The 122,346-nt window shown below is 49.4% G+C and overlaps 20 protein-coding genes across 20 annotated transcripts; 14 read left to right on the forward strand and 6 right to left on the reverse strand.

Annotated features, from left to right (window-relative positions):
• Positions 1–12,799: 12,799 nt before the first annotated feature.
• Positions 12,800–13,123, forward strand: LOC311202368 (uncharacterized protein; the record flags this gene model as incomplete). The annotated part of the gene is made up of 1 exon (XM_084276961.1): positions 12,800–13,123. One exon carries the CDS (start codon positions 12,800–12,802, stop codon positions 13,121–13,123), a length of 324 nt encoding a protein of 107 aa, XP_084133087.1.
• Positions 13,124–43,102: 29,979 nt separating this feature from the next.
• LOC311202354 (claw keratin-like) lies at positions 43,103–43,540 on the reverse strand (the record flags this gene model as incomplete). The annotated part of the gene is made up of 1 exon (XM_084276947.1): positions 43,103–43,540. The coding sequence occupies one exon, from the start codon at positions 43,538–43,540 to the stop codon at positions 43,103–43,105; it is 438 nt and encodes a 145-aa protein (XP_084133073.1).
• Positions 43,541–45,807: 2,267 nt separating this feature from the next.
• LOC311202358 (claw keratin-like) lies at positions 45,808–46,215 on the reverse strand (the record flags this gene model as incomplete). The annotated part of the gene is made up of 1 exon (XM_084276951.1): positions 45,808–46,215. The coding sequence occupies one exon, from the start codon at positions 46,213–46,215 to the stop codon at positions 45,808–45,810; it is 408 nt and encodes a 135-aa protein (XP_084133077.1).
• A 1,939-nt stretch (positions 46,216–48,154) lies between these two features.
• Positions 48,155–48,562, forward strand: LOC311202359 (claw keratin-like; the record flags this gene model as incomplete). The annotated part of the gene is made up of 1 exon (XM_084276952.1): positions 48,155–48,562. One exon carries the CDS (start codon positions 48,155–48,157, stop codon positions 48,560–48,562), a length of 408 nt encoding a protein of 135 aa, XP_084133078.1.
• Positions 48,563–50,829: 2,267 nt separating this feature from the next.
• Positions 50,830–51,321, reverse strand: LOC311202348 (claw keratin-like; the record flags this gene model as incomplete). The annotated part of the gene is made up of 1 exon (XM_084276941.1): positions 50,830–51,321. The coding sequence occupies one exon, from the start codon at positions 51,319–51,321 to the stop codon at positions 50,830–50,832; it is 492 nt and encodes a 163-aa protein (XP_084133067.1).
• Positions 51,322–52,997: 1,676 nt separating this feature from the next.
• LOC311202378 (claw keratin-like) lies at positions 52,998–53,511 on the forward strand (the record flags this gene model as incomplete). Its single annotated transcript, XM_084276973.1, has 1 exon — positions 52,998–53,511. Exon 1 carries the CDS (start codon positions 53,014–53,016, stop codon positions 53,509–53,511), a length of 498 nt encoding a protein of 165 aa, XP_084133099.1. The 5' UTR covers positions 52,998–53,013.
• Positions 53,512–55,745: 2,234 nt separating this feature from the next.
• Positions 55,746–56,153, reverse strand: LOC311202357 (claw keratin-like; the record flags this gene model as incomplete). The annotated part of the gene is made up of 1 exon (XM_084276950.1): positions 55,746–56,153. The coding sequence occupies one exon, from the start codon at positions 56,151–56,153 to the stop codon at positions 55,746–55,748; it is 408 nt and encodes a 135-aa protein (XP_084133076.1).
• Positions 56,154–57,785: 1,632 nt separating this feature from the next.
• Positions 57,786–58,193, forward strand: LOC311202356 (claw keratin-like; the record flags this gene model as incomplete). The annotated part of the gene is made up of 1 exon (XM_084276949.1): positions 57,786–58,193. The coding sequence occupies one exon, from the start codon at positions 57,786–57,788 to the stop codon at positions 58,191–58,193; it is 408 nt and encodes a 135-aa protein (XP_084133075.1).
• A 2,242-nt stretch (positions 58,194–60,435) lies between these two features.
• LOC311202352 (claw keratin-like) lies at positions 60,436–60,876 on the reverse strand (the record flags this gene model as incomplete). The annotated part of the gene is made up of 1 exon (XM_084276945.1): positions 60,436–60,876. One exon carries the CDS (start codon positions 60,874–60,876, stop codon positions 60,436–60,438), a length of 441 nt encoding a protein of 146 aa, XP_084133071.1.
• A 1,877-nt stretch (positions 60,877–62,753) lies between these two features.
• Positions 62,754–63,194, forward strand: LOC311202353 (claw keratin-like; the record flags this gene model as incomplete). The annotated part of the gene is made up of 1 exon (XM_084276946.1): positions 62,754–63,194. The coding sequence occupies one exon, from the start codon at positions 62,754–62,756 to the stop codon at positions 63,192–63,194; it is 441 nt and encodes a 146-aa protein (XP_084133072.1).
• A 2,160-nt stretch (positions 63,195–65,354) lies between these two features.
• LOC311202355 (uncharacterized protein) lies at positions 65,355–65,765 on the reverse strand (the record flags this gene model as incomplete). The annotated part of the gene is made up of 1 exon (XM_084276948.1): positions 65,355–65,765. The coding sequence occupies one exon, from the start codon at positions 65,763–65,765 to the stop codon at positions 65,355–65,357; it is 411 nt and encodes a 136-aa protein (XP_084133074.1).
• A 23,776-nt stretch (positions 65,766–89,541) lies between these two features.
• Positions 89,542–90,212, forward strand: LOC311202369 (feather beta keratin; the record flags this gene model as incomplete). Its single annotated transcript, XM_084276962.1, has 1 exon — positions 89,542–90,212. The coding sequence occupies one exon, from the start codon at positions 89,542–89,544 to the stop codon at positions 89,845–89,847; it is 306 nt and encodes a 101-aa protein (XP_084133088.1). The 3' UTR covers positions 89,848–90,212.
• Positions 90,213–92,467: 2,255 nt separating this feature from the next.
• LOC311202372 (feather beta keratin-like) lies at positions 92,468–92,773 on the forward strand (the record flags this gene model as incomplete). Its single annotated transcript, XM_084276967.1, has 1 exon — positions 92,468–92,773. One exon carries the CDS (start codon positions 92,468–92,470, stop codon positions 92,771–92,773), a length of 306 nt encoding a protein of 101 aa, XP_084133093.1.
• Positions 92,774–95,525: 2,752 nt separating this feature from the next.
• Positions 95,526–95,863, forward strand: LOC311202370 (feather beta keratin; the record flags this gene model as incomplete). The annotated part of the gene is made up of 1 exon (XM_084276963.1): positions 95,526–95,863. The coding sequence occupies exon 1, from the start codon at positions 95,558–95,560 to the stop codon at positions 95,861–95,863; it is 306 nt and encodes a 101-aa protein (XP_084133089.1). The 5' UTR covers positions 95,526–95,557.
• Positions 95,864–99,208: 3,345 nt separating this feature from the next.
• LOC311202373 (feather beta keratin-like) lies at positions 99,209–99,514 on the forward strand (the record flags this gene model as incomplete). The annotated part of the gene is made up of 1 exon (XM_084276968.1): positions 99,209–99,514. One exon carries the CDS (start codon positions 99,209–99,211, stop codon positions 99,512–99,514), a length of 306 nt encoding a protein of 101 aa, XP_084133094.1.
• Positions 99,515–102,201: 2,687 nt separating this feature from the next.
• On the forward strand, positions 102,202–102,507 carry LOC311202374 (feather beta keratin-like; the record flags this gene model as incomplete). The annotated part of the gene is made up of 1 exon (XM_084276969.1): positions 102,202–102,507. One exon carries the CDS (start codon positions 102,202–102,204, stop codon positions 102,505–102,507), a length of 306 nt encoding a protein of 101 aa, XP_084133095.1.
• Positions 102,508–105,306: 2,799 nt separating this feature from the next.
• On the forward strand, positions 105,307–105,612 carry LOC311202375 (feather beta keratin-like; the record flags this gene model as incomplete). The annotated part of the gene is made up of 1 exon (XM_084276970.1): positions 105,307–105,612. One exon carries the CDS (start codon positions 105,307–105,309, stop codon positions 105,610–105,612), a length of 306 nt encoding a protein of 101 aa, XP_084133096.1.
• A 3,730-nt stretch (positions 105,613–109,342) lies between these two features.
• Positions 109,343–109,648, forward strand: LOC311202376 (feather beta keratin-like; the record flags this gene model as incomplete). Its single annotated transcript, XM_084276971.1, has 1 exon — positions 109,343–109,648. One exon carries the CDS (start codon positions 109,343–109,345, stop codon positions 109,646–109,648), a length of 306 nt encoding a protein of 101 aa, XP_084133097.1.
• A 2,731-nt stretch (positions 109,649–112,379) lies between these two features.
• LOC311202377 (feather beta keratin-like) lies at positions 112,380–112,685 on the forward strand (the record flags this gene model as incomplete). Its single annotated transcript, XM_084276972.1, has 1 exon — positions 112,380–112,685. One exon carries the CDS (start codon positions 112,380–112,382, stop codon positions 112,683–112,685), a length of 306 nt encoding a protein of 101 aa, XP_084133098.1.
• A 6,215-nt stretch (positions 112,686–118,900) lies between these two features.
• On the forward strand, positions 118,901–119,248 carry LOC311202367 (feather keratin 4-like; the record flags this gene model as incomplete). The annotated part of the gene is made up of 1 exon (XM_084276960.1): positions 118,901–119,248. The coding sequence occupies one exon, from the start codon at positions 118,901–118,903 to the stop codon at positions 119,246–119,248; it is 348 nt and encodes a 115-aa protein (XP_084133086.1).
• Positions 119,249–122,346: the final 3,098 nt, after the last annotated feature.

The raw sequence follows: 122,346 nt of genomic DNA on the forward strand, positions 1-122,346 counted from the left end.
TAGAGCCGCCCACGGCTCGGCCCCTTGCCCTCCCTCAGGGGCCTGAGGGGGCCCCGAGCTGAGGAAGGGAGTGGAAGCGTCCTGGGGGTGCGACAGGGACTGAACCCACCTCGGTGTCCCCGTCCCCCCGTACCGGGCGCCTTCATGCTCTGGCAGTACTTGGAGACCAAGGTGGGTCCCTCCCCTCAGCACCTTTGCTGTTGTTTCCCAGCAAGCAGAAGGTTAAAAAGAATTTAAAAGAGATGTATTAAAAGACCGTTTTGATACTGTGCCTGATCAAGTGAGCTGGGCAATTCTTTCTCTCCAGTGTATGTAGCGATAGGACGAGGGGTGATGGTTTTAAACTGCAGAAGGGCAGGGTTAGATGAGGCCTTAGGAAGAAGTTCTGCCCTTTGAGGGTGGTGAGACTGGCACCCGTTGCCCAGAGATGTGGGGGAGGCCTCATCCCTGGAGATACTCAAGGTCAGGTTTGATGGGGCTCTGAGCAACCTGATCTAGTTCAAGGTGTCCCTGCTTGCTGCAGGGGGGTTGGACCAGATGGCCTTGGAAAGTCCCTTCCAACCCATCCTATGGTTGTATGATTCTATGATACAAACCCCCTTTAAGTGAGCTGGTGCCCAGTTCTGGGAAGCTCTGGGCTTGTGTGAGGTGAAACTGGAGATCGGTGCGGCTGTCCTATGGACAAACAGCTGCCTAATTCTGTGTCCATCCAGGATTTACCCATCCAGGATAAATACAGGAATTTCACCCTCAATTAATAAATCTTTCCAGTTTCTGCTGGCTAAAGTTCTCTGACAAATTGATGTCTTTATCAGCTTTGTGCTTGAGAATCATTCTGACAATGTGTTTTGCTTTGTTTTTGAAGTGAGAGCAAGAGGCTTCCTGGTGAGGTACCTGACAACTTCCAACGACACCGACTTCTGGGTAAGTCAGTATTTAAAAAACAATTCTGAGAGCCTTTAAAGGGATTAAATGTCTGTAAAAACACAAGAGTTTTGCTGTGTGCTGCTATGCCATGAAAAATAGCTGGAGGAAGGGAAGGAAACCCTGGAGACATTAATCATACACGTGGCTGGAGTTGGTGCCATTTGTTTGTAGGGCTTAGATGGTTAAAGAATACCCTGCATCCCAAAATGCAGTGAAGAAAACCAGGTGTAGATTGGTGCCATATCTTGTCCCTCTGCTTTAGAGAAACACTTGGTAGGAATGTGTGTGAGGAGTGCGAGTCTTCTGTGTAGAATCCAAAGGTGACTACTGAAGCCTTGTAAAAAATCATCTTGCTTTTTACTACTGCTTGTCAAATAGAAGTGTAGCTCTTCTTTAGTACTAACAGTTGAAGCACCTCAGTGGCCAGGGTATGTTGGAAAAAGAGCTGAAAATAGTGGTCATAAGTATTTTGCCTTCTGAGTTACAACTGAGATGTGAAGCACGTGGTCTCCAGGTTAAAGGTTAAAATGATTCTGCTTCTGTTTTTAAATGAGCAGATGAGAGAACACCAAGGAAACAGGCCAAACATAGGAGGTGAGCAATGGGAGGTGTTTGCTTTGCTGGTGCCTCTCAGAATAGCAGCAGGAGATAACGTATTGCATCATTAATATGATGAACATGAGCTAGCAGCGTGCCCAGGTGGCCAGGAAGGCCAACAGCATCCTGGCTTTGCTTAAGAACAGTGTGGTGAGGGCTGGGGAAGGAATTGTCCCCCTTACTCAGTGCTGGTGAGGCCCCACCTTGAGTGCTGCGTTCAGATTTGGGCCCCTCACTACAGAAAAGACCTTGAGGTGCTGGAGTGTGTGTGTCACAGCCCCAAGCTGGGCTGAGGTCAAGAAGTGTCTGGTTGATGTGCTCTGTCTTGGCTGGGCCTGTGTGGAGCTGGGACTTGGACTCGATGGTCCCATCCAGCTCAGGAGATTCGATGGTTTTATGCTCGGTGCTGATCTGTGTCCTCAGTTTGGCCCCTGTGGGGAGGGAAGGAGCTGCTGTATGGTTTTTTTCCAGAACAAAGCACAGCTTGGCCAGCTGCAGGAGAGCAGCTGGTGGGGTGTCTTCACTGCTGCTGGAAGTCCTGTTAAAACCAGGAATTGTTTAAGCTGTTTCTGTCCAGGGGAGGGCACAGCTCAGCTGCCTCACCCAGGCTGTGACTGCAGAAGCGTTGGGATGGATGCTCTCTGGGCTGCTGGAAATCCTGAGCTTTATTTCTAGTGCAAAATAAGATACACATCCACGAGGTGACAGCTGTGAGTGTGTCAGGACGATGCTCCAGTGGAAATTGCCAGCTGCAGGAAGCCAGGCTTTTAAAATAACACACAGCCTGGTGATGTCCTGAAACCAGCACTGCTGCCCGGCTTTGTAGGGTTAGCTGACACAAAGTTGACTGCAAGTAGAACTTAAAAACCCTTTGTAAAGTAGTATTAAGCTCTGAATATCACAGGTGCAACAGTAGCAAATGAAAGGCTTTGAGGAGAGGGTGCTGCCTGGTTTTGTTTGGGTGCTGGCAAGGGTGAGAGCAGCTGGGCTGCAGAGCTGGCATCCTCTGAGGAGCCCTGGAGTTGTCAGGTGGCTGTCTCCTCCCATGGGACAGCAGCTGGGGACAAGGTCACCGAGTAAGATTCATATCTGGGGTGGGGCCACGATTTTAAATGTGTTCCTGAGATCTCCCAACTGAAAAGATCTTGGTCTTAATTACTGTTCCAATGGAGCTGTCATTTGAAGTGTTCTTTGTGCTGCTGCTGGGTAAAACCAACCGGTTACCAGGTGAAGGCACTCTGGGTTTGACATGTTTCAATGCAAATAGCCTTAGAGAGGATCTAATGGATCAAATTATGCATTAGGTGACTTGACCTGCTGATTGCTTTCAGCATTCGAGGGCAGGAGTGGGTGGGGGGTGCAGAGCAGGCTGAGCTCCTTGGGGCAGGCTGGCCTGGCTGGAGTGGAGAGCTCTGACCTGCTGTTCCCTGTCTCCTTAGGCTGTGCTAACTTGCCTCTGTGACATTTGGAGTTTAACCACATTGCTCCATCTGTCTCCCTCTGTTGAGTTGGAGGTTTAGGAATGGCAGAGACACTTTAAATACCTTCTTAATTTCTTGTGCCTCTTGTTTTTAATTAGGAATAATAAAAATGTGGCAGTTGCTGCCCAGCTTGTTGAGAGACCAGGAGGCTGCATTGCACAGACGTGTTTAAACACAGATCACACATGTTTCCATTGCAGTACTGTTGTCCAGAAGTGGTGGAGCTCAGCAGAGTTGGGCAAATGGGATGTGCTTGCAGGCAAGGGATGTAGAGGTGATGGATTGAAGCCATGAGCTCTTTACCAGGGAAGCTCCCCAGGTGAATACACAGGAGGGATGTTTCTCGCAGCCTAGGACTTCTTGAAGCCTGGGCATAGTGCAGAGGTCTGGGTGAAGAACCATGCAGGAGCTTGCAGAAAGGCTCCTTTGTCCACGTTGCTGCTGTAACCTCGGTGTGCTGATGTTTGCGTGGCAGCCAGGAGAGGGAACAGGAGAGCATTCCCCTTGCCTGGTATCACCAAACAGCGTCACCCTCCTTTGAATGCAGCCACATTAGAGGCGTGCCCTTCGGCTGCTTGGTGGAGAGAGCAACTTTATTACTTCGCTCCTAGTAGGCAGATCCAGAGCAGGCATAAGTCATCCTCCCTTCTGCTGACTCCAGGGGAGTTGTGCCACGTCAGAGCTGCTGTCTCTGAATGTCATTTATTTATTTCTTTAGTCTCCAGGGAAGTCTGCTTGCTTTATTTCTGGCTTCCAACCTTTTGTTCTTTCAAGGGATGCTTCCTTGCTGTGCTGAATCTGGAGTCCTGTCTCCTGCCTAACCCTGTCACAAGTGATGTATTTGGGAGTATCAGTTTCAATGTGTGTCATAGCTGATGGAAATCAAACCAAAACCACCACAATTGTAATGATTTCTGCTGTGCCCTGTTCTGGTGCTGATGTTTTACTCTCTTTGTGGGTCTTGGGGGTTTTGTGCTGAGCCCTGGGCTGTGGTGCTGTGAAGGAGTGTGTGGCTGCCCGGGGCTTGCCTTGCTCTGACTCCCTCCTGCTCCCCAAATCCATTGCCACGTGATGGAGCACAAGGGAGCACTGGGCTACAGCTTATAAATGCACGAGGAATGATTTAGAGATAAATTTAATGCAGATTTATTGGTGGATGGGGTCATAACACCTCAATTTGGGAACAGCATAATGTCCTACCACATGCAGGGTTGTGGTCTTGGGGTTAGAGCGCTGCCCTGATTCCTGTGGTTGCTGGTAGCATGTTGATTCACCACCTTAGTCACCTCCTGGCTGTCTCAGCTTTTCTCCAAGTTGTTTTGGGATCCACTGTGAGGAGCAGAGATGTTTATTACCAGCACAGGGGGAAAAATTGCTGGTCTTTCCATGGCTACTGCACAACTGGGGACTGTCAGCTCCAAATCAGGTGTGAAAAGGGGTGGAGGATGAAAAAACAAACCAGCAAGCAGGTAGTTGGATGCCGTAGAGGTTTTATTATGTGAGGTGTTGGTTATATACCATAGAGAATACAGCAGTGCAGACCACAGAGCAGGTACTCTGTGGTTTCCAGGGGGGATATTTTAGCAGTAGGTGCTTCCAGAGGAACTCCTTGGTATAGTAGATCCCCTGACTTGAAAGCCAAATCCCCTTTTCTACTATTTTACATTTACTTGTGGGTTGCCTACAGAGTCAAGCACGGAGTTAAAGCACAGTTTCTTTACAAAGCTTTACCTGGGGAGGGAGGACCTGGTTTTCTGTGGGCTCTGGGCAGGTTGGGGTCACTTTGATGCAATGTCATCCATGTGAGTGGTTATGGTAAAGCTCACATATCCTTTACACTGGCAGTCATGGAAGAGCTGTCTTCATGCAGTCGAGATCTGAGCCTGCTGTAGATGACAGGAGACTGTAGGTATGAAGCTAGGAGACCTCTAAATCTAACACAGAATACAACATGGAGAGGATTAAGTAAGGGCTGGCTTGGAAAGGCGTGAAGTTGTCCACAAGCCCTGGTGACTGCAGCTGAAGAGCTTCTGAAAGCTGTGCCTGTGAGCTCAGCTATGGCTGTGCATCTTCATCGCCTGGCTGTGGTGTGGGCGCCTCCGTGGAGCTTACTGCTGCCCACAGTTGTAGTGGTAGCTGTTGGACCACTGGTATGAGTAAGGACACGAGGAGTGTTGGTACACGTGAGCCGGGGCGCAGATCTGAGGGCATCCCGTCAGGCCCGGCTGCGCGCAGTGTGACAGGCAGAGCTGCTCCCTGCCCTGCGGCTGCGCGAACGCCGCCGCCGCGACACACGGGTCAGGGGACCTGGGCCTGCAGGAGGAAGAGTGGCCTTCCACGATGTGCGTCTCCACGCAGCGCGAGGAACACGGCGAGGAGCACTTGGGGCCGCTGTGCATCGCCCTCCTCACCGCGCACAGCTTGGCGCCCTTGGGAGCGCACGGCGTGCACGGCACGCACGGCGTGGCGCTGGGGTTGTGGCACTGCATGAACACTGGGGTGGTGTGCTTCAGCCCTCCTGGAACGTAGCACTGCTGCTTGTACTGGTACCCATAATAAGCCATTGTTCTGGGGTGGAGATGAACCTGCGAAAACAAAGTAGGGAAGGAAGAGAAATTTATCTGACCAGCTGCTTTTCTGCTGGGACTCTCAGCCCTCCTCTCCATAGCAGGACCTGCACAGCATTGCATTCAACTAACCATCTCCTTCACAGCTTCATTACCCCTGGGAGAAGGGGAGTTCCAGGCACAGGGAAGTGAGCTGCATGCTTCAGGTAGTGAGGCAATGGCGTATCTGGGATTAGTGCTGAGGTTCTCATCTTTTTGTGGTGAGGGCTATCATTTATTAGCTTTCCAGACGCTTCTGTTGAAACTGGAATCGCTTTCTGCTGGCAGCAGGTAAAGCACAAGAAAGCATTGCCCTTCATGCTAATTTGAATTGCAGAACAGAGGATTGCTATCTTTATAATTGGCAGGGTGATGTGGCAGAGCTCTGTTTTTAAAAGCCTGATGTTCATTAAGGACAGAGAGACTTTTCAAAGTCTGGCTCAAGCTGCCGGTGTCCCATGTGAGTAGGAAAAGTCATATGTAATTCTCTGTGTCTGTGGATGCTACTGGCACTGTGTTTGCTTCACTGACTACCCTGACCCGTGCCTTCTCTTGTGCTTGCTCCTGAGTTTGCTCCTGTAGAAGCTGGGGACTGAAAAGGAGGAAGAATCACAGGAGGTGTCCATTCCAAATACCTGATTGAGCATGGAGAATTGCTGAGACCTTGGTTCTCCTAATTAAAATGTAAAATCTGGCTGCAAATCAGCTTTGCTCAGCATTAGCAAATGGCACTTGGGCGTCTGTGCTTTGCAATTTGGTGGCAGCTGCTTCTGTAGATCTACAGGACTCTAAGAACAAGCTCCTGAGGGTCAGGTTCCAGCTCCTGTATATCAACATCATTTCTTTATAAAGATCTTGGCTGCCAATTAACTGCCAATTAACCTGGGAGAAAAGCCAGGGAGGATCAGATCAGGGTTTTCTTGCTATGTTTCAAAAATGGGAAGGTAACATTAGCTCTTGCAAAGAGGAATCCCCCAGTAAGTGTGTATAAAAGGCTTCTTGAATGTGCAGAAGCCAAACTTTCCTTTGGTTATTCCAGCTAAAAATTACCCTCTGGTATAATAGAAGCCATCTGCATCCTGATGGGCAGCTGCCCACAGAAATAGTTACTCAAAGTACTAAAAGAAGTGGCCTCTAATACAGGAGAAATTAGAATTCAGTTTTTTCAAAGCAAATTAAAGATACAGGTACCTAAATGCCCGGACCAAAGCAGAAACATCCCAGTAAATCACAGAATCATGGAATCATAGAATGTTCTGGGTTGGAAGGGACCCCAAGGATCCCAGAGCTCCAACTCCCCTGCCACAGGCAGGTCCACCAACCCCCAGACCTGGAGCTACACAAGTTTGCCCAGGGCCCCATCCAACCTGGCCTTGAACACCCCCAGGGACGGGGCACCCACCCCCTCTCTGGGCAGCCTGTTCCAGCCCCTCACCACTCTCTCTGTAAAAAAACTTCCCCCTAATATCTAATTAAATATTAAATCTCAGGCTCAGCCTTAAAAACCCTGTAAAACAACAAAAAAAGAATAATACCCAAGAAAAATCCTTTAAAACCCTCTTAATCTGCAGTGTCAGGACCTGCAGGACCAAGATTCAAGTTCAAAGTACCAACAAAAGGATCTTTTGCTAAGTCAGAAATCAGCAAATAACTTACCGAGCTGGTGGCTGAGAGCAAGAACTGGATTGAAAGCTTGGCAATGCCCGTCTTTATATGGTCTTTTTGGACCGTATGGAAAACCTGAGCCACTGTGTATTGAATCCTAATTAGATATGGGACTGAATTTGTTCATATGGAACTTCTTCATTGGCTGTAATTATTTTACTCAGTTGGGATTATTAGTGTGTTGTTATCCCCAAACACCCCGAAATGCGCCTCACACCCTGCGGGTTCTTTTCATTTTAAATCTTTATGGGAGAAGTAAAAACCACCTTTCATTCCATTCCATTCAGCTTATTTGTTAGGTAAAGAAATCTACCCCTCTCCTCCTAAAGCTTCTCTTGACAGGTTGACAGGCAGCAGGGAGGGAGCGTGGGCAGCGATCGCACCCCCTTTTTCTTCGTGTAAATACAGGTGGAAGGGGGGGTTGTGGAGGAATGTGGCTTTGTAAAGGGAGTCTGGGAGACAAACCTGAACCTTGGCACTCAGCTACTCATGGTACATCTGATCTAGTGCTCTTCCAACTTAATAAGAGTCATTCCTTGGTTTTATTAGGCGTTGTGTGTGGTTGGGTTTTATGGCTGGAAACAAGGTCAGCGTGCAGCTGACACGGCCGTTCGGTGGGGTGTAAAACTCTTCAGGGCTGTGGCCAGGACTTGCTCCTTGGCAAATGGAAATCTGCTTAGGAACTGGCATAGCTGACTTGAAAGGAATCAGGATTTTGCCAAGGATTTAAAAATCTTCTGGTGGAGGCAGGGCTTTGGACAGGCAGCTGTAGTCCTGATTCGGTTAGAAGTTGTGTTGGTGACATCTCCTTGGGTTCCTTGGGGGAGAAACATGGAATTACAAGGTTGGGCTAGATTATGGCATCCCAGTGATAGCAAAGGGGAGAGTGCTTTTCTCATGAGCCCATTATCATACACTGGGACCATCCCAACACCTCCTGGTTTGCACTTAAGCCTCAGCTGTGCCTGTGCACATCTGTATGTGTGCCTTGCCTTTGCCTATCAGAAGGTGAACTGCTTCCTGCATGCAAAGCAATTAGGATGTCTTGAGACACAGCTTTGGAATTGGGTATGTGCTGGGGTTCATTATAATGGAGTCCAGCTTGCAGATGTAAAGCATTAATGAGCATTTGTCAGGAGTTTTGAGAGGTCCTGTTAGGAAGATGCCCTTTAATAGCCTCTGTCAGCACTGCTCTTGGTTTATGTCTGGATAAACGTAGATCTGCATGACTGTGGTGCCTGGAAGGACCATCCTCATTTATCAGTGGGGCAAAGCTGAGGTGTGGGGTAAGAATAGGCTCTGAGAGAGGTCATGCTATGAGTCATGACTGTGGTTGAATAAAATTCAGTGATCTTGTCTTTTTTCCTTTTTCCAGCTCTTTATAAAGAGGGACACTGATTTTAGTGGCTTTGCACCCTGATTGTCCATAACTAGTGAATCATACAATCCCAGACTGGTCTGGCTTGGGAGGGACCCCAAGAGTCACAGAACTCCAACGCCCCTGCCACAGGCAGGGACACCAACCTCCAGGCCTGGAGCTACACAAGGTTGCCCAGGGCCCCAGCCAACCTGGCCTTGGACACCCCCAGGGACGGGGCACCCACCCCCTCTCTGGGCAGCCCCTTCCAGCCCCTCACCACTCTCTCTGGAAAGAACTTCCCCCAAATATTCAATTTAAACCTTCCTTCCTTTAGCTTTAATCCACCCCCCTTGTCCTGCCATTATCCACCCTTTAACAAGCTGATTCCCCTCCTGTTCCTCTGCTCCCTTCAGGGACTGGGGGGCTGCAATGAGGTCCCCCCACAGCCTTCTCTTCTCCAGGCTGCCCCAGCCCAGCTCCCCCAGAGGATATCCACAACGTACTCTTGCTACAATCCCTTTTTTGGGCCAAAATGATCCATTCAGGCAGCAAGGTCGGTGCTTCATCTTGTGCTGTCCCATGTTAAGCAATATCCGATGCCGTCTGCTCCCCAGCAGGCAGGCAGCTAAGCTTAGCTAACTGGGCAGTGCATTTCCCTGGAGGTAACACTCAGAGGCAGGGACATGTATTAGCAATTCCATGTCTGCATTTACCTTGGTGCAGTGCCAGAGCTTAGGAGATCGTTGCTCTTCACCTTCCCATCATGACACAGCGTGGAGAACCTCAACTGCTGGGAATCACAGAACACTTTGGGTTGGAAGAGACCTCAAAGGTCATCTAGTTCCAATCCCCTGCCCTGGGCAGGGACACCCTCACTGCACCAGGGTGCAGAGAGCAGAGCATCAGGGCTGGTTTTGGGATGTTTGTAGAACACTTCCAAGCCTTCCCTGGGCATCGAGCTGCATGGTTGGTCATTCAGAAGTAGAATAGCTTTAGACTCTTTCTCCTGGGATATCTTAAGCCTTGTTCACGTGAAAGCTTTTCTCCTTTGGGAGGAACAAACCATGAAATGCAACAGTAAAATGCAACTTTTTAATGCAATCTTTGAATGCAAAGGAGAAGTGGAGAACACACTGCTGTCTAAAGTAAAGCAAGTCAAGCTAAACACAGTCCCAGGGCTTCAACAGGTTTTGTTTCTAATAATTCCCCAGTGTTCCACACTTTCATAGTCACAAAGATGTTCAGCTCCCTGGTGACTTCTCATGCCTGTATCCCTTGTAAAGAAATTAGACACTCCTAAGTGTCTCCTAAGTCTCTTAAGGCTCTTTAGCTGTAGGATGGTAGTTATAAGGCTGCTGAGCTGATCACACTGCCTGGTTTAAGGAGGAGAAACCAAGAGAAATGGACAAAGCTTTGAGCCTCAAATGACTTTTTAAAAGTTTTAAACTTCATAAATCTGTCTGTGGTGTTTCCCTGGGCTCAGGGATGGATGTATCTCATGATACCTGCCTGCTTCTTTTAAACCCTGTAGTCGAATTGATGTCTTCAGAGAACTCCCTGCTCCTGTGGTGAGCTCTAGCATGGTCCTTTAAGGTTTTATACACCTTTCCTGCAAATCTTTACAGATAGAGGATTATTCATGTCTTTTGAAGAATCTTATAAGCTAAATACAGAATAAATGTGTCCTGTCAGCAATTTCTGAGAGCTTGAAGGTGTCAGTGGTTTCTCTGCAGCCAGGGTGTTTGCTCCATCTCCTGATGGAGAGAAAGATGATGGTTTTTGTGTTTAACATCTTCAGTTTTTAAGGTGCTGATTTAGCTTCTGAAGCTTGTTTTGACTGGTGGATGGAGCTGACACGTGCACTCTTCTTCTGTGTTCCTTCCTCATGGACACACAGTTTGGGTGCTGAGTCCTGGCTGTGGTTTATGGGTTGACTCATCATTTTTATTTCCTTGTCCTCTCCAGTTGGGTTTTTTTAACAAGAATATTACATCAGTTGTCTAGAACACTAATGAGCTTTTACAGTGTGCTTTGAAAATGCTTTCCAAAAGCATCAGCATACCTACTCTGTGTTATTAACCTTGATGTTCAGATAAACAGGCCTTGCAGTGACACTGACCCCAAGCACTCTGCAGGAAACAAATCCCAGCAGTGTGGTTTCCTCTCATGGTGGGTTGAGTATCTTGACTTTTCAACAGAGGATTATGAAAACATTTCTGAGTTAAGACTTAACATTTACTTTTCTGTTGCCTAGCTTGAAAATAGTCATTAGGTATGTGATGCTGAAGTTTTGGAGGAATGACTTGAGGGATAAATTGCTACCCACTCCAAGCTGAGATAAAGACACATGTTGCAATTCACATAGTTATCTTCAATTATGGAAAAGACAGAGCCAATTTTCTAAAGGAATTGCAACTGTCTTATGTCATCCTCAAGCATTATGACACTATGAAGATAAATCTGAGCATGCAATTAAAGCAATAAAGCCTTCCAGTCACTTCCCATTGTTGGGGATATCTTAATTGAGGTTTCTACTCCTCAGTAGCCTCTAATACAATGGGGTCTAGTCCTGCCCCTCAAAGTAATTTGGCTGCCAGTGGGATGATAGATGAGATGGTTTCTTTGATGTTTCTGGAGGGGGGGAACTTTGTTCTGCAGCATTACCCCATCCGCACACACGCTGCCACTGAGACAGTGAGAAGGCTTTAAGGTGAATAGAAGAGCCCAAGCAAGTCCTCTCTCTTACTACAGAAGTAGCAGAATATCTTTGTTTTTAAGAAAAATGAAGCCTAAATCAGATCAGATGAGTTGGTACAGCCTGGTGGGAGGGTTTGTATGGCACACACCACTGCCAGCCTTGGCTTTTTGTGCTGATGGCTGCTGATGCCTCCTCGTGATGCTGCCTGACATGGATGATGATAACCCCACACTGGCAGTTGCAACTCATCAGCAATTGGGATTCCAAAAGGCATCTTCCCTTCATCATTCTTTGGGCACAACACATGTTGTTATAATGGCTTTAGGTGCCCTTTTATTGAAGAAGCGACTCTCTGGAAAGAATTCCTGAGAAGCTCTTGCCTAAGTCACACCCTTTTTGTTGTCTTTTTGCCATTCCACCTAATCAGGTCATGATTTATAGCTTCACAGCACAGGATGTTTCATTTCATATAAAATATGGCCATACCCTTTTTATTCCCCCCCCCTTTTTAATTAATAAAGTTTACATGTTTCAAGAAACACATGCTTGGTGCCTAATTGTAGGAGCTGTGCTGATTTATTTGGATTCCTGCAGTATACCAGAGCTTTGACCAGTTTCATCACAGAACCATGACCCTAGGCCAAGAACACAGGGTTATCCTTCACTTTTACAACTCTTCCAGGCCTGAGCCAGGTACATTTTCTTCCAAGCAAAGTGGCTGTTTGCTGCCTGCCCAGGAACAAGCCCATTCATGGGAGACATCAAGCACAAACCACATCAACATTCTGTCTTTCTCCCAACATTCAGAGTGTCCCCTCTCTATAAAGTTGAAATAGCAACTGGAAGGCGGGTAAAGTACAGGTTCCAGGGTAGAAACTAATAATTACAGAGAGTGATTTATTTAAAACGATTAACATTCATTAACAAAGTTAAGTCTTGAAAGAAATGTGTTTAGTAATTGATTAGGGTGTTCTGCATGTAGGTGATTCACACGTTGGGCAGTCGAAGGGCTGGTATAAAAGTGCTCGACCTGGGATGGTGTGTGACCACTTCTCTTGTCTTACTTCTCTTGGGAAGTAGGTAAGTTCCACCTGGATGCCTCTTTCTACAGAAGCCTCTGTAGTTTGAAGTCAGAGTGAGTTCTGTGATATTTTCTTGGTGTGGATGAATAGATTTATGGCGGTTCAGCCGTTGGCTTTGGTAAATGCAGAGCTGGGTGGTGAGAGCCATGAAAACTCATACCCAGATGAGAATCAATATAAGGTTCACTGGTGTCTTCTAGGACTTGAACTATGAGACCTCTGAGAACTTTAACTATGAGAACTATGAGAACTCTGAGAACTTGAACTATGAGAACTTTACCTCTAGTCTGTTGGTAGTCCTTTTTTATTATGTTTGATGGCGAAACTTAGTGGAATTTGCGCCTTATTTTTCTCTTCTGCTTCAGATTAACCACCCCTGAAAAATGGTGCACACTTTAAGCCCCTGTACCGATGGCAGCGCATCCCCATGTGGGGTGGCCGTGCCACAGCCCATCGCTGACAGCTGCAACGAGCCCTGTGTTCGGCAGTGTCCCGACTCCAAGGTGGTGATCTACCCCCCGCCGGTGGTTGTGACCTTCCCTGGACCCATCCTCAGCACCTTCCCTCAGCAGAGCGTCGTGGGATCTGCGGGAGCCCCTGAAGTTGGAACTGGCTTTAGTGCTGCCCGTGCTCCGGGGGGGTCACACGTTTATGGTGCTGCGAGATGGGGACGGGGGTACCCCATCGGAACCTGTAGACCATGCTAAACCTATTGAGAGTCCTTGCTGACAGAAGATGTCCAGGAGCTAAGCAGAATGTTGATAGGCAGCTGAACTCCAGGGCACAGCATTTAGGAAGGGTTGAGCATTTGGAGCTGCCACTAACTGTTTCTGCAGATGCTCAGATCTTCTGAAAAATCCGTCTCCATCCTTCTTTCCTGATTTAATAATGCCTTCTCATCTTTCTGAGTGCTCTCTCCTTGATTCTATGGTCTATGGTGCTAATTCTTTGGGGACTTGTAGGTATCACTGTGGCAGTGCAAAGGGATCTGGCGTATCATCCATTTTCATTCCCTTTGCAGGCCTTTTCTGTGGCTGCTGATGCATAAAAAAGGGTCTTGGAGTCAACTAGCCTACACTCTCCTTCTGTCCTGTGTGTGTCAGGGCTGAGCAGCAACACAGAGCTGCAATAGGGAAGCGACATCAGTCATTACATGAATCACCTTGCATCAAACCACAGGTTGTGGGCAATTTGTAATCTGTACTATATAATCCTACCTCTGTAGATCTGCTTCTTTCTCATTAAACATGACATTGCAAGATGTTATTGGCCTCTACGCGTGTGTGCGTGTCTCTGTTCCTCTCTGCTCCTCCTAATTCAGCTGTCTTTGTCCTGCTGCACCCAACCCATCCTCTTGGGCTGCCTCAGGACAATGATATTCTTTGGTGATTTGGCAGCAGGTTGTGTGTGCATCTCCTTTCTTCTGGGCTGCAGGTGTCCCCTGGTGAAACTGCCACCCCATCTTTGCTTCCATCGGTCTTCATCTTGCTCGGCTCTGTGGAGCTTTTTCAAGTATGAGGGTGGTAGATCACTGGTCCAGGTTACCCAGAGAAGTGATGGAGGCCCCATCCTTGGAGATACTCAAAGTCAGGCTTGGTGAGGCTCTGAGCAACCTTATCTAGTGAAGATGTCCCTGCTGGACTTTGGACTAGATGGCCTTTGAAGGTCCCTTCCACCCTCACACATTCTATGGTTCTATGATAAGTTTGGCTTTTCTGGCACTGTGTGTGGTACCCAGTGACCTCAGGCTCAACCTCCCCATCTGGGCAGTGGAACATCATCAGAGGTGAATGCAGAGTTGGCATTAAGAAGAATCTGAAGCCAAGTGTGGTGTAAAACCAGCTATTTTTGAGTGTAAAAGTGAATTTTCTGGATTTCCTGCTTTGCTTGCTGCTTTACAACAATGTAACCTGAACATGGATGGGGATGTTCATGCATGGAAGTGAGAATTTCATCAGGAATTTAGAAATAATAAATATTTCACAAGGTTTTTGTGCTGCTTTCTGTGTCTGAAATACCTTGTTAGAGAAAGAGCATCTCTTTGTATCACAAGCTGGTGTGAAAAGGCTGGATTATTATGTGGTAGTCACTCTTTGGAGAGTTATTGTCCTTGTGTAAGGAAAACAAAGCAACCAGGCATCCTAATAGTGTGTAATGGGCTGTTGGTGAACCTCAGACAAGGTGATTAAGCCAGATTCTTACCGACCACATAAATCCTTCCCTAGGAAAGAGAAATCCCCCAAACCTCAAAAGCCAGAGGAAGGAATCAGTATTGTTATGCTAACGAGCTGAAGTTTATTACTGAGGCCTCTCAAGCTGAACTTCCCCTGGAATAGGTTCAAACTTGCACAAAACACCAAGTGTCAGTAAAACTAGGAGGTTTTGCCAGGGGATTTCTATTGAGCTATTTATAATCAACCTTTTATTAATTTTGGTATAAAAGCAACTCATGTGAAATGCTCTGAGACTTTCAAAGATAAAAAGAATCCTCCTAAGAAGCCACCAAGAGGGCAGAACCATTTGTTAATGCCTTTTAGGTTCATTATTGCCTTGGGGGATAAGAATCTTCACCTAAACATGGTGAGTTTTTAAATGCTTCTTGTTCCTCTTGCTCCTTCCAGCAGTTTTTCTTGTGCCACATTCCACTTTTCCCTTCTCTTGGAGGGTTTTGTTGTATTATTGGCCTCTCTAAGAAAACATTTTTGAACCGTGTTCTAGTCCAGTTTGCACGATCATCAGGGGCCCAGTTTCTCATCTGGGATGAGTTTACTCTTTAAGCAGTGAATCTTCACGCTGGAGGCATGTCCTGTGGCATCCCTCATGTCTGGCTTGCTCACAAGGAGCATTTGAATTGGTAATTCCCCCCCATGTATGCAGTAAATACATCCTGCTTCAGACTGGCATTCAGAAGTTGAAATGAAATTACAGGAGTTGGTTTTCTGTTAGCTAAATTAGCCATCTGTCATCTATTATGATAATATCTCCTAGGCAGGCACAAAGTTCCTCTAATCATCCAACTTTTCTGAAGCCTTAGGGCATAAAACCCATGAAACAGGGAAAATGCTCCTCACACACCAGTGAACAGGTGTATGAGAAACTCATGCTGGAGCTTCCTGAGATTTTAGGATGGATCCACAGGAAATCAGTATCGATGCTGTTGGCTGATGTTTGGGGGCCCAGGGAATATGAGGTGTAGAGTCTGGCACCTGGGAAGGAATAACTGCTGGAATCAGGACAGGCTGGGGGGAGCTGCTGGAGAGGAGCTCTGCCAAGAAGGACCTGGGGGTCCTGATGGGTGACAGGGTGGCCATGAGCCAGCAGTGTGTCCTCGGGGCTGAGAGAGCCAGTGGGATCCTGGGGGCACCAGGAGGAGTGTGGGCAGCAGGTCACAGGAGGGGATCCTCCCCCTCTGCTCTGCCCTGCTCAGGCCCCACTGGAGTGTTGTGTCCAGTGCTGGGCTCCCTGGGATCAAACAGCCAGGGATCTCCTGGAGAGAGTCCAGAGGAGGGTGAGGAAGATGCTGAAGGGGCTGGAGCATCTCCCCTGGGAGGAAAGGCTGAGGGAGCTGGGGCTGTTCAGCTGGGAGAGGAGAGACTGAGAGGGGATCTGATCAATGGGGATCAATAGCTGAAGGGTGGGACACAGGGGACATGGGCAGCCTCTGCTCAGTGTCTGTGGGGACAGGACAAGGGACGATGGGCTCAAGTTGGAGCACAGGGAGTTCCCCCCCAATCTGGGGAAGAACTTTTCCCCAGTGAGGGTGAGGAAGCCCTGGGACAGGCTGCCCAGGGGGTGTGGAGTCTCCTTCTCTGGAGAGATTCCAGCCCCATCTGGACACTGACCTGTGTGCCCTGTCCTAGGGACCCTGCTTTGGCAGAGGGTTGGACCCGATGAGCTCTGGAGGTCCCTTCCAACCCCTGTGATCCTGTGAATGGTCTGAACCCCGATTCTGCGATGATTTGGGACTTCTTGAATCCCCCAGTGAATAGGTAACAAAACGACCTGGTCCCTGCTCAGTAACTAAAGGCTGAGAGCCCTGTGGTGGGGGCACCTGGGGTGAGAACTCGGTGGTTGGAGTCCAGTGGTTGCATAAGGCTGACCTGCTGTGCAGCAGGAGATCCCGGCTGCGCCTTGGGGCCCTGGGGTGAGGGGAGAGGGAGGGAGGGCTTAGCAGGGACGAAGCATCCAGGTACCCCCAGAGCTGGAGATGGAATTAGAACAGGGGAATGTTCAAAGCAAGCAAGAAAAAGGAAGCGAGGTGGTGCCCAGGCAGCTCGGAGGGATGTGGCAGCTCTGGGAAGGCTGAGGCTGGCTGGTAATTACAGCCACGCTCCCGAGGCATCGGGTGGGGACGGCACCCGCTGTGGGAAGTGAGAGTGCCTCTGGAAATGAACCCAGTGGGATGTGGTGGAGGGAAGAAACATCCTAAATACTTCTCCATTGGCCAATGTGACCTGATGATGGGGTCAGAGGATTCCAGACAGGCCAAGAATTGCCCCCAAGTCTTTGGCTTTCCATGTTTTATCCTGTCTGTCTTCCTCTGCATCCCCACATCAGCCCTCCTGCCCTGTATGTGCAGGTGGGAAAAGCCTCATGTGCCAGAGGGCATCTGAGGGAGATAACCTGGATTTGTTGTAATGGGAGACTCCACCATATCCTCATGTTTTCCCTGGGGAATCCAGCCCTTTACGCTGCTGTGACAGCAGCTAGCAGAGGGATTACAAAAGATGTCTTAATAGTTTTGCTGCTTTCAAAGAGTTGTACTGATTTACTGCTGGCGTGCCCTGATGGGAGGTGAGGGTGGAGGTTGCTGTCCTTACGCTCTTTCTGGGGCGTCCTGATCTGGCTCTGTCTTGCCCAAACTAGGACACAAAGAGGTGAGCTTGGAGCAACCAGGCAGCAGTCCAGGCTTTGGCTGCTCCTTCCCAGAAATGGATCTCTGAGGCTCACCTTCTGCTATGGTCTAGTTCAAGGTCAGATGGTTTAGGTGAAAGCAATGACATGGATGTAAAGGAATGGTCTTTGGGCTGCAGGAATTGCATTTACAGCTTAGACTTAACCCTGGTAACTATTGCTGGTGTTCTGCCTAGAAAAAGGCTTCTCCAGTCTGCTCCACAAGTTATTTTCTTGACCCTTCACTTTGCTGAGGAATGCAGAAACACCACCATGAGAGGAGAAGGTACCCATGTATGGTATCTCATGAAAACCTGCCCCTCACAGTCACTTCAGCAGGAAGATTTTTGACTCCTGATGATGTCTTTGATGTATAACTGGGGCTTGCATAGGATCCATGCGGTTTTGTCTAGCCTATGCTTGTCAAACCACCTTGTTCTGTGCCAGATTATAATCTTCAATATTATAAATCTAAATCAAGTCTACTCAGTCTCCTAAGGTGACATGGTGGAGGCTGACAGGAACTCCCTGAATAACCTGGCTGTTCAGTTTGCAAAGGAGATGAGCACTCCAGCAGATGGTCGTGGCTTGGTTGCCTTTGGTCTTTTAGGTTTCGTTAACCTTGACTGTCATTGCTCTCTTTCCTTGGCAGAACAACCCCTTGCTCCAGGAGCGTGTGTATGTCTGGCCATACAGACAGTCAGGTGATGCTCCTTCCTGGAGAAGCCTTTGTGTAAACCCAGGGTCACAGGTTAGCTAAAATAAGGTAGACCAACTTCCTGCTCTGGGAAATGAGTTGGGGCTGGAGCATTTCAGGTGGAGATGTGGTGATGCTCTAACACCCCCAGTCTAGACCTCCCTCTTCCCGTGTGGTTGGGTAGGGTGGCAGTGCTTTTGGTCCCTTTACAGCGGCGCATGAGCACAGACAGGAGACTGGACATCTGATACTGTTAAGCAGAGAGATTTTAATGAAAATAAGAAACAGTGAGTAACAGAAAGACTAAGTTTATAGTTTGCAGAAGGGTCTTCAGCAAGCAGAGTGTGTCCGATGCTGTATGATGTCCTTTCCTGGTGGAAACGATGGAGTTTGACAGTCCAGACATGCTTCTTGCTTACAGAATAGCTTGTAAATGGTGTTCACTGCCAGGTGAGGCACAGCATGGGTATATAACAGGAGCTTCTCTATTAGATGTCATCTTTGGTGCAGTCTGTAGCTCAGCAAAGCAGACTTGCTCATGGCGCTTGCAGAAACTCCGATTACTACAGCAGTACAAAGTGACTGGGAATTAAAAGGCACTTTACTCCCACCTGAAAGCCTTGCTTTACTCCACCAACATGCTGTGAAGATGCCTCAGTGCTTGCTGCAGTTCAAGCTGCCCTTTAGAGTAACAGTTGGAGAATCAGGAGATACTAGAGAGGGTTACGTATGGGGTAATCCTATACAGCCTTGCACCCACGTGTCCCACTGCGCTCAGCTGGAGGGGTGGGTGCTTGGTGTTTCTCAGCACTGTAACGTTAGCCATGAATCTGTGCCTTGGTTGCTATGTTTGCTGCTCTGGCACGGACAGGAGTTTCAATAACCATATCTGTTGCCAAAACGATAAGAAAAGGGGTAACCAGACCCAAAGCTATACACATCCCCGAACCCAGAATAGCCCCCGTAGCCAATCAAGCCTCTGTTCCCATAGAGGCTCCCAAAGAGGTTTCTGTAGCCATATGGGCTCTCGTATCGGTACTGGTCCCGGTAGTAGCCATATGGGCTCCCGAAGCGGTAGCCATTCAGGCCCCCAAAACCATAGAGGTCGTCGTAGCCGTATGGGGAGTAGCGGCCGTCGTCGTAGAAGTCCCTGTAGAAGGTCATCGTGTCTTGATGGGGGTAAACCTGAAACACACACCCAGGAGTGAGGTGAGTCTGTGGGGTGCTGGCAGCAGGAGAGGACACTCAAAGCTCAGACAGAGCTGAGGAACCTCAACAGGTCTTTTCATCCATCTCATTCCTTTTTTCCAATCTGAATCCCAAAGAACTTTTCTGGGTTTTGGGGGTTTTTATTAAATAGCTGACTATATTTTTACTGTGAACTGAACTTTCCCACCCCACAAGTTAAAGAAATGTGAATAAATTGAAGAAAACTCTGCCAGTTCAGATAATACTGCTTATTCAAAGGAATCCAATCCACGTTTTTATCAAGGGATGCTGGGGATTCTCAGCACCTAATGAAAATAAGCTGGAACTAGAAATCCCTTATGACTTCAGAAGTGCAGCAGGAAACTTCAAATCCCCAGTGCTTTAAAGTTAAAGTAAGCACAGAAAGAGCCAAAAGGTTTCAGTGAAAGAATTCCTTGATCACAGAATCACAGAATTGTAGGGGTTGGAAGGGACCTCAAGAGATCATCAGGTGCATGATGCTGCAGAGTCTGTGATAAGGTCCAAAAACGACAAGAAAATTGTCTGTATCACAGAATCACAGAATCCCCAGGTTGGAAAAGCCCTTTAAGATCATCAAGTCCAACCGTTCCCATCCTGTGCTAAACCAGATCCCTGAGTACCTCATCTCCCCTTTTTTAAACACATCCAGGGAAGGGGGCTCAGCCCCTCCCTGGGGCAGCTTGAGCCCATTGCCCCTTGTTCCATCTCCTGTCCCCTGGCTGAAGAGACCATCGCCCACCTCTCTGCACCCTCCTGGCAGGGCAGGGGAGGTGGGGAGAAGGTCTCCCCTCAGCCTCCTCTTCTCCAGGCTCAACACCCCCAGCTCCCTCAGCTGCTCCTCAGAGGATTTGCCCTCCAGCCCCTTCCCCAGCCTGGTTGCCCTTCTCTGCACTCGCTCCAGGACCTCAATGTCCTTCTGATGCTGAGGAGCCCAGAACTGGACCCAGCACTCAAGGTACAGCCTCCCCAGTGCCCAGTCCAGGGAGTGCCACACGTACACACACACAGCCACACGTTAAGTCCATCATACATCTGTCCATAGCAGTGCCTCTCATCTGTACATCCCTGTGCACACAGACAAGTATTCATACAGACACACAGACATGGAGATGCCCCAGAAACCCATCAGAGTCGGAGCTGACTTACCTGGCTCACCAAGGCGAGTAGCTCAGGAGAAGTGAATAAAGTTTTGGAGCTGTGGGTCCCTATATATACCTTCCCCAACTTTGGTGGTAGTTATACAACATATCTGGTTGTCTGCATTATTCCTGCAATTGGTGTAATTTGAGGCAGTGATTTTCATAGTTCCAGAGTTTGATGGGGTGACACACGTGTAATACCTTCAGAATTTCTTTCATCTTAAAAGGAGAAGAAACGGGCTCAGCACATTTCTAGTAAAATGACATGGAATTCTTTGTAGTCAGATGGATCAGAATAATTCTGGGAGATGGTTGGACCATTACTGGTTGAGCAGTTTGCTCCTAGGGACTCCATTTGCTTGGCTTTTGCATCTATGGTGCAATGCACAGGGGAGAAGGGGAACAGGCTTCTCTTTGGTGTGCCGAAACTTCTCTCCAGCAGCATCATGACCTCTGCATTCTCCCTGGTGAGATTGGTGGGGATCTTGCCAGCAGCTTGGATTTATTGAAATTATTATTATTATTTTTGCCTCAGGTTCTACATCAGCATTTTTAGTTCCAAAATATTTCTTCCTATTTTAAACCAGGGATTTTTTTCCCCTTTTTTTCCCCCCATTTTTTGACTTTCATCAAACACAGAATGCATCACCTTATTAGGACTTAAGGACAAGAAACCTTAATGTGCCTTGTAAGTGACCATATTATTAAATCTGGGGGTGTCTTTTGGTGCCAAACTATTAATATTTAAATACTGCAACACTTTGCAAATTGAAAACATTAATGAGTGTTTATGAAGTGCTTTGGTATTCAAAATTCTGAGGAAGCCTCAGCATCCTGCTTGCTCATTATTGCCCTTATTTTATATTCAAATTAATGCCAGAAATTAGGTGAAGGTCATGCAAGGAGTTCTGGAGTGAACTCCAGCATTCCTCACTCTTACACCATCTCTGATGCACGTGGTGGATTCCTTGTGAAGGAAATATTAACGTGGCTCCTTGGAAAAATAACATTTAGTTCATCTCACAAAAATCCTTATCATTCCTTAGTTTGCAGACCGAGTTAAGACCTGTATTCCCCACTCTGCTCAAGCCCTCTCATGAATTAAACCCCAAACAGTGTGCTGGGCATAGTAGTTCTCTCCAAAACCTTTGGAGGAATGCAATTAAGATTTATTTGTAGTTTGTGCTGGTCCTGTTTCCTGAAGCTCCTATGACATTTAATATAAAATACCTAAATATAAAATACCCAAATACCTGTTTATTTCACAGAATCACAGAATCACAAGGTTGGAAAAGACCTTTGAAGATCATCAAGTCCAACCAATCCCATCCTAAGCTAAACCAGATCCCCAAGTACCTCATCCACCCTTTTTTTAAACACATTAAAAAAAGAAAGGGTGGATTAATTTCCAAAAGGTAGTTTAATTTCCATTAAACAGAAAGCCTGTGCCCTGCTGCATCAGATTTTCTGGTGAACAACAGATATTTTCAAACATGTGGGAAGTTTTTCCTTGTTTCTACTGACCATTTCTGTCGATCTGATGGAAACTTCTAGATGTTTTTATGTCATAGAAAAATCACCTTCAGTTTTGACAGCAAAGACAATAAAATGGTATCAGGAATGCAGTTGGCCCGGAACATTTGAAGATGAAAGAAACCTGTAATATATGTGACATATGGGAGGCTGGGAACACACTAATAATCCCAAACAATGAAGAGAATTACATTAATTGAAGATATGACGTGTAGAGGCAAATTTGTTTTCCAACCAATAAGGCTACAAACCTGTTGAATACACAGGGCGTCTGAGATAAGCCAGGCAGGCAAAGGAACAGTATAAAAAGGGCTTGGAGCTCCGTGCTCTTCATCATCTCTCTTGCCTTCCTCCTCCTGGTGAGCTCGGTAAGCCTCCTCTCCATTCAATCTCTTCGTGAGGATTATAAAGTTGGGTTGAATTTGGTAGGATTGTGGCTTTTCTGAAATGTAGGATTTCTTTGTACCTTGTGCTTCCTGCGTTGGGTTCGGGTTTTAAAGTTGGGGATGAAGTTTGCTTGGTCCTCTGGGTACCTGGGGCATCTGTCTCCTCAGTAAGGATTGCTGGTCATCAGGTTGTTACTGACAACCCTCAGTGGGTTCTTCCATAAATCTCCAGTTTTAGTTAAAGGGAGGTCTCCAGCTCAGTTGGGGAAGACAGTAGATGTTCTCATGTGGGCTAACGCTGCTCAGCTTCTGGTGTGTGCTGTCAGCATCCCCAGCTGCCAACCCAAAACTGGGGTAAAGCGCCACAATGGGAATTGGAGCAATGGATCCAAAAGCTGAAGCATGTTCTCGTGGAAAACATCAGAGGCTCTAAGCTTTCTTGAAGGACTTGGGAGTGTAGAGCTCTGTGCAAAGCTGGGATCCTGAAAGGAATTCAGGACTGTCAACTCCTAACAAGATCCCATAAGAAACAGCAGCGAGGAGGTTTGGATCTGTCCCAGGTATATTTTATAGGCAGCACTTTCACCGACCTCAGCAAGCAAGAAAGGAAATAAAATGCTTTAAAACCAGTGGGTAACTGAGGAAGTGACAGAGATGACAGGCAGTAGGAAGGAGCTGAGGAATTTAGTCATCATTTTGCTTCTGTTCTTGGTCTCAAGGGGCCAGGGAAGGAGTTTTTGGGCTCGGAGACTCTTCCCACCACTGGAAGCATTTATTCCTTTTGCTCTCCTCCCTGCCTCTGCCTTTCAGGTTCGCCTCCACCACAGAAAGATGACTTTCCTCCAAGGCCAGTGTGAGGATGACTGCTTTTCTCCCTGCAATTACGGGAGTCTCTACAGCTACCGTGGCTACGACTGCGGGAGCCCCTGCGGCTACCGGGGCTACGGGGGTCTCTACGGCTACCGCAGTCTCTATGGCTTAGGGGACCGCTACGGCTACGGCGGTCTGTACGGTTACCGGGGCATTTATGGCTCTGGGGACTGCTACGGCTATGGGGGTCTGTATGGCGGCTATAGGGGCTTCTATGGCTCTGGGGACTGCTATGGCTACCCAGGCTTTTACTCCGGCCGCTACGGCTACCCCTTTGGGTCACGATACGGCCAGAGGTTCGGCTACGGGAGCTGCTACCCCTGCTAAACCCTGAAGAGGGAATGTCCCTGAAGTGAAGATCACCCCAGGGCTGGCAAGCACGGATGGATGGCGAATCTTGGCAGCAGTGATCCCTCATGTGCAGAGCCCTGGTGACAGCAGCCACCCTCCACCGAGGCTTTGAGCGCTCTGCAGCGCTGCTGACGTGCTTGTGATGATTTACCTTTGCTCTGCTCTGTGTCTGTATGCTCTCTTCCCACCCAAACTCTCCTCTTGAGAGGGGAGCTTTCTTCTTCTTGATACTCCAGTTCTTTGTAAATTGGGTTTTGTCTTTGTTGCAATGATGTATAAAACCATTAACTCTGAATGGATGGTGTGGGCAGGGTGTGAAGTGTCTTTGGGAACGTAGTCTTTCAGTTCTGTATGCCTTTAAAAGTATATCTGTCTTTCATATTAAAAATTATCCTGCATCAATATGGCATTTCTGGTTTTATTTTTCACTTGGATTTCTTAAATACCCTCATAGCATCACACAGGCTGGATGAGAAAGTTATTAACTTTGTGTACTCAAGGATTTGCTTGTAGAGACTTGTCCTCCTCAGGCTGAGAAACATGGGCTCTTGTAGCTGCAGGAGGCTTAAGCTGTATCTCAGGTTCTGCGTGTTCCTACAACTCCAGGCTTCTGCTCAGTGTATTCCAGATACATTGTTCATTTAAAATCCTTCAGTGCTGCTGTTGGGTTAATGTGATGTGATTAGGATGTGATCCATCACTGGCTGTGATGTATTGTTGATGTAGAACTGTTGGAGAGGGGTCAGAGGAGCCACGGGGATGCTCAGAGAGCTGGAGCAGCTCCCCATGGAGAGAGGCTGAGGGAGCTGGGCTGGGTCAGCCTGGAGAAGAGAAGGCTGTGGGGGGACCTCACTGCAGCCCCCCAGTCCCTGAAGGGAGCAGAGGAACAGGAGGGGAATCAGCTTGTTAAAGGGTGGATAATGGCAGGACAAGGGGGATGGATTAAAGCTAAAGGAAGGAAGGTTTAAATTGAATATTTGGGGGAAGTTCTGTCCAGAGAGAGTGGTGAGGGGCTGGAAGGGGCTGCCCAGAGAGGGGGTGGGTGCCCCGTCCCTGGGGGTGTCCAAGGCCAGGTTGGATGGGGCCCCGGGCAACCTTGTGTAGCTCCAGGCCTGGAGGTTGGTGTCCCTGCCTGTGGCAGGGGGTTGGAGCTCTGGGACCCTTGGGGTCCCTTTCAACCCAGACCAGTCTATGATTCTATGATTCTATGATTCTATGATTCTATTGAAGAGGTCCTAGGTAGCTCCAAAGGTGTGGACTCAGCAGGTTTTTAATTTGGAGTTAAGTTTGTGGTTTATATATCATCATAGGATCCTTGAACAGCCCAGGTTGGAAGGGAGCTGGCAAGCTCAGGGTTGAAAGCTTGGGAACTTCCCTAATGGACAAGTGGGAAGAATCTGCCCTCTGTGGTGTAAATAATTAGGTAGGAGAACTGTGTGTGGGTTGGCCAACACCTGGGAGGCTGGGCAGCGGGCTGGCACTGCGGGGAAGCGTTCGTGGAGCCCACAGCTTGGGAGGAAGTGGTCACCACTGAGTTTTCCTCTTTCTCTCCTTCTGTGTGTTGTGGGCAGAGGCTGTAGAGCTCTTGGCTGTACAATCAAGAGGCTGCAGCTGCATGAGAAGGAAGATGATGGTTCTTTCTCTCTGCTTCCCTGACCAGGGACAGCTGGCAGACAAGAGCTACTGAAACACATGGGGGAGACCTGGATGCTGTTTCACTTGTTTTTTTTTTAAAAGGACTATTTTCTTCTCTTTTTCCCCACTTTTCTTTGTCTTTTCTCTTCTAGTCCCTGGGCTTAGTGAATTATTGTAGCTGCACATGTAGAAGTGGATTTTGTTCTACTGGGTGCCTGTGTGGAAGATCAAGGCAGTGTTTTGAGTTTTCAAGGCCAGCAACATCATCTCCTGTAGCATCTTCATAGGCAAGCTCAGGAGGTGTGGGTTGGGTGAGTGGACAGTGAGGTGGGGTGAGAACCATATGAACAGCAGAGCCCAGAGGGTTGTGCAGAGTTTCTTTGGAGGCCTGTGGCCAGTGGTGTGCCCCAAGGATCTGTGCTGGGTCTGGTCTTATTCATCCCTGACCTGGACAAAAGTTGTACCCCTGGCAAATTTGTTGATGACACCAAACTGGGAGGAGTGGCTGACACACCAGAAGGCTCTGCTGCCATCCAGTGAGACCTGGACAGGCTGGAGAGCTGGGTGGAGAGGAACCAAATGAAGTTCAACAGGGGCAAGTGTAGGGTCCTGCCCCCAGAGAGGAATAACCCCCAGCACCAGGACAGGCTAGGGCTGACCTGCTGGGAAGCAGTGCTGTGGAGAAGGACCGGTGAGTGCTGGTGGACAAGTTATCCATGAGCCAGCAGTGTGCCCTCATTGCCAAAAGGCCAGTGGTGTGCTTGGGTGCATTATGAAGATCCAGGGAGGTTCTCCTCCTCTTCTGAGGCCACATCTGGAGTGCTATGTCCAGTGCTGGGCTCCCCAGTTCAAGACAGACAGGGAACTACTGGAGAGAGTCCAGTGAAGGGCAACATGGAAGATGAGGGGCCTGGAGCATCTCTCATGTGAGGGAAGGCTGGGAGAGCTGGGACTGGTTAGTCTGGGAAGACAGAGAGGGGATCTGATCAATGCTGATCAATACCTAAAGGGGGGTGTCAAGGGGAGGGGACCAGGCTCTTCTCAGGGTGCCCAGCATCAGGACAAGGGGTAATAGGCACAAACTGGAGCACAGGAAGGTCTGTGCCATCAGGAGGAGGAACTTCTTCCCTCTGTGGGTGTCTGAGCCCTGGAACAGGCTGCTGGGAGCAGCTGAGTCGTCTCCTGCTCCAGAGAGATTCAAAACCTGGAGATACTAAAATACTGTGCAGGGTGCTCAAGGTGATCCTGCTTTAGCAGGGGGTTGGACTAGATGATCTCCAGAGGTCTATATAAAACCTCCAGGTGTTAACCTTAAATCTGGCAAGAGTTTAAGTAAAGGAAAGGGAGAAACTGTGGCATTCCCCAAATTTCTGAGAGGTAAAAGGGAAGAAAAGAGTTTATTGACTGGGACTGGCTGCTCTGAACACAGGGCTGCCCAGAGAGGGGATGGATGCTCCGTCCCTGGAGGTGTTCAAGGCCAGGTTGGGCAACCTGGGCAACTTTGTGTTGCCAACTGGAGGTTGGTGGCCCTGCCTGTGGCAGGGGGGTTGGAGCTCTGTGATCCTTGGGGTCCCTCCCAACCCAGCCCAGTCTATGATTCTATGAAACTAGAGACAGAAGAAAGACAACTGAAACTCAGAGAGGGTTTTTTTTCAATGCAGAAAAATTTTAATGCAAAAAAGAAAAGGAGTTGGCACAGATACAGAAAGATTAGAGTCTGGGGCTGCTGGAAGGAGCTGCAGAAGTTGAGTCATTGCACTGCGCTATACGGAACATTCCTCCTTGCTGAAGATGTGTTGTTCATCCCGTAGGTTCTTGTAAATCCAGATCAAAGGAGAGACAGTTGTAATACTTTTCCATTACACCACACTGCAGCACCTTACTGGAAGTAGTTATTGAAAATGCAGATGACACAAAAGCCCCAGTTTTGGAGAGTGGAGTCCTTCAGCGCCGCTGCAGCAACTGGAAGAGGCTTCAGAGAGCTGCAGGTCATCGTTCCCGTTGCTGAAGGGGTTGGAATGCAGGGGGGAATATCAGGAGAGAACTCATAGTTGGGAAGGACAGGAAGAAGCAGACAGAAAGAACAACAGAAATACAAATGCCAGGCAAGTTTAGAGAGCAGCCAAGCTCCCCACTCTCAGGAACTCTGGTCGCTGTCACGGGGGGCTCAGCGCTTCTGCAAACGTTGCCTCTCAGATCAGCCGTTCATCTTTGCTTGCCAGGTCAGGACGGGTTCTTGCTCCAGGGGTGTTTCCTCTGGGTTTAGCAGCAGGGGTAGCAGCAGCCGTAGCTGTAGTTGCAGCAGTAAGGGTAGTAGTAGCGGGTGCAGCAGTCTCCATAGCTGTACCTGCGGCGGTAGCTGCACAGGGTGCGGTAGCTGCAGGGGTTGCAGCAGTTGTAGGTCCTGCAGCACACGGTCCTGTAGCAGGGGGAGCAGCAGTAGCTGTAGCAGGGGTAGCTGTAGCAGCAAGACATCTTGGTGTGGAGGGAGGAGGCAGGTAAACCTGAAACAAAGAGGCAGGTAAAGGGTAGGCTCAGGTAACGAGGAGCAGCAGCAGAGGTGGTTTGGTGGGATGAATATGGTGGGTTTGGAAAGAAACACTGAGCAAATCCCTCAATCTTTGGTTTTCCATTTCATACAATCACAGAATCATGGTTGGAAGGGACACAAAGATCATCTAGTTCCAACCCCCTGCCATGGGCAGGGACACCCTCTCTAGCCCAGGATGCTCAAAGCCCCATCCAACCTGGCCTTGAACACCTCCAGGGATGGGGCTTCCACAGCCTCTCCAGGCACCCTGTCCCCGTGCCTCACCACCCTCAGAGTAAAGCAGCAGTGTTCCTACACAGCATGGCTCATTAAAGTCAGCCTGGTTTTAATCTCAGCACTAAAATTATTCCTATTCCTGTGTAATGTGGGTCCATACACTTTGCCAGAAGGAGCTGCAGAAGATGAGTGTGACTTCCAGCCAGGATACAACCAATGCACTGAAGAGCTGAGGTTTAAATCCTCTATTGCTGCAGATCACAACTCCTCAGGTGACTTCAGAGAGACTAAAGCCATTCATGCAACCTGTTCATATTCACTATTGCAACATCTTTCCATGAAACAAGCCATTTCCAGCTTCCATTAGATGACATTCTACCCAGGAACCAAAGTTTCAGCACTAAGTATCACCAAGTCAAGACAGAAAATCTCTGTTCCATTTCCAATGCCAAAGAAGCAGAGCTGTTGCTTTCTCTTACCTTCTAAGAAGCTTTGCCTTACTGGGCAAGGTTACCAGTGGTAATACACCTTCCCAGTGGTATTTAGATGTTCATTCATCACTATCCACCCCCCCTTTTTGGATCACACAGATTAAAAGCACAGAGGACCACATACTCCTACCGCTGCCACGAAGCAGAGAAGGCGAGCAGAAGACTTCTGCCCAAGTTTAAAGGAAAACCTTGAGGAGAACCAGATCAGAACTCACCAAGTTCACCGAGGAGAGTAAACCAAGAGGAGCGATGTGAGAGGTGTGTGGGTTGGGAGCGCTTTTATACGGTTTCCTAGACCTGTGGAAGTCGGTGCAATTCCCCAGGTGCTTCCATTGCCTGTTAGTCACAACCCAAATTTCGGAAATACATCACTGGTCCAATTGCTATAATTGTTTTCCTCCACATTTAGGACAATTTTCAAATTCCTCTGGTAGAGCATTGTGATTACAGCCTGGGAGATTCTTTCATCTTATGGCTTTCCAGGACAAATGGATTTCTGGGAATTCACCCAAAGGACAACTGGGAATGAAACTGGAGGACACACAGAACAATTCCAGCTCCACCGGCTGCCCAGCTGGGGTGTCCATAGGCTGTTTCTTTACGTTATACCCCTGCAAGGGAGATGGATGCTGTGCATTGTGTAGTGACGTAAAATACCTGAGGAAAGAGGCATTATACTATGTGCTCAAGGCTTTTACCAACCATTTAGATTCATTTCCGTCCCATTTAATGACAGGCGTTCCATTGATTCCTTTAGCTTCTTCCACTGCCTATAATTTGCCTTACACACTCTGAGAAGTCCAGGCCAAGGCACAGGATCAATTAAATGAGCATCCAGGCAATGTGGCTGGGTTTTTTTTTTGACATTTTCCCTATTTTCTCTCTCTTTTCTTGATAAATTAATTAGAAAATCTTGCTCCAATCAATACCTTTTGATACCAAACACAACAATATATGTATATGGGGTAGATGTGCTTATATATGAGAGGTACAGATGTGCATAAATAACACCAGGGCAGGGGTTGCTGCAGGGTCTGGTGGTGCAGAACGTGCCTGGGTTCCCTGTAGATCTACTCTGAAAAGTCCAGGCCAAGGCACAGGATCAATTAAATGAGCATCCAGGCAATGTGTCCAAGACTTATGGTCTGGGGGGTTGTTTTGGGGGTTTTTTTCTATTTTCTCTCTCTTTTCTGGATAAAGTAATTAAAAAATCTTGCTCCAATCAATGCCTTGCAATACCACACACACAATATATGTATATGGGATAGATGTGCCTATATATGAGAGGTACAGATGTGCATAAATAGTACCAGGGCAGGTAGCACTGCAGGGTCTCATGGTACAGAACACGTCTGGGTTCCTTATGGATCTACCAAAGGGACCCCAGGGGAGAAAAGGGGGAGAGCAGTCTTTTAGGAAGACTGTGGAAGCTGGTGGGATGGAGACCACGGGTTCCTGACTGATGGGAAGCGTTTGACTGGTGGGATGGAAGCTGGAGACTCTACCAAGTCCCTTGGTTTGCAGTGGGGTTTGGCAGAATAAAAGGGCTGGGGAAGTGCTGTGAGCTGCCCACAGCAGAAGGGATTTTTCTGAGCTGGGAAAGGAGAAATCACTTCTCTGATCTCTTGTGGTGGTGTTACCCTGTGAGGTATGGCTGTGTCTCTGCTGGTTGACACCACATGAGGATGACAAGTGCAAAGCCTTAGTGAATAAAGACATTGCTTAGCCCAGGGGTCCCATTCCCCGTTCTGTTGTTTATTGTACAACACCCAGGCACCCTCAGCAACAACCCAGTAATATTTAAATAATACAAACATTGCTAAAGTAAGTCTTTAATGACTGTTTTGGAAGAGCATTGATACCATAAAATGTGATGAGGCTCAGCACTTCCAGAATGTCTGTTATTATCCTCATTTAATATGCAAATGAGGAGTGGCTCATTGCTCTGAAGGACATACAAGGAGGTATTTGTGTTGGCTTTACGTGCTGTGCTCTGCTTCTGTCAGGAAGCCAGTGTTGGATGGGGTTGAAAACCAACATCAATACGATTTGCTGTCAACTAATATTTATCATTTTTAACTTCTAAATAATCCACTAACGTCAGTTTTACAGAACTTCATTGGCATTTGATTTGGTGATATTCTAAATAGGTGAATTTCTGAATCTTTTAAAGCTGAGAGCAGTGGTGAGGTGCAGAGGGTGGGATTCATTTTTCCTCCCTCTTTTTCATTGTAAATAGTAATAGTTGTACAAATGAATGCTAAACTTTTATAAATATCCTGATTTTTTTAGTGAAATAGACTGAAAGGAAACACTACAGGTAGGAGAAGAGAATATATAATTTTCTTCTCAGATCCAAAACTCAGTTGTACAGGAAAAAGCAGGAGGCAAAGAAAAAGTGGCACAAAATATTTTTGCCTCCTCTGCTACTCCAGCAGTGGGAATATTTACTCTGTTAGGAAGAGAGAATGCACTAGGTTTTATTTTTATATGTATGTTAGGTATATGTAAGTATATAGAACTTTTTCCCCCCCTCTAGGAAATGCTGACATCATTCAGGTTAAAAATATCCCAAACATATGAATTTGGATTCTGAGTCATCTCTGCTTGGAGTATCTGTCATTGTCCTGTCCATTCAGCTATGTCAATTTGATGATTAAAACTGAAGATCACCCCCAAAAAAGCTTTAAGACTAAAGAAGCCCCATAACCTGTGCACTGACACGTGGAGATGAGAACAGACTAATGATTCCTGACGTTGGAGAAACCAATTATATTAATTGAAGACGTGACGTGTGTGAAAAACTCTAGTTATTTAGTTTGCTGAGTGACCAAGTCCCTCACAAACAGCTGAAAATGGCCATTAATTGTCCTAGAAAGTTAAACACGTGCACAAATTGTTTCGATTTTTACCTAACTGCTCAAAATTAATAGAGAATTTTGATATCACACAGGTTGAAAATAAGAAATTCAGCTTGGGAAGTGTGAATTCACATGCAAAAGTAACACAGGGAATCAGAGCATCCCAGACTGGTCTGGGTTGGGAGGGACCCCAAGGGTCCCAGAGCTCCAACCCCCTGCCACAGGCAGGGACACCAACCTCCAGGCCTGGAGCTACACAAGGGTGCCCAGGGCCCCAGCCAACCTGGCCTTGGACACCCCCAGGGATGGGGCACCCACCCCCTCTCTGGGCAGCCCCTTCCAGCCCCTCACCACTCTCTCTGGACAGAACTTCCCCCCAATCTCTCCTCTCCCCCTTCCCTCCTCCAGCTTCACTCCATCCAGAGCAGAGAGGGACAATCCCCTCCCTGTCCCTGCTGCTGGAGCCCAGGATCCCATCGCCCTTCCCAGCTGCAGGAGCCACTGCTGGCTCATTAAAGTGAAGTTCACTAAATAGACTTCAAGAGGCAGCAGCGTTCAGTCAGTAAGTGGGAATGTAATTTATTAATAAACCTTGTTAGTTTTAGAAAGAAGGAGTCAAATTCACTTGGGAAAATAAATGAAGACATTTAGTTAAGAGCCCTGACTCACAAGGACATTAAACATTGCAGGTTTAAGCCTGTTAATCCCTATAAAATTACAATTGCTTTTTGCCATCTTCATTTATAAACCCTTTTTTCCTGCCTTAGCCCTTCACTTGATGGATTCTCCCATCTGTCCTGGGGAAGAGTTTGCATCAGAACTAACATAAATACTGGAAAAGTGTGTGTTCAGAAGAACTTCTGAAGAAACTAATGGGAAATGTTAATGTTTTCCATCCAGATGGATGCTTCTATTTCCTCTTTAACTTCTATTTTATCAACTGCACAGCTATTTCATCTCATGCCACACAGGTAATAAGATACATAGAAATAATACCTGCAATGCTAAATACATATAAATAGGGTGTATTTGTGTGCACACATAACCCCCCCATGTTTATTGAAAAAAAAGTAGGAATTTCATTTTATTTCATTAATAATGGACATGTCATAGAAGTTTAATTTAATTTTTCCCATTATATACAAAATTTAAATCAGAGCATTTTGAACAAGGGGAAAAAAATCGACTCTATTCATTGAAAGACAAAACCTTTCCAATTTCTTTGTGTTCCTCTGAAGTAGGAGAGTCTGTGATAAACTGCATCACCCCATAACTTCTCTTAAATCTTTACAATAAACTTACCCATAAACCACAGCTACTTTTAAATGAAAACCCCAATACCTTCCCATCCTGAATTTGCACTTCATGACCAGCTGAGGGAAACATTGATTTGCATTTTTAGACTGTTCTGTCAGATGAGAAGTCAAAGGAAATTAACACAGTTCAGCACAGTGAGCCTGAAAAGCTGTTCTGAGCAGGTAATTTGTCCAAATATTCTTTCCAGAAGCATCCAGACTGTTATTGCAAACCAGAATGGTGAATTATCCAAGCATCTGATGGATGATCTTAGCAGATCACCCATGGGCTTGCTTTCTCCTGCTTCCTCTTCTGCAGTCTGCTCTGCCAACCTCTTGAATAACCTATTGAATAAGTGTCTGGGTTCTGCTTCATTTCTATGCTCCTCTTTGACGTGGATGCAAATTCACATGAACCTGGCTTCTGCTGGGACTTAGGGGATGGGGCAAGGAGCCCTACAGCAACCCCTTCCCTGATGGTCTACCCACCAGCCAAAGTCCATAATTCAGCCTCCTGCACGCAGAGCTCTATTTGCTGGGGAGCTGAAGCTCCAACAAACTGGGAGAAGAAACATCCCCTGTTGGAAATCACTTCCAAAACTCCATCTCCTTGTGGTTCCTGGAACCACCCCAGTAGGTTCATCCCTTTCTCATTGAGCCAATGGTAACTTTTATTTTAAGCATCCCTTCTCCCTCCCTGTCATGTGCCCTTCTGTTAATTACAGAATCACAAGGCTGGAGAAGCCCTTTAAGATCATCAAGTCCAACCGTTCCCATCCTGTGCTGAAACAGATCCCTGAGCACCTCATCTCCCCTCTGTTAAACACCCCCAGGGAAGGGGACTCAGCCCCTCCCTGGGCAGCCTGTGCCACAGCCCCACAACTCTGCCAGGGAAGAACTTTTCCCTCCCATTTGCTCTGCCCCTGCCCTGGGGCAGCTTGAGCCCATTGCCCCTTGTCCCATCTCCTGTCCCCTGGCTGAAGAGACCATCACCCACCTCTCTGCACCCTCCTGGCAGGGCAGGGGAGGTGAGGAGAAGGTCTCCCCTTGGCCTCCTCTTCCCCAGGCTGAACATCCCCAGCTCCCTGAGCTGCTCCTCAGAGGATTTGCCCTCCAGCCCCTTCCCCAGCCTGGTTGCCCTTCTCTGCACTCGCTCCAGGACCTCAATGTCCTTCTGATGGTGAGGAGCCCAGAACTGGACCCAGCATTCGAAGTGCAGCCTCCCCAGTGCCCAGTCTAGGGGCACAATCCCCTCCCCAGCCCTACTGGCCACGCTGGGTCTGACACAAGCCAGGATGCCCTTGGCTTTCCTGTCCACCTGGGCATACTGCTGGCTCATGTTCATCCTGCAGTCACCCAACAGCCCTGTGTCCTTCTCTGCCTGACAGCTCTCCAGAGTCGTTTTCTGGCAGAAGGGCAGAGTTAAAAGAGTTGTGGGGACTGTCGTGGAAGGGGCAGAAGTGTTCAGTATGTCCTCAGTCACTTCAGACTCTGCAGGGTGCTTAAAATCACAGATCTGAAGTTAGGTCCTCCTTTTTTGGTTTTTTTTTTTTTGGGTGCATGTCAGGTAATTTATAAAATCAAATATGAAAGAAAAACCATTCCCCCCCCAACCCATGAGAATATTACAGGGAAGCAGCGCTGTGATGCAAGATCTTTTAATGAGAGTAAAGAAGCACTGTACAGAGCAGTTACAGCTTGTAGTAGTACAGAGTAGGAGTATCCAGAGAGTCAGACATTCTTTAAATGAAGAGTTACTATGTGTTGTGGCAGGTATTTTTGGGACTGTGGTGGGTTTTGGTGAAGATCAGAGCTGTCAGCACAGCGTAGGGTGAGACAGGACCATCTACTCTGGTTGACATCTCCTGTGTAGCAAAGCTACACATCCCAGTACACAGAATATCCACCAACAACAACTTGGAGGAAGAGTTGATCCTTAAAGCAGGTTGAGTTATTGAAGAAAGATGCTGAGCACTCAGGACCGTTCCTGACCACGGTCGCAGTCACGGGAGCTCAACAAAGGTAAAGTTCATACACAGGAGCTACACATCAGTATCTTGCCTTTGGTTTCCTATCTGGTTGTTACGTGGTTGGATTTAGCAGGGGTAGCAGGGGTAGCAGCTCCCATAGCTGTACCTACGGGTGTAGCGAGAGGAGTAGGGGTAGCAGTAGCGGGAGCTGTAGGAGGGGTAGCAGTCGCGGTACCCGTACAGACCCCCGTAGCCGCGGTACCCGCAGGGGCTCCCGCAGTCGTAGGTGCGGTAGGAGTACACGGTCCCGTAGTTGCAGGGGGAGTAGCAGGCATCATCACACTGGTTCTGGTAGTAGAAAGTCATCTTGGTGGGATGGAGGGAGGCAGGTCTGCAAGGCAGCAGAAGAGAAGGAGATAAGTTATGTCCCCAGAGACCGAGCTCCTAGTATGGGCAGGAGGGAGAGGAGGGAAGGGCAAACCCAGGAACCATCCCAGTATCCCTGTATCCCAGCTCTTTCTCACCCAGCTCACTCCTTTATGGCTTTCCCCCCTTCTTTTTTTTTTTTTTTTTCCCATAAAAACATTTTAGGCTGCTTTTCTTGTTGCTGTTGCTTAGAATTGGGAGCCTGGACTAGAACTGGGGGTTGGACTGGATGATCCTTTGAGATCCCTTCCAACCCCTAACATTCTGTGTGCTCCTGGATCCAGATGGTATTTTAGAGAGGATATTGTTAGGGTCACACTGCCTCTATCGGTGTCCAATGTTTAAAACCAACAAAAGAACAGGTACCAGCTCAGGAATTCTGCCAGTTTTGCCTGTCAAGACAAGACTCTGCAGAAGAAATCCTCCCCTTGTGCCAGTCAGCAGTGCTCAGCTCGCTTGTATGGACCCATGTCTGTCCCTGAATATATAGTTAAGATATACTTGCTTTTTTTTCCCCCCAAATTAATTAAAAGTCCCAATATATTGTCTGCTTCAAAATAAAGCAGCCTGAAATGCTTCAGCATCTCACAAAACAAAGCGATTCCTCATAGTGCACAGCTAGAGAAGCCAACCTTCCAAGCTTCTGTGGGCATCTTAATATCCCAATTTTTAACCAAAAAAGACTTGTACTTGCATGGATATGAAATCAAACCTTTGCTTTCAAAGTATAGCTCCCACCTATATGGCAATATCATGAAAACACAGCATCTACCCAGCAATAAAGGTGTTAGAGTAAGTCTGACTTACCAAGCTCGGTGCAAAAGTAAGTCCGGAGATGCGAGTAGAGAGCCCTGAATTTCTCTCCCTTTTATACATTTATCTGACCAAGCCTCTTGTGCTTTCAACTCACATTCATCACCAAACAAATTTCCTTATGCACGTCATTCCTCCAGTTGATGTAATTGTTTTTCTTGGTTTGTGATTATTACTCAGCTCTTGGCTTCCAAAAGCATGACATTGCATCCCAGGTTGCTTTCATGTTGGGACTTCCTGGGTCAATTATATTTGTAGAATTAGTGTGGTGAAATCTGAGTTCTAACAGGAAAGGGAAGGAAAGGTATTGAGAGCAGGACTGATTGACATTCACAATCCCAGCGTTGGAGGAATGGGCGAGTTTCGGTCGGTCTGGATTCGTTTGTGGAAGAGAGAATTTCATGTATTTTCTTGTGGAAATAAGAATCCCTAGAAAGTCTTTCTGGGTTGTCAGGGTTAATTTCAAAATTTTCAGGGTTTTTTGTATTTATTTCAAAATTTTCAGGGTTTTTTTTTGTGTTTATCTATTTATTTATATATTTTTGGGGGGTATTGTTTCTATCTCAGAAGCAGGAAGGTGTTTGGATTAGGGCACAAGTCTCTACCTCGCTGCAGACAAATAGACATGGACGTGTCCACAAGCTGCCCCAGGAATGCCATCCTGTAGCAAAGCCAAATTCCTTGCTGTGCTCTATCAATCACTTCTACCAAACTTCATCAGCCACCTCCTGAATCTACATGGAAGGGAAGGGGAGTCCTTTGTAGTGAAGGACCAGTGGACCTCTGGCTACCCAGGCTGCCCAGAGAGGGAGTGGGTGCCCCGTCCCTGGGGGTGTCCAAGGCCAGGTTGGATGGAGCCCTGGACAACCTTGTGTAGCTCCAGCCTGGAGGTTGGTGTCCCTGCCTGTGGCAGGGGGTTGGAGCTGTGTGACCCTTGTGGTCCCTTCCAACCCAGCCCAGTCTGGGATTCTATGAAATAGTTTTAGAAGACGGTGACAAGAGACCTGTAAATCTGGCAGTGATCAATAACCAATCTAAAGGTTTTCAAGCAGAAATAACGACATTTAGAAGCTTCCAGGCTTTGCACCATATGGGAAATAAACTTACAAACTCGGTCTTCTGGAGAGCCAGCCCAAGTAAGGCAAGTTTAGTTGGATCCAAAGCAAGTTTAATCGGCTCCAAAAGTATCTGCTTAGGGATTGTTTACGCTTAGATCAGAAAATGATTCACTCAGGGGCTCATTACCAAGATAAAACGAGCAGGAACATATCGCTGTAATAACTGTAGTGTCCCTGAGAACTCCCCCAAATGCTAACTAGGCTTTAACGTGACATCTCCTTAATGTTGTTGAGGTGTTTAAGTTAATGTTGTTAATGGTGGTGAATAACGCTGAGCCCTGTCAATGTGACTGGGTAGAGCAGCAACATCCCCAGTCTTCCCCGGTGACCTTCACCTCAAACCACTGCTGTTTACTCGCATCTGAAGGAAGGATAATAACAGGCATGTCAGATGTTCTGGGCCTTTCTCTAAATTTTGAATATCAAAGCCTTCATTAATACTTATTAAAGATTTACATGTACAAAGAGATTTATTATTTAAATATTAATACCACGTTACTGGAAAACGCCCCAGTGTTATGTAATGTAGCTGCTAAAAAAGTCTATCAGGTTATCCTGTTTCTGTTCTTTATTAAAGCTGTAATTTGTAGCTTTGGAATTGGGTCTCTGGATTTCCCCCCCCCCCCCCCTCTAAAAATACATCCTCTTACATACCATTTCAATGCTTCCAGGTCAATTTGCTAGCTGAATCAATCGGTGCAGCAATATCCTGTTGCATGACGGCATCGACCCCAAGAAATGGTCTTTCCCCCTCTCTTGGTAGCGTTGGGAGGGTTTGGGGATGAACGTGCTGTTTGACATGTCATAGAAGTTATGAAATACATGAAAAGGAGAGGAAAAAAAGGGGGGAAAAATAAATTAGTACAACAAAGTGCACAGGCACGGGGAGGCTGGTCTAAAAATGATGTGTTTGGTAATTCAGGTGTTTTTCACATTCTGTTGACTTGTTGCTGGTTGGAAGCAGTAAATTCCTCCCGATGATACCAAGGCTTAATTGCCCTGTATAGTTTGGAGATGAAAGAAAACTGGAGGGTGTAGCCTGCATTGTCACAGTGCTGGACCAATAATCAGAAACCCTGGGGAGAACCGGTATATCAATGAGAAGGAGTCATGAGGGAAGCAGAATGCGTTTGGTAATTGGAGCCAGCGCGGGGCGCAGACATGCCTTTCACACGCTGGGCGGGACTGGGCACCCTATAAAAACCCTGTGCTGCTGGGAATAAAGCATTCATTTCTCCTGCCTTATCCTCCCTGCTGAAGTGGGTAAGTCAGAGTACATTTAGAAAGCCTTGAGAATTAGGGAGAGATGCATCTGATACTCTTTTATCCCTCCTCTTCCCCTCACCCCTCCAGTTCCTAAGCTATAATGTTGTAGATTAAAATATTGGGAATTAAGGTTGTGATTTGATGAGCATTATTTATATGTGAGAGGATTATTTATATGTGAGATATATGTGAGATTATTTATATGTGAGATATTCTTTGCTCCCTGGATTTTCATTAACATTTGAGTGTCTGAAACCCTATCAGTCCTCTGTGTATCCCTCTTTTCCCTTAAAGGCAACGCCCTGGCACTAAAAATCAGGATAGAACAGTAGGTGAGCACAGAGGCTGTTAGACAGCGTGCCTGGGTTTGCTGTCTGTCCCTTCCCTGTGTGCTTGCACCATTTATTTCAGGTTATTTCTCACCATTGGGAGCATTGCTTTACAGGCTTTTTATTCCTTGGGGTGTTTCAGGGAATAAAAAAGAAGGAGGGAAAACTATAAAGGAGTGAGCTGGGTGAGAAAGAGCTGGGATACAGGGATACTGGGATGGTTCCTGGGTTTGCCCTTCCCTCCTCTCCCTCCTGCCCATGCTAGGAGCTCGGTCTCTGGGACACACCGTATCTCCTTCTGTTCTGCTGTCTTGCAGACCTACCTCCCTCCATCCCACCAAGATGACTTACTACTACCAGAACCAGTGTGATGATGCCTGCTACTCTCCCTGCAACTACGGGACCGTGTACTCCTACCGCACCTACGACTGCGGGAGCCCCTGCGGGTACCGCGGCTACGGGGGTCTGTACGGGTACCGCGACTGCTACCCCTCCTACAGCTCCCGCTACTGCTACCCCTACTCCTCTCGCTACACCCGTAGGTACAGCTATGGGAGCTGCTACCCCTGCTACCCCTGCTAAATCCAGCTGGGTTTAACAGGAAACAAGGACTAAGAATTACTGACCGAACTCACGGCTGCTGTTCAGGGGAGGGTTTGCAGGATGCCCGAGTCCAGGACCACGACTGAAAGCTGTAGGATCTTGGAGACCTCAGGGATTCTGTAGAACTTCCTCAGTGTCCTTCCACAATGTTTTGTCTTCCTTTTTTCCCTACTGACTTCTTGCCTGGGTGACTGTCACAGAAGCTGGACTTGACATGGGTTAACATGGCAAAACAACTTCTGAACTCGTTTGTAGCTCTTTCCCAGCTATCATTAATGAAATCTAGAGTGTACCTAGACTAGCCTCCATATGTTTCTGACTTAACTACTTTTGAAGCTAAACCAAAGAAACCATAAACCACCTGAGCTCATCTATTTAATTGGATTTTAAGCAAATGGAAACATTTTAAAATGGAAATGGATAGTGAAATGTGGCACCAAAAAACCTGGGAGGTTTTCTGCCGATACGACTCAATCTCTGTATGTGTTCTTTCTGCTTCTGCTCTCTGTATCATTTTAGATTGTGACTGTGAGCATTATTCTTATTAAAAATGTTATAGCATCATTATATGTCCCTGGGTTTTTTTGACTTGGAAGTACACAAATTCTTGCCTTGATATGTTTTATGGAGACATACTGTGCCCTGTAGCTTCTATGAATGCCACCTAAACCTGAGCACGCCTTTTGCAACAACCCTGGTAGTATCTCAGAAAACGAAGCCACCCATTAGGGAATTTCCTAGGAAGGATTTGGAAATAGCCTTTTAAATTCACCTTAGTGTCACAGTGTGTGTGCAGACACTGGCTACAGCAGCACTGCATCTTAGTGATGCTCTGGTTTCTCTTCAACTCACATAAATCTTTTGCCTTTTCCTAAAGATTTGCATGGAGAGGAACACTTTTTTTTTGAACAACGTGGCCAGCAAGTTGAGGGAGGTGATTCTGTACCTCTGCTCTGCTCTCTTGAGACCCCCCTGCAGTGCTGAGTCCAGCTCTGGGGTCCCTGGAACAGGAGAGACGTAGAGCTGTTGGAGCGAGTCCAGAGGAGATCAGGGTCTCCACAGAGATGATCAGGGGTCTGGAGCATCTCTGCTGTGAAGCCAGGCTGAGAGAGTTGGGCTGGTTCAGCCTGGAGAAGAGAAGGCTCTGGGGTGACCTACTTGTGTTCTACCAGTATTTAAAGGAGTCCTACAGGAAGGTGGGAGAGGGGCTGGTCACCAGGGAGTGCAGGGATGGGAGAAGCAATGGCTTCAAGATGACAGAGCGCAGGGTTAGGTTAGACATCAGGAAGAAATTCTTTATTGAGGGTGGTGAGGCACAGGGACAGGTTATCCAGAGAGGCTGTGGAAACCCCATCACTGGCAGGGCTCAAGGCCAGGTTGGATGGGGCTTTGGGCACCCTAGGCTAGAGACCATGGCCAGGGGGGTTGGAACTAGATGATTTTGAGGTCTCTTCCAACCCAAAGCATTCCATGAGTCTATGATTCTCTGATTTGTAAGCGCACAGGCTGCCTGCAGGCAATCCCAGATGGACTGGGGAGCAAGCCAAGAATTTGGAGGAAATCCCTCTTTCCCAAGCTCCAGTAGCTTGTCTGGGACTGGCTTTGGAGCCCTGCTCTGTTACTCAGCAGAACATTGCACATTTTCCGTTCACCTTGTTAAGTGCTGGTGAGAACAAGTGCTTGTGAGCATTACAAGGCTCCATTTGAATGACAATGACACGGCGTGAAGTTCCCAGGCTGCACAACCCCAGGGGTGTTATTAGGGTGAGATCCCTTGACGCAAGTCTGGAGTGGCTTTGTTATTCATGACTCAAGTACCTAACTGGCAGCAGTAGTAACCTCTTAATAGTACCATGCTGTAACTCAGGCTAGGTGTAAAAGAGCCAGTGGAGTGATTTGAAAGCCCTGTTGAACCCCAGAACCCACATTGTGGATGCAATTGTCCTTTGAACATACATAGAGGCACTTGGAGGGCAGTCTCATGAGAGGAACACAGCTCAGTTGTGCTACAATAGAAAATACCACCCCAGAATTCACTGAAAAACCTTTGCAAGTGAAGCTGTGGGCTACACTTCCAGCAGCTTTTGGGATGGAGCTTTCTCATGGCCTCCAAGGAGCTTTGTTCCTAGGAGATTCAGGCCTGGAGGTTGGTGGCCCTGCCTGTGGCAGGGGGATTGGAGCTCTGTGATCCTTGGGGTCCCTCCCAACCCAGACCAGTCTGGGATTCTATGATTCTGTGAAAGACCTTGTGAGCCTGACATGTTCCCCGTGGAAGCGCGGTGCAAATTGCTGTTCTACCTGTATCTTGAGAAGAAAGTCTATACATTTAGCTGGAACTGCTCAGGATTTAAAATTTTCTTAGCTAAATCTATGAAGTAAAATCTGGAAAGCTATGAATAGGTTGCTACCTAAAACCTGGAAAGTATTAAGTGCTTCATGGTGCACAGCTGATGATGTTACCTTATTTTCATTGCTAATATCTCAGTGTTTGGACAGACTTGGCTGCTTTAAGAGGGGACCTGGTTGAAAGGAGAAGTTAGAAATTTGTGGCCTGCCACACATGCTTCTTTCACTCCAGAGGAACTTTAAACTAGAAAGAAATCCAAATTTATGGGATGAGAAGGTGAAGTAACTACTTGTAGGGTCTGTGGTTGGCTGTACAGAGCTAGAGTTGACTGAAAAGCTTGATGGGTGTAGAATCCCATCCTGACTAAAGTGTGTATTGGAGTTTCTCAACGTGTACTTCTCCAGTGACCATTATTCAGTAACAAAGCACCTGACAAGAGCAGTAAGTAAGCTTTTAATGGTGTAATAACACACTATAAATGTGTAATAACACACTATAAATGTGTAAGATATTTATGAGCGTCTGAGAAAAGCTTTGAACTTCTCAGACTATCGAGCTTGGGAGGTATTATGTGGTTCTGCTTGAGAAAAGGAGCACAAAGTAACAAATAAATTCTCTGATATTGTTTTCCCTTAAAAGGTGTTCCTTAAAAAGGGGCTTGTAGCTTCTCTAACTGTTGTGTGCTGCAACACAAAGGTGTTTCTCACAAGCTGTTGAACCCCCTCCCAAATCCCAATTGAGAGGGGATGTTATTAATGTTTACAAATATCTCAAAGGTGGGGCATAGGGGGACATGGGCAGCCTCTTCTATAAGGTCTGTGGGGACAGGACAAGGGGTGATGGGCTCAAGTTGGAGCACAGGGAGTTCCCCACCAATGTGGGGAAGAACTTTTCCCCAGTGAGGGTGAGGGAGCCCTGGGACAGGCTGCCCAGGGGGTGTGGAGTCTCCTCTGGAGAGATTCCAGCCCCATCTGGACACCGACCTGTGTGCCCTGTCCTAGGGACCCTGCTTGGGCAGGGGGTGGGACCCCATGGGCTCTGGAGGCCCCTTCCAACCCCTGTGATTCTCTGATCCTGTGATTTGCTGACCCAGCTGCCATCTGGTATTTAACCCTGAAGCTCAAGATTTGTTACCAAACTATCACTGGCCAATTGGGAAAATGGGAAGAGCAAACTCAGACAATCCAAACAAACCCAGGTTGTTGATGCGTTAAGGATTCTTTAATGAGGATGGAAAATGCTACAGACAGTGGGAGCAGGAAGCAAACCAACTTGGAAACAATGAATTGAAAACACACAAGTTGTAAGGCTGAAGACAGGCACAACTCAGGGCTTGGGCACAAGGATTCTCCCTTCCTATTGCAGGGTGGGAGCCCCAGAGCCAGGCAGAGCAGGGCAGACTCATCCGTGGACAAGCACAGCTTCGTTGTGCTGCAGATAGAGGGGAGCTTTGGGGTGCAGGGCTGGAAACCCAGAAGGCTCCAGCTGAAGATCTGCAAGGTTCCTCTGTGCCGATAAGCAGGAGCAGAAATGGCCAGAAGCTGTTTGCTGCAGCCTAAAGGGGGCTGAGAGCTTCGTTCAGCATCTGCTGGTGGGAGATGAGAGGAGATGCCTGTGGAGAGCCAGGGCCGGAGCGGTGGTGGACGCCAGGAATGCAGTGAGGGGCTTAGCAGGGCCCACAGTTGCCGCTCAGGTACCTGTGGTTTCTGGCCCAGCCACTGTATCCGCAACCCCCAAAGCCTCCATAGCCCCCATAGCCCCCAAGGCCTCCACACCAGCCCCCATAACCCCCATAGCCCCCAAGGCCTCCAAAGCCTCCATAACCCCCATAGCCCCCAAGGCCCCCAAGGCCTCCATAACCACCACGGCCTCCAAAAGTGCCGCCATAGCCCGCTCCAACGCCGGGGGCTCCTGCCGAGCCCACAACACTGTGCTGGGGGAAGTTGCTGAGGATGGGCCCGGGCGTGGTGATCACTGAGGCCGGGGGCTGGATCACCACCGTGGAGTCAGGGCACTGCCTCACGCAGGGCTCGTTGACGGTGTCAGCCAGCGGGGCCGGGGCGGCCACCCCGCAGGAAGGGACACACAGGCTGGAGCAGGACATCTTTCAGGCAAGCAAGGAGCACTGCAAAAGGCACCACGGGTTAGGCAGGGTGTGGGGAATGGGCTGTGGGAAGGGTGTCAGGGAGAGATCCCCAAGGGGCTTCCAAGAGCTGGACTTACCCGGTTGATGAGGAGAGTCGAGCGGAGGAAGCTGGATAGAGGCTGGGAAGCCCTCAGCTCTTTTATACCCATCCCGGACCGCCCGGGGCATCAGGCAAGGGGGTGGTGGCAGAAACCCCAGGTACTCATGAAACCCAGCGTACAAGCTTCATGACACAGATAGTGATGCCAGACAATTATATGTCTCCTTTTTGAGGCCAGTGGCTTGGAAATGTGTCCTGCAGAGTGCAAGAGTCTTGCTAAGGCCAAATCATGACCTGCTATTACATGAAACACAAGGTGTTGCTGATGGAGCTGACCTTGCGGTACCAATAAACCCTGATCTGTCCCTAATCCCCCCACTTTACTTTGGTCCTAAAAGCAGGAGCATCTGAAGAAGTGCTTTTCAATCTTGTGTACAGCCATCGTGTCTGTCATTACCCTTTTTTTACAGGCTGGTAAACAGAGGCACCAGGAGCCTGGCAAAGCCAGAAGCCGTCCCACCTGCTTGGGGTGGCTCCTCAGTGCCCAGCATCTCCCAGAGCTTTCAAGGGTGGCATGGTTCATAGGGGCTGGGGCCATCCATAAACCTTGGCTCATTATTTGGGGCTTACAGCTCCTCCTGATGAATACACACAGAGCAGGGTGCCTGACATGACCGGACCCGCCGAGAACGTGGGCACGTGCAGCCCGTCTCACCCCAGTTACTCTGCCAGGCACTCCTGGCTCAGCCCCTCAATGCCCAGCTGAGAAAGTGAGTCCCTGCAGAGATGGCTTAGGCAGGACCACGCTCTGCCATGCACGGCTGAGGGCGGTGGTGATGGCTTCCTGGCATGCAGCGTGGGCTGGTGCGGGTAATCACAGGCTGCAAGGCGTGTGCTGGCGCCAGGCATCGCCCTGCAGCCTCGGGGCAGGTTTTTCTGCAGAGGCTTCTGCAGCAGGGCTGTGGCAAGGCATAGAAGCTCTTGCAGCTGCAGGTATCCCTTGGTTCATGTCCCAACTCTCTTGATCTGTCAGCTTTAGTAAATTCCCAGCCCTGTTAATGGCATCGGCAGAGCTGATGGGTGGGAGCAGCTCGGATGCTGTTGGTGATTCATGGATTTACACAATTTTAGGGGTTGGAAGGGACCTCCAGAGCTCATCGGGTCCAACCCCCCTGCCAAGCAGGGCCCCTAGGACAGGTCACACAGGTCGGTGTCCAGACAGGGCTGGAATCTCTCCAGAGAAGGAGACTCCACACCCCCCGGGCAGCCTGTCCCAGGGCTCCCTCACCCTCACTGGGAAGTTCTTCCTCATGTTGGTGTTGGGGATGAGAATGGTCCCTGCCACCTGTCAGAACAAGATCCTTGCTCTCACACAGTGTTGTGCATACCACAAAAGTGACACTGAAGACCTCCTTGGTGGGCATGGGGATGGCCCCAGTGTCAGACAACAGCAAAATGGGTGACATTGTCTAAGCCAAGTGCCTGTGGGGTGAAGGGCTGATGTGTGATAAAGAGATGGAAGTGTCGTGGGGACGGAAAGGGAGGTAGTGGGGGAATGTGTCTTGTGGAGCCCAGATGGTTGGGAACTCTGTGCTTCAGGGGCCATTCCAGCAGGGACCCTTGACTCAGGTTTTGGGAAGCTCAGTGGGATGTGCTTGACAAGACCCATCTGGGACTGACATCATCCTGACTGGTAACACACTGGGCAAACAGTCTGGTGCTCCAAGGGCACTACCCTGGGAGGATCCAGTAGTGCAGACCAACGTATCCTGACACTTGAGGGAATGGGGAGGAAGAGGCCTGATGAAGGAAAACCAAGGCTCAACATTGCAATGCAAGACAGATTTTATTGTGGTTGGAGGGGAGGAGGGAGATGGGAGAAGAGCAGAGTCCTGGTCAGGGGCAGCCCACATCTCCTGGCAGTGGGCAGAGCATCAGTGAGCATCAGCCGTGCTGCAGGAGGGTGCACCCAGCGCGGGTGTGTGTCACCAGGGGCAAGGGAGTGCCAAGGGGATGCTCAAGCAGGGCAGGAGGAAGGCAGAGCTGAAGCCCAGCAGACACGAGGGATCCAAGCTCTGGAGGCCGGCAATGCCGATGGCATGTCTTCCCTTGGGCTGCTGGGTCGGGACGTGCCAGGGGATTTTCCAGAGCTCTTCTTCATCGTTGTCTGGAGCCAGTGAGGGGCTTAGCAGGGCCCACAGTTGCCGCTCAGGTACCTGTGGTTTCGGCGCCATCCGCCGTACCCGCAACCCCCAAAGGCTCCGTAGCCCCCATAACCCCCATAGCCCCCAAGGCCTCCAAAGCCTCCAAAACCCCCATAGCCCCCAAGGCCCCCAAGGCCTCCAAAACCACCACGGCCTCCAAAAGTGCCGCCATAGCCCGCTCCAACGCCGGGGGCTCCTGCCGAGCCCACAACACTGTGCTGGGGGAAGTTGCTGAGGATGGGCCCAGGAAAGGTGATCACTGAGGCCGGGGGCTGGATCACCACCGTGGAGTCAGGGCACTGCCTCACGCAGGGCTCGTTGACGGTGTCAGCCAGCGGGGCCGGGGCGGCCACCCCGCAGGAAGGGACACACAGGCTGGAGCAGGACATCTTTCAGGCAAGCAAGGAGCACTGCAAAAGGCACCACGGATTAGGCAGGGTGTGAGGAAGGGGCTGTGGGAAGGGTGTCAGGGAGAGATCCCCAAGGGGCTTCCAAGAGCTGGACTTACCCGGTTGATGAGGAGAGTCGAGTGGAGGAAGCTGGATAGAGGCTGGGAAGCCCTCAGCTCTTTTATACCCATCCCGGACCGCCCGGGGCATCAGGCAAGGGGGTGGTGGCAGAAGCCCCAGGTACTCATGAAACCCAGCGTACAAGCTTCATGACACAGATAGTGATGCCAGATAATTATATGTCTCCTCATTGTCGACACTGTCTTGGACATGTGTCCTGGAGAGGATGGGAGTGCAGGGGAGGATCACCTCGTGACACATCTTTTTATAAAACACAAAGCATCATTTTAACTGGAGTCACAACACCAATAAACCCCAATCTGCCCCTAATCCCCCCCCTTGCCATTGTAGATGATACCTGAAAGCTGAAAGAGGTGGCACAGCCATCATACCTCTCATTAACTCTCTTTTACAGGCTGTTAAACACAGGCACTGGGTGGTTGGGCAAACAGAGGAAACCTTCCACACACATGGGGTGATGCCCTGCTGCATCCACAGCTGCACATCTCATGGTCTTTGGGTCCACAGACAAACCTATTAACTGCTGACTTGAAGGCTCAGGAGAACATTGGGTCGTTTTAGGTCCATTTTCATGGCCATACAGAGTAGAGGAGATGTCTCCCATGTGTGGCAAACCCCAAAATGCACATAAGGCTGTTAGAGATGTGATGGGCATCGCGGTGGGACAGAGAAGAGGAGATTCCTGAGTGTGTGTGTGGGGGGGTTGAATATTGAAGCCTTCTGCTTCCAGAGCAATGATACCAGGTTACTGTCAACTCCTTCAAACTCCTGTCTGTGAGCATGGTCCTCCATGAGCCCTCTCTGCAGGGATTTGATTACTCAGCATGGCATTGAGGGCTGTGCCAGGAGAGGCTGGCAGAGCAGCCACAGGGAGCTTGCTGCATGTGGCCACGCTCCCCAAGGGCACAGCCAGGCTCCCAGGGCAGTGATGCCCAGCTGAGTGTGGCATGGTTGGGCACTATGATCTTTGCAAGATGCCCAGCACTCTCCAGAGTAAGCAAAGTGGGGATTAGGGACCGATGTAGGTTTATTGCTTCCAGGAGTTCAGCTACACCAGCATTTTGTCTTTCACATAAGATGTGTCATGGTCCTTCCCTTCCAGCATGTCTTTCTTCTCCACAACAGGTTTGCATTACAATGACCCCAAAAAGGAGCCATATAATTGTCCTGCATCACTATCTGTGTCATGAAATCTGGCATCTTGAATCCATGATTACCAGGGGTTATTGTAACCGCCCCCTTGGCCGATGGCCCAGCTGGTCTGGGATGGGTATAAAAGAGCTGAGGGCTTCCCAGCCTCTATCCAGCTTCCTTCTCTCAACTCTCCTGACCATCTTGGTGAGTTTAGCTCTTCTGTCCCTCTTGCCTTCCTCAGCACTGGCTTTCTCACTATATCTTCTCCCTGGGCTCCAGAAGCCTGTGGTAGCACATAGTGAGGATGTGATGGGGCTGGGTCAGAGCTACAAGAAGGGTGGACATTTAGACTTGTATGCACAGTGCTCTGAGCACAGCAATGCACTCAGGACCTTGGGAGCTGGGTGGTTTTCCCTCTGGATTGGATGGGGGAGTTTTTTCTCACTCCCGTGGGCACGTCAGGCCCATGGACCATGAGGGGAGCAGGGGGGTTACAGCAGCGTTTCACTCAGGAACGTGTTTTGCTCTGATGGCTGGAGATGATGCAGAGCGTGTTCTGAGACCCAGGCTCCAAGTGCCAGAAGGCCGGGAGGGAGTTGGGATCAGGCCTGGTACTGAGCCAGAGCTGTGCCTTGTCTTGCAGCGTTACCTGCTTGCCTGAAAGATGTCCTGCTCCAGCCTGTGTGTCCCTTCCTGCGGGGTGGCCGCCCCGGCCCCGCTGGCTGACACCGTCAATGAGCCCTGCGTGAGGCAGTGCCCTGACTCCACGGTGGTGATCCAGCCCCCAGCCTCAGTGATCACCTTTCCTGGGCCCATCCTCAGCAACTTCCCCCAGCACAGTGTTGTGGGCTCGGCAGGAGCCCCCGGCGTTGGAGCGGGCTATGGCGGCACTTTTGGAGGACGTGGTGGTTATGGAGGCCTTGGGGGCCTTGGGGGCTATGGGGGTTATGGAGGCTTTGGAGGCTTTGGAGGCCTTGGGGGTTATGGGGGCTACGGAGCCTTTGGGGGTTGCGGATACGGTGGTGGGGCCAGAAACCACAGGTACCTGAGCGGCAACTGTGGGCCCTGCTAAGCCCCTCACTGGCTCCAGACAACGATGAAGAAGAGCTCTGGAAAATCCCCTGGCACATCCCGACCCAGCAGCCCAAGGGAAGACATGCCATCGGCATTGCCGGCCTCCAGAGCTGGGATCCCTCGTGTCTGCTGGGCTTCAGCTCTGCCTTCCTCCTGCCCTGCTTGAGCATCCCCTTGGCACTCCCTTGCCCCTGGTGACACACACCCGCGCTGGGTGCACCCTCCTGGGCACGGCTGATGCTCACTGATGCTCTGCCCACTGCCAGGAGACGTGGGCTGCCCCTGACCAGGACTCTGCTCTTCTCCCATCTCCCTCCTCCCCTCCAACCCCAATAAAATCTGTCTTGCATCACAATGTCGATTCTCTGTATTTCTTTATCCATTCTCTACAGTCAATATTCTTAATGTAGAATTTCACCCTCTGGGTGATCCCAGCCAGCTCCCACATGGGATGTCATCAGAGGGTGCTTCAGGACCTGCCTGGCTCCATCCCTCTTCCCTGACAGCACATCCCTCCACCAGAGATTTGCCTGTGGCCGGAGCGGTGCTCATCTCCTTTAACAGGAGCTTCTTCCTCTTTGCTGCCCACTTCCTCTCCCCACTTTGGGCTCCTGCACCCTGCAGCTCCAGAAGAGCTTCTGGGCCCCACACTGCATTTCCTGCCTGTCCTGGCCATTCCCCACAGGCTGCCTGCAGATTCAAGCCTGCAGGGATTGGGATGCCAGCGGAGCCACTCTGAGGGCAAAGGCTCAGTTTAGAGCCACATGGGAGGACTGGGGTCGATAGGGGAGATACTGAGCAACAACCAGTACCTCCCCAGCAGACAAGCCTCCATCCCCAACCCTTGTCTGCACCCTGTAGGTCTCAGGCTCTCTTGTCTTTCCTCCTCCTTAGAGGAACAAGCCATTTCTGGCATTCCCTGTGTCACACACCCACCAACTGGGGCCATGGCTCCACCCAGGAAACAGCCCACAGCCCAGTGCCCAGACACAGACTTTGCTGGGTTCCCAGGAACAGACTTTGCTGGCTCCCTGATGCTCTGACACAAACCAGCCCCCACAGAAGCCCACACGGTCACACTGCCCCAGAGCTCCCCGACACGGCAGCAGCCATGGTCACCACCACCCCCTTCCCACACCATGTCCTCAGCACACACACAGGGGACACCACGTGAGCCAGGACTTGGTGGATGGCTGAGAGTCAGTGCAGGGGGACCTGGGCAGGGGAGTGTGTGGGCAGAGATTGCCCCATCCTCAGGGGAGAGAGCAGATGTGCCAGCAGCCCTTTGGGCAGTGTAAGAGCTGATACCTTCTCTTGCCAGCGTGCTGATCCCACAGTTGGGAGATTCCTGGGGAGGGAGGGAGGCCCCTCCAGAAGGCAGGAGATCCAACCTCCAGCTCTGTGGGCTTTGTGCTTCAGGTTGCTTGATACCTGTGGCCATTTAATGGTTCAGAGAGGAGACTTGGGAAGCCTTGGCCCTGTCTCTCTCATGCCTTCCCAGTGGCCCCCACCTCGGTCAGGGCACAGGGGATGGCCAGAAGCCTGTAGAGAAACAGTTGTCTCTGCATTTCTTGGACACCCACATGGGAGGAACAAGAAGCCAGTAGGAGGAGGTGATACCAGGCACACTGGATTGGCAGAGGATTTGGAAGAGCTTCTGCCAGGCACCTATGGCACTTGGATGTGTTCCAAGTGGGCTCTGGGAACGTATGTTGGTTACTGCAGTGGGACAACAGAGGAAGCTGCAAGACCCATCTGGGAATGCCATCATCCACTGTGACTCACTGAGAAACTGCCCAGTGCTCCAAGGGCACTACCCTGGGAGGATCCAGTAGTGCAGACCAACATGACCTGAGCTTTGCAGGAAGGGGGAAGAGGCCTGATGAAGGAAAACCAAGACTCGACATTGTGATGCAAGACAGATTTTATTGGGGTTTGAGAGGAGGAGAGAGATGGGAGAAGAGCAGAGTCGTGGTCAGGGGACAGGCCACATCTCTGGGCAGTGGGCAGAGCATCAGTGAGCATCAGCCGTGCCGCAGGAGGGTGCACCCAGCGCGGGTGTGTGTCACCAGGGGCAAGGGAGTGCCAAGGGGATGCTCAAGCAGGGCAGGAGGAAGGCAGAGCTGAAGCCCAGCAGACACGAGGGATCCCAGCTCTGGAGGCCGGCAATGCCGATGGCATGTCTTCCCTTGGGCTGCTGGGTCGGGATGTGCCAGGGGATTTTCCAGAGCTCTTCTTCATCGTTGTCTGGAGCCAGTGAGGGGCTTAGCAGGGCCCACAGTTGCCGCTCAGGTACCTGTGGTTTCTGGCCCAGCCACCGTATCCGCAACCCCCAAAGCCTCCATAGCCCCCATAGCCCCCAAGGCCTCCACACCAGCCCCCATAACCCCCATAGCCCCCAAGGCCTCCATACCAGCCGTACCCCCCATAGCCTCCAAGACCTCCATACCAGCCCCCATAGCCCCCAAGGCCTCCATACCAGCCCCCATAGCCCCCAAGGCCTCCATAGCCTCCATAACGGCCTCCAAAAGTGCCGCCATAGCCCGCTCCAACACCGGGGGCTCCTGCCGAGCCCACAACACTGTGCTGGGGGAAGTTGCTGAGGATGGGCCCAGGAAAGGTGATCACTGAGGCCGGGGGCTGGATCACCACCGTGGAGTCAGGGCACTGCCTCACGCAGGGCTCGTTGACGGTGTCAGCCAGCGGGGCCGGGGCGGCCACCCCGCAGGAAGGGACACACAGGCTGGAGCAGGACATCTTTCAGGCAAGCAGGTAACGCTGCAAGACAAGGCACAGCTCTGGCTCAGTACCAGGCCTGATCCCAACTCCCTCCCGGCCTTCTGGCACTTGGAGCCTGGGTCTCAGAACACGCTCTGCATCATCTCCAGCCATCAGAGCAAAACACGTTCCCGAGTGAAACGCTGCTGTAACCCCCCTGCTCCCCTCATGGTCCATGGGCCTGACGTGCCCACGGGAGTGAGAAAAAACTCCCCCATCCAATGCAGAGGTAAAACCACCCAGCTCCCAAGGTCCTGAGTGCATTGCTGTGCTCAGAGCACTGTGCATACAAGTCTAAATGTCCACCCTTCCTGTAGCTCTGAACCAGCCCCATCACATCCTCACTATGTGCTACCACAGGCTTCTGGAGCCCAGGGAGAAGATACAGTGAGAAAGCCAGTGCTGAGGAAGGCAAGAGGGACAGAAGAGCTAAACTCACCAAGATGGTCAGGAGAGTTGAGAGGAGGAAGCTGGATAGAGGCTGGGAAGCCCTCAGCTCTTTTATACCCATCCCGGACCGGCACGGGCCATCGGCCAAGGGGGCGGTTACAAAACCCCCTGGTAATCATGGATTGGAGTGGGCAAGCCTCATGAAACAAATTGTGATGTGGGGCAATTACAGACAGCCTAATTGGGTAGAGTATCAAGCCAACGTGCCCTGGAGATCAAACAGGTAATGGCAGGGACCGACCATGACCTGCCCTCACATGAAAGGCGAGGAGCTGCCGTCGCTGACCGCACAGCACCAATAAACTCCCATCCGTCCCTAATCCTCCCACTTTGCTGGAATGTCAGAATCTTGGGCATCTTGCAGAAGTGCTTTGCAATCCTGGGCACAGCCATCACACCACTCATTACCTCTCTTTTACAGGCGGGTAAAATGAGGCACCGGGAGATTGGGCAGAGGAAGAAGCTCTCCCACCCGCTCTGGGCAGCTCCCAAGTGCCAGCTGTGTCCCCTCACTGGCAAGAACCCAAAGGTCCTTCCATCATGGACGTTCCCTGCCACTGCATGACTTGGGTATTGTAGATCCACAATATGATGGTCATGCAAAGAGCAGAGGGTGAGGGTCCAGTGTGGATGATCCTCCATTTATCAATGTGCCTGCACAAGTCAGAAGGCACAACAAACACCAAGATACTCTCAGCTTCCTTGGCCATGAATCTGCTGAGTGTGGCGTGGTAGGGCACCGTGACCTTTAGAAGATGCCCGGGACTCTTCAGCGTAAGCAAAGTGGGGAATTAGGGAAGAATTTGTGTTTATTGGTGCTAGGGCAGTGCTCTGGTTTCCCAGTAAAGGCTTATCATGTTTGGTAACTCCCATCTCATCTTTCATCTCCATGGCACTTGTCCATGCCAAAGAGGAGCCACATAATTGCCCCGACTCATATAAACCATGTCAAGAAGCTGTTATGCTGGATTTCAGGATCACCTGGGGTTTCTGCCACCACCCCCTTGCCTGATGCCCCGGGCGGTCCGGGATGGGTATAAAAGAGCTGAGGGCTTCCCAGCCTCTATCCAGCTTCCTCCGCTCGACTCTCCTCATCAACCGGGTAAGTCCAGCTCTTGGAAGCCCCTTGGGGATCTCTCCCTGACACCCTTCCCACAGCCCCTTCCCCACACCCTGCCTAATCCGTGGTGCCTTTTGCAGTGCTCCTTGCTTGCCTGAAAGATGTCCTGCTCCAGCCTGTGTGTCCCTTCCTGCGGGGTGGCCGCCCCGGCCCCGCTGGCTGACACCGTCAACGAGCCCTGCGTGAGGCAGTGCCCTGACTCCACGGTGGTGATCCAGCCCCCGGCCTCAGTGATCACCTTTCCTGGGCCCATCCTCAGCAACTTCCCCCAGCACAGTGTTGTGGGCTCGGCAGGAGCCCCCGGCGTTGGAGCGGGCTATGGCGGCACTTTTGGAGGCCGTTATGGAGGCTATGGAGGCCTTGGGGGCTATGGGGGCTGGTATGGAGGCCTTGGGGGCTATGGGGGCTGGTATGGAGGTCTTGGAGGCTATGGGGGGTATGGCTGGTATGGAGGCCTTGGGGGCTATGGGGGTTATGGAGGCTTTGGAGGCTTTGGAGGCCTTGGGGGTTATGGGGGCTACGGAGCCTTTGGGGGTTGCGGTTACGGTGGTGGGGCCAGAAACCACAGGTACCTGAGCGGCAACTGTGGGCCCTGCTAAGCCCCTCACTGGCTCCAGACAACGATGAAGAAGAGCTCTGGAAAATCCCCTGGCACATCCCGACCCAGCAGCCCAAGGGAAGACATGCCATCGGCATTGCCGGCCTCCAGAGCTGGGATCCCTCGTGTCTGCTGGGCTTCAGCTCTGCCTTCCTCCTGCCCTGCTTGAGCATCCCCTTGGCACTCCCTTGCCCCTGGTGACACACACCCGTGCTGGGTGCACCCTCCTGCGGCACGGCTGATGCTCACTGATGCTCTGCCCACTGCCCAGAGATGTGGCCTGTCCCCTGACCACGACTCTGCTCTTCTCCCATCTCTCTCCTCCCATCCAACCCCAATAAAGTCTGTCTTGCATCACAATGTCGAGTCTTGGTTTTCCTTCATCAGGCCTTCTTCTTAACCTTTCCCCAAAACTCAGGTCATGTTGTTCTGCACTACTGGATCCTCCCAGGGTAGCGCCCTTGGAGCACTGGGCAGTTTCTCAGTGAGTCACAGTGGATGATGGCATTCCCAGATGGGTCTTGCAGCTTCCTCTGTTGTCCCACTGCAGTAATCCACATACGTTCCCAGAGCCCACTTGGAACACATCCAAGTGCCATAGGTGCCTGGCAGAAGCTCTTCCAAATCCTCTGCCAATCCAGTGTGCCTGGCATCACCTCCTCCTCCTGGCTTCTTGTTCCTCCCATGTGGAGGTCCAAGAAATGCAGAGACAACTGTTTCTCTACAGGCTTCTAGCCATCCCCTGACTGAGGTGGGGGCCACTGGGAAGGCATGAGAGAGACAGGGCCAAGGCATCCCAAGTCTCCTCTCTGAACCATTAAATGGCCACAGGTATCAAGCAACCTGAAGCACAAAGCCCACAGAGCTGGAGGTTGGATCTCCTGCCTTCTGGAGGGACCTCCCTCCCTCCCCAGGAATCTCCCAACTGTGGGATCAGCACGCTGGCAAGAGAAGGTATCAGCTCTTACACTGCCCAAAGGGCTGCTGGCACATCTGCTCTCTCCCCTGAGGATGGGGCAATCTCTGCCCACACACTCCCCTGCCCAGCTCCCCCTGCACTGACTCTCAGCCATCCACCAAGTCCTGGCTCACGTGGTGTCCCCTGTGTGTGTGCTGAGGACACGGTGTGGGAAGGGGGTGGTGGTGACCATGGCTGCTGCCGTGTCGGGGAGCTCTGGGGCGGTGTGACCGTGTGGGCTTCTGTGGGGGCTGGTTTGTGTCAGGGCATCAGGGGGCCAGCAAAGTCTGTTCCTGGGCACCCAGCAAAGTCTGTGTCTGGGCACTGGGCTGTGGGCTGTTTCCTGGGTGGAGCCATGGCCCCAGTTGTTGGGTGTGTGACACAGGGAATGCCAGGAAGGGCTTGTTCCTCTAAGGAGGAGGAAATACAAGAGAGCCTGAGACCTTCAGCGTGCAGACAAGGGGTGGGGATGGAGACTTGGCCACTGGGGAGGTTTTGGAAACCCTGGCCTCCGGAGAGGCTCTGATCTGAGCCTTTGCCCTCAGAGTTAATCTGTTGGCATCCCAATCCCACCAGGGGCTGCAGGCAGCCTGTGGGGAAAGGCCAGGACAGGCAGGAAATGCAGTGTGGGGCCCAGAAGCTCTTCTGGAGCTGCAGGGTGCAGGAGCCCAAAGTGGGGAGAGGAAGGGGACAGCAAAGAGGGAGAAGCTCCTGTTAAAGGAGATGAGCACAGCTCCAGCCACAGGCAACTCTCTAGTGGAGGGATGTGCTGTCAGGGAAGAGGGATGGAGCCAGGCAGGTCCTGAAGCACCCTCTGATGACATCCCATGTGGGAGCTGGCTGGGATCACCCAGAGGGTGAAATTCTACATTAAGAATATTGACTGTAGAGAATGGATAAAGAAATACAGAGAATCGACATTGTGATGCAAGACAGATTTTATTGGGGTTGGAGGGGAGGAGGGAGATGGGAGAAGAGCAGAGTCCTGGTCAGGGGCAGCCCACGTCTCCTGGCAGTGGGCAGAGCATCAGTGAGCATCAGCCGTGCCCAGGAGGGTGCACCCAGCGCGGGTGTGTGTCACCAGGGGCAAGGGAGTGCCAAGGGGATGCTCAAGCAGGGCAGGAGGAAGGCAGAGCTGAAGCCCAGCAGACACGAGGGATCCCAGCTCTGGAGGCCGGCAATGCCGATGGCATGTCTTCCCTTGGGCTGCTGGGTCGGGATGTGCCAGGGGATTTTCCAGAGCTCTTCTTCATCGTTGTCTGGAGCCAGTGAGGGGCTTAGCAGGGCCCACAGTTGCCGCTCAGGTACCTGTGGTTTCGGCGCCATCCGCCGTACCCGCAACCCCCAAAGGCTCCGTAGCCCCCATAGCCCCCATAACCCCCATAGCCTCCAAAGCCTCCAAAACCCCCATAGCCCCCAAGGCCCCCAAGGCCTCCATAACCACCACGGCCTCCAAAAGTGCCGCCATAGCCCGCTCCAACACCGGGGGCTCCTGCCGAGCCCACAACACTGTGCTGGGGGAAGTTGCTGAGGATGGGCCCAGGAAAGGTGATCACTGAGGCCGGGGGCTGGATCACCACCGTGGAGTCAGGGCACTGCCTCACGCAGGGCTCGTTGACGGTGTCAGCCAGCGGGGCCGGGGCGGCCACCCCACAGGAAGGGACACACAGGCTGGAGCAGGACATCTTTCAGGCAAGCAAGGAGCACTGCAAAAGGCACCACGGATTAGGCAGGGTGTGGGGAAGGGGCTGTGGGAAGGGTGTCAGGGAGAGATCCCCAAGTGGCTTCCAAGAGCTGGACTTACCCGGTTGATGAGGAGAGTCGAGCGGAGGAAGCTGGATAGAGGCTGGGAAGCCCTCAGCTCTTTTATACCCATCCCGGACCGCCCGGGGCATCAGGCAAGGGGGTGGTGGCAGAAACCCCAGGTGATCCTGAAATCCAGTTTACAAGCTTCATGACACAGATAGTGATGCCAGATAATTATATATCTCCTCTTTGGGGCCACTGGCATGAAAAAATGCCATAGAGTGTGTAAGGGTGGTGAGGGTGACAGACTGTGAGGTGCCACTTCATAACAGCAAAGTTGCTGCCAAACTGTCTGACCTGATGGCAGCAATCAGCTCTAATCTCTCCCTAATCCCCCTGCTTTACTCAGGCCAGAGTGCTGAGCAATGGGAAGGAGTGCTTCCTAATCCTGTGCTCAGACAACAGGCCTATCATTACCTTAGTTTTACAAGCTGTTACACAGAGGGACTGGGAGGTTGGTCAAAGGAAGAAGCTGTTGCACATGGTTAGGTGGACTCCCGAATACTCAGCGTTTCCTAGTGCCCATACAGGCAAGGGGCATTTGTTGGCAAAGGTTCAGGAGCATCCCTAAAACGTGGCCCTTTCCATACTACTGAGGGATAGGGAGTATTTGAGGCTTCCTGAAAAAAAGCCACACAAATACCAAGGACACTCTTTGGTTTGAGGAATGAAGACCCCTTTGCATGTGTCTTCAGCATAGATGTTGATGGGCAGCAGGAAGGTCAGAGGACGGGGTGATGTGAAGAAGGGAATGTACATGGAAGAGCCAAAGTGTCTGAAAAAGACCAAGGTAATCTCAGCTCCCCTGGCCATGTGCCATGAGCATGGTCCTCCATGAGCCCTCTCTGCAGGGATTTGATTACTCAGCATGGCATTGAGGGCTGTGCCAGGAGAGGCTGTCAGAGCATCACCAGGGAGCTTGCTGCACGTGGCCACGCTCCCCAAGGGCACAGCCACGCTGGGCACCGCTGGCCCTGGGAGCGTGGCTGGGCTGCTGCTGAGCGTGGCGTGGTTGGGCACCGCGACCTCTGCCAGATGCCCGGCACTCTCCAGCGTAAGCACAGTGGGGATTAGGAGACACGTTTGTGTTTATTGGGGCAGCCGCGGCACCTTGTCTTTCATGTAATTACCTATCACGGCTGGTCCCTCCCATCACCTCTTTCTTCTCCATGGCATTGTTGCATGCCAAGGTGCCAGTGAGGAGCCACATAATTACCCCAACTCACATGAAATCAGGGTCAAAAAGCTGTTACTCTGCATTTCAGGGTCACGTGGGGTTTCTGCCACCACCCCCTTGCCTGATGCCCCGGGCGGTCCGGGATGGGTATAAAAGAGCTGAGGGCTTCCCAGCCTCTATCCAGCTTCCTCCGCTCGACTCTACTCATCAACCGGGTAAGTCCAGCTCTTGGAAGCCACTTGGGGATGTCTCCCTGACACCCTTCCCACAGCCCCTTCCCCACACCCTGCCTAACCCGTGGTGCCTTTTCCAGTGCTCCTTGCTTGCCTGAAAGATGTCCTGCTCCAGCCTGTGTGTCCCTTCCTGCGGGGTGGCCGCCCCGGCCCCGCTGGCTGACACCGTCAACGAGCCCTGCGTGAGGCAGTGCCCTGACTCCACGGTGGTGATCCAGCCCCCGGCCTCAGTGATCACCTTTCCTGGGCCCATCCTCAGCAACTTCCCCCAGCACAGTGTTGTGGGCTCGGCAGGAGCCCCCGGCGTTGGAGCGGGCTATGGCGGCACTTTTGGAAGCCGTGGTGGTTATGGAGGCCTTGGGGGCTTTGGGGGTTATGGAGGCTTTGGAAGCCTTGGGGGCTATGGGGGCTATGGGGGCTATGGGGGCTACGGAGCCTTTGGGGGTTGCGGATACGGTGGTGGGGCCAGAAACCACAGGTACCTGAGCGGCAACTGTGGGCCCTGCTAAGCCCCTCACTGGCTCCAGACAACGATGAAGAAGAGCTCTGGAAAATCCCCTGGCACATCCCGACCCAGCAGCCCAAGGGAAGACATGCCATCGGCATTGCCGGCCTCCAGAGCTTGGATCCCTCGTGTCTGCTGGGCTTCAGCTCTGCCTTCCTCCTGCCCTGCTTGAGCATCCCCTTGGCACTCCCTTGCTCCTGGTGACACACACCCGCGCTGGGTGCACCCTCCTGGGCACGGCTGATGCTCACTGATGCTCTGCCCACTGCCAGGAGATGTGGGCTGCCCCTGACCAGGACTCTGCTCTTCTCCCATCTCCCTCCTCCCCTCCAACCCCAATAAAATCTGTCTTGCATTGCAATGTCGATTCTCTGTATTTCTTTATCCATTCTCTACAGTCAATATTCTTAATGTAGAATTTCACCCTCTGGGTGATCCCAGCCAGCTCCCACATGGGATGTCATCAGAGGGTGCTTCAGGACCTGCCTGGCTCCATCTCTCTTCCCTGACAGCACATCCCTCCACCAGAGTGTTGCCTGTGGCTGGAGCTGTGCTCATCTCCTTTAACAGGAGCTTCTCCCTCTTTGCTGTCCCCTTCCTCTCCCCATTTTGGGCTCCTGCACCCTGCAGCTCCAGAAGAGCTTCTGGGCCCCACACTGCATTTCCTGCCTGTCCTGGCCATTCCCCACAGGCTGCCTGCAGACTCAAGCCTGCAGGGATTGGGATGCCAGCGGAACCACTCTGAGGGCAAAGGCTCAGTTCAGAGCTGTTTCGGAGGCCAGGGTTTCCAAAACCTCCCCAGCGGCCAAGTCTCCATCCCCACCCCTTGTCTGCACCCTGTAGGTCTCAGGCTCTCTTGTCTTTCCTCCTCCTTAGAGTAACAAGCCCTTCCTGGCATTCCCAGGGTCGCACACCCACCAACTGGGGCCATGGCTCTGCCCAGGAACCAGCCCAGAGCCCAGTACCCAGACACAGACTTTGCTGGGTGCCCAGGAACAGACTTTGCTGGCTCCCTGATGCCCTGACACAAACCAGCCCCCACAGAAGCCCACACGGTCACACCGCCCCAGAGCTCCCCGACACGGCAGCAGCCATGGTCACCACCACCCCCTTCCCACACCGTGTCCTCAGCACACACACAGGGGACACCACGTGAGCCAGGACTTGGTGGATGGCTGAGAGTCAGTGCAGGGGGACCTGGGCAGGGGAGTGTGTGGGCAGAGATTGCCCCATCCTCAGGGGAGAGAGCAGATGTGCCAGCAGCCCTTTGGGCAGTGTACGAGCTGATACCTTCTCTTGCCAGCGTGCTGATCCCACAGTTGGGAGATTCCTGGGGAGGGAGGGAGGTCCCTCCAGAAGGCAGGAGATCCAACCTCCAGCTCTGTGGGCTTTGTGCTTCAGGTTGCTTGATACCTGTGGCCATTTAATGGTTCAGAGAGGAGACTTGGGAAGCCTTGGCCCTGTCTCTCTCATGCCTTCCCAGTGGCCCCCACCTCTAGCAGAGCATAGGGGATGGCCAGAAGCCTGTAGAGAAACAGTTGTCTCTGCATTTCTTGGACACCCACATGGGAGGCACAAGAAGCCAGTAGGAGGAGGTGATACCAGGCACGCTGGATTGGCAGAGGATTTGGAAGAGCTTCTGCCAGGCACCTATGGCACTTGGATGTGTTCCAAGTGGGCTCTGGGAACGTATGTGGATTACTGCAGTGGGACAACAGAGGAAGCTGCAAGACCCATCTGGGAATGCCATCATCCACTGTGACTCACTGAGAAACTGCCCAGTGCTCCAAGGGCACTACCCGGGGAGGATCCAATAGTGCAGAACAACATGACCTGTGATTTGCAGGAAGGGGGAAGAGGCCTGATGAAGGAAAACCAAGACTCGACATTGTGATGCAAGACAGATTTTATTGGGGTTTGAGAGGAGGAGAGAGATGGGAGAAGAGCAGAGTCGTGGTCAGGGGCAGCCCACCTCTCCTGGCAGTGGGCAGAGCATCAGTGAGCATCAGCCGTGCTGCAGGAGGGTGCACCCAGCGCGGGTGTGTGTCACCAGGGGCAAGGGAGTGCCAAGGGGATGCTCAAGCAGGGCAGGAGGAAGGCAGAGCTGAAGCCCAGCAGACACGAGGGATCCAAGCTCTGGAGGCCGGCAATGCCGATGGCATGTCTTCCCTTGGGCTGCTGGGTCGGGATGTGCCAGGGGATTTTCCAGAGCTCTCCTTCATCATTGTCTGGAGCCAGTGAGGGGCTTAGCAGGGCCCACAGTTGCCGCTCAGGTACCTGTGGTTTCTGGCCCAGCCACCGTATCCGCAACCCCCAAAGCCTCCATAGCCCCCATAGCCCCCAAGGCCTCCACACCAGCCCCCATAACCCCCATAGCCCCCAAGGCCTCCATACCAGCCCCCATAACCCCCATAGCCCCCAAGGCCTCCATAGCCTCCAAAACCACCACGGCCTCCAAAAGTGCCGCCATAGCCCGCTCCAACGCCGGGGGCTCCTGCCGAGCCCACAACACTGTGCTGGGGGAAGTTGCTGAGGATGGGCCCGGGCGTGGTGATCACTGAGGCCGGGGGCTGGATCACCACCGTGGAGTCAGGGCACTGCCTCACGCAGGGCTCGTTGACGGTGTCAGCCAGCGGGGCCGGGGCGGCCACCCCGCAGGAAGGGACACACAGGCTGGAGCAGGACATCTTTCAGGCAAGCAAGGAGCACTGGAAAAGGCACCACGGGTTAGGCAGGGTGTGGGGAAGGGGCTGTGGGAAGGGTGTCAGGGAGACATCCCCAAGTGGCTTCCAAGAGCTGGACTTACCCGGTTGATGAGTAGAGTCGAGCGGAGGAAGCTGGATAGAGGCTGGGAAGCCCTCAGCTCTTTTATACCCATCCCGGACCGCCCGGGGCATCAGGCAAGGGGGTGGTGGCAGAAACCCCACGTGACCCTGAAATGCAGAGTAACAGCTTTTTGACCCTCAATTCATGTGAGTTGGGGTAATTATGTGGCTCCTCACTGGCACCTTGGCATGCAACAATGCCATGGAGAAGAAAGAGGTGATGGGAGGGACCAGCCGTGATAGGTAATTACATGAAAGACAAGGTGCCGCGGCTGCCCCAATAAACACAAACGTGTCTCCTAATCCCCACTGTGCTTACGCTGGAGAGTGCCGGGCATCTGGCAGAGGTCGCGGTGCCCAACCACGCCACGCTCAGCAGCAGCCCAGCCACGCTCCCAGGGCCAGCGGTGCCCAGCGTGGCTGTGCCCTTGGGGAGCGTGGCCACGTGCAGCAAGCTCCCTGGTGATGCTCTGACAGCCTCTCCTGGCACAGCCCTCAATGCCATGCTGAGTAATCAAATCCCTGCAGAGAGGGCTCATGGAGGACCATGCTCATGGCACATGGCCAGGGGAGCTGAGAGTATCTGGATCTTTTTCCTGCCCTCTGACTTGTGCAGGCACTTTGATCAATGGAGGATCATCCACACTGGACCCTCACCCTCTGCTCTTTGCATGACCATCATATTGTGGATCTACAATACCCAAGTCATGCAGTGGCAGGGAATGTCCATGATGGAAGGACCTTTGGGTTCTTGCCAGTGAGGGGACACAGCTGGCACTTGGGAGCTGCCCAGAGCGGGTGGGAGAGCTTCTTCCTTTGCCCAATCTCCCGGTGCCTCAGTTTACCCGCCTGTAAAAGAGAGGTAATGAGTGGTGTGATGGCTGTGCCCAGGATTGCAAAGCACTTCTGCAAGATGCCCAAGATTCTGACATTCCAGCAAAGTGGGAGGATTAGGGACTGATGGGAGTTTATTGGTGCTGTGCGGTCAGCTACGGCAGCTCCTCGCCTTTCATGTGAGGGCAGGTCGTGGTCGGTCCCTGCCATTACCTGTTTGAACTCCAGGGCACGTTGGCTTGATACTCTACCCAATTAGGCTGTCTGTAATTGCCCCACATCACAATTTGTTTCATGAGGCTTGCCCACTCCAATCCATGATTACCAGGGGGTTTTGTAACCGCCCCCTTGGCCGATGGCCCGGCCGGTCCGGGATGGGTATAAAAGAGCTGAGGGCTTCCCAGCCTCTATCCAGCTTCCTCCTCTCAACTCTCCTGACCATCTTGGTGAGTCTAAGTCCTCTTTCCCTCTTGCCTTCCTCAGCACTGGCTTTCTCACTGTATCTTCTCCCTGGGCTCCAGAAGCCTGTGGTAGCACATAGTGAGGATGTGATGGGCCTGGTTCGGAGCTACAGGAAGGGTGGACATTTAGACTTGTAGGCACAGTGCTCTGAGCACAGCAATGCACTCAGGACCTTGGGAGCTGGGTGGTTTTCCCTCTGGATTGGATGGGGGAGTTTTTTCTCACTCCGTGGGCACGTCAGGCCCATGGACCATAAGGGGAGCAGGGGGGTTACAGCAGCGTTTCACTCGGGAACGTGTTTTGCTCTGATGGCTGGAGATGATGCAGAGCGTGTTCTGAGACCCAGGCTCCAAGTGCCAGAGGGCCGGGAGGGAGTTGGGATCAGGCCTGGTACTGAGCCAGAGCTGTGCCTTGTCTTGCAGCGTTACCTGCTTGCCTGAAAGATGTCCTGCTCCAGCCTGTGTGTCCCTTCCTGCGGGGTGGCCGCCCCGGCCCCGCTGGCTGACACCGTCAACGAGCCCTGCGTGAGGCAGTGCCCTGACTCCACGGTGGTGATCCAGCCCCCGGCCTCAGTGATCACCTTTCCTGGGCCCATCCTCAGCAACTTCCCCCAGCACAGTGTTGTGGGCTCGGCAGGAGCCCCCGGCGTTGGAGCGGGCTATGGCGGCACTTTTGGAGGCCGTGGTGGTTATGGAGGCCTTGGGGGCCTTGGGGGCTATGGGGGTTATGGGGGCTGGTATGGAGGCCTTGGGGGCTATGGGGGTTATGGGGGCTGGTGTGGAGGCCTTGGGGGCTATGGGGGCTATGGAGCCTTTGGGGGTTGCGGATACAGTGGCTGGGCCAGAAACCACAGGTACCTCAGCGGCAACTGTGGGCCCTGCTAAGCCCCTCACTGCATTCCTGGCGTCCACCACCGCTCCGGCCCTGGCTCTCCACAGGCATCTCCTCTCATCTCCCACCAGCAGATGCTGAACGAAGCTCTCAGCCCCCTTTAGGCTGCAGCAAACAGCTTCTGGCCATTTCTGCTCCTGCTTATCGGCACAGAGGAACCTTGCAGATCTTCAGCTGGAGCCCTCTGGGTTTCCAGCCCTGCACCCCAAAGCTCCCCTCTATCTGCAGCACAACGAAGCTGTGCTTGCCCACGGATGAGTCTGCCCTGCTCTGCCTGGCTCTGGGGCTCCCACCCTGCAATAGGAAGGGAGAATCCTTGTGCCCAAGCCCTGAGTTGTGCCTGTCTTCAGCCTTACAACTTGTGTGTTTTCAATTCATTGTTTCCAAGTTGGTTTGCTTCCTGCTCCCACTGTCTGTAGCATTTTCCATCCTCATTAAAGAATCCTTCATGCATGAACTCTTTTTTTTTTTGGTCTGAATTTGTTCTTCACTGTGGGTGGAATTATGTCTGTAACTAATCAATGATGTGAATTACTAGATTGCAATTAATTTGCTAAAAACATTTGTGGAGGCTTTGAATTTCCCTCACAAGTGACTGTTGCACTGCCAGGTGGGGAAGTTCCTAGAATATTATTTGCTTCATTATAAAGGACACATTTCAAAGTCAAAATATGACTTTATGTTTTGAGAGGTTGATAGAGGAATGAAAACTAAGCTCTTGGTGTATTTCTTCCTCATTTCTACTTGGCACCCTGTTCCCACCAGGCAGTTTTGATGCTTGGGGTGATGCATTGATCATCCACCCTGTAATGTGCCTGATGCATTCATGAGTGATGTCATCTAAAGGCTGCCCATGGGCATCCTTCCTCTGGTGACCTCAGGGAAGCTCTTTGCACCATGTCAGAGGTGTGTGCAGGGGCTGCACTTTCCTTTTCCCTGTCAGATGCAGCCAGACATTCAAGTCTTGCTTTGAGCTTGGGCCAAAGTGCTAGGAGGTTGTCCTGAGGTGGACGTGGTAAATTTGGAGCTCAGCATTGCCTGAGCACTTGCAGGCATCACTGTCACAAGCAACAAGTACCAGGGACTCAGGTGGGCCCTGAGGATTGTCAAATGTTCAGCATATGTTTAATAACATTGTGTAGAAACCTATTCCTGGAATTTTGTGACCTTTGCACTGAAAGAAGAAACAGGGAATACCTAAGAGTAAGGATAAATATATAAATTCAATTGCTAAGGAGGCTGAGGGAGCTGGACTGGTTCAGCCTATAGAAGAGAAGGCTGTGGGGGGACCTCACTGCAGCCCCCCAGTCCCTGAAGGGAGCAGAGGAACAGGAGGGGAATCAGCTTGTTAAAGGGTGGATAATGGCAGGACAAAGGGAAATGGATTAAAGTTAAAGGAGGGAAGGTTTAAATTTGATATTAGGGGGAAGTTCTTTGCAGAGAGAGTGGTGAGGGGCTGGAAGGGGCTGCCCAGAGAGGGGGTGGGTGCCCCATCCCTGGGGGTGTTCCAGGCCAGGTTGGATGGGGCCCTGGGCAACCTTGTGTAGCTCCAGGCCTGGAGGTTGGTGTCCCTGCCTGTGGCAGGGGGTTGGAGCTCTGTGACCCTTGGGGCCCCTCCCAACCCAGACCAGTCTGCGATTCTATGATTATGTGGCAATGAAAACCAGAAGACAGAGTTTGGTACAGAAAATTTATTTGGAAAGACACAGCTTTTCAACAATTCTGGAATAAAATCATACAGAATACAAAGGCCATCTTTCCAGGGCTGATCACCAGGGTCAAAGTGATGCAGTCTATAAAAAACAGGTTTATCTCCTTTGGCATCACTGCTGTGTGCAGCTTCTAGCATCCTAAAGTCACCTCTCTCAGTTCAGAGTCAGTAACACAACTGAAATAAGACAAAGCACAACGTAAGCAGATGACTAAACTGGAAAGCCAGAGGAGAACAGCTCTAAACTACAGGCAAAAGGAGCAAACACACAGAGGTGAGCCTGCCCTTCACAGGGGTGGAGGGCTTGCAGCTCTCATTCTTTTCAGCTGGAGCCAGGCATCCCCCAGCCCTGGGGCGGGTGGCTCAGCACCACCCCCTTGATTTGCATCTCGAGTTCCCTTTGCTGCTTCTTTAAATTGCTCTGTGCAGGCTGGGGCTGGGCTTAGTATGTCCACCGTTTTCCAGAGCGATAGGAGTTGCATGGATGTGTCCATTGGGAAGAGTAGGTGTAGGAGTACTTCGGGGCGCACCGCGGCTCAGGCCGGGCGATGACCTGGGGCGCCAGTTTCTCAACCGCTGCCTCCAACCTCCCTGTCACCTCGGGTTGGAGAGGTGCTGAGGTGGTGCTGGACTCTGCCAGGGCCACCTCGGAGGGCTCTGAGGCTCCCACGACGGTTTGCTGCGGGTAGGTGGTAAGGATGGGCCCTGGGAAGGTGACAACAACCGGTGGCGGGTATATGATCACCCGCGAGTCGCCGCAGGCCACGACGCAGGGCTCGTTGCTGCTGGTGGCCAGGGGCTGGGGACACTTGGCCTCGCAGGGGTTGGTGCATGCTAGCTGGGCTGAAGCCATCTCCTGGCAGGGGTCTGGGGGTGCCTGCAATTAATTCGTGGAGTTAGAGAGCAAAACAACCCAGGTGCTCAGTTGTTGCTGTTCCTAAGCTTGGCTCTGAGAGGTATTAAAACAGGTGGTTTGGGTAAGGACAGCAGAGGGGTCCCTTTCCTTGTGTCTGCAGCTTTTTGCTTGGCCTGTGTCTGTTTGTCCTTCCTAATTTCCTGCTTTAAGCTCGTTCTCCTTCACTTTTTCCTCCTCTGGGAGCAAAACTCTTCCCCTTTCTTTTGTGTGCCGCCTCCAAAAGAGGCATCTGCTCTGAAACCTCCCAGCCCTTTGCAATGCTTCCTGGAGACAAGCCTGGACGTGTTCCCATGGCATTCCCTTCCCTTCCCACATGCAGCTTCCCAGGGCAGTGCCTGCAGCCTGTGTTCCACAGATGGGATGAGAGGGAGTGAAGGGGGAAGCAGAAAATCTGGGTTTTCAGTGGATTTCAGTGCTGAGGAATCTGCTTAATTTCCTCTATTTTCTTTGCAGATTCCTGTTGTTTTCAGGCACTAAAACATTCCACTAAAAAATGGAAAAATGAACAACTAAGAATAAACAGGGGGTTAAGATGCTGGTTTAATAAGCAAGATGCAGAACTTAAAATATTTATCTTTTGTCAATTCAAATAAGAACACTGCAGCTTCTGCTAGAGCACACACACTCAACAGCCTTTATTTATTCCTTCAGATGAAATCGTGGCACAAAAGCTGCTTCCCTGCAGTGTAGCACTGCAAATCAAAGACACTTTATAGCCATGAATAAGGCAGAAGTGGTATTTCCTTCCCAGTTAAGTCCTGGGTGCAGCAGCACTCCTAAAACTGCTGTCCTCAAGAACGTTTGCAAGATGAGGACTAGGGGATGTGGCAGCTTTGCAGGACTTATAATAGAAAAATAGCAAATACAGAAGGTTTCTAAGGCTGGTGGTGGGTATTTTGAGGTTAATCTTTGAAATCAGTAAGTCTTATCTGTGGAGAAATATATATATAGGATCCTAAAATACATAGCCAGCAACACTTGCTAAAGAAAAACACTATTTTGTTGCCAAGCCTAAAGTAAAAATACCCCAAAAAGTACTTTTCTTTGCTTGGGAAGCTCAGTGCCTTTGTGTTCCAGGTGAATGGGGAAAGTAACAAGCTTCTTAATCTATTTACTTGTCTCAACTATATTCATAGGAAAGCAAAATTATCCTCAAATGTACCATCCTGAGGAAGGGAAAAAAAAGGCAGAAACTCCATACAAAACTTCCTCCCACCACCACCCCCCTGTCCCAGACACCCTTAGGTCAGAACACAGCTTTTACCTAAACCAATGCTTGATTTCATCTCTGTAAAAACACAGGAAAAACACGACCAAAGCTTTAATAGTTAGAAATGAAAGCTTATTTGCACGGTTACAATTAAGTACTAGTAATTAATAATCGCTTGGTGTAGCTTGTGACTCCCAATTTGCTGAGGGAGGGCTAATTACAAACAGCAGCGATGCTGCCTGTCTATAGCTACACAGAACTGGGAACAGAGATTTGACTTCACTAGTTATCTAGGAAGTGCCCCCCACCTAATAAATGCTGAACCCCCCCCCATCATGCTGTATAATATGCAAAACCAATGCTAAAAATCTATTCTCTGAATCTGAAGAGATTGACATTCCTATTTCATCCAGAACACCAGCAGCCTTGACAAGCCCCTTGCTTTTATTTTTACACCCTTCACCCAGCATAAAGAGCATCACGTGGAAAGATGCTCACTAAGGTCTGAGTCTTAGGCAGGGTTTAGTCCCGAGTTTTTAACCAAAAAAATCCATGCTAAAATAAAATGAAACTGAAGGTTTTAGATAGTTGTCAAATCAGACTTACTCAGAGTACCGGAGAGAACAAGTCAAGAGATGTAGTTAGAGAAGCCTTGCGTGGTGCAGAGTATTTATACCCTTCCTCAGACTGCCTGGAGGAGCTGAGACACCCTTTGTGTAAAGGCCCTTAATTACTTATGAAGCAAACTCTGTTGCATGCATTACTCCTGCAGTTGCAGTAATTGTTTTGCTCACTGCTTATGATTATCTAAAGCTGAGTTGGGTAATAATACCTAATGCAGATGGGGACTTGCAAGTTCTTTTCATCTTGAAATTTCCTGGTTTTACTCGACTGATTTCATTAAGAATTATAAAAAAAACCCACTAAGAATTAATAGATTTCTGGTGACTCGGCTAAAATTATGCCTGCACAGGGAGTCTTGGGTGTCAGTGGCACATAAGGTGTATTTGCCTTCTTGGAAATATAAACTACCATCTCATATTTCTCTCTGTGCCTGGATAAATCAGCAGAAACACAGGGCTGAAGTTTTCATCTGATATGATGCTAACGAGGGCTCCAGAAGTGTTCTTACTGAAGCTGGAGGAAGTATCTGCTGCAAAAAATAACACATTAAAGAGCAAAGCTATCACAGAGATATCTCTTAAATAAAAAATGAAGTCATCTCCAATTATGAAGCTTAAAATGAGGAGCTGATTAAATAAAGGTTTTACATATTTCACTCTGCATGAGGTCAGAGCAGTCTAAATCCACTAGGATGTTATTACTATTAACATAAAATAATCTCCCTCTCTGACATGCTGGCAGATGTTTGTGAACTTCTTTGAAATCTTGTTTCCTGATGTCTCCAGAATATTCCTGATAAGCTCTGGGGATCTTTAGGGGTGCCTCATAAAATGAGAATAATTAACAGCATAAAAGCCTCATGTCATAAAGGCTGTGATGGTTTTAATTAATTTTAATCTGCTTGGCACTTTTATGCACGAAGCATCTTCCCTCCAGAGGGAAAAGTGAGTGGGGTGAATTGATTTCTGGGAAAATGGGTGGACTGGTGCTTTGACAAGGTCCTTTGGGTGGCATCTGCCACAGGAGGGAGCCTGTGTGTGTGCAGGAGCTTCCCACAGGGATGGAGTTAGGTCCATCCATACTGGTTTGGGTAGAGTTGGTGTGCACCATGGCAGATGCATCCCATGTTTTGGTCCTAGCAAGGTGGGATAAATGCTGTGTATGTCAGAGGAGCTCACAATCCAGCTGAATATATAGCCCAGGTATTTTCTTTCCTCCCCCTTGCTGAGTTTTCAGTGTCTCTTGGTTTTAACTTCTCAGTAATTTCCAGCTGGAAGACCTCTCCCCTGTAAGGATGCATCACCAGATTAATGTTTGAAAACACTGCTGTGAAAGCACATACAGCAAGGAGAAACCCACCCCTGCAAAAAGGTTCTAGCTAAGCCTGCTGAATTCTTCTCTGGGACAATATCTGTGGAGCATCTGCCCTGTGAGGAAAGGCTGAGGGAGCTGGGGCTGTTCAGCCTGCAGAGAAGAAGACTAAGGGGGCACCTTATTAATGTTTATAAATGTCTTCAGTATGGGATGCAGGGGGACATGGGAAGCCCCTTTTCAGTGTCTGTGGGGACAGGACAAGGGGCGATGGCTGCAAGTTGGAGCACAGGGAGTTCCACACCAACCTGGGGAAGAACTTTTCCACAGTGTGAGGGTGAGGGAGCCCTGGGACAGGCTGCCCAGGGGGTGTGGAGTCTCCTTCTCTGGAGAGATTCCAGCCCCATCTGGATGTCTCCCTGTGTGCCCTGTCCTAGGGACCCTGCTCTGGCAGGGGGTTGGACCTGATGAGCTCTGGGAGGTCCCTTCCAACCCCTGTGATTCGGGAGATCCCTGACAGCACTAGGAACTGAATCTTAGCTGCCATATATGCAGTCCCTTAACTACAAGGTCATTACCTCCCTTAAACTGATTCTTAATTTACTCTTTTCATAAGGTAACAGTACTCTAGAGAATTTTCTGTCTATTCCCCAGTTTTTCTGCTGGACTCCAGAGTGACTAAGGAAGGTAATAACGGCAATAAGAGGGCAAAGAGTGCCCCAGACTGCACACACCACAAGAGAGAATGTTAATATTGTCAGCACCTATTAATTTTAAATGGTTTTAGAAAATTATATCCTTGGATAAGGCAGGGACAGCAGTAATAATGGCTCTTGCCTAGCTAAGGGATGCTTCATGCAGCCAAACCAGTTCTGTTTGACTTCAGAGGGCAGAAGTTTTGTTTATAAAGCTGAGTCAGGAGCACTTGCTAATGAAGAAATAATCAAAGGAAAATGCTTGGGGAGGGATTCTCTGCTGATGAAGGTCTGCAGCCTTCATTCTCCTTACTTCAAAGAAGCTTGCTTACATCATCTGAACACCCTATCAGCAAGGACTCTGCCCATTAGCCACCTATGGAAGGAGATGTAGGTTCAGGTTGGTAGCAAGTGTTAATGATGTGTGATTGTGAGCTGGGCTTGCTCAGCCTGGAGAAGAGAAGGATGCTGGGGGATCTCATTGCAGCCTCCCAGTCCCTGAAGGGAGCAGAGGAACAGGAGGGGAATCAGCTTGTTAAAGGGTGGATAATGGCAGGACAAGGGGATGGGGTGAAGCTGGAGGAGGGAAGGGGGAGAGGAGAGATTGGGGAGAAGTTCTGTCCAGAGAGAGTGGTGAGGGGCTGGAAGGGGCTGCCCAGAGAGGGGGTGGGTGCCCCATCCCTGGGGGTGTCCAAGGCCAGGCTGGACGGGGCCCTGGGCAACCTTGTGTAGCTCCAGGGCTGGAGGTTGGTGTCCCTGCCTGTGGCAGGGGGGTTGGAGCTCTGTGACCCTTGGGGTCCCTCCCAACCCAGCCCAGTCTGGGATTCTATAGATCCATTGCTTTTTATACTATCACAAGCTCATATTTTATACACACCACAAGTGAAAGTTGAATAATGCAAGATTTGAGGCAGTGAATCACAGGTTAATTAGGACAATGCCAGAAATGCCCTTTAAGCTGGTGCTGTTGCCCAACACCAGGCGTCACCTACAGCTATTATCATAATACATCTATTTGCATAAGCAGCACATTAATAAGTGTTTGTGAAACATTTTCAGTCCTCAGAACATTCCCATGGTGTTTAATTATGCAGGGTGTTTCCAGAAACACCTCACAAATCCTGGTTTATGGCAGAAGGAACCAGCTACTGGAAAAAAGATCTGCAGCTACTGGGGAAAAAAATGATCCATGGACTGAGTAGGTGACAGGGAGAAGGATGGTCTTCTCCAAGTGTATGTGCCAGCTCAGGAGAACAGACCCTTTTCTGGAGGCCTTTTGATAATGTTTGGTGGGTAGAAAGGGGAGGTTTTCTTGCATGGCAGCCTCATGAGTTGTGCAATTCCCAGGTCTGTGTTTTCCAGCCTTGTTGGGATCCCTGCAGGTCTGAGGGGCTGGGGTTCACTGGTTACTCTTTGTTTTACCAACATGTTTCTAGGGCTTTGCAGACCAGGAGAAAACCCACCTAAATGTAGTCAGAGAACTCAGGAATTGGACTTTTTGTTCACTTCTAGCCAGGACTAAACTGGTCTTCTGAATACTGGAAGGTGACTAAACTGTCCATGTATTATCAGTTGGCATGGTAAAGTTAGAAATAAATGTAAAGGGAGTAGAAGGGAGGAGAGCAGAAGAAAATCTCCCTCACCACGTGCTGACCAGAACCTTCCTGAAATATTTTGTAATACAAGAAAACAGAAATAGCAGCTTGTTCAGAGCAGGACAGGAAAGGATTTAAATGATGTAAATCTCCTTGGAGAGGAGATGCAGCCTATGGTGCATGCTTTCCCTGATCCAAGCACCAGTGGGGTTTTTTTTTTGCTGCTAATCCTGTTTTCTGGAGTATAAGTGGAAACCAGCACCGTGCACACAGGTTTACAAGAGGCTAAATTAACTCTGCACTGTTTGGTCTCCACAGCTCCCTCTGGTTGCCCCACGTGGCATTACAGAACCTGCCTCATTGTCCCTTGAAGTTTATAGAATCCCAGACTGGGCTGGGTTGGGAGGGACCCCAAGGGTCCCAGAGCTCCAACCCCCTGCCACAGGCAGGGCCACCAACCTCCAGGCCTGGAGCTACACAAGGTTGCCCAGGGCCCCATCCAACCTGGCCTTGGACACCCCCAGGGATGGGGCACCCACCCCCTCTCTGGGCAGCCCCTTCCAGCCCCTCACCACTCTCTCTGGACAGAACTTCCCCCTAATATCTAATTTAAACCTTCCTTCCTTTAGCTTTAATCCATCCTCCTTGTCTTGCCATTGTCTAGACAATGAAGTTGTGAGTTTTTCTTCCTCTCCCTCCACTCCCCAAGCACCCATCTCAACTCTTCATTGTGCAGCATTAGGCAGCAGCACGTAGGTAACAGGCAGGTTTCCTTCTGCCCTGTGTAAGATACACTGTCCTTAAGTGAGTTGTTATCTATCTTCAATATGTGGATAAATACGGATGCTGCAGATGCTGGTTGGTTTTCTATAGTTAGATAAGGAGTAGACCAGGCTAGGCTGAGACTTGTCCATCAGGCTCGTGTTACCTGTAATGTCATAATCAATAAGGAGGTTACATGAAATAGCAACATATGGGATGGTCCTGGAATGGGATCATAGCTAGGGTGGCTGCTCTGACCTGTCAAAGGGTGGAGGAGAAGCTGTGGTGGTTGTTTGTAGATCAGGAATTGATACACAAAAGTAAAAGGACAAGTTAAGGAGGAGATGGAGCTGGGCCATTTGTGGAGATGTAGGGCAGAAGAGTGAAAGGTGATGGATATAAACTGAGGCAGGAGAGGTTCAGATTGACATGAGAAGGAGGGAGGGTGGAATTCCCATAAAGGGGACCCTCAGCATCATGGTCTGAATTCAGAGTTGATCCTGCTTTGAACAGGACATTGCATGAGAAACATCCCCAGGGACCTAAGAAAACGTTAGAAATAGAGAATTAGACCCCAGCTTTATCAAGCTTTGACATTTCTCTATCCCTTTCAGTCATTTTTATCTAAGACACAGTGTCAGGTTTAAAGCACCATTGTTTCTCAGTGAGCAGAGAACTTGCAGAATCACTCTTGGCACAGAAAGGGTAACTTTCAGTTGTGTGGCACCAGAGCTTGCTGAAAGACTGATGATTTGTAGTAACGTAGTGTGGTGCCCAGGAGATGATGTTGTACAGCCTTCCCAAAGTTCTTTGAAAGTATTTCCACTCAGCCTTCACCAGGATATATTAACAAGTGAATTTTTTTCCCCCCAGGGGAATCCCACACATTCATCTTAAATTTTAAGGACAGTTTATGGCATGGAAACCTGGAGTTATTTAATCAGGAGCAAACCACAGGAATGTAAACAAATTATGCAGGAGAATGAATGAAGTATTTTTAGCAATCTGTGGGTGTAGCAGCTAAATCTGATGTGAGTCATCCTGTGTCCTCCCTACCAGACCTCAGACTTGGGATGGTTACAGGGTGAGAAATGCTGTCCAGTGCAGCGACCTCTGCTCCCACATCCCTGCCCTGGAGGGGCTGACTTTTAATGGGAATTGAAGCCCTCAGAGCTCAAGGGCTGGAACTAATGACAGCTGTATTAACAAAGTATCATAAGTGAAGCTTTTATGCATTATTTAAAGTGATGTTATTACTTGATATTGGAACATAGGGGGTCTGGTAAGATACAGATTGATGCATGCCCTTTGGTTGATCTAATGTTTTGTGCAGGAAAAGCAACCCCATGTTGGAGGTGAGGACTTGGAACTCTTTTCTTCTAAGTAGCTGTATGTGGGTGTTATTGCTTGGATGATCCTTGAGAGGGCAGACCTAAAACTTGGCATGAACAGTGCAAAAGGAGTCGTAAATCTATGAAATGAGCAAAGAACATGATTATAAATAGTAAGAGTGACCTATCCTGGTCCTGCAAGGAGGAGGAACTATCTGAAAGTGGAGAGGGGAAGAGAAGGATGTTGGGGAGAATCAGGAGCTGAGAGTCTGCTGCATGGGAAAGGGTTTAAAGTGATGAACAATCTCTTTGCACATTCAAAGCACCTGATGCATCTGGTCCTGATGAATAGCTGCTTGATAGTGAAGATCTGATTCCAGGATGCCTAAATTGAGCTGCATGATATTAACTTTATAATAGGCACTTTGCCTATGCAAATCAACGTGGAACACTTAGGAAGGGTTTCAAAACTCTTTCCTTGAGGACACCTGGAGATTTCCCAGTGAATGGTTTTGCCCTGACTGCCCCTCAGAGGGGCACTTCCCATGCTAGAAGTAGTCAGGAGTACAAAGCTGCTTAAACCAAAGCCCAGGCTGTACAGACACTGTGCAAGGGAATAAAACCTGGACTTTTGGCACACAGTCAGGGCCCAAGTGATCCTTCCAGCATGTGCTGCAGGCTTGTGGAGCTTCCAAGCACCCACACAAGTGCTGCACACTTCTGCCCTCCTTTATAGCATGGCTAGTGCCCAAAGGTCTGAGCCATGTAGCAGCTGAGTATAGTCACAGCAAAACTACCCATGGCACTTATATATGCCAGGTCATTTATGGTTCTGTTGACCAGCATGGGTTTTACACAGATCCTTGGGTAAGGAGATAGACAGACAGACAGACAGACACCATCCCCTCATTGCAGGCTCCTCTCCAACTGAGCGAGGATTCTCCATCCCTTGGTCAAGCAGCTTGGCTAAATCTGGAGGTGTGGTGGTGGTAAACAGGGGTGTTATCTTCATGGTGGGTGGTAGCTACTAGTAATTGACATGTTGATCTTTTATTAAACAGACTGCTGTCCTGGGTTCAGCTAGGATAGAGCTAATTTCCTTTCTAGGAGTCAGTGCAGTGTGGAGGACATGTTCATGGGGCTAAACTGGGTACTGAGACTCAAAATATATGAATATTAGGTATTCATGCATGAGACAGACTGAGCATGATGCATACCAGACTGCTAAAGGCAAGAGAGATGTCTGGCTTCCACTGCCTTGGGATCTGTCCTGTTAGCTTTAAAGACACACAGAGCAACTTGTGGAAAACTTTAAAAAGCTTTTTTATGAAAAATAAAAACATAGAATCCCAGACTGGTCTGGGTTGGGAGGGACCCTAAGGGTCACAGAGCTCCAACCCCCCTGCCAGGGTTGGGAGGGACCCCAAGGGTCACAGAGCTCCAACCCCCCTGCCAGGGTTGGGAGGGATCCCAAGGGTCCCAGAGCTCCAACCCCCTGCCACAGGCAGGGACACCAACCTCCAGGCCTGGAGCTACACAAGGTTGCCCAGGGCCCCATCCAACCTGGCCTTGGACACCCCCAGGGACGGGGCACCCACCCCCTCTCTGGGCAGCCCCTTCCAGCCCCTCACCACTCTCTCTGGACAGAACTTCCCCCCAATCTCTCCTCTCCCCCTTCCCTCCTCCAGCTTCACCCCATCCCCCTTGTCCTGCCATTATCCACCCTTTAACAAGCTGATTCCCCTCCTGTTCCTCTGCTCCCTTCAGGGACTGGGGGGCTGCAGTGAGGTCCCCCCACAGCCTTCTCTTCTCCAGGCTGACCCAGCCCAGCTCCCTCAGCCTCTCTCCATAGGGGAGCTGCTCCAGCCCTCTGAGCATCCCCGTGGCTCCTCTGACCCCTCTCCAACAGCCCCACATCTTCCTCATGTTGGGCCCCAGCTCTGGACACAGGACTCCAGCTGGGGAGGGCAGAGCAGAGAGGGACAATCCCCTCCCTGTCCCTGCTGCACCCCTCTGCTGATGGAGCCCAGGATCCCATCGCCCCTCTGAGCTCATGTGAAGTTCCTCATCCATCACAACACCCAGGTCCTTCTCCTCAGGGCTGCTCTCAAAAAAACCCCATTGTCTGCAATCCTCATGTGCATCTTTGAGGTGTAGGTGTTGCTTGACATCTGGGTGTCTAAATCTGACAGCAGAGGCTTAGTTTTGCAACACTGTGCATGGCTGCAAACATAATTAACACTTATGAAACCTTCTGAAAGCTCCAGAGATATTTGTTGTTACTGAAAGGACCCTACAGAAGCCACCTGACATCCGGGGTGATTTATGGCAAAAGAAGCTACTGGTTAATTTGCAGCCTCTTATGAGCTTGAGCAGATTAGGATGAAGAAACTGTCCTTGGGGGAAGGCTGTTGGAAACACAGTTCCCTGGAAATTACAATGGGGGGTGGGGAAAAAGGTCTCTGCTTTAAAAACCTTGTGAGGTGGCAGGTTGTGGCTCTGCTTGAAGGGTGTCACTTGGTAATGTCTCAGGGGGTTCCTGCTAAGGGCCCAGCCAAACCTCCTCCCCTTGTATTTATCTTTTTTGTTGTTATTGTTCTGAAAACACAGAATAATGAGGGGGGGGGGAGGGAAATGATTGATCCTTCTGAGTCACAGAACTCAGATAATTAAAAGCAGAATTGCTTCTCTGATGTGCCTCTTGGGGACGGACGGACGGACGTGAGCACTTTAATGCTCAGCCTAATAACTCATTAGTGTTAGCTATTACCCTGTGTTGGCCAATATATATATATTTATTTGCTTTGCATTATTGAGGTGCATGTCTCCACGTTGCAGATTCCCCTTGCACAAGTTTTCCCACTGAAGTGACCCAGAGAGAGGTTTTTAGTGCCTGTACGTGCTTGGTGAATGAGTTTTGTCCTGGTTTTGGTGAACAGCCTTGTGAGTAGGGTGGGGAATGAGTTCTAATAATTCAATTATTCAATCAAACCCTGCATCTGCTGTGCAGGTCCACTCCTGATAGGGTGGGAAGGAGCGTGGAGGGAGGTTTCACAGTGCTCTGTGCTCCTGTGGACAGACAGACTTCTGTGAACCTCTTCAGAGGTGCACTGTGCAGGGTGCACCAGCATCTGCCTTCCAGGCAGAGATGCAGTTTGGATAAATCCAGGCAGAGATGCAGTTTGGATAAATCCTTCAAAAATGCAGAAGATATAAAGAAATTGGGTGGTAGCTTCATGTTGGCATTTGGGGGGGGGGGGGGGGTTGGACCTGATGATCTCTTGAGGTCCCTTCCAACCCCTACGGTTCTGTGATGGGTGTTGAGCAGGAAGGTGACACGTGGTGGGACTCACATGTCAAGGGTTTGACAATGAAGTGCAGAGAAAAAAGGAGAACCCAAAGTGCATGCTGCATGACAACGTTTAATGGGAATGAGCTGAATACACATGCACGAAATCAGATGGCTAGGATATAATCAGAAGAGTTCCAGGACTTCATGAGGGTCTAAGGTGAATCTCCAGGTCCATGATTTTTTGCACAGGTGGTTCTATGATCAGAAGGACTTTACAAAGGAATCTGCTATTACAATTTCTTGAAGCTTGTTGTGGGTGGGGTTTTTTTTTGCCCTGGCTTGCATCAGGTGAGATATAGGCAGAGAAATAAGCAGGGAAACCATTACATCATGGGTCTAAGCAGAAATAAATCACAAGAAAGCCTTAGAAAACTTAATTTCCAGAAATGCCAAGTAGAGCTGTTGATTTGTTTGGGTTTTTTTGGTGGTTTTTTTTTTTTAATGGGAAATGCTGTTTCAGCACAATATAGAAGTGACTATAAATTTTCATAGAATTTCATTTTGGAACCCAAGATTTTCAGCCATATAATTTTGAAAACAAATTTTATACTTTTTATTTGGAGAAATCGATAATAAAAAAGTCAATGTTGGCATGAAAACTTGAATTTATTGAGAGATACATTTTTATCAACCCAAAAGTATATATTTGAAAATCTTGTTTGTTTGGGAAAAGTCTTAAATTTCTTTTTAATTATTTTTTTTTTTATTTCATCCTAATTTTGAATAAGATCAATAGTGAAATTTCAGTTTCTTGTAGTTTGGAAATTCTAGTCCTCATGCAGGTCTAGTGTCAGGAAAGCCACATGCTTTTATTGACTCCACTGGGAACTGCAGGAGCTCAGCACTTCTCTAATCCATTATCCATAAACTTAGTCGGGATCTGTCTTTACTGCTCAGTTCTGGATTTCACTTAATCCACAGATATCCGTGCTGCACTTAGGTTGGCCTGCAAGTTCTATAACAAAATGGTTTGGACAAGTGAGGAGAAAAATGAGTAAAGTTTCCTGTATCATAAAGAGATAATCTTGAGTTATACACTGTCCCAGAACGACACGTACCCCTAAACCCATGAGATCCCCTGGAACCAGGTAAACTCCTGAGATCGAACAACGCGGTAGATCCCACTATGGTTTGCTGAGGGAAAGTGGTGAGAGTTGGGCCGGGATATATCACGGAATACGGTGGTAAATCAGGCTCCACTATGTCCACTATTGTGTCGGGGTATTTTATGACACAGGTCTCGTTGGAGGTGAGGGCAAAGGGCTCTGGGCATATCACCCAGGGTGGCAGGCAGCACTCGTGGTAGGGAGACATGTGGCAAATCCAGACCTGGAACACAGGAGGAGAGGGGAGTGGAGAAAAAGGCAGTTAATCCAGAGAGAAGCTTACAGGGGAGATGGGGTTGCATGGTGGATGTCATGATTGCTGGCAAAAGGGGGGATGACAAGGTGCAAATAGTCCAGGTGATACTTAAATGTTGGTTTCCTTTTCCCATCCAGTCGCTCTTCACCTTCCTAAGTAGCCTTCATTGTTTCAGTCTCCAATGATATTTCAATCCCAAGGTTGGAAAAGACCTTTAAGACCATCAAGTGATCATATTTTCTAGCTGGCAGCTGTTTTCATCCCAAACCCATGCTTGTTTTAGGAGCAGCTCTTGCTTCTCTCCTCCCATATTGTCAATGTGTTGGACAGTGTCACCCCTACCACCAGTTCAAACCCTGAGGAAAGCTGTAACCCCAGCTCAACTCCATCTTAATCCTCACTGCACTGGCGAAACTAAAAGATGGGGACAAAGCCAGTTACCTCATCTCACCTGATTAGATGTGGAACAGTATGATCTGGGATGGAGATCCACCCATCTTTTATTAGTCTCATTATATCTCATCCGGATTACAGTATCGTCTATCTGAAGCCACACAGCTCTTTAAAACTGTACCTGATATCAAGGCCAGATTTTCCTGGGCATTTGATAATTATAGATTAAGAGGCTCTCCTTGCCCTGAATTGTGCCCACACTCATTAGGCAAGGCAAACAGAGTGAGGGGGAAGTGATAATTTTCTTCACTTGATCAGTGTGAAACTGATGTGGAGGAGATTAAGGGATGGCATAGAGAGGATGGGCCTGAACTGATTTCCCAGATGAGTCCCCATCTTCACCCCAGGAGCCTGTGAGAGAGACAAAATTCAGGGGAGACTCTTTTTCCTCTGTGCCTTGCTCTAAACATCTTGTTTTAGCCACTTGCCACTGTTGCCTTCTCCCATCCTCAGGGCTGCATCTTCAGCTCTTTCCAATCGACCCTGTGCCTTTGACTTGAAGGTAAGAAAAAGGCAACAACAGAATATTTTCCCAGCTGAAGAGCTGGACCTCAAACAGCTCATTCTGCCTTTGGGAAAAGAATTGTTATCACAGATAAGTCTTAAGGGTAGGGATTCTTGAGTGGTCCAATGCAGGCAAACAATTTATCAACGCTCATCCTTGTACTCACAAAAAGAGGTGGAGAAGGAGCACTTGTGCATTCCTTCTATACTTGGAATTCAGCACTATGAACATTTTAAACACAACCAGCAGTAAAGTGGCTTTTTAGTAAGAAAAAAATCTGAGTTCCAGCCTCTGTGGGATTTTTGAAAGTATTTAGGACAAGTTCTCCAACTCTTAAAAGACACCATAGCTTCTTTGAAGACAGCTGAGGGTGAGAACATCATTAAGAATTATTTTTCAATTCTAATTTGTTTAATAAAACCCAGCCTTTGTAGTACAAAAAGAATGCTTACCACTATGAAGAGACTCTTCAGAGTTCTGAGGGAGCTTTGTGTGCCCTCCCTGGTTTAAATGAGCTGCTGTCCTGAACGCTAACGTCGTTTGCAAATGCTGGCTTAAGTGTAAAACTTAAACTGACTTAAAACTAAAGGACAATATTAAGTATTAAATCTATTTCTGGAAGAATACCCCCTTTCCACTTCCTAAGTTTAACCTATCATTTGATAATATTTAGATAGCAATAAGTAATTGATTCAAAATTGACTTACCTGGATCACCAGGAGAGGAGTTTAAGACAAGTGATTAGAAGAGTTCTACGTAGCAAATGCTTTTATACACTTAGTCAAATTGCCTGGAGGATGTGACACCCTTTTTGCATGAAGTCTTAATTAGTTGCAAAACAAACTTTGCTGCATGCATAACTTCTGCAAGTAATGAAACTGTTTTGCTCCCTGTTTGTGTTTTGTTTGGTATTGGATCTTCACATAGTGTGCTAAATACATGCTGTACCCTCCAGGTGGGATTTGCTTCAACATTTCATGGGTCAAGAAGGACTTGATGGGCTTTATTAACCATGTTTCAGTTATATCATGAGTTGACCAAGGGTTTTTTTACATTGGCTTTGATTTCCCCCCTGAAATTCAGTCTGTGAAAGAGACTCAAGGTCCCATCAGTAACGTTGTTTCCTGTCAGGGAACAGGATTTTATTTTCATTTCCCAAATCTGGCATGTTTTGCAGTGTGGAGAAGAGCATTTTCCTCCAAGATACGCCCTACAAGGCATTTACCTTAACTGTATATACAGCTGTTATCCCTCACAGTGCTTATTCATAAATTCATAGCCATTTTCTCAATGACACTGGTCATCTCTGAACAGGATTGATCCTTGGGCAGAGAGCTCTACCTGGTCCAACACCTCTTTTAGTCTTCAAAAATAGCATTTAAGTGGAAGCTGGATTTATTTCAGGTCTCTTTGCAGGATTTGATCATGTTGCAATTAAAGGCAGGTAGATGCCACCCACTATTTTTTTGTTGCCACTGACTCAAAGTGAAGTCACAGGACACCACAGAAGCAGATGGTTGGTTGTTGGGTTTTTTTGCTTCCCACCCCCCAGCATCTTGATGGGGTGGAGAAGGACAATATTATAGGAAAGGAAAGGAAAGGAAATGTTGCAGTAGACTGTACTCTGGAAGTGGGGTTTCCATTCAGGCTGGGTTTTTTTTTCTCCTGTGGCAATACTAAGCTGAAGACTGTGTGAAAAATATATATGCAAGAAATAGTTCTGTCCTGATTGGTACTTAATTTAACACAAATGAGAGACATGTGTTTAATAGACTACCAAAGAATAAGAGGAAATCACAGAATCATGGGCTGGGCTGGGTTGGGAGGGACCCCAAGGGTCACAGAGCTCCAACCCCCTGCCACAGGCAGGGACACCAACCTCCAGGCCGGGAGCTACACAAGGTTGCCCAGGGCCCCATCCAACCTGGCCTTGGACACCCCCAGGGATGGGGCACCCACCCCCTCTCTGGGCAGCCCCTTCCAGCCCCTCACCACTCTCTCTGGACAGAACTTCCCCCTAATCTCTCATCTCACCCTTCTGCCACCCCTCTGCTGATGGAGCCCAGGATACCGTTGGCCTTCCGAGCTACAAGAGCCCCCTCCAGCTTTCCTGGAGCCCCTTGAGGGATGGGAAGGGGCTCAGAGCTCTCCCCAGCAGCAGCCTTCTCTTCTCTGGGCTGAGCCAGCCCAGCTCTCCCAGCCTGGCTCCAGAGCAGAGGGGCTCCAGCCCTCAAGACCATCAAAGTTGCCTGTGGGCCTAAAAAGCTGCCTGGGCCTGGGGTACCTGAGAAAATGACCCAACAAAGAGAACTCCACCATAGACCTCCCTGCTCAGAGAGGCACCAGCTGCTTTGGCAAAGGTAGAGACTTTATTTCATTAACTCTTCAGGGCCCTGACTGGAGTCAATGCTGGTGCAAGTTTGCATAATGCAATATATTTATGTGTAGCTGATTTTTTCCTCTGTTATGTCCTCTTTTCACCTCTCTTCTTCTTCCTGGTTGGGAAACTAAGGAGTAAAGGCAGGTGGGAATATTCTAGGATTTGCCTAACCCCTGCTGAGCAGCTGTGTAACGTTAAAGTGCCTCAGCTGGGTTCATTTGACTGAAAAATCACATATACATAGATAGGGAGATTAATAAATATGTACATGTGTTTATTTTCTTTCAGAATTAATGTACTGAGATTTGGTTCTTGCAATTTAAACACAAATGAAGAAAATTACTGGTTCTATCAAGGTAAAGCTGAAAGCCAATGCTGCTCAAAGCCAAGTGAAGGTAAGTTTTAAGTACTTTTAAAACTTAGAGGTAAAAACAAAAGTGTCTGTTTTTTAACTGACTGAACCACCACAGGCACTGTTCCTAGGGAGGAAAGCTATCACATGCACTAGATCCCTTAATTACTGGAATTGCCCTGACAGTGCAACAGGAGACCCTGCGATGGCCCAGCCATTGAGTCCTGTGGCAGGAGCACCTTGAGAGCAGTGGTGGTTGTGGGGTGGCAGCTCCTTCTCTGTGTCCAGGTGAGCTGGGTGGTCCTGGATATCACCAAATCCAGGGTAATGCCCCATGGCAGCTTTCCAGGAGTGCCTGGGACAAGCCAGGTAAGATCTTTAACATACATTACAGGGAAGGTGTTGGGAATTCCTTAGCTGCCAGCTCTCCTCATCTTCTTTAGCTGATGTATTTTGTGCCGCTAATCCAGGCTTAGTGTAACCTGTGCTCCTCTTAGGAGCCTTCTGTTTCCTAAATACTGTCCCAGACTCTGCTCAGTGCTTGGCATTCATTGCATGTGCTTTCTACAGCCCCTTGTGCCAATAGTATTTTGTGGGGCTCCACAAGGCTTTTTACTCTAGTTTTGGGCACTGTATAAAAATGCCACCTTGAAACTTCCCTTGCAGCTTAACTTTTCATTGCCTTTGGCAAATTTTAATTCTAGTTATTATCTAGATTTAATAGTGAAGCACAGAGGCTAAATGAATTGTCAGAGGTCACTTGGTGAGCAAATGAAACAGCCTGGAGTAAAACAGGCTTTCCTCATTGGCATTTATCATAGTATTTGTAATTTGAATTCCAGCAGCTCTTTGAAGTCTTAACTGAGATTGCATTGCACCAGGCAGACAAAGGGCAAGTCCACACACTGAACAACAAGTATTTGAACTGATTAGGCCTGAGAAACAAAAGAGAAGGGATCACTATCTCACAAATGCAACATTAATTCACGGGGATTAAGGGAGGGGCTGTCAGTATGGGAAAAATACGGTGAGGATTTTGATATGTCCTGAAATGACTTTTCCAGCCTTACACAGGAAATCTCTGGCAGTCAGGAAGTAAACACAGACTTGAGTTTTAATAAATTATTTAATGCTATGAGTACCTATTATATTCACATTCTCCCAGTGGTGCTTCCACAATAAACTGAGGATTTGGTGTAACAGCTCAGTCTGTAGGATGACTGAAGTATGTGTGGCTCCAGCTAAGGCAGTGGTTTGCACGCCAGCATATCCTTCTCTCTGGGGAAGTCATGTTTACAGGAAAGATAAGAGACCTGAAACTCAATCTGAAGAGATAAGTGTCCAAGAGGGGGTTATGAATCCTAATGTAGTGGAGACAAACTCAACCTGAACAAAACATAGCTGGAAATTACCACACTTGCTGTTTTTATTCTCCACCTCCTTGAAATGAATGCTGAGCATTGATTTTTATTCCCCCCCTCCAAGACAGAAAAAGCAGCCAGTATTTTTTTAAAGCTGATTAAAGTATTTTAAGACACCATCCCTAGTTAAAATCCTTGGCTTCATTGGTGTGTGTTGCAACTTAAGCTGTTGCTGAAGAAATCTGCAATTAACGATGCCTGCAAATTACTAACTGTGGAGTAATGGTCTTTGTTAAAAAAGTAATGCTCTCTAAATGAAAATCCAACATCAAAAATGGTCCCTAAGGTGATAGTTGGTTCCAATTTTGGTTAAATCCATGTTGATAATAAAATTGTATCCACTTTCCTGAAGAGAGCAGTTAAAGAGGGGAAAACATGAAACAAAGGAAAGAACAGGAAGATAAATAGGAGGCCTATATTGTGGGAACTTAAATTGCTTGAAAGCTTTTAAAGAAGCCTTTTGTGCCTCAGGTCCTCATTAGATACCCAGATTTTCCCCCCCCCCAAGACAAAGTTCTACATCTAGCCTGATTTGCACATGTCCTGACCTTCCCATTCTGCTCTCATCCTTTCATTAGAGTACCAAGAGGAAGGGTGTGAGGATGATGAAGGGCCTGGAGCATCTCCCCTGTGAGGAAAGGCTGAGGGAGCTGGGGCTGTTCAGCGTGGAGAGAAGAAGACTAAGGGGGGAATCTTACTAATGTTTATAAATATCTTCAGTATGGGATGCAGGGGGAATGGGCAGCCCCTTTTCAGTGTCTGTGGGGACAGGACACAGGGCGATGGGCTCAAGTTGGAGCACAGGGAGTTCCCCACCAATCTGGGGAAGAACTTTTCCACAGTGAGGGTGAGGGAGCCCTGGGACAGGCTGCCCAGGGGGTGTGGAGTCTCCTTCTCTGGAGAGATTCCAGCCCCATCTGGACACCGACCTGTGTGCCCTGTCCTAGGGAGCTGCTTTGGCAGGGGGTTGGACCCCATGAGCTCTGGAGGTCCCTTCCAACCCCATTTTCAAATGAAAATCCAGCAAAAACTTAGCGTGACGCAAGCACCTTAATGCGTAACTGGGGAATGAACATTAATAACCTTGAGGAATATTTCAGGGTGACTTTGTAACACTGTTTTAAAACGCTGCAATCATGCTGGATACTTAAAATATGATAATAAGTGTTTTGCATGTTTAAATCATTAATGAGAGTTTGCAAAGTTGCTTTGAAATCCTTTAATCTGAAACTTCCGCAGGCTGTTCCCAATGACTGGTGTTGCTTTGGGATCTTTACAGAGACATCTGCTTTACAGGAATAATTTAGGAGGTGAGGGCCACAGGTTGGATGAATTATTATAAAATTAAAAAAATACTAGTAACTAAGAAAATTAAGTGTTTTTCAGAGAAAGGTGGTTGAGCTTGAACACTTTTTATACTGAAATCTCCTAGTCTTCTACAACTTAAGATCATAGAATCATAGAGTGGCATTGCTTGGAAGGGACCCCAAGGATCATAGAGTTCCAACCCCCCTGCCAGGTTTGGAAGGGACCCCAAGGGTCCCAGAGCTCCAACCCCCTGCCACAGGCAGGGACACCAACCTCCAGGCCTGGAGCTACACAAGGTTGCCCAGGGCCCCATCCAGCCTGGCCATAAAATGGTACCAATAAATAAGATGGTACCCCAGCAGTGGTAGCATCTTGTCCAAAGGGATTTACTTGCCTAATTGCTGTGGATTGTGCTTTAAATGTGCAAAGAGAGGTTTTTTTTACACCCAGCTATGAATTTAACCCCAGCATTAGGGCAGAAAGTGTCCTTTTCACTGCTCATCAACCTTGTCCAAACAGCTGAATGCTCAGACTGCAAAATCACACCACCTCTCTTGAGGGTTGGGTCCAGGTTCTTCAGAGCATCAGAGCACTAAAATTAAGGAGGAAAAAAACCCAAATTTCTTCTGCCTGTAGATGAGGAAATGTGAACTTGCTCCCCACAAACATGCAGGTTCCTTGGGCATGGCCAATGAGAGAGTTCACTGCAGTAATGGCCATGATCTTTGGTATTGCTTCATGCTGAGCTTAGTGATTCCCTGTAATCCCTCTTCTGAGATCTGACTTCAGCGGTGGGTGAGCTGTGAGGGAGACAGAATAAGGCACCCAAACCACTCCTGCTTTACAGCAAAAGATAAGATTTGCTCCCAATGAAAAATGATGAGATTTTGGTTGCCAAAACCACAATGCCTCAAAGGGTGTAGATTTTTAGAAATCATTTATTTGCCTTGAAAATGAGAGAGCTCAGAGCTGTTCCAAATCTGAAACCAGAAGTAACTAGGAGTTTTGAAGCCTGTTCATGCTTTCCAAGCCCATCTGCCTTCTGTCCCTATGAGTACCACAGCTAAATATGATTTGAGGGGAAAGACTGGGGAACAAGAACATGGTCTGATGCCAGGCAGCCTACTAAAACCAGTACCACTTGTGGCATTGAAGAGGGGCTGGCTCTTGAATTACACCCAGACAAGTGGAAACCAGTCTGTCACTTGAGAGGACTCATATCCTGAGAAGAAAATTGTTCAGAATTATAAGACTTTACCCTTCATGGTTGAAATCAGGGCAATGAGAGATAAATCCACAGAAGGAAGTCTTGTTTGTGTCTGCTGAGGTCCAGGGTGACTTAAGATGATAAGGGGTGAATCTTAGACCCCAGTTTAGGGACAAAAAAAAAAGGCATTATGAGGCAAGGAATCATGACCTGATTAGGAGCTGATTAGTGGAATGACATCCATGACTTTAATCTGTTTATCTGAAAGGGATATTACTCAATTCATGGGTGTCTGAAGCCAATACCACACTCTAATAGCATAGCGTGCTGCATGTGTAAATCATTAATGAGTACTTGTGATGTGACATTTGATTTAAGGAGGACGCTGGAGCTTCCTGATAAGAGTTATTGCCCCAGGGATCCCTCTAACACACCTCATAATTTAGAAAGGCTTTATGGAGAGGAAAAAAAATTTACTGCTCTATTAGGGAAGCAAACAAGTAGCAGGTAAACAACTCCAGGCAGGAAATCTGTCTGTAGGGAAGGGCAGATCTCAGGGTATGAGAGACACTTTCCCTGACTGGCTTGTCCTGTTGGCTGACAGCTACTGCTTTTGACATGCCAGCCCAAAGACAAGCTATGTGGGGCCAGAAAAAGGCTTTGTCATCCTTGGTGGCTGCAGTTTTTCATCCTGATTCTTACTGGCAGGCCTTTTAATCAGGGTTGATTCACAAATCACCATCCCAGGGACCAACTTGGTGTAGAATCCATCAGGAAGGGTTAGGGTAGCCAGAAATTATCCTTTTCTAAAGAATAAGAAACAAAATACCAATTTCTGTCTAGAAAACACATTGAAATGTTTGAAAAAAGGGTAGATGAGGTACTTAGGGATATGGTTTAGCACAGGACAGGAATGGTTGGACTTGGTCTCGAAGGTCTTTTCCAGCCTTGTGATTCTGTGAAATAGAAGTGATAACACCATATACCTCTTTTTTTCAGGGCAATAAAGTGTCAAGGCAAATCTGAGGCCCTCCCTGGTTTAGCTTGAAGGAGCCCACTTAGAGGATCACTGGATGTGAGTTTTCACTATGAATCGGGAGCAGATGTGAGGCTCAAGTTCTGCAGGTAACTTAATCTCCCAGCTGAGCTGAGGAAATGATGTTTTCACCAAGAAGGATGTGGTGTGTAAGGAGAGAAGGGCGAGAAGCAATGACTTAGGGTTTGTACAGCACCTTTGAGTGATAACAGCAGGGACAGACCCAGACTGATGCTTCAGAAAGTAGATGGTTTGTGTTGATTTCCTAAAAGCCCATATTCCAGCCTTGTATTGTTACCCAGCGCTGCTGCATTGTGTAGTCATAAGACTTGAGAGTAGCTGTAGATCTGATCCACAAGTTTTCTGGAAGGTTATTGCTATGACACACACTAAAATACTTTTTAATGAAAAAATTAACATCCCTGGTTTCTGCAGCTATTAACTATTCCCTGCTGAGAGAGTAACCCTGACTCTCAAATTGAAATTATTATCCAAGTGACATAACTATTTAAATTTTGTCATATACCTGAAATATTTACATATTATTTACACTTTGTGTCTCAACCATTAATGAATATTTGGTACTTTGAAGTCCTTTCCTTTAAAGAAGCCAAAGGAGAAGCTTCATTATGGTTCTACAGCCCTAGGGATCTGCAGACAGACACACCTCGGTGGCTTCTAAGTGTGTAATGGAGGTAAATGAAAGATGAAGATCCTGATCTTTCTAGGTCAGAAACTTGACATGAAATGTACTTTTTTTGAATGAAAGAATAACTTATAAAATTACTGCCACAAATCCTGGAATCGATGCCTTATCCCACCCCAGCAATTACTGCAGGATGCATTCCCAATGAATTTGGGTTTCTCTGTACTGTTCTCTCATAACAATAACATCCCAAAAGTGGGTGTGATGTTTTGTAGGAACTCTGCTGGGTGGATAATTTTACCCCTTCACAGTTTAATTCTTGATTTGCTGTAGTCAGGATCTATTGATTTCTGCTTAAATGACTGAAATAAAACATTTTTCTCATCAGAAATGTTTCAGTCAATAGACTAAAAATATAACTTTCAGCCTGTCTTAATTTTTTTTCTTCATTTGGTTAGCCAAAATTACCAACTCCAGTTATTTGAATGTAGCACCAGTGATTGTTTCCTACACCACCTGAATGAAGCCTTTGGGTTTCTGCATTTGGGTATGGTAATACAGCAACTGAAAGTATGTGTCCAAGCAATTGCAGGGATGCCATCTTCTCATGGGCTCTCAATTGCTTTAATTTCTTTCCTACAGAAGAATTGTCTGAACGTTCTAAGTGGATGTTCAGGATGCCAATTTGTTATGCCAGTTCATGAAACCTTAGCATATTACAATCCTAATTAGATGGGAAACAACTTTTCCAATAGCCCACGTCCACCAGCAGATGCTCTGCACTCGCTCCAGCACCTCAATGTCCTTCTGATGCTGAGGAGCCCAGAACTGGACCCAGCACTCAAGGTGCAGCCTCCCCAGTGCCCAGTCCAGGGGCACAATCCCCTCCCCAGCCCTACTGGCCACCCTATCCCTGACACAAGCCAGGATGCCCTTGGCTTTCCTGGCCCCTGGGCACACTGCTGGCTCCTGTTCAGCCTGCAGCCACCCAACACCCCCAGGTCCTTCTCTGCCTGACAAATCACTCTTTGAGTCTTCAACAGAAATGGTGCTAAAGGTCAAGAGGCAAATTATTTCTAGAAATGGTTTGAAGTGTTAAGTTGGCTTGGAAGAACACACTTTTTAAGACAATCTGATGGTGCTGCGTAGTGTGTTGGGGATTAAAAGGAGTTGGAGCTTCTACAAAATTAGAAGGGAGTGACACAAGCTGTAACCCATGATGTGGTTTCTAAAACAATGCACTTGATGACTGGCAAACTAAAGTTTTGCTACTATGCAAGGTATGTGACCTAATTAGGCTTTTATCTAAGAAAAATTTTACTCTTGATGAGAGATTCAAGCTAGATCTGTGGCAGAGTACAAAGAAGCAGAGCAGGATACCTGGAAGTATATTTGCATAAAACATGCAGATTTTCCAGTGATGTAACAACCTATAGATGAGCTTCTCATCCCTCAGGTTTCCAAATGGCCCCATGGGAGATGAGGCAGGGACTAAAATGACAGAGAGGGGAGGAAAAAGGTGTTGCTTTCAAGGCAGATCACCCCAAATGTCTAAATTACCTGAATCAACAGTGCTGGTCATGAAATTAATTTCATTACTAATGATGATGATTAAAACAAAGCTCCAGGGTGGAATGGGCATGCTATTAGTAAGGAAATGAAGAGACAGCACTCAAGGTAGGAAATCAAAGCCTACTTTTGTAGTAGACAGTGCTCAGCTCATCTTGCATGGAAACACATTACGTGTACCTCTGGCCCTGAGGTGCTCTCGACCAGTATAAAAGGCAGTGCAACAGCAGCCTCCTCATCCACTGCTCTTGCCTTCTCCTCCTTGGTGAACAAGGTGAGTAGCAACGATGTTGCTCAGTCTTCTTTCTCTTGTTCTCCTTTTTGCCTTATCTTCCTGATCAAGTACTTTTAGTTCATGTAGGTTTCATGTTCAGCCTTACTCCGTGGTAGTACTTGTAGAATATCTGTCCATCTTGTTCTCCCATGGGATTCAGAGGGAGGCCTTGGGCTTTCTTTAAAGAGAAAACTTCAAGACTGGGGCTCTGGATTCTCCCTGTGCTTTCTGTCTTGCCGAGCAGGCTGTCAGGCTGTGCCTCACATGGTTCCTGTGCTCTCCCTGCCCTGTCTCCCAGGTACAGCTCCATCCTTCCAGCCATGTCCTGCTACGACCTGTGCCGTCCCTGTGGGCCAACCCCTCTTGCCAACAGCTGCAACGAGCCCTGTGTCAGGCAGTGCCAGGACTCCCGGGTGGTGATTGAACCGTCTCCTGTGGTAGTGACCCTGCCCGGACCCATCCTCAGCTCCTTCCCCCAGAACACCGCTGTGGGCTCCACCACCTCTGCTGCTGTTGGCAGCATCCTGAGTGCTGAGGGAGTGCCCATCTCCTCTGGTGGCTTTGGGCTGTCTGGCATCTCTGGCCTTGGTGGCCGCTACTACGGCAGAAGGTGCCTGCCCTGCTAGAGCCGGGCTGGACGCCCAGTGAGTGCATCGCCCAGGAAGCCCAAAGCCAGGTGCCGGACTGAGGACGGAGCTGCTGGCCAGGCTTTCCAGAGGGGCTGAGCACCAGCGTGCCCTCCTGCAAAGGAGGGAGGCAAGCAAGGTGCCAGCCTGTGCTGTCTGGAAAGATGGCCCACCCACGTCTTCTTCTGCTCCTGCTTTCTTCTCTGCATCATGAGCCGCTGTTGTCTCCTGCTGTCCTGTGACAAGGGTTCATCCTGAAGCAATGTGAAGGGGTGCCTGACTGTCAGCTGCCCTGGTAGCAGGCTGGACGGGGTCCCTTCCCCCATACACTGCTTAGTTTCACTCTCTAAACCTAATAAATTTTGTGCTGCATTGTAATTTGAGTCTCCTGGTGTTCCTTCCCTCCTGGGATGCCCATCCAGGCTGTCCAGGGGGACCTCTGATTCTCTGGTGGGGCGTAGGCCTTGTAGGCCATGTGGACCATTGACTGCTCCATACCCGGAGAAGCTGAGTACCCTGAAGGGCCATGGTCATTGGAAGAGCCACAGAGGAATGTGTGCTGTTGCCTGAGTGTGGGAAGAGTGGCCAGCAGCTCCCTCCTGGGACATATGAGCAAAGAGCAGCTTTGGCTCCTGGCTTCTGGTTATTGAGGGAAACTGTGCAGTGCTGGAAGACACTTCTGTACAGGCCAACACCTTGCAGCCAAAGGCTCTGGCTTATGTTACCACTCACAATTTATGTTGCCAATCACCCTTCCAAACTCCAAGCCCATCTACCTGACCCTGGAGCCGGAGACAGTCCCAAAAGACATGAAAGGAAATGAGGGAGCTAGAACAAAGGTGTAAAGGAACCTTGCGGCCCCCTGTGGGATTTTGGCCCAATGGGGTTTGGTTGAGCATGGGTGTGTAAAATGGGAGAGGAGGAGTGTGTGCACACAGAGTTCCTCCTCCCTCAGCCCAAAGTGATTGGCAGTGCTGGTGAGATGTTATGGAAACTCTGTTAGGGTGTAGAAGGGAGCAGAAACAGCACCTATTTCCCCACTGGAGCATTTGTCTGGTCACCAGTATCAAGTGTTGCAGACGTCTGTGTGTATTTCGTGGTGTTCTGAGGGGACGTGTGTCTGGAGTAGGTGTGCAGCCAGTCCTCCAGAAACCCCACTCAGGTGCTGTGCAGGCTGTGCCTGGAGAGGCCCAAAACCAAGATCTTGTTCCTCCAAGGAGGAATCAACTGGGGAGGCTGAGGGAGTGATACCATGCCCCCCATCTCCAAACTCAGTCCCTCCTTCCCATGCACATGTCCTCCACAGGCAAGCCTTTGCTGGTCCCGATGCCCTTCTTGTACTTCCCATCTTGTGCTGTGCACCTTCTCCTGTCCTTGCAAAGCCTCATGGCCCCTCCTTGCTGCTGCACAGGTGGGATGTCCTGTGGAAATCCTGCTGAGTATTTGGCCATGCCAAGTGCTCCAGCAGTGTGGATGGCCAAAGCAGAAGTTGTGGCAAGGACATGGCCAGGATAATGACACCTATTGATTGGCTGGTATGAGTCTTGGGACTGGGGCACTGGGGAGCATCCAGCTTTACAGAGGTGTCCATCCAAGAGTGTTTTCAGGGGAACATTCATTCTCCTTAATTGGGGTGGCTTTCTGCTGAAGGCTGGAGCCATTAAGGAGAGAAGGATGATGGGAAGGAGCCAGGAAACCTTCTGGCAAGAGCAAAGCTCCATCTGAGAGCGAGAGTCTAAAACCCAAGAGCAAAGGGGCCCTGCCTTGAAAGGCAACACCTAAGGCAGTGAGAGTGAGCAGAGCATGGAAGTGAGTGACCAATGATGCTGACCTTGCATGTGGGTGTCCAGGCTGAAGCCTCAGGCTTATGAGGAGAGCTGATCCATTCATCAGGACAAGCTTTAAAGTGCAGCCTGGAGGGCAAGTGGCTGGAATCACCTGGGGAGGTGGGACACTCACCATCACTGGCTGCATCATCTGCCTGTGCTGACGTGTCTTTTCCTCTGGAAATCTTTTTGGTCTCTAATAGTGTCACTTGAAAGGAGCTTGTGTGGCTGAATGGGCACATCAGGAACAGGGAAATGAGAAGGCAGAGTTGAAGTGAACATAAGCAGTGTCCCCATTTCTATAATTGTGATGTTTTGCATGCAAGATGAGCTTGTTGGTAAATATGTTGCATATGCAAAGGATGCCTCTGGTCCTGGGGTGCTCTGGAGCAGTATAAAAGGCAGTGCAACAGCAGCCTCCTCATCCACTGCTCTTGCCTTCTCCTCCTTGGTGAACAAGGTGAGCTGCAACTGCCTCTGCCTCAGTCTCCTTACTCTTCTCCTCTTTGACTTCAGACCTTGCTTTAGACTTTGCTGAGCACCTTGCTCTTTGGTGGTGGTGATGATAATTGTGTGATGGTCACCAGCATGGGAGGTGGGATACAGTCTTGGGCTTTGTTTGCTGGGAATCCTTGGGGACTGGGGCTCTGGGTTCTCCCTTCCTGCCGATGCTGCCTGTCCCTGCTCCCCAGCCTGAGCCTTCTGTCTTGCCGAGCAGGCTGTCAGGCTGTGCCTCACATGGTTCCTGTGCTCTCCCTGCCCTGTCTCCCAGGTACAGCTCCATCCTTCCAGCCATGTCCTGCTACGACCTGTGCCGTCCCTGTGGGCCAACCCCTCTTGCCAACAGCTGCAACGAGCCCTGTGTCAGGCAGTGCCAGGACTCCCGGGTGGTGATCCAGCCCTCTCCCGTGGTGGTGACCCTGCCCGGACCCATCCTCAGCTCCTTCCCCCAGAACACCGCTGTGGGCTCCACCACCTCTGCTGCCGTTGGCAGCATCCTGAGTGAGGAGGGAGTGCCCATCTCCTCTGGGGGCTTTGGGCTGTCTGGCATCTCTGGCCTTGGTGGCCGCTACTACGGCAGAAGGTGCCTGCCCTGCTAGAGCCGGGCTGGACGCCCAGTGAGTGCATCGCCCAGGAAGCCCAAAGCCAGGTGCCGGACTGAGGACGGAGCTGCTGGCCAGGCTTTCCAGAGGGGCTGAGCACCAGCGTGCCCTCCTGCAAAGGAGGGAGGCAAGCAAGGTGCCAGCCTGTGCTGTCTGGAAAGATGGCCCACCCACGTCTTCTTCTGCTCCTGCTTTCTTCTCTGCATCATGAGCCGCTGTTGTCTCCTGCTGTCCTGTGACAAGGGTTCATCCTGAAGCAATGTGAAGGGTCCCTGCTCATCCCTCTCTCCCCACGTGTGTGGGAGGAAGATGCTTGTCCATTGCTGCGAAGGGGTGCCTGACTGTCAGCTGCCCTGGTAGCAGGCTGGACGGGGTCCTTTCCACCCTGCACTCCTTTTTTCACTCTCTATACCTAATAAATTTTGTGCTGCATTGTAATTTGAGTCTCCTCGTGTTCCTTCCCTCCTGGGATGCCCATCCAGGCTGTCCAGGGGCAAATGGGATTTTATACATGGAAAAGACATATGGGGTAGAATTGTCATATAGTAATCTTCCTGTGGGAGATAGGGGTGTGTTTCCAACTGAAATGTCCATGTGGACAGGATCATCCTTTACATGTGGCAAAGTCACTCCAAGTCACCCACATCCTTTTTTCCACAACAGAGGACTTGCAATGTCTTGCTGGGTCCATGTTGTTTGATATATATTTGAGTTATGTCCCTTGATGTCTGAGCAGAGACCATCTCTCTGTGCCTGCCAGGCCCCTTCCTGATGTCCTCAGAAATGCTGGTGGAGCTGAACAGTCACTCTTTGGGTTTACATGACCTGTGGCCTGTGGCAATGACATGATGGTGTTTAGCAAAGCGTTCTCCGTTCTCTTAACCTTGGTGGAAGGAAGAAAAGAAGAAATCCCCAGGATGCAGCCATTGGTGTTCCCTGCCCTGTCTGCCCTGATACTGCTGTTATCAGGGAGAGAGGAACCTTGCCCCATGAGTGAATTTGTCATGTAGTTGGTGATGGAGGAGAGGCCCAGATACCTTGTCCAGTCCCTTCCTCCCATGTGCTCTAGTGTCCAGCAGTGATACTTTGCCCTGCGGTTCCCAGTCTTGCATCTTAGAGTGAGGGGCACATCCTGTGCTGTTCAATCCTCTGTGCAACCCCCACAGTGCCTTTGCCCACAGCTGAAGCCCTGTCTTCCCTGAAAGATGGCAGCTGCCAGCAGCCCCCTGTGCCTGTCTGTGCTGGGATGCCCTCAGGAGATGCAGTCTCCACCAAGCATCATGAGTCATGCTGAACTGGTGACAGAAGCCATGTGGGGTGGAAAGATCATAGCTGGGAGGGAAGGCAGCACCAGAGGCAGGCAATGGGACAGAGCTGGGTGCAGTGGGGCATTGCAGCCTTTGGGCAGTCCCTTGCTCTAGACCACAACAGCAGGAATATGATGGGCCAGTGGAAAAGTGCATCTGCCTGTGTGTGCTGAGATTATTGGGAAGTGGAAAAAGGAATCCCAATGTGTCGTTGCCTCCAGCATATTCCTACTGGTGTTCTTAGACCATCCATAGTTGTGCTGAGTTTTGATGTGTCATGGAAAGCTTTTCCTGCATTTTGCAGTGCCTGTTATTGAGTTAGTGTGGAGGATCAAAGAAGGAGGGTTTGGTAGCCTTGGGGATGAAGCAGCAACACTTTGGAAGACGCAGCACTGATCCTTGGTGCTGGGGACCAGTAGGAGGAGACTTAATGTAGACTGAAGATGAAAGTCACTACTTCTCAAGCATCCTCCTGTTAAATGGGGTCTAATGGATGGTCCGAGATAAGACAAGAAAGGGCAAAGAGCATATGGATTTCTCTTGATCTTAAATTAATGAGCCTAGAATGTTATAGGCTATCCTAGGTGATGGGCAAGTTTATGTCTAAATTTGATGGAGTTAAATATTAGCTTACAAAATGCTTGTGGTGACTCCTCTCAGAGCCAATTATTTTTTGAGCCTGGACTGGTGTTAAAGGGTTGTAAGAAGAAATGTCCTGATCATTATGAGAATCATTAAAGTGTGACCCTGGAGGGCAAGAGTCTGGAATCACCTGGGGAGGTGGGACACTCGTCATCACTGGCTGCATCATCTGCCTGTGCTGACGTGTCTTTTCCCCTGGAAATCTTTTTGGTCTCTAATAGTGTCACTTGAAAGGAGCTTGTGTGGCTGAATGGGCACATCAGGAACAGGGAAATGAAAAGGCAGCGTTGCAGGGAATATGAGCAGTGTCCCCATGTCTGTAATTGTGATGTTTTGCATGCAAGATGAGCTTGTTGGTAAATATGTTGCATATGCAAAGGATGCTTCTGGTCCTGGGGTGCTCTGGAGCAGTATAAAAGGCAGTGCAACAGCAGCCTCCTCATCCACTGCTCTTGCCTTCTCCTCCTTGGTGAACAAGGTGAGCTGCAACTGCCTCTTGCCTGTTTCTTGTCTTTCTCCTTTCTCTGATTTTCCAGCCATGACCAGTATTTGTCCCACTGTAGCTTTTGGTTGCAGCTGTGTCCCTTGATTGTGCTTCCATCATCTCTGTTTTCTTTAGCACACTGGAGGGAGGTGGGATACAGTCTTGGGCTTTGTTTGCTGGGAATCCTTGGGGACTGGGGCTCTGGGTTCTCCCTTCCTGCTGATGCTGCCTGTCCCTGCTCCCCAGCCTGTGCCTTCTGTCTTGCCGAGCAGGCTGTCAGGCTGTGCCTCACATGGTTCCTGTGCTCTCCCTGCCCTGTCTCCCAGGTACAGCTCCATCCTTCCAGCCATGTCCTGCTACGACCTGTGCCGTCCCTGTGGGCCAACCCCTCTTGCCAACAGCTGCAACGAGCCCTGTGTCAGGCAGTGCCAGGACTCCCGGGTGGTGATTGAACCGTCTCCTGTGGTGGTGACCCTGCCCGGACCCATCCTCAGCTCCTTCCCCCAGAACACCGCTGTGGGCTCCACCACCTCTGCTGCTGTTGGCAGCATCCTGAGTGCTGAGGGAGTGCCCATCTCCTCTGGTGGCTTTGGGCTGTCTGGCATCTCTGGCCTTGGTGGCCGCTACTACGGCAGAAGGTGCCTGCCCTGCTAGAGCCGGGCTGGACGCCCAGTGAGTGCATCGCCCAGGAAGCCCAAAGCCAGGTGCCGGACTGAGGACGGAGCTGCTGGCCAGGCTTTCCAGAGGGGCTGAGCACCAGCGTGCCCTCCTGCAAAGGAGGGAGGCAAGCAAGGTGCCAGCCTGTGCTGTCTGGAAAGATGGCCCACCCACGTCTTCTTCTGCTCCTGCTTTCTTCTCTGCATCATGAGCCGCTGTTGTCTCCTGCTGTCCTGTGACAAGGGTTCATCCTGAAGCAATGTGAAGGGGTGCCTGACTGTCAGCTGCCCTGGTAGCAGGCTGGACGGGATCCCTTCCCCCATGCACTGCTTAGTTTCACTCTCTACACCTAATAAATTTTGTGCTGCATTGTAATTTGAGTCTCCTGGTGTTCCTTCCCTCCTGGGATGCCCATCCAGGCTGTCCAGGGGGAACTGTGATGCCCTTGAGGGGAATAATGTGGGTATTTAAGGGTCAGTGATTGACCTGCCTTATACCTGGAGAAGCTGAGTACCCTGAAGGGCCATGGTCATTGGAAGAGCCACAGAGGAATGTGTGGTGTTGCCTGACTCTGGGAAGAGTGGCCAGCAGCTCCCTCCTGGTACATGTGAGCAAAGAGCAGCTTTGGCTGCTGGCTTCCTGGTGATGAGGGAAGCCCTGCTAGAGTACATCTCACATGAAGACAGGCTATAAGACTCGTGGGTTTTCAGCGTGGAGAAGAGAAGGCTCCAGTGACACCTTATATCAGACTTGCACTATCTAAAGGAGCCTACAAAACAGCTGGAGTGGGACTCTTTACAGGAGTATGAACTGATAGTACAAGTTGTAATTGTCTTATGGTGAAGGACAGGAGTTTCTGATTAGGTGTTAGGAAGCAATTCTTCACTCTGAGGGTGTGAAGGACCTGGCACAGGGTGCCCAGAGAAGCTGTGGCAGTCACTGGATCCCTGGCAGGGTTCACAGCCAGGTTGGATGGGGCTTTGGGCAGCCTGGGCTAAGAGAGGTTCTCCCTACCCATGGTGGGGGGGGCTTGAATTAGAAAGGCTTTGAGGTCCCTTCCAGCACAAGCCATTCTGTGACTGATTTCTGGGCAGGCTAACATCCTCCTGCCCAAGGCTCTGATTACATGTTGACACAATATGCCCTTGCCATTCCCTCCTCTAAGCACTTCTTCCAAACCTTGAACTGGAGGGAGTCCCAAAGCAGTTGGAGGACATGTGGCAGCCAGGAAAAAGGTGTAAAAGGAAATACAACTTCTGATTTTCAATTTTCTTCTTTTTCCCTCTCTTCTGCTTTCTCTTTCTCAATGGAGATTAGTTTGGCCCTGGCCCTGCAGTCCTGTATCTGACAAAGACTCCCCTTGTGTACTACCCTCATTTTAAAAGTACAGGTTTGCACCAGATGGCTACCTTCTTGTCTTCCCTAAAAAAATCTATCCTTCAAAATACCCCTCTGAGTTTATCTGCTGGATGACCCAGTATAGAAATGCACTCCCACCCATGACTGTGAGCCACGCTGACCTGTTAGCAAAGGAAAGTCAGGATCAAACTAGGGAAGGATGGCAACATCCTCAGCACATGTTCTGAGGGAGCAGAGTACAGTAGGATGCCCAAGCCTTTTCATAGACCCTCAGATGGGGTCTATGAAGTTGGAGAGTGGAGAGGTACGAAATGGCTTCTTTGCATTTAATGTTTTGCTCGTGGAAGCATTTTAAGTGGAAATGCTGTGGAGATAAAACTGGTGTGGAGTATGTTTTGATGGTAAATAAAACTCATGTTTGAAGGAAATCTTTCTATTCCATGCAGGTCTGCTGAGTTGTAGCCCCACTGGGGAATTCTTCTGCATGCATGTTTGCTAAGACAAACATCTCCTGTCATCCTAAAGGCTCCCTTCATCTTACTGAACGAGGAATTTGGCCTGAGCCTCTTGTGATTAGAGAGTTGCCACTCTCTGACAGGGACCCAACATAGCAGGGGAAAGTGTTTTGTGCACCCTTTGAAGTGAAAATCCAGCTGAGGTGCCAGAGGAGTGCAGATGGTGCCCCAAGCAGAGTTGTTATTCCTCTTGGGAACACGCAGCCCCGATCTTGCTATGAGAAATGCAGTGCAGAGCATCCAAACATTTCCTTAGCACACATCTCTGGGGGGATATGGAAATCATTGGTGCTGTGTGTGCTGACCTGTTGGTACAAAAGGCCAAAGCAGAAGATGAGGTATGGACATGGGGAATGTAAGAAGGAGGAGTTTTGAAGCCTGAAGACATTCTTATCAGGGAGTGGTTTCTGCAAGATGACACCAGTGGCTAATTAATACTTAATTGTGTGAAAGCAATGTCGTTGCCTTTGAAACATTCTTGTTCTGGGGATTGCTGAATTCCAGGCAATGCTAAAAGAGGTGAGAAGGCAAAACACCAGACTAATTTGTTCCAAGGGCAACGCCAGATAGAAATGAAAGTATAAAACCCCAACAGCATAGTCTTCCTGATGAAAAAATGATGACTGTGAAAGCTTAAAAGGCCTTAGAGGCACAGAGACCAATGGATTTGGCCAGTCCCCACATAAAGTCATCCCTTTAATCATAGGTTTAAGTTAGAGGGAAAAAAAAAGCTTCATTAAAAATAAGGCTAAAAGCATGTGTCAGAAGGTTAAGAGGCTGACATCACCAGAAAAGATGGCATGAGTCCACCCAGTTGTCTGAAACATCTGTCTGATTTTTGTTGTAAATTCCCTTGAAAACTTATTTAGTCTCTAATATAGTGACTTGAAAGGAGCTTGTGTGGCTGAATGGGCACATCCAGAACAGGGAAATGAAAAGGCAGCGTTACAGAGAACATAAACAACCAACCCATTTACGTAAGTGGGATGTTTTGCATAAAATGAGCTTGTTGGAAACATTTGACGTGTGCAGTGGGGTAGCTCTGGTCCTGGGGTGCTCTGGAGCAGTATAAAAGGCAGTGCAACAGCAGCCTCCTCATCCACTGCTCTTGCCTTCTCTTCCTTGGTGAACAAGGTGAGCTGCAACTGCCTCTGCCTCAGCCTCCTCACTCTTCTCCTCTTTGACTTCAGACCTTGCTTTAGACTCTACTGAGCACCTTGCTCTTTGGTGGTGGTTGTGAGTCTTGTGTGAGGGTCACCAGCATGGGAGGTGGGATACAGTCTTGGGCTTTGTTTGCTGGGAATCCTTGGGGACTGGGGCTCTGGATTCTCCCTTCCTGCCGATGCTGCCTGTCCCTGCTCCCCAGCCTGAGCCTTCTGTCTTGCCGAGCAGGCTGTCAGGCTGTGCCTCACATGGTTCCTGTGCTCTCCCTGCCCTGTCTCCCAGGTACAGCTCCATCCTTCCAGCCATGTCCTGCTACGACCTGTGCCGTCCCTGTGGGCCAACCCCTCTTGCCAACAGCTGCAACGAGCCCTGTGTCAGGCAGTGCCAGGACTCCCGGGTGGTGATCCAGCCCTCTCCCGTGGTGGTGACCCTGCCCGGACCCATCCTCAGCTCCTTCCCCCAGAACACCGCTGTGGGCTCCACCACCTCTGCTGCCGTTGGCAGCATCCTGAGTGAGGAGGGAGTGCCCATCTCCTCTGGGGGCTTTGGGCTGTCTGGCATCTCTGGCCTTGGTGGCCGCTACTACGGCAGAAGGTGCCTGCCCTGCTAGAGCCGGGCTGGACGCCCAGTGAGTGCATCGCCCAGGAAGCCCAAAGCCAGGTGCCGGACTGAGGACGGAGCTGCTGGCCAGGCTTTCCAGAGGGGCTGAGCACCAGCGTGCCCTCCTGCAAAGGAGGGAGGCAAGCAAGGTGCCAGCCTGTGCTGTCTGGAAAGATGGCCCACCCACGTCTTCTTCTGCTCCTGCTTTCTTCTCTGCATCATGAGCCGCTGTTGTCTCCTGCTGTCCTGTGACAAGGGTTCATCCTGAAGCAATGTGAAGGGGCCCTGCTCATCCTCTCCTCACATGTGTGGGAGGAAGATGCTTGTCCATTGCTGCGAAGGGGTGCCTGACTGTCAGCTGCCCTGGTAGCAGGCTGGACGGGGTCCCTTCCACCATGCACTCTTTTTTTTCACTCTCTACACCTAATAAATTTTGTGCTGCATTGTAATTTGAGTCTCCTGGTGTTCCTTCCCTCCTGGGATGCCCATCCAGGCTGTCCAGGGGGAACTCTGATTCTCTGGTGGGGCGTAGGCCCATGTAGGCCCATGTAGGCCCATGTAGGCCAATGATTGTCCTGCCTCATACCAGGAGACGCTGAGTACTCTGAAGTTCCGTGGTCTTTGGAAGAGCCACAGAGGATTGTGTGCTGTTGCCTGAGCGTGGGAAGAGTGGCCAGCAGCTCCCTCATGGGACATATGAGCAAAGAGCAGCTTTGGTCCTGGCTTCTGGTTATTGAGGGAAACTGTGGAGTGCTGGAAGACACTAATGTACAGCCTAACACCTTGCAGCCAAAGGCTCCAGTTTATGTTACTACTCACCCTTCATTATTTCAGGCCCATCAACCCAACCCTGCAGCTGGGGACAGTCCCACAGTACTTGAAGGGAAATTAGAGGCTCGGACAAAGTTGTAAAGGAACTTGTGAGCCCTCTGTGGGATTTTGGCCCAATGGGGTTTGGTTGAGCATGGGTGTGTAAAATGGGATAGGAGGGCGTGTGCACACAGAGTTCCTCCTCCCTCAGCTGAAAGGGATGGGCTGTGCTGCTGAGATATTATGGGAATTCTGTTAGGGTGTAGAATGGAGCAGAAACAGCACCTATTTCCCCACTGAAGCAATTATTTTGTCAACAGGATTAAGCATTTCAGAGCCCCGTGTGTGAGTTTCACAATGTGCTGAGGGGACCTGTGTCTGGAGTAGGTGTGCAGCAAATCCTCCAGAAACCCCACTCAGGTGCTGTGCAGGCTGTGCCTGGAGAGGCCCAAAACCAAGATCGTCTTGTTCCTCCAAGCAGGAATCAACTGGGGAGGCTGAGGGAGTGGTACCATGCCCCCCAGCTCCAAACTCAGTCCCTCCTTCCCATGCACATGTCCTCCACAGGCAACACTTTGCTGGTCCCGATGCCCTTCTTGTACTTCCCATCTTGTGCTGTGCACCTTCTCCTGTCCTTGCAAAGCCTCATGGCCCCTCCTTGCTGCTGCACAGGTGGGATGTCCTGTGGAAATCCTGCTGAGTGTTTGGCCATGCCAAGTGCTCCAGCAGTGTGGATGGCCAAAGCAGAAGTTGTGGCAAGGACACGGCCAGGATAACGACACCTATTGATAGGCTGGTATGAGTCTTGGGACTGGGGCACTGGGGAGCATCCAGCTTTACAGAGGTGTCCATCCAAGAGTGTTTTCAGGGGAACACTCATCCTCCTTAATTGGGGCGCCTTCTGCTGAAGGCTGGAAGCCATTAAGGAGAGAGAAGGATGATGACAAGCAGCCAGGCAACCTTCTGGCAAGAGCAAAACTCCATCTGACAGTGAGAGAGAGTCTAAAACCCAAGAGCAAAGGGGCCCTGCCTTGAAAGGCAACACCTAAGGCAGTGAGAGTGAGCAGAGCATGGAAGTGAGTGACCAATGATGCTGACCTTGCATGTGGGTGTCCAGGCTGAAGCCTCAGGCTTATGAGGAGAGCTGATCCATTCATCAGGACAAGCTTTAAAGTGCAGCCTGGAGGGCAAGTGGCTGGAATCACCTGGGGAGGTGGGACACTCACCATCACTGGCTGCATCATCTGCCTGTGCTGACGTGTCTTTTCCTCTGGAAATCTTTTTGGTCTCTAATAGTGTCACTTGAAAGGAGCTTGTGTGGCTGAATGGGCACATCAGGAACAGGGAAATGAAAAGGCAGAGTTGAAGTGAACATAAACAGTGTCCCCATTTCTATAATTGTGATGTTTTGCATGCAAGATGAGCTTGTTGGTAAATATGTTGCATATGCAAAGGATGCCTCTGGTCCTGGGGTGCTCTGGAGCAGTATAAAAGGCAGTGCAACAGCAGCCTCCTCATCCACTGCTCTTGCCTTCTCCTCCTTGGTGAACAAGGTGAGCTGCAACTGCCTCTGCCTCAGTCTCCTTACTCTTCTCCTCTTTGACTTCAGACTTTGCTTTAGACTCTACTGAGCACCTTGCTCTTTGGTGGTGGTTGTGAGTCTTGTGTGATGGTCACCAGCATGGGAGGTGGGAGAAAGTCTTGGGCTTTGTTTGCTGGGGATCCTTGGGGACTGGGGCTCTGGATTCTCCCTTCCTGCCGATGCTGCCTGTCCCTGCTCCCCAGCCTGAGCCTTCTGTCTTGCCGAGCAGGCTGTCAGGCTGTGCCTCACATGGTTCCTGTGCTCTCCCTGCCCTGTCTCCCAGGTACAGCTCCATCCTTCCAGCCATGTCCTGCTACGACCTGTGCCGTCCCTGTGGGCCAACCCCTCTTGCCAACAGCTGCAACGAGCCCTGTGTCAGGCAGTGCCAGGACTCCCGGGTGGTGATCCAGCCCTCTCCCGTGGTGGTGACCCTGCCCGGACCCATCCTCAGCTCCTTCCCCCAGAACACCGCTGTGGGCTCCACCACCTCTGCTGCCGTTGGCAGCATCCTGAGTGAGGAGGGAGTGCCCATCTCCTCTGGGGGCTTTGGGCTGTCTGGCATCTCTGGCCTTGGTGGCCGCTACTACGGCAGAAGGTGCCTGCCCTGCTAGAGCCGGGCTGGACGCCCAGTGAGTGCATCGCCCAGGAAGCCCAAAGCCAGGTGCCGGACTGAGGACGGAGCTGCTGGCCAGGCTTTCCAGAGGGGCTGAGCACCAGCGTGCCCTCCTGCAAAGGAGGGAGGCAAGCAAGGTGCCAGCCTGTGCTGTCTGGAAAGATGGCCCACCCACGTCTTCTTCTGCTCCTGCTTTCTTCTCTGCATCATGAGCCGCTGTTGTCTCCTGCTGTCCTGTGACAAGGGTTCATCCTGAAGCAATGTGAAGGGGCCCTGCTCATCCCCCTCTCCTCACATGTGTGGGAGGAAGATGCTTGTCCGTTGCTGCGAAGGGGTGCCTGACTGTCAGCTGCCCTGGTAGCAGGCTGGACGGGGTCCCTTCCACCCTGCACTCCTTTTTTCACTCTCTACACCTAATAAATTTTGTGCTGCATTGTAATTTGAGTCTCCTGGTGTTCCTTCCCTCCTGGGATGCCCATCCAGGCTGTCCAGGGGGAACTCTGATTCTCTGGTGGGGCGTATGGCCATGCTGGCCAATGTAGGCCCATGTAGGCCATGTAGGCCAATGATTGACCTGCCTCATACCGGGAGAAGCTGGGTATCCTGACGGATCATGCTCTTTGGAAGAGCCATGGAGCAATGTGTGGTGTTGCCTGATTGTGAGAAGCAGCTCCCTCATGGGACATCGGACCAAAGAGCAACTTTGTCTCTTGGCTTTGAGTTATTGAGAGAAGCCATGGATGCTACAAGGCACTTCTGTACAGGCAGCCAAAGGCTCAGATTTATGTTACCACTTAGATTTTGCCATTTCATTCCATTCTCCAAGCCCTTCTAACCAATCCTGGATCTGAGGGCAGACCCAAAGGACTTGAAAGGAAATGTGGGAGCTAGGGCAATGTTCTAATGGGACTTCTGAGCCCTCTGTGAGATTTTGGCCCAATAGAGCTTGGTTGAGCATGGGTGTGTAAAATGGGAGAGGAGGTGTGTGAGCACACAGAGTTCCTCCTCCCTCAGTTGAAAGGGAATCACGGAATCACAGAATCATAGAATTACAAGGTTGGAAAAAACCTTTAAGCTCATCAAGTCCAGCTGTTCCCGTCCTATGCTAAACCATATCCCTAAGTACCTTATCTCCCTTTTTCAAAACACATCCAGGGAAGGTGACTCAACCACCACCCAAATGGATGGGCAGTGCTGTTGAGATATTATGGGAATTCTGTTAGGGAACAGAAACAGCACCTAATTGCAGAGGTCTGTGTGTATTTCGTGGTGTGCTGAGGGGACGTGTGTCTGGAGTAGGTGTGCAGCAAATCCTCCAGAAACCCCACTCAGGTGCTGTGCAGGCTGTGCCTGGAGAGGCCCAAAACCAAGATCTTGTTCCTTCAAGCAGGAATCAACTGGGCAGGCTGAGGGAGTAGTACCATGCCCACCAGCTCCAAACTCAGTCCCTCCTTCCCATGCACATGTCCTCCACAGGCAACACTTTGCTGGTCCTGATGCTCTTCTTGTACTTCCCATCTTGTGCTGTGCACCTTCTCCTGTCCTTGTAAAGCCTCATGGCCCCTCCTTGCTGCTGCACAGGTGGGATGTCCTGTGGAAATCCTGCTGAGTATTTGGCCATGCCAAGTGCTCCAGCAGTGTGGATGGCCAAAGCAGAAGTTGTGGCAAGGACACAGCCAGGATAATGACACCTATTGATTGGCTGGTATGAGTCTTGTGTACTGGGGCATTGGGGAGCATCCAGCTTTACAGAGGTGTCCATCCAAGAGTGTTTTCAGGGGAACACTCATCCTCCTTAATTGGGGTGGCTTTCTGCTGAAGGCTGGAAGCCATTAAGGAGAGAGAAGGATGATGACAAGCAGCCAGGCAACCTTCTGGCAAGAGCAAAACCCATCTGAGAGTGAGAAAGAGTCTAATACCCGAGAGCAAAGGGGCCCTGCCTTGAAAGGCAACACCTAAGGCAGTGAGAGTGAGCAGAGCATGGAAGTGAGTGACCAATGATGCTGACCTTGCATATGGGTGTCCAGGCTGAAGCCTCAGGCTTATGAGGAGAGCTGATCCATTCATCAGGACAAGCTTTAAAGTGCAGCCTGGAGGGCAAGTGGCTGGAATCACCTGGGGAGGTGGGACACTCGTCATCACTGGCTGCATCATCTGCCTGTGCTGACGTGTCTTTTCCTCTGGAAATCTTTTTGGTCTCTAATAGTGTCACTTGAAAGGAGCTTGTGTGGCTGAATGGGCACATCAGGAACAGGGAAATGAAAAGGCAGCGTTGAAGTGAACATAAACAGTGTCCCCATTTCTATAATTGTGATGTTTTGCATGCAAGATGAGCTTATTGGTGAATATGTTGCATATGCAAAGGATGCCTCTGGTCCTGGGGTGCTCTGGAGCAGTATAAAAGGCAGTGCAACAGCAGCCTCCTCATCCACTGCTCTTGCCTTCTCCTCCTTGGTGAACAAGGTGAGCTGCAACTGCCTCTGCCTCAGTCTCCTTACTCTTCTCCTCTTTGACTTCAGACCTTGCTTTAGACTTTGCTGAGCACCTTGCTCTTTGGTGGTGGTGATGAGACTTGTGTGATGGTCACCAGCATGGGAGGTGGGAGAAAGTCTTGGGCTTTGTTTGCTGGGGATCCTTGGGGACTGGGGCTCTGGATTCTCCCTTCCTGCCGATACTGCCTGTCCCTGCTCCCCAGCCTGTGCCTTCTGTCTTGCCGAGCAGGCTGTCAGGCTGTGCCTCACATGGTTCCTGTGCTCTCCCTGCCCTGTCTCCCAGGTACAGCTCCATCCTTCCAGCCATGTCCTGCTACGACCTGTGCCGTCCCTGTGGGCCAACCCCTCTTGCCAACAGCTGCAACGAGCCCTGTGTCAGGCAGTGCCAGGACTCCCGGGTGGTGATCCAGCCCTCTCCCGTGGTGGTGACCCTGCCCGGACCCATCCTCAGCTCCTTCCCCCAGAACACCGCTGTGGGCTCCACCACCTCTGCTGCCGTTGGCAGCATCCTGAGTGAGGAGGGAGTGCCCATCTCCTCTGGGGGCTTTGGGCTGTCTGGCATCTCTGGCCTTGGTGGCCGCTACTACGGCAGAAGGTGCCTGCCCTGCTAGAGCCGGGCTGGACGCCCAGTGAGTGCATCGCCCAGGAAGCCCAAAGCCAGGTGCCGGACTGAGGACGGAGCTGCTGGCCAGGCTTTCCAGAGGGGCTGAGCACCAGCGTGCCCTCCTGCAAAGGAGGGAGGCAAGCAAGGTGCCAGCCTGTGCTGTCTGGAAAGATGGCCCACCCACGTCTTCTTCTGCTCCTGCTTTCTTCTCTGCATCATGAGCTGCTGTTGTCTCCTGCTGTCCTGTGACAAGGGTTCATCCTGAAGCAATGTGAAGGGGTGCCTGACTGTCAGCTGCCCTGGTAGCAGGCTGGACGGGGTCCCTTCCCCCATGCACTGCTTTGTTTCACTCTCTACACCTAATAAATTTTGTGTTGCATTGTAATTTGAGTCTCCTCATGTTCCTTCCCTCCTGAGATGCCCATCCAGGCTGTGTAGGGGCAAATGGGATTTTACACATGGTAAAGGCATAGGTGAAGAAATGTCATGGACTACTCCTTTGGGAGATAGGGAGGGGGTATCCATCTGATGTGTTTACATGGACTGTACTGTTCCTTATATGTGGCAAAGCCACCTCAAGTCACACACATCCCTTTGTCCACAACACCAGACTTCTTGCATTGTCTTGCTGGGTCCCTGACGTGTTATATATGACAGATGGCCATTGAGTTGTGTCCCTTGACCTGTGAGCACAGACCTTCTCTCTGTGCCTGCCAGGCCCCTTTCTGATGTCCTCAGAAATGCTGGTGGAGCTGAACAGTCACTCTTTGGGTTTACATGACCTGTGGCCCATGGCAGTGACATGATGGTGTTTAGCAAAGCGTTCTCTGAACCTTGGCAGAAGGAAGGACGAAAAAAGAACCCCCCCAGGTTGCAGCCATTGTTGTTCCCTGCCCTGTCTGCCCTGATACTGCTGTTATCAGGGAGAGAAGGAACCTTGCCCCATGAGTGAATTTGTCATGTAGTTGGTGATGGAGGAGAGGCCCAGATACCTTTTCCCGTCCCTTCCTCCCATGTGCTGTAGCCAAACAGCAGTGATACTTTGCCCTGTGGCTCCCAGTCCTGCTTCAGGTAGAGTGAGGGGCATGTCCTGTGTTGTGCCATACTCAATGCAACCCCCACAGTGCCTTTGCCCACAGCTGAAGCCCTGTCTTCCCTGAAAGATGGCAGCTGCCAGCAGCCCCCTGTGCCTGTCTGTGCTGGGATGCCCTCAGGAGATGCAGTCTCCACCAAGCATCATGAGTCATGCTGAACTGGTGACAGAAGCCATGTGGGGTGGAAAGATCATAGCTGGGAGCGAAGGCAGCTCCAGAGGCAGGCAATGGGACAGAGCTGGGTGTGGCAGGGCCTTGCAGCCTTTGGGCAGACCCTCGCCATAGGTGCTGACTGTGGGAGTATCAAGGTCTGGCAGGAGACTCTACCTGTGGCTTTTCTAGGCCAGGGATGTGGTTGGAAGGAGCTGCAGAAGAACAGATAGATTTTGCTCTTATAAAATGAATGTGAGCTTCCTTTGCCCTGTCGTTGTGAGTGTTGGAGTTGGTGTCCTGTATCCCAGGTGCAGGGCAGATTTCATCTTGTACACTCCTGTGGCCTGGGTGCAGTAACAACAGGCCCAATGTCCCCAGTGAGCCTCATCTGTGTCTCTGCCTCTTCCCTTTGAGTCAGAGCTCTATTTTAGCTCTGCCCTGAGCCCTTAACCCCGTCCTTGGCTTGGTTGTAGGAGTGTTTGGCTCCTGCAGTTTCACTGTTGCCTGACCATGAGCCACCATGATGTAGGCCCTAAGCTGCCTTCATGTTGGCCTAAGCTGCCTGCTGCTTTCCTGGCCTCTCCTTGGGGTTTTTCTGGTCATTATCTTTCTGGTCAACAATCAGTGGGTTCTGTTGACCCAGGTTACCATGACTGGATCTTCTCTGGAGGTGTGGGCTTACTGCCCTGCTTGATGTCATTCCTGCTTCATGGCTTTGAGCTTGATGCCTGATCTGGCCTCTGGGCTGTGCCTGCTTACTGGTTCCGTGTTTCCCTTGTTCAGGTACTGTGCTATGTGGGTGTTATTAGGAAAATTTCCTTCCTGGTCTTGTATTTATACTCATCCCCTGGCTCTCATATTGCAGGGAACTGCTGCCTCTCACTGAGCACTGACAGTGTTTCTCTTTGGGCAGACTTTATTTGTCCTTACCTGTTTAACAGTGTGCACCTTCTTTTTTCTCTTCCTTGTCTTAAAGGAGGAAGTTGGCTTGACCCTCTGTTATTACAGTTGTGTGTCTCTAGTGTTGCATCAGTTAAATGGAAGAAGAGTTTTTTGTGCACTCTGTGCAATTAGAACCCTCCTGTGATGCCAGAGGAGTGTGGCTGGAGCCCCAAGCAGGGCGGTAGCTTTTCTTCAGTACCTTCAGCTCTTCTTCTGCCCCAGGAAATGCAATGCAGAGCACTGAATCATTCCCTTGGTGTGCATCTATGGGGACATCTTGGTGTCTCCTGCTCTCCAGGATGTCCTTGCATGCACTGTCACCCTCAGTTGCTCGGTGGAGGATTGCATGGAAATGTTGCTGAGTGCTTTCTGCTCTGTGTGCTATCCTGTTGTTATTGGGATCCAAAGCTAAAGCATAGAACGTGCAGAAGAGGAAAACAGGCATATTTGGTCTCCAGCCTATTCCTTTGTTTATGGGGCACATCCCAGTTTAACAGGTTTGGTGAAGCAATTCTTGGTTGTGGCAGAGTATCATCCTTCCTAAAACATGCCAGTGCTAGAGCCTGGGGACCTCTGTGTGCTGCTGATAGAAGTGAGACAGAAACCAGACAGGATTATTTCTCTGGAGAGCAGCGCTGGTTGCCACAGCAGGGCTAAAGACTGAAGGCAGAGCTGACATGCTTGGAAAGGTGGTGACTGAGATAGCTGGAGTCAGTCAATAGGGAAAGCTGATGCTGTGGGTGGCCTTCACATAGGAACCTTGTTGGATGTCTGGACTTTAATGATAGGCTTGTAGGAAAATGAGGCCTCATATGTTAGGGCAAAACCTCAAACCAAGACCCAGGAAGGTGAGAGGTTGGCATCACCATGTAAGGCAGGTAATGTCCTCCTCTGCCTTCATCTTCTTCATTCACATCTTGGTCATTTCCTCTGGAAATCTTTTTGTTCTCTAATAGTGTCACTTCAAAAGGAGCTTGTGTGGCTGAATGGGCACATCAGGAACAGGGAAATGAAAAGGCAGCGTTGCAGGGAATATGAGCAGTGTCCCCATGTCTGTAATTGTGATGTTTTGCATGCAAGATGAGCTTGTTGGTGAATATGTTGCATATGCAAAGGATGCTTCTGGTCCTGGGGTGCTCTGGAGCAGTATAAAAGGCAGTGCAACAGCAGCCTCCTCATCCACTGCTCTTGCCTTCTCCTCCTTGGTGAACAAGGTGAGCTGCAACTGCCTCTGCCTCAGTCTCCTTACTCTTCTCCTCTTTGACTTCAGACTTTGCTTTAGACTTTGCTGAGCACCTTGCTCTTTGGTGGTGGTTGTGAGTCTTGTGTGATGGTCACCAGCATGGGAGGTGGGAGAAAGTCATGGGCTTTGTTTGCTGGGGATCCTTGGGGACTGGGGCTCTGGGTTCTCCCTTCCTGCCGATGCTGCCTGTCCCTGCTCCCCAGCCTGTGCCTTCTGTCTTGCCGAGCAGGCTGTCAGGCTGTGCCTCACATGGTTCCTGTGCTCTCCCTGCCCTCTCTCCCAGGTACAGCTCCATCTCTCCAGCCATGTCCTGCTACGACCTGTGCCGTCCCTGTGGGCCAACCCCTCTTGCCAACAGCTGCAATGAGCCCTGTGTCAGGCAGTGCCAGGACTCCCGGGTGGTGATCCAGCCCTCTCCCGTGGTGGTGACCCTGCCCGGACCCATCCTCAGCTCCTTCCCCCAGAACACCGCTGTGGGCTCCACCACCTCTGCTGCCGTTGGCAGCATCCTGAGTGAGGAGGGAGTGCCCATCTCCTCTGGTGGCTTTGGGCTGTCTGGCATCTCTGGCCTTGGTGGCCGCTACTACGGCAGAAGGTGCCTGCCCTGCTAGAGCCGGGCTGGACGCCCAGTGAGTGCATCGCCCAGGAAGCCCAAAGCCAGGTGCCGGACTGAGGACGGAGCTGCTGGCCAGGCTTTCCAGAGGGGCTGAGCACCAGCGTGCCCTCCTGCAAAGGAGGGAGGCAAGCAAGGTGCCAGCCTGTGCTGTCTGGAAAGATGGCCCACCCACGTCTTCTTCTGCTCCTGCTTTCTTCTCTGCATCATGAGCCGCTGTTGTCTCCTGCTGTCCTGTGACAAGGGTTCATCCTGAAGCAATGTGAAGGGGCCCTGCTCATCCCCCTCTCCCCACGTGTGTGGGAGGAAGATGCTTGTCCATTGCTGCGAAGGGGTGCCTGACTGTCAGCTGCCCTGGTAGCAGGCTGGACGGGGTCCCTTCCACCCTGCACTCCTTTTTTCACTCTCTACACCTAATAAATTTTGTGCTGCATTGTAATTTGAGTCTCCTTGTGTTCCTTCCCTCCTGGGATGCCCATCAAGGCTGTCCAAGGAGAAATGGGATTTTACACATGGAAAAGGCATAGGGCAAGGGATGTCATGGAGTAATATCTTCTATTGGGAGTGTGGGGGCTTACAACTGAAATAGTCACATTGACTGTACTGTCCTTTGCATGTAGCAAAGCCACCTCAAGTCACACACATCCCTTTGTCCACAACACCAGACTTGCAATGCCTTGCTGGGTCCCGGATGTGTTATATATGACAGATGGCCATTGAGTTGTGTCCCTTGACCTCTGAGCACAGACCTTCTCCCTGTGCCTTCCAGGCCCCTTTCTGATGTCCTCAGAAATGCTGGCGGAGCTGAACAGTAACTCTTTGGGTTTACATGACCTGTGGCCCATGGCAGTGGTGTGGGGTTGTTTAGCAAAGCATTCTCTGTTCTCTACACCTCAGAGGAATAAAAGAAGAACTCCCCCAGGATGCAGCCATTGGGGTTTCCTGCACTGTCTGCCCTGATACTGCTGTTATCAGGGAGAGAAGGAACCTTGCCCCATGAGTGAATTTGTCATGTAGTTGGTGATGGAGGAGAGGCCCAGATACCTTTTCCCGTCCCTTCCTCCCATGTGCTGTAGCCAAACAGCAGTGATACTTTGCCCTGTGGCTCCCAGTCCTGCTTCAGGTAGAGTGAGGGGCATGTCCTGTGTTGTGCCATACTCAATGCAACCCCCACAGTGCCTTTGCCCACAGCTGAAGCCCTGTCTTCCCTGAAAGATGGCAGCTGCCAGCAGCCCCCTGTGCCTGTCTGTGCTGGGATGCCCTCAGGAGATGCAGTCTCCACCAAGCATCATGAGTCATGCTGAACTGGTGACAGAAGCCATGTGGGGTGGAAAGATCATAGCTGGGAGGGAAGGCAGCTCCAGAGGCAGGCAATGGGACAGAGCTGGGTGTGGCAGGGCCTTGCAGCCTTTGGGCAGACCCTCGCCATAGGTGCTGACTTTGGGAGTATCAAGGTCTGACATGAGACTCTACCTGTGGCTTTTCTAGGCCAGGGATGTGGTTGGAAGGAGCTGCAGAAGAACAGATAGATTTTGCTTTATAAAATGAATGTGAGCTTCCTTTGCCCTGTTGTTGTGAGTGTTGGAGTTGGTGTCCTGTATCCCAGGTGCAGGGCAGATTTCATCTTGTACACTCCCGTGGCCTGGGTGCAGTAACAACAGGCCCAGTACCCCAATGAGCCTCAGCTGGGGTCTCTGCCTCTTCCCTTTGAGTCAGAGCTCTATTTAAGTACTGCCCTGAGCCCTTAACCCTGTCCTGGCTTGGTTGTAGGAGTGTTTGGCTCCTGCAGTTTCACCTTTGCCTGGCCATGAGCCACCGTGATGTAGGCCCTGAGCTGCCTTCATGTTGGCCTAAGCTGCCTGCTGCTTTCCTGGCCTCTCCTTGGGGTTTTTCTGGTCATTATCTTTCTGGTCAACAATCAGTGGGTTCTGTTGACCCAGGTTACCATGACTGGTTCTTCTCTGGAGGTGTGGGCTTACTGCCCTGCTTGATGTCATTCTGCTTCATGGCCCCGAGCATGATGCCTGATCTGGCCTCTGGGCTGTGCCTGCTTACTGGTTCTGTGTTTTCCTTGCTCAGGTACTGTGCTTTATAATCATAGTTTTGGGGTCATTACCCCAGAAATATTTTGTCTTGTTACTGTCGCCAAAAGGAGCCTGAGTGGCTGAATGGGCACATCAGGAACAGGGAAATGAAAAGGCAGCGTTGCAGGGAGCATAAGCAGTGTCCCCATTTCTTTAATTGTGATGTTTTGCATGCAAGATGAGCTTGTAATACTCATATTGCAAACACAAAGCTTGCTAATGGGCCTGAGGTGCTCTGGAGCAGTATAAAAGCCAGCCTGACAGCAGGTCCCTTATCCACTGCTCTTGCCTTCTCCTCCTTGGTGAACAAGGTGAGCTGCAACTGCCTCTGCCTCAGTCTCCTTACTCTTCTCCTCTTTGACTTCAGACTTTGCTTTAGACTTTGCTGAGCACCTTGCTCTTTGGTGGTGGTTGTGAGTCTTGTGTGATGGTCACCAGCATGGGAGGTGGGAGAAAGTCATGGGCTTTGTTTGCTGGGGATCCTTGGGGACTGGGGCTCTGGGTTCTCCCTTCCTGCTGATGCTGCCTGTCCCTGCTCCCCAGCCTGAGCCTTCTGTCTTGCCGAGCAGGCTGTCAGGCTGTGCCTCACATGGTTCCTGTGCTCTCCCTGCCCTGTCTCCCAGGTACAGCTCCATCCTTCCAGCCATGTCCTGCTACGACCTGTGCCGTCCCTGTGGGCCAACCCCTCTTGCCAACAGCTGCAACGAGCCCTGTGTCAGGCAGTGCCAGGACTCCCGGGTGGTGATCCAGCCCTCTCCCGTGGTGGTGACCCTGCCCGGACCCATCCTCAGCTCCTTCCCCCAGAACACCGCTGTGGGCTCCACCACCTCTGCTGCCGTTGGCAGCATCCTGAGTGAGGAGGGAGTGCCCATCTCCTCTGGGGGCTTTGGGCTGTCTGGCATCTCTGGCCTTGGTGGCCGCTACTACGGCAGAAGGTGCCTGCCCTGCTAGAGCCGGGCTGGACGCCCAGTGAGTGCATCGCCCAGGAAGCCCAAAGCCAGGTGCCGGACTGAGGACGGAGCTGCTGGCCAGGCTTTCCAGAGGGGCTGAGCACCAGCGTGCCCTCCTGCAAAGGAGGGAGGCAAGCAAGGTGCCAGCCTGTGCTGTCTGGAAAGATGGCCCACTGATGTCTGCTTTAAGTTCTAGCTTTTGATGACTTTCCTTGCATCTGTGATTTTGAGTTTGACTTTTTTTTAATTGCTGTACTTTTAAATTAACAGTGGAGGGGTTTTATTCAAGACAAATGGAAAGCAGAATCTTGCTCTCTGTTTTTGTGTTGGTATGGTTTAAATAGCTTCTTTCCCTTCAATGAATATCTGTATCCCTCTTCTTTTGCAAAATGCTACTTGACTTTTTATCATTAAACTGATCTTGCAACTGAATTTGAGTTTCATTGTTTTTCTTTTCCTCTTTTCATCCCTTTGGGGTGAATTGTTTCATTACCTGGAAAAATATATGCAGATTACCTTTTCAGTGGGAAATGTTCATTGAATAGTCCCCACTATCACCCTCAAAGATAATGTCATTCTTGTTTACACCCTTATTAAACATTGAACAGTTTTACATATTTATTTCTCTTCCTTGGCTTTTTTTTGCCCATTTTTTCATTCCACACCTATGTGTAAAAGCACAATTTTGATACTTTTGCATTGGATTTCTGATCCTATCACTCATTTGACATCTTTGAAACTCCATGATTTCAGAAGTACCTGATAAGATTTTTTAGAACCAGTATTTGGGTCTATTTTTGGTTAGAATGAACACTGCCTGGCTCTGAAGCTTTAACCGTGGTCCATTTTGCATGATCTTGTTTCAATGCTTCAGAGGTTGAGTTTTCAAATCTCATCACAATAGGAAGACTTTTTGTATAATTAATAAATGCTTATGATTGACTTTGTCCTCTCTTTCAAGCCTTAAATAAAACCCAATAGATCTTGTGCGTAGCTAATCCACACAAGTGTTCCCTTAATCAAAAGGAAACATGAGTGAAGAATGAGACAAATGGCCATGGGAGTTTCCCTTAAGAAGTGTTTGATTTTGTTCCTGTTACCATCTAGGATTTTCCTTAGAGTTGTTAAAATCAGGACATTGTGTGAAGCTGAGAGACATCAAAGAATAATAAAGAATATCCTCATCTGCAGGTACATAAACTTCAAGTAACTTATCCAATGTTTTTAATCCTATTGACTCCTTAGCTTTCCCACTGAGGCTATATGAGGTCCAGCAGGACATAACACAGCAAAACAATAAGAACAAGAGTTGTGTAATTTTTGATAGCCCTGCTTCATGCAGGGCTTTCTGTTGGAGCCACTAAAATAGATTCGAAAATTCCAGTATCATAATGCTGAGATGTGGAGGAACCTGAAGGAAGATATTTGGCATTCAGGTTCAGTGCTGGAACCAGCTGAATTGTCCACAAATTGGAGGAAAAAGAGGTAGATTTATTTTTTCAAATGTTTTACACTCATGTTCTCAGTTTTCTTTACATAATTACTTACCAAATATGGGGGGAAATAATGCAGAGGTATGATGTGATACATCCTGTTTTAGGCTGTGGCTTGAGGCAGCAAAAGGAAAGTATGAAACACGGTGAATTGATAGATACTAGACTGAGTGGAGTCTTTGCTTAAAAATCAGTTTCCATACAATGTATTTCATTCCAGATGGGATTGGAATGTGTCCACAAGCACATGGTGCCCTGTTGAGAGAACTGGTATGACTAAAATAATTAGTTCTTCACTCAGATCTGTGAGGAATTGTTGATTGCACTCTGATGTACATCAAAGAACTGCTTTGATCTTGGTGGGAGGAAGGTGTCTTTCTATGATGTAAATGTACATGTAGCATAAAGAGTAAAGAAATTAATGTCAGGAGAATGAAATGTCTGGCTGAGTTGCCTGTGCCCAACAACAGCTTGTCCTGAAAGGTATATTTGTGGGGCTTGTTGTGAATGAGAAAGCTTGGAGCACTATTCTCTGCCATAAGCCCCTAAGTCTCTGCTTGCTGATTGAAAAGAAAGCCTGGAATTTAGCCTTCTTCAGACAGCATGGCATCATGGGCTGCTTCTGCTTCAACAAGGATGCTGAAGCCTTTATTAAATGTATCATTAGAGACACAGCACCTGAAGAACGTGAACATCAATTTGATAGCCATGTCTCCTTTGTATGTTAAGATTGGGCACAATAACTATGCTTAGGGATGCTCACAAATTTGAGACCATTGAAGCATCCTTTATTTTTACATGAATTAGTTCCCACGTCCATTTTTGCAGGTGGAACCTTTTCTTGATAATGAAATTGGTTTGCTTTGTTTCCCAGTCTAGGTTCACCCTGGCATTGCATGAGAAGCCTACCCTACCCATGAAAAAGTCTTTCATCTTCAAAATATATGGGTCCTTTTAATTTCTGGTACTTTTATACTGACTCTATTAATGCTGATATGAAATTACTCTAAGCCCAGTCTAATAAAGATTTCTTTTCAGCTCCTCAGCAATTTGTTGGCTTGTGGGTGTCTTGGGAGTAGAATCTAAGATTACATTCCAGATATTCACTGAAGCTCTTTGTGTGCAATTCCTTGCCTGACCCACTTAAGAACAATTGCCAGTTCATGATTTAAAAAAGAATAAACCTCTAAGGAGATCAACAAGGGCTTCAAGTCTCTGGGATGAGTTTTTAGAGCCAATGAGACCAATCTGGAGTTAAGGCAGTTCAGGAATCTTATTGAAAATAGTGCAGTGATCTCTGAGGAGTTTGGTTTTAAAAGATGAGGTAGTAAAGCAAATGGAAGCTCTTGTAGTACTAGAAGGAAGCAGAAGTGTGGAAAACCTCTGTGGATGTTGTTGTGGATTTCACAGGCAAATTACTGTCAGCCTGGAGAATTAAGCACCTGCTGCTACAGAAGAATTTGTATTTAAAAAATATAGGTGTTTAGATGTTTGTGGGTTGATAGTATTGTTTAGGTCTGTCAAGGAAGGGAAATATTTAAGAGCCTAGGTGGGTTACTTTAGATAATGTTATTGAAATATGAAAAGCAGTTAAAAACTGTAAAATTTGATTTTTATTCTTTTTTCCTTCAGGGATGGGTTTTGTAGAGTCTGTTAAAATACAAATGGCAATGTCTGGGCTTATGGATGGGAAGAATGATCTTGTTTCAGAGCTTTCAAAGACATCTCATTAGGCAGATGATGTATCATGAACAGTTTGATAACTCAGCTGTGTGAATATGCACATTGGGAATGAAAACTGAGAAGGACTTTGGGATCCTTCTCTAGGAACTTAAGACCAAAACCTGTGAAGCCTCATGCACTATATTTAATATTTAATACCTCTTGTCCAAGGAGAGGTTCAATCCCTGCATATTGTACAGGAGAAACTGCAAAGTACAGTTAAAATAAATTTATAAATTATATATATATATATATTTTTCCATTTTTGGAATGAGTTTCCATCAGGTTGCACCACAGTGAGGGGAAAAATACAAGGGCAAACAGGCCCTGGTGTGGGCTTTTCCCACCCCCCAATGACTCTACAGTTAAGCTTGTGCATGGATAATACCACAAAATACTTTAAAATTAATACATTTCCTCAAGATTACCTGTGAGGAGCTATTCCTATCTGTGGTCTGAGCTAGTACAGAAGGGAGTTAGATGTTCCCTTCATCAAATAACTGATAAATCAGGTTTAAATGTCCCCTGTGCTAACACCTGTCCCTCAAACTGTGTTGCTGAAGTGCAATAGGATGACACAATTAAAGTTTAATATGATATATTAATATTTTCTCTGAATTTCACATAGGGTTTTGATTCTTTCTCATTGTATTTGGTGGGATCTCAGGTGTACAGATGCTCATGTGGGGCCTTCACAGAACACAATTCCAGTCCAGCTTGTTCTTACGCTTGGCTGGAATCAGAGCGCACTAAAAATTGGTGGAGACCAGAATTTATGACAGGTTTACACTCATATTCTGAAGAAAAACACTTTGAATGCTGAATTATGCATTGTATAAATTCTTCTTAATATTTTTTCCTTATGTCTGAAGTGAAACATGCACCAGGACATGAATTTTGTTGGGACACAAAGGTGGCACTGGCATAAATCTTGTTTTTCCATAAGAAGATGAGAGAAACTTATATGACAGAAGATGTATGTCAGAAGATAAGGAAGTGAAAACAAAGTAATAAACAGCAAGGAAAAGACATTTAATCAGTTGGAAGCATTTTGCATTCAGGACATACCTGGTAAATAATTTCATGCACAAAGGATGTCTGTGGTCCTCGGGCCATCTGAGATGCAGTATAAAAACTAACTCAACGCAAGGTCCTTCCTACCACTTCTACATTTCTCCTCTTTTGTGAACAAGGTGAGTTCAAATCTCCTTTTCTCTATTTGCTGAATTCTTGCCTTCATAACAAGTCGATTGCTGTGCTTTTTTTCCTCCACAGTATTCTGCTAGTTGCTGGGTTTGTTGGGGGCAAGACTTTTTTTCTCTTTAAAAAGCTTTTTTTTACCTTTTAAAGTTGCAGGTCTTTATGGAGTCCTGACTTGGACATATAGATCCTTGAAACTGTGATATAAATGTATTCAAATGTAGGATTTCAGGCATGCCAAGTGACTTAGCAATTCCCAATGATAATAATCAAGATTTAAAATACTGAGTGGGTAGAATAGTAAGGGTGTTAGAACCAGGTGACCTCTAAAAGTCCCTTCCAGCTCAAAACATTGTGTCATTCTATGACTACAGCAGATTTATGTGCTCAGTCATCTTTCAAGCAGCAATGTGCATTTTACATCTCATCCATCATCTGCAATGCCTGAAATTTCAGCTGGGTGAATATGAAAAAAATCTGTTTGAGGTATGTGGATGAGCTTATCTTCAGAAATGTCATCCAGAAAAATCCTTTTCTCTGCTCTTTATATCCATGGGAGTCTTCTTCAGTGTTCCCATTTTTGTTATGATTAATCTATTACTGGGCACAGTGGAAAATGAATACTGAGATTAGAAAGATTAGCCATATTGAGTTCAGCAAGCAAGGATATTGGCTCTAATCATAGAATCATCGAATCACAGAATGGTCTGGGTTGGAAGGGACTCCAAGGGTCACAGAGCTCCAACCCCCTGCCACAGGCAGGGCCACCAACCTCCAGGCCTGGAGCTACACAAGGTTGCCCAGGGCCCCATCCAACCTGGCCTTGAACACCCCCAGAGATGGGGCACCCACCCCCTCTCTGGGCAGCCTGTTCCAGCCCCTCACCACTCTCTCTGGACAGAACTTCCCCCTAATCTCTCCTCTCACCCTTCCCTCCTCCAGCTTCACTCCATCCCCCTTGTCCTGCCATTGTCTACCCTTTTAAAAAGCTGATTCCCCTCCTGTTTCTATCACACATCCTCAACTTTCCTCCTCTAGTCATCAACATGGACTTCAACATGACAAACACCATCAAAAAGTTCTGCCCAGTGTCTTGCAGGTATCAAGTTCTAAGGTTCTGTTACAGGGGGCAGTGAGATGAGCACCCAGCAGACTGAGACAGGCACAGGAACCAGTGAGCCATGTGTTTGTTGGTGTGTTGGAACCAGACCAAGGGAGTTGGCAGCTTTGTCATGTATAAACCAGTATAAAACAGAATAGCATGTCTGTGGACAAGTCGTCTGGGAAAGGTTTCCAAAGACCTCAGCTTCAAGTGTGCTTAACTACATTGAAATTTGTATGTCTTTGTAAGCAAAGCTGGAACCTGGAAAACAATTCATTTCATTTTCCAAATGCCTATTGAACTCAATCCATAAGTACATTTCTGGCTGGGTCTGACTCATAATTACTACTTCCACAATGCTCTGAATACCTGGGGCTGGATCTCAGCAGTCTCTTTGCAGACATCCATCCAATCAGAATTCTAAATTAAAGGAATGATACAGGTATGTGTCCTTTTTTTCTGTTGCCAGCTATTCCACGGATCACCAACAAATGAATGAGGATTATTTCAGCCTCCATCTGCTTGTAGCATACTTAAGGATTCAGTTTCCTTCTCATTTTGCTCCCCACTCAGCTCCTAAAAGCATCCATGGAAATCTCCTGTTGTCCTGATACCTGAGCTGAGTCAGTAAGTGCAATATGATTCCTACCTTGCATTCACTCTGGTCCTGTATTTCAGGTTAACCTCCATCCCACAGCCATGTCCTGCTACGAGAGGTGTCCTACCTCCTGTGGGCCAACCCCACTGGCCAACAGCTGCAATGAGCCCTGTGTCAGGCAGTGCCAGGACTCAACGGTGGTGATCCAGCCCTCTCCCGTGGTGGTGACCCTGCCCGGACCCATCCTCAGCTCCTTCCCCCAGAACACCACTGTGGGATCTTCAGCATCTGCAGCTGTTGGGAGCGCTCTCAGTGCTGAGGGAGTCCCCATCTCCTCTGGCAGCTCCTTGGGATTTGGGAGCTTTGGTTACCCAGGCCTGGGCAGCGGGTACAGCCGGCCCTACCGTCGCTACAACACCTACCGCAGCGGCTTCTACGGGCCGTGCTAAAGCGTGAGGAGCAGCAGGAAGACATGACCAGGAAGGCTGAAGCACGACCCGGTGAAGGACTGAGCTCATGGCCATGGTTTTCAGATGTGATGCTAGATACCCACAGCCCTGCCTGAAGTTGATGGGGCTGTGGGAGACCCCTACTCTTGTTTTACTACTTTGTATTTCTGATCAGCTAGGTTCTTCTGCGCATCGCTGTATTTGATATTGCCTGGTGTAGAACTTGTCCTTTAGACAGTAGATGGGACTTGATTGTCAGGGTGCAACGCTACACAGAACGAGCTCTGTTGGTGGAATACATCAACACGAGATGTGCCATTCTTCCCATGTTGAAACCTGTTGCTTTGCAGTATTTCAGTCCACTCTTTGGTATTATTAATTAAAGTCATGCATTTATCATATCTCCAGTCTACTGTTATTTTGTCCTTCCCTTCCTACCTGTGAAGCTTTTTCTGAGCACTGATCATCACTACTTGAAATGAATACTACAGGGGCCACTAATAAGAGGAGAAGTAGGTATGCTTAGAGCTTGAGATCAAGAAAAATATATAATTTTGCAGCTGAAATACATATTGATTCCACACTGACTCACCATAATACATGTGTCTCTGCATAGAATCATAGAATGGTCTGGGTTGGAAGGGACCCCAAGGATCACAGAGCTCCAACCTCCCTGCCACAGGCAGGGACACCAACCTCCAGGCCTGGAGCTACACAGGGTTGCACCCCAGGGACGGGGCACCCACCCCCTCTCTGGGCAGCCTGTTCCTGCCCCTCACCACTCTCTCTGGACAGAACTTCCCCCCAATCTCTCCTCTCACCCTGCCCTCCTCCAGCTTCACTCCATCCCCCGTGTCCTGCCATTATCCACCCTTTAACAAGCTGATTCCCCTCCTGTTCCTCTGCTCCCTTCAGGGACTGGGAGGCTGCAGTGAGGTCCCCCCACAGCCTTCTCTTCTCCAGGCTGCCCCAGCCCAGGTCCCTCAGCCTCTTTCCGTAGGGGAGCTGCTCCAGCCCTCTGAGCATCCCTGTGGCTCCTCTGACCCCTCTCCAACAGTCCCACATCTTTCTTGTATTGGGACCCCAGATCTTGCATCTCTGCCAAGAAATTACTCCCAAGGCTGGAAGCATTTTATGATCTAACAAAACAGCAGGGCATCTCATCTAGCATGTAATGGCTTTTGTTTTAAGGAATCTTCTTACAATTCACACTCCTAATATTTTTGACCTGGAAATGCAGTGTTGAAAGTAAGATTTACAGTCTTTTACAATCAAATCAACTGCTTGAGTGCTCGGATTTGTGAAGTAAAACATGAACAGCAGCAGAAGTCTCAAAGGAGGTGTATACACAGCTTTTTGTGGCAGAGAGCAAAACTGATTTTGGTTTTTGGTGTTTTTTGGTTTTTTTTCTATTTACTTCCAGTTGAGTATTTTAGGGTCCCTTATAAAAGCCTGGCTGTCTTTACTGTAGCCCTACAGAATTCCAACAAAAAGCTTGTGTCAAGACACGAAGTGTGCTAACATAAAATAAATATAGGGCATTTGGAGTCCTTAAAACCTTTAGAAATCCTCAAAGTAAATTGGTTTTGTTGAAAGTAAGGACCTGAGGTTGCACCCAGATTTGCAACAGCCACTGAGTCTAATAAAACAACAGATTTTTTTGGGAAAAAATCAGAGATATTCTCATGTTGGGAAGGTTTGAGGCATTCAAATAATTCAAGTTCTAGAAATTCTCTTGCAGCTGGTTAAAATGTCCCCAATAGTTAAATTGCTTCTGGTTTATGTACCAGTCTAGTCTCCTTCTGGCATCAGATGAAAAGCCTTCCTCAAAGCTTCTTTCATCTCAAAGACCTGTGGATCGTTGGAGTGCCTTGGACTATTACACTCAGAGCTCTGAAGTCAACATGAAGATGATACAAATTTCAACTCAGGCGAGCAATTTGTCAGCTCTTTGGCAATGTGGTTGTGCAGCAGCCTGTCCTGGGAGCATCCTGTTGTTACACAAAGGGTTTGAAATGAGTGTGTGGAATGAGGAGCTCCATCACTGATCTGTAAGGGAAAGATGCTGTGTCCTAGTTCACCAATCTTAACAACCCCCCCCAAAAAAAAATCCAGATCCAAAGTCTCTCAAGCTTCTGGTTTGAACTTTAGCTGCTAATTAGACTAAACTGGGAGAATATCAATGAAAACACTTCCGAGTTGTTAATGAATCTGCTTCTAAAATGTTATATAACCTCCAAGAAAAACTCTTTATGTACCTAGAGGGAAGAATGAAGAGAAGTTAGCATTCCTTGGCTATCTCATCTTACAGATGGAGAAGTGAATTCTCTGGGTGAGTGATAGCTTTCACCTACTAAAAAGAAATAATATTTTTAAAAAAATATATTAAAAACTACAGATAGTATGTCAGACAGTAGGTATTTTGAGGAAAGAGAAGAAAAATACTCTCTCCATTAACAGAAAAGAAGAATTTTCTTGTGGAGAATCATGAAAACATAAAATTACAGGATTTTTACAGATGATTAGGATTTGGCTTTATTTTTTTTGAAAATCATTTATGAAAATTTTTAATACAATAATTAAAGCTTCTGAAGATGTTTACCTCAAAATGAGTTGGAGGAGCCCTCTGAGTGATCTTGACTCACACACTTTGAAATGAGGTTATTAGCCAGGTGATGCTGAGATCTTGTCACGTCCCTGGAACATTAGGCAGCGTGAAACTTTGCATATTTGAGCCATTAGCAAAAAAGACGTCCTGAACTTTGAAGTCCTTTGTTCTTCTGAAGACGAAGGCCAACCTATGCAGGAAGACACTCTTCATTTAGACTTAATTCCTATCTTTTGCTGAGGGTCGGTGATGCTAAGAAGAGAGACCTGATCCCTGCTTTTTTGCATGCTTTCCATCTGTGCAAGTATTTCCAGCAGCTTGGAGGGCAGCCAGGACAGGCCAGTGCAGGCTGCAGAGGGGAAATAAATCGTGTAATAATAAATGTAATGGAGAACTGCTGGGTGTAGCTCCTATTGACGCCGTAGTTTGACTCAGGAAGAGCATTGCCTCAAAGAACCAATGCTTGAAAGTAATCAACACACACATTCCT

Source organism: Gallinula chloropus, assembly GCF_964237585.1.
Source record: "Gallinula chloropus genome assembly, chromosome: 29".
Taxonomy (NCBI): domain Eukaryota; kingdom Metazoa; phylum Chordata; class Aves; order Gruiformes; family Rallidae; genus Gallinula; species Gallinula chloropus.